This window comes from Schistocerca gregaria, chromosome 3 (assembly GCF_023897955.1).
Source record: "Schistocerca gregaria isolate iqSchGreg1 chromosome 3, iqSchGreg1.2, whole genome shotgun sequence".
NCBI lineage: Eukaryota > Metazoa > Arthropoda > Insecta > Orthoptera > Acrididae > Schistocerca > Schistocerca gregaria.
Genome location: NC_064922.1, coordinates 850369878 through 850514056, shown reverse-complemented (window position 1 = coordinate 850514056; position 144179 = coordinate 850369878). Strand labels below are relative to the sequence as shown.

General features: G+C 43.7%; 1 protein-coding gene across 1 annotated transcript; it reads left to right on the top strand.

Annotated features, from left to right (window-relative positions):
• Positions 1-33509: 33509 nt before the first annotated feature.
• On the top strand, positions 33510-128226 carry LOC126354896 (leucine-rich repeat and fibronectin type-III domain-containing protein 3-like). Its single transcript, XM_050004954.1, has 2 exons — positions 33510-33700; positions 125315-128226. Exon 2 carries the CDS (start codon positions 125315-125317, stop codon positions 126290-126292), a length of 978 nt encoding a protein of 325 aa, XP_049860911.1. The 5' UTR covers positions 33510-33700; the 3' UTR covers positions 126293-128226.
• Positions 128227-144179: the final 15953 nt, after the last annotated feature.

Genomic DNA, 144179 nt, shown 5'->3' with positions numbered 1-144179 from the left:
AGGAGGAGGAGATTAGTGTTTAACGTCCCGTCGACAACGAGGTCATTAGAGATGGAGCGCAAGATCAGGTTACGGAAGGATGTGTAAGGAAATCGGCCGTGCCCTTTCAAAGGAACCATCCCGGCATTTGCCTGAAACGATTTAGGGAAATCACGGAAAACCTAAATCAGGATGGCCGGAGACGGGACTGAACCGTCGTCCTCCCGAATGCGAGTCCAGTGTGCTAACCACTGCGCCACCTCACTCAGTGAAATTTTATAGTTAATTATCTGGATTTTACCCCTATTTTTAATAGATTTGGAAAATTCTAGAGTTTCATACACCTGTAAGTATGGCTTGTATGCTGTGTAACATTCATCAAAGAATCTCTCGTACTTATGAAGTGTACCTATAGCAACAAAGGAGGATGACACGCGTAAAGCTGCAATACTAAACGCATTTTTCCACAGCTGTTTCACAGAGGAAGACCGCATTGCAGTTCCTTCTCTAAATCCTCGCACAAACGAAAAAATGGCTGACACCGAAAAAAGTATCAAAGGAATAGAAAAGTAACTGAAATCACTCAACAGAGGAAAGTCCACTGGACTTGACGGGATACCAGTTCGATTCTAGACAGAGTACGCGAAAGAACTTGCCCCCGTTATAACAGCCGTGCACCGCAAGTCTCTAGAGGGACGGTAGGTTCCAAATGATTGGAAAAGAGCACAGTTAGTCCCAGTCTTCAAGAAGGGTCGTCGAGCAGATGCGCAAAACTATACACCTATATCTCTGGCATCGATCTGTTGTAGAATTTTAGAACATGTTTTTTGCTCGCGTATCATGTCATTTCTGGAAACCCAGAATCTACTCTGTAGGAATCAACATGGATTCCGGAAACAGCGATAGCGTGAGACCCAACCCGCTTTATTTATTCATGAGACCCAGAAAAAATTAGATACAGGCTCCCAGATAGATGCTATTTTCCTTGACTTCCGGAAGGCGTTCGATACAGTTCCGCACTGTCACCTGATAAACAAAGTAAGAGGCTACGGAATATCAGACCAGCTGTGTGGCTGGATTGAAGAGTTTTTAGCAAACAGAACACAGCATGTTGTTCTCAATGGAGAGACGTCTACAGACGTTAAAGTAACCTCCATCGTGCCACAAGGGAGTGTTATGGGACCATTGCTTTTCACAATATATATAAATGACCTAGTTCCATGCGGCTTTTCGCGGATGATGCTGTGGTGCACAGAGAAGTTGCAGCATTAGAAAATTGTAGCGAAATGCTGGAAGATCTGCAGTGGACTCAAGTGGCAGACTCTTCAAGAGAGGCGCTCTGCATTGCGGTGTAGCTTGCTGTCCAGGTTTCGAAAGGGTGCGTTTCTGGATGAGGTATCGAATATATTGCTTCCCCCTACTTATACCTCCCGAGGAGATCACGAGTGTAAAATTAGAGAGATTCGAGCGCTCACGGAGGCTTTCCGGCAGTCGTTCTTCCCGCGAACCATACGCGACTGGAACAGGAAAGGGAGGTAATGGCAGTGGCACGTAAAGTGCCCTCCGCCACACACCGTTGGGTTGCTTGCGGAGCATAAATGTACATGTAGAAACGCAGCCAATAGTAAGTGAAAAAATGATGAAATTTCAAATGTAAAAAATTTATTTTGTTGTGTTTTTTAACTTCCACTGCTAAGAGTGCGAATCCTGAATCCTTCCTGGTCATGCTGACAAACTTTTATGAATTTCACCAGTTGCGACATAGTCGCGTATTTGAACAGTGATCCAATACCGTCAAATGTTATTTATTCCAGTCTTTGGTGACAATATTAATTCTTTTGACGATGAGCGGTTTCAGTCAGTAATGACCATCCTCAGATCTTTACTACACCATGTCCTAAAGTGAAAAGGCCGTGAGTAATTTATTTGTAAAACTGTAGACAGTGGAAATTAAAATGTCCTGTTGTTCCTCTCCTGCTCCGAGTCGGCCCGTTTGACGTCCTACCCCCCTTAAGTGCTTCTCGCTTCTGTTACTGCTTGTCACTTAGCTGCAGAGGCCGCCCGTGTTGAGGTGAACACTCGGCTCTGCGGGCTCCTGTTGGATGGATTGCCGCCTCTGTACGCAAGGCGCGCTCATCTTTGCGAAGCAGCGTTCCGCGCTATATGCAGAGCGCAGCGGCCGCGTGCGGGCGGCGTTGATTATAGAGGAAGGGGAACGCTTTCGCGCCGAGACCATCTCCCGTTAGGCATTCTCCTGCGGGCACGGCGGGGTCAAGACCCTCCGCGCGCTGAGTCACGTCTCGCCGCCGGCAGCCAGAGACAAAGGCGGTCCTTCATTCAGCGGCGGTCACACACAACCTGTCCCGTCCCCGCTGACTCACATGCGAGCAGTCTCCGAATTAGCGGCGGCGGCCTTCGGCGAAACTCAATCGCGTCGTTTCCGGCGAACGACACGGCGACGGCCTTCTGGCACGCCCCCGATGGCGATCTTCTGTTCTTCCCGGAACCTGAGGAAATGGACGGAGCGTGACGAAATGTTGAGTTTGTGCCGTTTTATTTCATCTGATCTACAGAGGGAGACAAAACGACAGTGGTCTAGGGCTGGGACCATAGACGATATATGCTACTGGCCATTAAAACTGCTGCACCAAGAAGAAATGTAGATGATAAACGGGTATTTATTAGACAAATATATTATACTAGAACTCACATGTAATTATATTTTCACGCAATTTGGGTGCATAGATCCTGAGAAAAGAACAACCACCTCTGGCCGTAACAACGGCCTTGTACGCCTGGGCATTGAGTCAAACAGAGCTTGGATGGCGTGTACAGGTACAGTTGCCCATGCAGCTTCAACACGATACCACAGTTCATCAAGAGTAGTGACTGGCGTACTGTGACGAGCCAGTTGCTCGGCCACCATCAACCAGACGTTTTCAACTGATGAGAGACCTGGAGAATGTGCTGGCCAGGGCAGCAGTCGAACATATTCTGTATCCAGAAAGGCACGTATAGGACCTGCAATTTACGGTCGTGCATTATCCTGCTGAAATGTAGGGTTTCGCAGGGATCGAATGAAGGGTGGAGCCACGGGACGTAAGACCTCTGAAATGTAACGCCAATGCGAACAAGAGGTGACCGAGACGTGTAACCGATGCCACACCATACCATCACGCCAGGTGATACGCCAGTAAGGCGATGACGAATACACGCTTCCAATGTGCTTTCACCGCGATGTCGCCAAACACAGATGCGACCATCATGATGCTATAAACAGAACCTGGATTCATCCGAAAAAATGACGTTTTGCCATTCGTGCACCAGGTTCGTCGTTGAGTGCGCTATCGCAGGCGCTCCTCTCTGTGATGCACCGTGGAGAGTAACCGCAGCCATGGTCTCCGAGCTGATAGTTCATGCTGCTGCAAACGGCGTCGTGCAGATGGTTGCTGTCTTGCAAGCGTCCCCATCTATTGACTCAGGGATCGAGACGTGGCTGCACGATCCGTTACAGCCATGCGGATAAGATGCCTGTCATCTCGACTGCTAGTGATACAAGGCCGTTGGGATCCAGCACGGAGTTCCGTATTACCCTCCTGAACCCACCGATTCCATATTCTGCTAACAGTCATTGGATCTCGACCAACGCGAGCAGCAATGTCGCGATACGATAAACCGCAATCGCGATAAGCTACAATCCAACCTTTATCAAAGTCGGAAATGTGATGGTACGTATTTCTCCTCCTTACACGAGGCATCACAACAACGTTTATCAGGCAACGCCGGTCAACTGCTGTTTCTGTATGAGAAATCGGTTGGAAAGTTTCGTCATGTCAGCACGTTGTAGGTGTCGCCACCGTCGCCAACCTTGTGTGAATGCTCTGAAAAGCTAATCATTTGCATATCACAGCATCTTCTTCCTGTCGGTTAAATTTCGCGGTGTAGCACGTCATCTTCGTGGTGTAGCAATTTTAATGGCCAGTAGTGTACATTAACATAAACTGTGCAGGTCCCTATCTACGCCCCTATCTACACCGTGTTAACCCTTGAAATCAGCTTCTAAGTCTTGTGACTCGGGGCAGAAAGCCGAGTTCCTGTCATTACGTGCCGTGTGAAGTGGATGGAGCTGACAGTTACAGTTCTCTCATTTATAGCTGAAATCAGGCACTGATTTTGACAATTCAAACAAAATGTAGTACTTCTCTTACACATGTAGTAGTGCAGTTAACCTAGTTTCTCCGAAATACCTGATAACAAAGCAGTGGTTATCATTTTTAAATGTGGTCAAGTTGAAACGTATTAACAGTTCTTTAAACGAGCGACAGATCTTTAGCGAATACTTGCTGTTTTTTTTTCCACTTTGAATTCTTGTGGTTAAGCGCTTCCACAGAAGAGTAAGACAAAATAACAATTTCGACCGTAGCATTAGTTTTTAACGACTCCACAAGAATATGTGCCAAATACTTTAGTAAGTTTTTGTAAGAAAGGAAATTCATTCGTGTGCCTAGTGTAAGGTATTTACACAAAATAAGCACGTATGTTTTCTGACTCTTGCTTAATCCAGTACAGATATCAAAACGATATCAAGATAAAAAGCGTAATATATTACAAATCGTTGATTACATTGGTGTAGTGAGCTAGATATTAGAGATACGTCGTCTCAAAAGCTTAGTCATTCACTAAGTTTTACGTCCAAGGACCAACATCTCTCCTAACTCTGTATTTTAAAGTAATTCGCTTACACAACTGACGTTTTCGTTACTATACCGAGACTAATACGAGTATATGTGAAGGTCTTTATTTCTGCATCTAGTAAAAAGCACAATATTTGGTATGCAACAAAAATGCCGTAAATTGTCCACTTTAAATGCGTAATTACATGCTCGGTTTCGTGCCCCGAGTCAAGTGACTAAGATGTTGGTTTCAGTAAAATGACGTCATGCGCAGTCTATGTTATCTAAGCTCTACGCCTGGGACACACGTGGTATCATTTTTGAACTGTCATATAGTACTTGTAGAAAAAACCCGCCAGGATAGTCAGAGCAGTAACGCGCTGCTTCCTGAACCCAGGTAGGTGCGCCGGCCCCGATCGAATCTGCCTGGCGGATTAACGACGAAAGGCCTGTGTGCCGGCCAGCCTGGATGTGGTTTTTAGGCGGTTTTCCACATCCCCCTGGGTGAATACCGGGCTGATCCCCACGTTCTGCCTCAGTTACAGGCCGCACAGACATTTGCTACACATTCGCACTATTCCACAGCTTACACTAGACACAGACAGCTGGAGTACACTACTTCCTTCCTGGGGGGGGGGGGGGGGGGGGAATGGGGTGGCGACAGGAAAGGCATGTGGCCACCCCTTAAACTTAACATGCCACATCCGATTAACTGTGGCCGACACTGCGTAACTGCGGGACAAGGTTCAGAAAGAGACAGATATAGTACTCACAGAATTGTTTACATTCGGGGCGAATTTTTGCTGATAGTTACTGTCTGATAGTTACTTGCAGGGAAGTTAAGACGAAATGGCTGCATGAAAACTATCGAAAAATCGAAGAAGATATGATTGTCAGAAAGAATGGCTCAGCTTATTGGAGAGTCGAAACAACCGTCGGTGAAATTAAAAGCAAGGGTGGTAACATTAACGGGAATTTCACTATTAAATGCAGAGGAGAGAGCGGATAGGTGGGAAGAGTACATTGAAGGCCTCTATGAGGTGGAAGATTTGTCTGATGTGATAGAAGAAGAAACAGGAGACGTTTAGAAAAGATAGGGGATCCAGTATAGAATTTAAGAGAGCTTTGGAGGACTTGAGATCAGATAAGGCAGAAGGGATAGATAACATTCCATCAGAATTTCTAAAATCATTGGGTGAAGTGGCAACAAAACGACTATTCACGTTAGTGTGTAGAACGTGTGAGTCTGGCAATGTCCCTTCTGACTTTCGGAAAAATATCATCTGCACAATTCCGAAGACTGCAAGAGCTGACAAGTGCGAGAATTATCGCACAGTCAGCTTAACAGCTCATGTACCCAAATTGTTGACAAGAATAATATACAGAAGAATGGAAAAGAAAATTGAGGAGTCGTTATACGACGATCAGTTTGGCTTTAGGAAAGGTAAAGGCACCAGAGGCAATTCCGACGTTGCAGTTAATAATGGAAACATGACTAAAGAAAAATCAAGACACGTTCATAGGATTTGTCGACCTGGAAAAATTTCAGAAATGGCTCTAAGAACTATGGGACTTAACATCTGAGGTCATCAGTCCTCCATACGTAGAACTACTTAAACCTAACTAACTTAAGGACATCACACACATCCATGCCAGAGGCAGGATTCGAATCTGCGACCGTAGCAGCAGCGCGGTTCGGGACTGAAGAGCCTATAACCACTCGGCCACAGCGGCCGGCTCTGGAAAAAGTGTTCGACAATGTAAAATGGTACAAGATGTTCAACATTCTGAGAAAAATAAGGGTAAACTATGGGGAGAGACGGGTAATATACAACATGTACATGATCCAAGAGGGAAAAATAAGAGTGGAAGACCAAGAACGAAGTGCTCGGATTAAAAATAGTGTAACACATGAATGTAGTCTTCCGTCCCAACTGTTTAATCTGTGCATCGAAGCAGCAATGATGCACATAAAAGAAAGGTACAGGAGTGGAATTAAAATTCAAGGTGAAAGGATGATACGATTCACTGATGACATTGTTACCCTGAGTGAAAGTGAAGAAGAATTACATGATCTGCTGAACAGAATGGACAGTCTAATGAGTAGTGAATATGGATTAAGAGTAAATCGAAGAAAGACGAAGGTAACGAGAAGTAGTAGGAATAAGAACAGCGATAACTTTAACATCAGGATTGACAGTCACGAAGTAGATGAAGTTAAGGAGTTCTGCCACTTAAGCAGTAAAATAACCAATGACGGACGGAGCAAGGAGGACATCAAAAGCAGATTGGCACTGGAGAAAAGGGGGTTCCTGGCCAAGAAAAGTCTACTAGTATCAAACGTATGCCTTAATTTGAGGAAGAAATTTCTGAGAATGTACGGTTGGAGCGCAGCATTGTATGGCAGTAAGACAAAGACTGTGGGAAAACCAGAACTGAAGAGAATAGAAGAATGTGGGATGTGGTGCTAGGAAAGAATGTCGCGAATTAGATGGACTGATGGGGTGCGGAATGAGGAGAGGAGAGGAGTTTGTGGAAACACTGAAAAGGAGAACGGAAGGATGATAGGACATCAATTAAGACAACAAGCAATAACTTCCTTGGTACTAGAGGGAGCAGTAGGGGTCTAGAACTGTAGAGGGAGACAGAGATTGGAATACATCCAGCAAATAATTGAGAACGTAGGTTGCAAGGGTTACTCTGAGGTGAAGAGGTTGGCACAGGAAAGGAATTAGTGGCGACCGCATCAAACCAGTCAGAAGACTGTTGACTCAAAATAAAAGTTAAGTGCGAGTACCTTTTGTAAGTGCTTGTGAGTCTTGCTGGAGCTGATGTCGGAAGCGTTTACTCAGAGCAGGGCGAGAGTGTCCATTAGAGCAGAGTATCAGTCGTAGTTCTGTACGAGAAGGAAGAGTTTGCGATGGGAGAGCATCGGTCTGCAGCTGTACTTTTAATAGCTTTAGTGACAAAGGAAAAAGCATAAACGACCTCAGTCGTGTTGGGTAAGAGAGTAGATTAGGCGTCCGGATGGTTTTGGAACATGTAAGAAACTCACTGCAGGGATTGTAGCGGAAGATACGTAACAATATAGAAATTTTATGAGAATGACAAGGCTAGAGATGGAAGAAATATTTTGTAAAATAACAATTAAGATGAAATAACGTATCACCACACTTCATCTTCATACCCATACTCGTACGAAAGCGAAATAGGGTGGATATCTAATAAACGAAGCATCTCCAGACATACATTATGTGAACGTTTTTACTTGTATTGACTTACGGAACCACACCTAAATTACTCAAGGTCTTTTTCTCGACTCCCAATATAATAAAATAATCAATAAACACCACGTCATAAAAATTATACATATAACTGTATTACTTGAAGTTAAATGACAATTTTACGAGATCCAAAAGACTGATTATTTCAAACGTAACCTCAATTGTTTCTCTATGTTAATTAATCTATGTCATAAAACTACTTTGCCTGATTCCTTAAATCTATGTGTATACAAAGCAAAGCAAAGCCTTGACTGGCTGACTCATCAACGCCTGGACCAAGCCACTACGGACAGAAATCTGAAATTTGGAGGTGTTCGATCTTACACTGTAGGAGTCGTTTAAGAAGGGAGTTTTCGATATTCCTTCCCTAAGGCCTTTTGGAAAAAACGTCGCTGTTGAGGTGATTTTGAAGCAAGACCGATGAAAAGTGGTGGTTAGTTTCTTGGTCATAAATAAAGAAAGTCGTGTTTCAGCATTTTCGGAAATTTGACTCCTATGGGAATGAAACAATGGGTGAAAGTTTCTTTGAAAATAAATCATTACTAAAGATTAATTGAAGTATTTTTAAAGCTACATATACGAAAACTGATATTTGACTTCTCGGTCACAAATAAAAAATTAAGTGTTTCAGGGTTTTTGGAAATTCAACCCCTAAGGGGGTGAAATAGGGCTGACTGATTCACTTGATTTGTCATCGCCCAGCCCAGACCGCCAAGCATAGAAATTTCAAATTGGGTGAAACTATTGATCTTATACTGTAGGTATCACTTAGTAAGGGAATGTTCGAAATTATGTCGCCATTATGGCAATTTTAAACTACTAAAATTGGTATTTGGTCTCTCAGTCAGAAAGAAATCCGTGTTTTGGCATTTTTGGAATTTCAGCGTTTAAGATGGTTAAAATGGTGGCTATTTCTTTAATAAATCATAGTTAAAGAACTACTAAAACATTTTTAAAGCTCCAACTATGGAAAATGGTATTTGACCTCTCATAAATAGAAAAATATAAGTCTGAGTGTTTTTGGAACTTCAGCTCCAAAATGGAGTGAAATAGGGGATGAAAAGCATTATGAAATTATTTCATTATAAAAGCATATACAAAGCTGAATATACAAAAATTTATATTTGGATTATCGGTTAGAAATAAAAAAGTACGTTTTTCATTGTTTCTGGAAATTCAACCGTAAAGGGGATGAGAATTTTTTCAAAAAAGTTTTAAAGCTAAATGTATGAGAACTGGTATTTCACTTCTCTGTTAAATATAAAGAAATATCTATTAGGGAGAAAAAGTTTCTATTGAAATATCACAAGAACGCGAAAGGCATGATTAACAAAAACCTTGGATCCTAGCTACCAGAACCGCTTTTGGTCAGAATTTATTCGGAAAAGACCATGCTTCTATAGCTTTAATTATCGTGAAAAATTTAGAAAGTGTTGCAATTTGAGAACAACACTAACATTCGATTAAAGATAAACAAAAAATCTGTACACAGCATACAGTCCACGCGAGTGGAGCAGTAAGCACTCAGCTGGTTGTAGATATTCTGGTAATTTTTTTTTTTCTCTGGAGATGTTAAAAATTGTGGCCATTTCAGCCAACAATCTTCGCTCCTTATCTCGGTTCCTGTAACCCATTACCGATACATTCCATGACGCTGACTTTCCTCGTACAAACTAATTAAGTCCCGCAAATTCGTCCTGAATCTAATTCCCGTCAACTTCCTTCTTCGCCCTTTCTACCCATATATCGCTGACATTTACTTCTTCACGCCTATCCATCGCGACATCAGTTACTACTGTCCCGACAATTCCGGAACACATTTATAGAGCAGTTGCTTCCACCGTCTATGTGTAATGAATAACGCATCGGTCTCTCATTCATATTAACGTAGGGTCGAGTCTAGTCGATGACAATTTTTTTTTCTTTTAAAGGTCTTTATAATAGGTCTATGATGTTTTGGTAATTTCCAAGAATGATTGCGTATCGAAGTCGCGGGGTCCAAACGATACATATCTAAAGTGCGATCGTAAATCGATCATGCGACTCTGGTGGCGGGCGTTATAAGTATGTTTACGGTGGTCGCTACAATATTAGAACGTTAAAAAAATACTTGTAATTGTAAAAAAGACGACTTACCTTATTCGTCGTCGATGTTGTTATTATGTGAAAGTCCATTACGGTGGTCTGGATGGATAATTTGGAAGAGTTGAACCATATATTCTTCCTGATACTCGTTCGTTTTCCGTACTGTCGCAATGAAATTGCAAACGGCACATCAGCATCGAAACTGTTCTTACGAAGTTTTACACACTTCGCACCACCACAGTCTACACGTTCCCTTCCTTCCTCGTCCTTTAGTACTCCATATTTGCGACAAACAGTCGAAAAATTTCCTACGCTGGATAAACTTGGTATTAGATTTTTCCATGTGAGAGAATCCGCCGAAGAAACGTCAAGGACATGAGGCATCCCACTCACTAACGACATAAATTGTCTGGGATTCTCTAGCAACTCACAAATAATACGCGGAGCTATGTAATTTAGAGCAACTAAGGGAACGACGGAAAACTGATAAAAATGACGATCGCAAATAATTGATCACAACCCCCGCCACCAGAGTCGCATGATCGATTTACAACTGCACGTTCGATATGCATCGTTTGGACCCCGCGACTTCGATAGGCAATCATTCTTGGAAATTACCGATGTTTTAATAACTTCTTTGCTGCGTTGCATTGTTTAAGTTCTATCTTTTGAAATAGCTCGTATTTTTCGTGTAGGGGGGAAAACGTGCAATTTCTGTACGTGTAACTATATCACGGCCACAAATTATGGCTCAGAACACGTAACTGAGACGGCACATACCGAAAATGGCTATGAAACACACAACAGACGCCCTCGTGCGCGCGCGTTCTATCAAAACACTTACAGCCACTTGGGCAGGTGTTATGACATCCAGAAGAGCGTGGATTGACAGCTGTGGGCCATGTTAGGCCAGACGAGCTTTGCGGCGTGGTCAGTAGATGGCAGCACCTCTGACAAACGATGAGTGGCGTAGCTCGAAGTATGAGAAACCCTGACTGCAGGTCAGATAGCCTGAGACTCTGAACATGCAGTGGGTATTCGAGACCGTTTGAGATATCCACCGAAGGTAGTCGCCATGGCAAAACTAACTGAAAAAAGAAAATACGAAATAAGGGAAACTCTAAATAAAAACTTAACCGAATCAGCGACAGAGAAGCCAGTAAAATCGTTTGAAAGACAAAAATTACACGAATGCGCGGGCGAAGACGCGCCCCCGCTTCGAGATTGGGGTTGGAAAGGTATTAAATGTCAAATATTTTGGATATAAAATGATTTTTAAAAATCAATAACTCGCCAACACCCTTGGCGATTTAGACAGCCTTATCGAGCTGTTTTAATATGTTTTTTGTGAATATTTCATATTTGACAGTGTAGACCGGAATGTATTTTCCACGCATGAAAAAATTAATTTTCTGGCAAATAAAATACGTAACAGTAAAAGCAGCGGCAGCATTAATAAACAGATGTAATTAGGGTTGTATGAGTCAAAAATTAAGAGCACCACAGAAAAGCGGATGCAATCTTCGTCTAAATTCGTATGTACTATATCTATATAACATTAAATTTATAGTTTATGTATGTCTTCGAAAGTTGGAAGTACATTCAATACGAGCCTATAAGTATAGGCGGCCATTTTCGCACGCCCGCACTTCCGACAACCCCCTCGCCCAGCAGCTATGACGACCAAATGACATTCACAACCACTACAGGCCCTGATCGAATAGACAGATCACCATAGAAGCTTCATCATCACCGACTCCTCTCCGAGATTAACACCATCAAACAAGATGTCCACCGCCGCCTACACCCCACAGTAGTGGTAGGAAATGCCCTGCTGGGTAATCCCTACGTTACAGATAGACTTGGGCTACTCAACGCCCAGTCCAGAAGATATGAGGCCGCGCGCTCATGACACTTAGCTTAGCGGAGCTCTGGAATAGACAGTTCTGTGTATGACTCGAAGGCGCCTCGTCTACGTAACAAAAATATTTTACAAGTATTCGGTCGGGTCTTGTAAAAGTTTCTACTGTGACATCCGCGAAGAACGTTGAAGTAATTTTAGCTTGTGCGCACTCGGAAGAAATTCACGCCGCATGGACGGATCTTTAGATCTCATAAATATTTCACAAGTGTCGATCGAAAAGAGTTTCGAACATTGCTCGGTGTTTGGACTCTGAATAAACTGGGTTAAGCGACTTTGTCTAAAGAACTATGAACTGATCTGCAGTTACCTTTAATGATAATCTGCAATGTAAAATACCCTTAGTTCGCCATTACATAACCTCAATTTAGAGGTATGCTGAAGCACATGAGTAATTTTAGTAGCTTTGCTAAAGGTTAAGCAAATACGTGATGCCGGTCGACTACTTAGCTTCTCACACTGAGGAGTATTAGTTTAACAGTAAACTGTTGTGAATAATGTGTAAGGATATTTCGTTTGTTTTCCTCTAGAATAGATTAAATGTGTGAGAAGTGCTAATTATTTCATCGCAAATTTCTGCATGCAGTTTTAATAAGCTTGTCACTGCCTTCATTTACGAGTAAATGCGATGGATGCGTTGGTTGGCCCCTGGGCAGGGACGAAGGCAATATTTTAAAATCCGTCCACGCCTTGGGGAGAACTAAGAACAGTGTTTTTCTTGCTTTATGCAATTTTTCATTCGTGCTAAGTGGCTCATGAGTCGAACTTTGGTGGAAGCAACAGGTAGTAACTTTAAGACTAAACATATACTTCCTCATTAAGCAAGCCGGGGTTCCTGGGTCAGGGTCACATCGACGCCCTGCCTTTCCACAAGGTGGCTCAAGACAGCAGTTGCCTTGTTAGTGCGTTGCACGTTCATCTGCAGTAATTCCAGTCGCGATCTTGCCGTCATACTCGGTTCCGATGTCCTTAAATACTATAACAGAAACCTGCACGGACCCGAAATCCAGTTTCTGATACTGGTCTCACAGTGCTCTTATGGATTCCTCAGCGACTTTCACCACAAGGGTTTGGCCGTCCGATATAACCTTCCGGTTGATTACTATCCAGTCATCTGTTAAAACTTTCTTGTTCTGCACCTGTAGTTCCTCGAACAGAGTCTTTGGAAGAACAACCTTAAGCAATTTCAGTACCCAAATTGATATTCTCGCAGTCTTCAAGAGTACCGCCGCTGTTTTGATCAGCAGCTTTGCCTCCTTCCACAGAGATATCCTGCCAACATCTTCTTAAGCCAATCCATTCTTCCCGTCCCCCCCCCCCCCCCCCCCCCCCACAGACAAAGATTAGAGCATCTTTGTGCACGTATGTTGCTGTTGTGGTCTTCAGTCCTGAGACTGGTTTGATGCAGTTCTCCATGCTACTCTATCCTGTGCCAGCTTCTTCATCGCCCACTACCTACTCCAACCTAAATCCCCCTGAATCTGCTTGGTGTATTCATATCTTGGTCTCCCTCTACGATTTTTACCCTCCACGCTGCCCTCCAACACTAAATTGGTGATACCTTGACCCGTCAGAACATGTCCTACCAACCGATCCCTTCTTCTAGTCAAGTTGTGCCACAAACTCCTCCCCAATCCTATTCAATACCTCCTCATTAGTTATGTGATCTACCCGTCTAATCTTCAGCATTCTTCTGTAGCACCACATTTCGAAAGCTTCTATTCTCTTCTTGTCCAAACTATTTATCGTCCATGTTTCACTTCCATACATGACTACACTCCATACAAAAACTTTCAGAAACGACTTCCTGACACTTAAATCAATACTGGCTGTCAACAAATTTCTCTTCTTCAGAAACGCTTTCCTTGCCGTTGCCAGTCTACATTCTATATCCTCCCTGCTTCGACCATCATCAGTTATTTTGCTCCGCAAATAGCAAAACTCCTTTACTACTTTAAGTGTCTCATTTCCTAATCTAATTCCCTCAGCATCACCCGACTTAATTCGACTACATTCCATTATCCTCGTTTTGCTTTTTTTGATCATCTTATATCCTCCTTTCAAGACACTGTCCATTCCGTTCAACTGCTCTTCCAAGTCCTTTGCTGTCTCTGACAGAATTACAATGTGCAGGTATACCATCCTCAATTTGGGGGCCTCGTCTTTCATCACCTCACTCTTTTCAGAGAGAGCCGCCTGCACTAGTTCCTGCTGCTGTGATGTGATGTTGAGCAGTGTATATCTCTATTAAAAAACGGCTATCCTAAAAACCCATATTTCAGTACTATAAGTCTATTTCCTTATACATTGCCTCGGCTTTTTCTGGATGCGGTTATCCTGAGAAGTGGGAGGTCCAGACGGTGAGAGTCTTTTTTCTATTTTAGGTTTAAGACCATTTATTCCCTCCATTTACGCTTAGAAAGCCATTCTTCGCCTTCCTCTTTTTCTATTAGTGCCTCATAAGGGCTTGATCTTGATCAGATCCAACTCCTCAGTAACCTTGCACACTTCTTGGACTGGTCTATCACCCGATCCAATAGCAGAAACGACTTCCACCGATTCCAATCTCAATGTTTGGGTTCTTGAGGTATGATCAAGTCCCTCAGTTTTTGATTTTTTTCCGTGTTCACCATTTTGGGCGAGAATTGGGGTTCTTTCAGGTCGATATAAGCGGCACCCGACGCCAGTGTAAAGTTAACTACACAGGGGCTCGCCCGGTATCCCTGAGGCATGATCAAGTCCCTCAGTTTTTGATTTTTTTCCGTGTTCACCATTTTGGGCGAGAACTGGGGTTCTTTCAGGTCGATATAAGCGGCACCCGACGCCAGTGTAAAGTTAACTACACAGGGGCTCGCCCGGTATCCCTGAGGCTCCGTTCAATGCACGTCTTCCCACGTGCCTCAAACCAGTCGGCACGGTTCACGCCATCTCTTGGGTTAGGTACCTAGGGAACTGGGGAAGGATGTGACAAGAGATAGGGTGTTGTGCGACACGCTCTCTCAGGTTTATCAACTGAGACGTGTCTGCTCTGGGAGAGTTGACAGTAACACACTACGACTAGCATAGCCCTCAGCTTCTCGTGAAAACACTAACCTCTCCGCCCATTCGTTCAGTGCTACGACTAGGCAGTGACCCTTGGACAAGTGATTTGAGACTTACCGGGTGGAATATTCCCTATTTAACAAGTTATAACACGGAAACTACGAGGGTGAGTTAAATGAAAACCTTCAATTTGTAATAACAAATCGAAATTTCGCGCCGTTATCCTGTAAGCTGGTAAGCGTGCTACAAAACAGCGTGCAGAATGACCTGTAGGTGGCAGCATAGTGCAGATGCACACATACCGTCGCAGCATCAGTATAAAGATGGCCGCCCCACTCGCGACTTGCACCAGTGAAGAGCAGCGTGCTGTTATTCGGTTTTTGCGTAGTGAAGGTGTGAAACCTATTGAAATTCATCGACGAATGAAGGTTCAGTACGGTGATGCATGTTTGTCACAGCAGCAAGTCTACGAAGGGAGTAGGAAGTTCGCAAATATTGTAACTCAGTGGAAGATGCTCCTCGTCCAGGTCAGGCACAACGAGTTGTGACTCCACAGAACATTGCAGCAGTTGAGGCCATAGTGAAGGAAAACTGCCTAGTGACACTGAATGACATTGCAGCATGTTTACAGATTAGTCATGGGTCAACACGCCACAGTGTGCATGATGTACTCCAGTTTCACAAAGTGTCTGCAAGATGGTGTCACGACAGCTGACTTCTGAAATGAGAGAACGACGTGTTGATGGTTGTGAAGAACTTGTTCGGCGCTTTGAACGAGAAGGTGATGTCTTACTTGCAAGAATCGTTACTGGGGACGAAACCTGGGTTCACTTCCACCAACCGGAAACGAAGAGAGCGAGCAAGGAATGGCGCCATTCCTCATCAGCAAAACTAAAGAAGTTTCGAACAGAATCATCAGCAGGGAAGGTTATGCTGACTCTCTTTTGGGACGAAAAAGGAGTCATTTTGGAGCATTACATGCCTAGAGGGACCACTGTCACCAGTGCATCATACGCAGATCTCATAAAAAATCATCTGCGGCCTGCAATCAAATCAGAGCTACGTGGATTGTTGTCAGCAGGTGTCCTTTTGCAACATGACAATGCAAGGCCCCATACTGCCCGTACAACAGTTGTAACAATCACAGATCTGCATTTTGAGTGTCTTCCTCATCCGTCATTCTCACCAGACCTTGCCCCAAGTGATTTCCATATGTTTGGACCACTCAAAGACGCAATGGGAGAAAAGAAGTTCCGTTCCTATGAAGAGGTACGCAACCCGGTGCATAAGTGGTTGTACGGACTACCAAAAGAATTTTTTTTTTCTAAAGGAATTTATGCACTTTGTAAGTGCTGGAGGACTTGCATTGAGCGTGGGGGAGATTATGTTGAAAAGCGATACAGCTTTGTACCATTTCTGCGCAATAAATAATATTTTTTAAAAATTTAAGGTTTTCATTTGCTCACCCTCATAATTACCGTACGAGGACCAAACTTGGTAGCATTAATGTCAAGCACATGGGAAGAGAAATAATGCAGAATCAGTTCAACTAAAACACTTTTGAAGTGTTGTTACGGTACATCATACCATTACTCGCTGGTACCATTATTGCTTCAAAACGAGCTCTATATGGCACCCATCAGTGTCCAAAATAGTCTGAAGGTGCAGGATTGCATTCTGCACAGCAGAATGAAGCATGTCCTTGAGTGTGCTGGCTCCCTCTCTTGATATGCTGCGCTTCAGATCAGCGCATGTGTGAATGTTCCCCTGGTAAATCCTGTCCTTCAGATAGCCCCAGAACCAGGAATCACAGGGAGTGAGATCAGGTGATCTTCTGGACCAAGCCTCGGGAAACGATCGACCGATAATTCGATCGTTTCCAAATGTATTTCGGAGAAACATATGAACTTCACGAGCAATGAGTGGTGAGGCCCCATCAAAGAAAATTGTTGGGTTCAATGCGTCTCTCTCCTGCAGGGCGGGTATGACATAATGGCGAAGCATATCGCAGTAGCGCTGGCCAGTCACACTGCACGTACTTCGTCCTTGAGTGCCAACCTCTTAGAAAAAGAATGGGCCAATAATGAACGTAGCCGTGAAGCCACACCATGCGGTGGCATGTTCACCATACGGAGGAACTTCATGCACAGTGACTGGAGGTGAAGATCCTCACACTCGGCAATTCTGTGTGTTCAACTCACTCGTCAGTGAAAAATTAGCTTCGTCTGTCCATAGGATAGTCTAGGACCAGCCAGCCCTCGTCAACTTCAGTCTCTTGCGAGAAAGTGGAGAGCGAAATCATCACCTCGTTGCGCGTCCTGTGGCGCAAGCTGCAGTACAGTATGGATCTTGTATGGATACCAATTGAGAATTGTTCGAAGCCATGGGATGTTCAACTGGCGTGACACAGCACGTGTACTGCCTGACAATCGGGAATTGCGCGCAGCGTTGTCTGCCATAGCAACAGCGATTTCATCAACTACCTGTGGTGCAACGTGTCGTCGACCTCTTCTCGGAGCGACGCCTAGTTCTCCAGTTGATTCGAACGTCTTCATCATGCTCTGCACAGCAGGTGGAGGAAGAGGAGCCTTCCGTAAGCCATTCAGCCGGCGATATTCCCGAAGTGTAGCTGCAGCATTACTGTTGTTTTGACGATAGAGCTTCACCAGCAATGCCCTCGTCCTTTGGTCCAAGCTCATGTTGACATGTCAACAAGTGCACTGCGACTGGTCAGGCGTGAGAGACTATGAACCACGATGACTGATCACGGCATCTGGAACTGGACGGTGGCGCTGTGACTCATGGAAATCATGCTCTGGACATTAATGCTATCACGTTTGGTACTCTACGGAAATTAGTATCCTTATTACAACTTGTTAAATAGGGAAAGTTTAATTGCAACCACCTGGTACATCGACATACCTACACCGCAAGCCACCATACGGTACATAGTACAACTAGTCAATTCCCTTCCTGTTCCACTCGCAAATACAACAGTAGACTGTCTATAAGCCTTAGTACGAGCCCTAATTTCTCTCATCTTATCTTCGTGGTCTTGACTCGGAATGTACGTAGGTGGCAGTACAACCGGTTTTATTGGGAGAATTTAGCGAAAATATAGGAGAAGACATATACAGCTCTAGTGTGAACCATTCTTGAGTACTGCTCGAGTGTTTGGGATCTCCATCAGATCGGATTAAACGAAGGCATTGAAGCAGTTCAGAGGTGTACTGCTTGTTACCGGTAGGTTCGATTAGCATGCAAGTATCACGGAAATGCTTCGTAGATTCAAATGGGAATCTCTGGTGGGAAGACGCCGCTCTTTTCGCGAGGTAGTATTGCGGAAATTCAGAGGAGCCATATTTGCGACTGCAGACCCACTACCAACAAAGCCTATCCTTGCACAATCTATCGCAGGCAGCAAGACAACCGCTACTGCTCTTACCACCCGACCCAACTAACGCAGAGGTTTTTTCCCTTGGCGCTTGCCATGGCACTTTTTTTCCTCTGCCCTTAAAACCGCTACCCTTCGTCAGATTTCGACCAATCTATCTCCAGATGTGCACGTATTAATGGTTCATCCTAACCAGACGTACGCAAACATCGCAGTACCCACATCCTGCGACACCTCACTTTTGTAAGTCGAAGTCGACCATTCGCCTTACCAACTACCAACCCGAGGTGCCCATTCCACTTCATGTCGCATTGCAATTTATATATAGAGGTGGGGCCCCTCCACGCCCACACCGGCATGATGGCCAACACAAAAGGTCTACTGCCATCTCTGCATAAGGGTTAGTATTCACTAAAGTGAGGTGTCACAGGATGTGGGTACTGCGATGTTTGCGTACGTCTGGTTAGGATTAACCATTAATATGCGCACATCTGGAGATAGATTGGTCGAAATCTGACGAAAGATAGCGGTTTTAAGGGCAGAGGAAAAAAAGTACCATGGCAAGAGCCAAGGAAAAAAACCTCTGCGATAGTTAGGTCGGGTGGTAAGAGCAGTAGCGGTTGTCTTGCTGCCTGCGATAGGTTGTGCAAGGATAGGCTTTGTTAGTAGTGGGTATCATGCATGTCGATACCTTGGCGTTGTGCGTTGTGCTGCTCGGCGGCTGGCGCTGGGTGCTGGTAGGGAGTCCTCGTTCAGCGTCAGCAACCTGCAACAGTTAGGTTTGTTATCGATCTTGTGTCCGATAGGTCGTATGCCGGAAGCACAGTGTGAGGGAATGTTGGCAGTTTGTTTGTGCGCCTGTGGGCGAGCTCGTCGGTGTCCCTGCTGTGGCCTGTTGGACGGCTCTAATAGCAGCTGGTAGTTGCCAGTCAGTGTTGCTGATATGCAGGGGCTTGCCGACGTTTGTCGCTTGTTTGTGTATGTTAGTTTACCATAGGTGGCTATGCCCTAGCTATCAGTGTCTTTGGCCGATTGCAACGTTACGCCTAGATATTTAATCTATGTGACTGTGTCAAGATGTACATTACTAATGCTGTATTCGAATGTTACAGGATTGTTTCTCCTAACCATCCACATTAATCTATATTTTTCTACATTTAGAGCACGCTGTCATTCATCACAACAACTAAAAATTCTGTCTAATCATCTTGTATTCTCCTACAGTCACTGGAGGACCACACTTTGTCGTATACCACAGCGTCATCAGCAAACAGCCGTCAGTTTGCAACGTACGGGAATATAATGATTATGAAACTTCTTGTTTCATTACTGCTACCTGACTTCAGCTCTGTTTCAATGCGCGAATATACCCTCAGTATCGTTTGCATAGAATTAATATGATAATATATTTTATTAATAAAACTCCTATTCTATCAGTAGTTTGCTACCTACAGAAATGATAATGCTTTGATTATGGTCTGTTATTAAATCTTACATTTATTCATTAAAAACAGGATGAGCAATATTCCTAACCTAAAATCACATTAATTCCCTAAACTAACTATCCTATCATTGGCATAATGGAGACTCTATCCCTAATAGTCCCTTTCCCTAACGTGTAATATCTCTTTATATTCTACTAATTATCCCTGCATAATTCCATGAGTGAATTACGTTTCCTACTTGACCATCTATATACCAGCAGAATCGATGCGAAAAGTAGTACAGTACCATTACTATTCCATGAGCGCATAATTACTCTTTGTAATTTTCTCTCTGGTGTGTGTTGAGAGGACTTCCAGGATTTTCTCCGTGCCGAATAGCCGCATTGAATAACTGTAATTTTGCTATCGAGGTTACTGGAAGAAAGAGATTGGAAATATATTGTATGCTAATCAACAGAATATATACTGAGAATTTACATCAAAGGTCTGTAACGCATTTCATTATATATGTACTCTCTAATTGGAAATTTGCACGGAGGTGTCGTTTCGTTGGTAATTAGAAGGGAACTTCCGATGAATTGGAAACGAACCTGCAATTATTAGATCCAAGAGCTCCATTATTTCATCGGATAATGAAACTCTACCAAAGCAAACTTTCCGCTTGATCTGAAGTTTCCCGACTGACTACAGAACGCAAGAAAACCAAGACATTTTATTTACACAGGATTACAGATCGCTTCGAATCATCGAGACTGCGGACAAGGAGAGTCATCGTCCGATTCTGATTAAACAAATGAAAATGATCGTATGGCATTGTTGGCCAGGAGGCCCCATGCGGGTAAGTTCGGCCGCCTTATTGCAAGTCCTTTTTTAGTTGACGCCACTTCGGCGACTTGCGAGTCAATGATGATGAAGAACACACAACACCCAGTCATCACGAGGCAGATAAAATCTTTGACCCCGCCGGGAATCGAACCCGGGAGCCCCCTGCGCGGGAAGCGAGAACGCTACCGCAAAACCATGAGCTGCGGGCTCTGATTAAGCAAAGGTAGCTTAATTATAACTTTCTTGGGCGATTGTGTGATATGGCTGCTTATGGATGAGATCATTAGTAAAATACTAATAACTAACTTTCCTCCTCACCAGCAATCAGTATAAACACAATATTAATTAAAATTATAAACTTACGTAGGTTAATACTGGCCACGCAAGTGGTGTTACTGAAGTTCCACCTAGATGGACACACAGAATCAGAGAGCTCAAGCAAAGAGGTAGCGGAACGCGTACACAATTTTAGTTACAGTGCCCTACTTTCCCAGCTGTTTGCTCTAATATCACCATAATTCAGCCAGTAGATTACGACACTTATTTATTCATGAGTAACCCACCGCCTTGAAATGTAAGGTGGGTCGGATGCTTCTGGATCTAAAAGCAAAGACTTCTCATCGTTACAGTCTTACTGGTATACAGTTGTTAATGCTTATTTTAAATAATATAAAGAACATTACGGCAGTGATCCCAGGCCAAAGAGTGATGTCGCCTTTCCTCTGTCAGAGCTCTCGCGGAGCAGACCCTCAGGTTCCGCCTAGCACCACCACCGACACCAAAGTCACGATCTTGCTGCCGCCAAACTGCGACGTGCCGTTGGCGCTAGGATTTCACCCGGAACAAGTCCCGCCCATTCACCCCCCTTCCACGCCTATCCATAGTGTGAGGACCTCCCCTAAACAGCCGCCAGTACCGCAAACTGGAAGCTACATCAAAGTTGTTATCGTCACAGTCCAACACATGTTACACTGTGATGAAATTCAGTAATGATAAGAAATGTAAGTTTTTCTCGATAGTAATATAATATGAATTTGCATTAAAAAGAAATAAAAATATTTATAGAGAACTGGAAGCATAGCCAGAAATAGAAAACAAAAAATAAAGTGATGTTTTTTAAGGGCAATAAGGAAAAATTTTCATTAACTAATTCACTTACTATAATACGTTTATTTAAGGGAAACAACAGAGCAAACATACAATGCGAAAACAAAGGTCTTGAATCTGTCATGTTGGTAGTAAAGCCACGGATGCAGTCAACTAACTCTGTTGTCTAAAATCAACGTTATATAGAAATAAGTGAAAGTCGTTTTGTGTATGTAGGTGCTCATACTAGGTCACGAAAATTAAAGAATATAAGAATGCCATAAAATAGAAATGCCTAATGAAAGCGGTAGATATTTGCTTATATGACATATTTCATGAAGCAGTCAAAAAGGAATACAAACGTCTCAAAAATGAGATCGACAGGAAGTGCAAAATGGCTAAACAGGGATGGCTAGAGGACAAATGTAAGGATGTAGAAGCTTATCTCACTAGGGGTAAGATAGATACTGCCTACAGGAAAATTAAAGAGACCTTTGGAGAGAAGAGAACCATGTGTATGAATATCAAGAGCTCAGATGGCAGCCCAGTTCTAAGCAAAGAAGGGAAGGCAGAAAGGTGGAAGGAGTATATAGAAGGTTTATACAAGGGCGATGTACTTGAGGACAATATTATGGAAATGGAAGAAGATGTAGATGAAGACGAAATTGGAGATATGATACTGCGTGAAGAGTTTGACAGAGCACTGAAAGACCTGAGTCGAAACAAGGCCCCCGGAGTAGACAACATTCCATTATAACTACTGACGGCCTTGGGAGAACCAGTCCTGACAAAACTCTACCAGCTGGTGAGCAAGATGTATGAGACAGGCGAAATACACTCAGACTTCAAGAAGAATATAATAATTCCAATCCCAAAAAAAGCAGGTGCTGACAGATGTGAAAATTAGCGAACTATCAGTTTAGTAAGCCACGGCTGCAAAATACTAACGCGAATTCTTTACAGACGAATGGAAAAACTGGTAGATGCAGACCTCGGGGAGGATCAGTTTGGATTCCGTCGAAATGTTGGAACACGTGAGGCAATACTGACCTTACGACTTATCTTAGAAGAAAGATTAAGAAAAGGCAAACCTACGTTTCTAGCATTTGTAGACTTAGAGAAAGCTTTTGACAATGTTGACTGGAATACTCTCTTTGAAATTCTAAAGGTGGCAGGGGTAAAATACAGGGAGCGAAAGGCTATTTACAATTTTTACAGAAACCAGATGGCAGTTATTAAAGTCGAGAGGCATGAAAGGGAAGCAGTGGTTGGGAAAGGAGTGAGACAGGGTTGTAGCCTCTCCCCGATGTTATTCAATCTGTATATTGAGCAAGCAGTAAAGGAAACAAAAGAAAAATTTGGAGTAGGTATTAAAATTCATGGAGACGAAGTAAAAACTTTGAGGTTCGCCGATGACATTGTAATTCTGTCAGAGACGGCAAAGGATTTGGAAGAGCAGTTGAACGGAATGGAAAGTGTCTTGAAAAGAGGACATAAGATGAACATCAACAAAAGCAAAACTAGGATAATGGAATGTAGTCAAATTAAATCGGGTGATGCTGAGGGAATTAGATTAGGAAATGAGACACTTAAAGTAGTGAAGGAGTTTTGCTATTTAGGAAGTAAAATAACTGATGATGGTCGAAGTAGGGAGGATATAAAATGTAGACTGGCAATGGCAAGGAAAGCGTTTCTGAAGAAGAGAAATTTGTTAACATCGAATATAGATTTATGTATCAGGAAGTCGTTTCTGAAAGTATTTGTTTGGAGTGTAGCCATGTATGGAAGTGAAACATGGACGATAACTAGTTTGGGCAAGAAGAGAATAGAAGCTTTTGAAATGTGGTGCTACAGAAGAATGCTGAAGATTAAATGGGTAGATCACATAACTAATGAGGAGGTATTGAATAGGATTGGAGAGAAGAGAAGTTTGTGGCACAACTTGACTAGAAGAAGGGATCGGTTGGTAGGACATGTTTTGAGGCATCAAGGGATCACAAATTTAGCATTGGAGGGCAGCGTGGAGGGTAAAAATCGTAGAGGGAGACCGAGAGATGAGTACACTAAGCAGATTCAGAAGGATGTGGGTTGCAGTAGGTACTGGAGATGAAGCAGCTTGCACAGGATAGAGTAGCATGGAGAGCTGCATCAAACCAGTCTCAGGACTGAAGACAACAACAACATGCTGCTGCAAACGTCTCAGGAAAATAATCTGTCGTTATTCTGCGTCCTGCCTATTTTTAACCAAAAGATTTATTAATTTCATAAATTTCATTCAAATCATTTTTTAAAAATAATTATGATGATGTGTATGTTTGTGACAGAACAGTTAAAATGGTTCAAATGGCTCTGAGCACTATGGGACTTAACATCTGTGGTCATCAGTCCCCTAGAACTTAGAACTACTTAAACCTAACTAACCTAAGGACATCACACTCATCCATGCCCGAGGGAGGATTCGAACCTGCGACCACAGCGGTCGCGCGGTTCCAGACTGAAGCGCCAGCGACAGAGCAGTTATGGAGTAAATAAATGCTGCGGTGTTTCACGGCTGTAAAACGTCCTTCCACCCCTAAAACTTTTCAGCAAAACTATTCAGTGAATAACACGCAAAAACAGCCTGGATCGATCTAGCAAGAACAAAGTAATTTTGATGCCCTCTGGAATTATAGTGAACACTGGTGCTTGTTTCGCGTATACTGCCTGAGTTCTGAAACTCAAGTGTCAAGTATACCGTGGTTCCTTCTTCTCCAAGCAAATTATTCTTTGAGGGTTGGTTTTTACTGTTTTCGCTTTGGGTGTTTTTTCTCACATAGAAGTATGCTTCTTCATAGGATAGTCATCTGAATACTGAGTTCTCTTATTTAAAGGATTCAGTGCTAAATTGTTTTCTCTTATGTTTGCTGTGGGAGTACCTGGCACAGCTGAGGCCAATTGTGCGCGTTTTTTGTAACGTGTCTTTTAACTACGTGTCAAAATTTAAGACCCTGCAATATATTAATTTAACATTCACTCCAAGTGCAGCTGAAGGCGGTAAACCGCGTGGGCCAACTGAAACGATGCCCAGGCGCCAAACAAAGACCGGGAAAACCGGGAGTGTCTGGGCGGACTTGTTCCGGGTGAAATCCGGGCCCTCCGATTCCTCAAACTGCGCCGTTCCTCGCACATGCATCCATACACGGTTTTTGGCCAATCAGGACTCTGAATTTTCGCGCGGTTCTTGTTGCCGCCAAACTTTGCCGTTCCTCTCACATGTATTCCTAAGCTTTTCGGCCAAGCAGGACTAAAATTTCGCGCGGATCTCCCACCTTTGATGGGCGCGCCGTGTTTGCGTCCCGTTAGCCGCAACGGCGGGAAACAGTCTCTCTCTGTCTGGCACGTACGCCCTCTCTCTCTTCTCCCACCTGTGAGGTCTCCGGCTCCCCCAGTACCCCCTGCGGTCACAAGTGCCACTCAACCGACAAAGAAGCCGCCGTGTGATTCACCGGCTAGCTGCCGGCCACCTCGCTTGTTCGACATCACAAACAACTCTTTCCTGTGTCCGTCCAAACCCCCTTCCCAATGATGATATGTACGGTTCTAAAGTCTTACATACCAGTATTAACCTTAATATGTTGATACTAGTTTCGTTCTGTCAAATGGCTGTCTCTGTCCGCGTGATACTTGTCATATATTATTTTCTGAATAAATATCATGTAAGGTGCTAAAATCTGCAACCTTACAAGTTGCTGTCCACCCTGTCCCCTAGATCATTTACGTGTATAGGAAACAACAGCGATCCTACCACACTTCCCTGAGGCACTCTTGGCTATACCCTCGTCTCTCATGAATACTCGACGTCGACGACTGGGTTATATTACTTAAAAAGTCTTCGAGCCACTCACATATCTGGAAACCTAATCCGTATGCTCGCACCTTCGTCGAAAACCTGCATTGTAGCACGATGCTACACTACACTGTATAGTACAAGCTGAACAATACGTCATTTTAAATGCCACGTTGAAGGCTCTCGTTTAAACTCTGCAGAACACTTACATTTTTTTAAATATGCTCTTAAGGCAATCAAATGTACGTTCCTTGCGCAGATAATATTACAGCGTAGTAAATGCAATGGCTTCATTTGACTTTAAGAGGCAAGCAAATTAAAACGGGTGGTCTGACGAGTATTTCGAGATATGATAAACTCACTTACGTTCCATATAAGTCACACACTGATGTTCTAAATATTTACCAAAGACAGTTAAAATGCGTTACCAGTGTCTTTTTTTCTGGTTTATGTGTGGTACATCCACTTAAGTCTACGGTAATAAGAGTTGCATTCGTAAACAATTACGGAATAATGTCAAAATTGAATACAACAGATATAAAAATTTCATGTCAGCACAAGAGGAAATTGCATGAGTGCTCAAAGTATATAACTGATTGCAATTTTATTGGCTATTTGAAAAGCTTTAAAAGAAATCTGTCAGAAGTTATTTAAAGATTAAAACAATTGCAAATATCTCGATATTACCAACAAGGTGCGACAAGGTATTATTAATTTACTCTTTCTATAAAATTAACGGCTCCTTAGAATGACTTGTAGTTTTATACAGTTGTTGTAAATAAAAGCAAGAAAAGTAGCTTACTTTAAACTTTTAATGCTAAATCGTGTTGTTGTTGTTGTGGTCTTCAGTCCTGAGACTGGTTTGATGCAGCTCTCCATGCTACTCTATCCTGTGCTAGCTTCTTCATCTCCCAGTACCTACTGAAACCTACATCCTTCTGAATCTGCTTAGTGTACTCATCTCTCGGTCTCCCTCTACGATTTTTACCCTCCACACTGCCCTCCAATGCTAAATTTGTGATCCCTTGATGCCTCAAAACATGTCCTACCAACCGATCCCTTCTTCTAGTCAAGTTGTGCCACAAACTTCTCTTCTCCCCAATCCTATTCAATACCTCCTCATTAGTTACGTGATCTATCCACCTTATCTAAATCGTGTTATGTAAACATAATCTGCAACAAGATTAAATTAAACAGACTTCTTACAGATATAATTTCATTACCACCGCTCTTTGAGCACATGTATTTCTAAAACAAAGAAAAATGCCTTTTTGCTTACATTACACAGGTAGTTACTCGATTTTGATGTTCAATCTTTGCGCCCTGAATTTACAAGCCACCTTTTACAATGATCTATATCCGAAGGAAATCGATCAAGCGTATAGCGACCATGTGTCCTATTATCTGAGTAGTTTGGAGCTGTCCATCCAACAATTTGTCGCTGTGGAACAATAAAATTAAGCAAAATTCGCTGATTCACTTTCCTACACCACGCGAAGCATACAACACTGTCCTCGGGTTGGGATTCAAAATGGCGCAGTGCTCAGCTCGGTATATCCAGTGCTTTAGTTTGTAGAATGTCGTGTGGGAAAAGGGCACACTGAGTTTCGCACCAACGATGCTTTCTAAATCCGTACTGATTTGCGGACAGAAGCTTTTCCGTCTCAAGGAAATTTATTATACCTGAACTCAGTGTATGTTCAAGAAATCTGCAGTAAACCAATGTTAAGGATATTGGTTTGAAATTATGCGGCTTCGTTCTTTTACCTTTCTGTTATACTACAATCACGTGCGCTTTTTTACATTCGGTTTGAACTTTAGCCTGGGCAAATACTTCTCTTGATTGCGTCTACACCTATAGCTGCATCTACATCTACATACGCACTCTGCAAGTCGCTGTATAGTGCATGATGGAGGGTAATTCATACTAATGTTAGAGATCTTCTGTCCTATTCTGTGCAAGTAATGAACTGCCGAGGGAAGAACGAGTGCGTATAAGCTTTTGAACGCATCATGTTTTCTCTTCTCTTTTACTCTCGCGACCCTTTGCGGTATATGCGATGATGGTAAAGAATAGTTGTACAGTCTTACAACTGCAACACCTACAAAAGAGTATGAAACACCACGGTCGGGAAGCCCACGTATCTATAGCCCCGAGGCCTCCCAGCCTCCACCGAATGTCGGTTTGTCTGCTCATCTTTCAGCCTACGTTTCATAGTGAATATGTCATCCGAGGTGAGTGCAGTTGCGGTGAATAGAATGGGAAGCAAAGCACCGCTTCAGAAAGGTTACGCCTTCAGATTCCAAAAATTTTTGAAAGCTGGAGTGGCGCGGTAGACGTGCAATCCAAAAAGCTGCAAAATCTGTATTAAAACTGCCTCCATTGGAGATACAGACGTGTTCAAGAGTTAAGACAGAAAACCGTTTGTGATCTGAAGGGGACAGCTATAGAAGATAAACGTGATAGACCATCAAAACTAATATATCCACTGAAGCGCCAAAACAACTGGTACTCCTACCTAATATCGCGTAGCGCCCCCGTGAGCACACAGAAGTGCCGCAGCACGGCGTGGGATGGACTCGATTAATGTCTGAAGTAATGCTCGAGGGAACTGACACCACGAATCCTGCATGGCTGTCCATAAATCCGTAAGAAAACGAGGGGGCGGAGACCTCTTCTCAACAGTACGTTGCAAGGCATCCTAGGTATGCTCAATAATGTTCATGTCTGGGGAGTTTGGTGTGTTTTAACTTAGAAAATTGTTCCTGGACCTACTCTGTAGCAGTTCTGGAGGTGCGGGATGTCGCATTGTCCTCCTGGAATTGCCAAAGTCCGTCGGAATGCACAATGGACACAAATGGAGGCAGGTGACCAGACAGGATGTTTACGTACGTGTCACCTGTCAGAGTCATATCTAGGAGTATGAGGCGTCACATACCACTCCAGCTACACACGCCCCACACCATTACAGGGCCTCCACCAGCTTTAACAGTCACTTGCTGAAAAGAAGGGTTCATGGACTGATGCGGTTATCTCCATACCCGTACACGTCCATCCGCTCGATGCAATTTGAAATGAGACTCGTCCGACCAGGCAACGTATTTCTAGTCATCAACAGTCCAATGTCAGTGCTGACGGGCCCAGGCGAGGCGTAAAGCTATGTGTCGTGCAGTCATCAAGGGTGCACGAATGGGCCTTCGGCTCCGAAAGCCCATATCGATGATGTTACGTTGAATGGTTCGCACGCTGACACTCGTTGGTGTCCCAGCATTGACATCTGCAGCAATCTGCGTAAGGGTTGCACTTCTGTCAGGTTGAGCGCTTCTCTTCAATCGTTTTTGGTCCCGTTCTTGCAGTATCTTTTTCCGGCCGCAGCGATGTCGGCGATTTGATGTTTTACCAGATTACTGATATTGACGGTGCATTCCTGAAGTGGTTGTACTGGAAAATCCACACTTCATCACTACCTCGGAGAAGCTGTGTCCCATCAGTCGTGCGCCGACTATAACACCACGTTGAAACTCGCTTAAATCCTGTCATTGTAGCAACAGTAACAGATCTAACAACTGTGCCAGACACTTGTCTTATATAGGCGTTGCCGATGGCAGCACCGTATTCTGCCTGTTTACATATCTCTGTATTTGAATACGGATGCCTATACCAGTTTCTTTGGCTCATAAGTACATAATCAACTGAAATGTTAAGACACGAAACTATTAAAGATTTCGGCAGCTTACGTATATCTATTTACATAGATAGGTGAAAATTCTGCCGAAATTTCTGCTAGTATTCAGGAGTGTAATGTTGTTCAGAACACATGTGATAACTACGAATGGGGCGGGTTTGTTGTTACATAATGATGCTGACAAAAACATTGCCACGTTCCGACAAACTAGAAACGTAAAAATACTTAGTATGACACAAAAACGAATGGACTTTTACTTTTGATTTTGTACTGGAAGCGAAAGCTACGGACGAATTTTCTTGTAAAGGTCCTCGTACGTGGGTGTGTTATTACGATAAATGTATTAGACGTAGTTGTGCGTTCCTTCATTTCATCTCCTCCATGTAAGGTAATTAAGAACATAATAACATACGAAATCTAATATGGGAATTCTTTCGGCCATTTGCCTTTTGTTTGTCGTGATGACGCACAGGCAGCCATTACGTAAAAGCTGGAAACACTGATTATCTACGGGCTTCGCCTGCCAAGATAAACAAAGAAAATAACTTTAACTGTTCTGATTAATTTTTCAAAGTCAGTACATTATTGCCGGGCTGATCACAATTTGAATTTAAGTGAGAATAAATTTCAAAGGTCTAGCTTACCAGCATTAACATCTTTGCTCGACAATACTGAGATGACAGCATTCATTAAATAGTAAAATTAATTTTTATTAATTTATTTCACCGTCAGCCATAAAAGGACATTGCTGTTATCGTTGCAACAATATAGCTACGTAGGTGGTTGTATCGTCCCTGTGCATAGCATTGTTTTACAAGTTAATATTTACACTTGCCGAGCTACGTCGTGTGTGGTATATGCTAGAAACATTTTTGTATTAAGAAGCGAACTTTCGCAAAGCGCTAATTCAGTCGTAGCGCATTTCATTGCGGTCAGCATTTAAAACTAGCCGTTCATACAAACGCGCGAAAACACGTACGGAAAATTATCGAGTCACTTCAGTGAAGGAGAGAGGGACTATCGGCATGTAAGATAATCAGAATCGTTTTTCCTCGTTCATTGCGACATAAGTGAAAATTTTTTTGCCGCTTCGACTAGAAGCACGAATGTGCTTTGAATGGGAGGAATGATTCCCATCCATGGAGGTAGAACAAGGGGAGATGGCGCTACAGACACGCTGTAAGTTGTTTTGAAGACAGTGGGCGGGGCCTGCCGCCATCTTGGATCCCCCAAAACATTAGCAGACGAGTGTTTACAATTGCTTCTTGTTCGTTATTTCTCTCTTGTGCACGCGATATTTATGTTATATAGTAAATGTTACACAGAATAAGGGACGCCACTTCAAACGTTTTTCTGGTCTTAAATGCGTATTCGATACAGTAACACGGCACCAAAATATGACGCTTCTCGCCTCAGTACTGTAATTCCTTTCTGTTTATACACTTCGAATAACCGAGAAGAGAAGTGGGTGCTATGAAAAGCGTACTTTCGTAATCCATTTCTATTCACTTTCATTGTGTTTGTGTCGATAATTGACAAATACAAAACTCCCAAAGCAATGATTGATAGTTTAGAGACTCCGATTTCTATTCGTTGCATTTTCAAGATAAATGCAAATTTTAAATGTTGAAGTTCGCAAGAAACTTACCTTATTTCCTTTGATGTCCCATACATGTAAGCAGGGATGATATAAACAAGACAGCTGTCATGTCAACAAAGCGAAAGATTCGTTAAATTACGAAGGAAAAGAACGCAATTTAAGATTTTCAGGCCCATTGTAGTTTACACATCTGCTTTGTTCATAAATCGTACCAACCAAGTGACATTCAGTGTGGCAAATAACAGCAATTTACAGGGTAACACGACAACACAGTGGCCGGCCGGAGTGGCCGAGCGGTTCTAGACGCTACTGTCTTTAACCGCGCAACAGCTACGTCGCAGGTTCGAATCCTGCCTCGGGCAGGAATGTGTGTGATGTCCTTAGATTAATTAGGTTTAAGAGTTCTAAGTTCTAGGCGACTTATGACCTCAGCAGTTGAGTCCCATAGTGCTCAGAGCCATTTTTGACAACACAGTTATTAATGTAATGATCTAAATAGCCTGAACTTAGATAGGGAAGTTTGCTTTAACAAATATGTAATCCTTTAAGTACTTATAATTTAACCACTGTAACAGATGTCCACGCATTTTACTGAAGATTTAACTGACTACATGTAGTTACGTTACTTTTATATTAAATTATGGCATTTTAAAACGTTAGGATATTTCTTGCCAGGACTTTTCAGTTACTTGGGAAAAACAAAACAATGAAAGCCAAGTGTATTGCTCGCCTCCAGACAACTCTTCGTGTTGGATTGATAGGAAATCTAAAGTCAAATCACAGAGATAAAACCATACTGTAAAACATTACAGTGCATCAGTATTTCAAGTACACTACTGGCCATTAAAATTGCTATACCACGAGGATGACGTGCTACAGACGCCAAATTTAACCGACAGGAAGAAGTTGCTGTGATATACAAATGATTAACTTTTCAGAGCATTCACACAAGGTTGGCGCCGGTGGCGACACCTACAACGTGCTGACATGAGGAAAGTTTCCAACCGATTTCTCATACATAAACAGCAATTGACTAGCCATGCCTGGTGAAACGTTGTTGTGATGCCTCGTGTAAGGAGGAGAAATGAGTACCACCATCACGGTACAGACTTTGATAAAGGGAGGATTGTAGCCTATCGCGATTACGGTTTATCGTATCGCGACATTGCTGCTCGCGTTGGTCGAGATCCAATGACTGTTAGAATATGGAATCGATGGGTTCAGGAGGGTAATACGGAACGCTGTGCTGGATCCCAACGGCCTCGTATCACTAGCAGTCGAGATGACAGGCATCTTATCCGCACGGCTGTAAGGGAAGTGCAGCCACGTCTCGATCCCTGAGTCAACAGATGGGGACGTTTGCAAGACAACAACCATCTGCACGAACGGTTCGACGACGTTTGAAGCGGCATGGACTATCAGCTCGGAGACCATGCTGCGGTTACCCTTAACGCTGCATCACAGACACGAGCGCCTGCGATGGTGTACTCAACGACGAACCTGGGTGCACGAATGGCAAAACGTCATTTTCTCGTATTAATCCAGGTTCTGTTTACAGCGTCATGATGGTCGCATCCGTGTTTGGCGACATCACGGTGAGCGCATATTGGAAGCGTGTATTCGTCATCGTCATACTGGCGTATCACGAGGCGTGATGGTATGGGATGCATTGGTTACACTTCTTGGTCACCTCTTGTTCGCATTGACGGCACTTTGAACAGTGGACGTTACATTTTAGATGTGTGACGACCCGTGGCTCTACCCTTAATGCGATCCCTCCGAAACCCTACATTTCAGCAGGATAATGCACGACCGCAAGTTGCAGGTCCTGTACGGGCCTTCCTGGATACAGAAAATGTTCGACTGCTGCCCTGGCCAGCACATTCTCCAGATATCTCACCAATTGAAAACGTCTGGTCAATAGTGGCTGAGCAACTGGCTCGTCACAATACGCCAGTCACTACTCTTGATGAACTTTGGTATCGTGTTGAAGCTGCATGGGCAGCCGTACCTGTTAACGCCATCCAAGCTCTGTTTGACTCAATGCCCAGGCGTATCAAGGCCGTTATTACGGGCAGAGGTGGTCGTTCTGTGTACTGATTTCTCAGGATCTATGCACCCAAATTGCGTGAAAATGTAAGCACATATCAGTTCTAGTATAATATATTTGTCCAATGAATACCCGTTTATCATCTGCGTTTCTTTTTGGTGAAACAATTTTAATGGCCAGTAGTGTATATGTAAGCAAATAGCTCTTAAGTCCACTTACGAATGAAATGTGATTTGTTTTAACTTTAGACTACAATCTGAACGATTAGTACACGCGTAAGCGACGCAAGCCGGCGTTCTTCTTTTTTTATCAAAACACTTCACAACTACACGGAATCAAACCACCAGAAGCGAATGTTTTGGGGTAGCTAACATGGCGGATCTTCACTTGAGTCGGCTTGAAGTTTGTGACGTCATGACAGCTCCTCTTATTTTTCCCATAGTGGGAAGCGCGGGTCCTGAGCCTGTTCGCGGAACTAGTTTCTCGGAAACCTCCCGGAAGGGGAGAGCGGCGGGAAGAGCGCGCGAACCGTGCACTCCCCCAGCAGCGTGTGAGAGGGGTGGGGTGGGGGGGAGACGTCCCCTCCCGCTCCCACGCCCACGCCCCCCCTTCCCCGCCGCCCGGCGTGTCACGGCGGACGACAGAGCCGTGCGGCGGCGTCTTTTTGCTGCGTCGGATTATCGGCGCCTGACCTCAGGCGAGACTCGGTATAAAACCGCGCCGGTGGCGGCACCGTCTGTAAAAATAAGCGACGTCCGCAGGCAGCTAGCACGCAACGCCGCGACAGCTCCGTACGCACGCAAGGTGAGTGAGTGCCCGCCACGCCACGAACCTTCCCTTAGTAGCGCCGCCGTCTCCGTGTCAACAGGTGCAAAACTGTCACGTGCCCAGACTTCGTCAGTATCCGGCGATAACGTAACATTCACCGGTAAGGGACCGTGCAAACGATTATTGCCTGATCTTCTTAGTGTCGGGTGCCCATTCGTTCCGTTTTTCCCGGAATAGCCCATGGTTTTCTTTTTTTTTTTTCAAAATGTCCCGCTCTCCCGAAAAATTTTCTTGGGAGCCTAAAATGTCCCCCTTTTTTATTCCCCGTGGCTAAAGTATTTTACGCTACCGGATGATTGATTAGTGGTTAACCACTGCGCAACCTAAGTATATACGATAGGAACAGAGCGTGGTAGTGGAGAACCTGTAGTACGTACACTGTGTAACTCAAACTGTGCTATTGACGTGGTAGAAGGTCTGACACTGTCAAACACTCTAGGGCGAAGAAAAGTCGCACGAGTGTTCAAAGGAAAATGCGCCTCTTGACGAACTACATAGTATTGATAAGTATGGTGACAGTGGGGCTAAATAATTGTAAAAAGCACTTGGCATAATCCGTGTCTGTGATGCAAAGATACTCTTTTATGTCCGTCACATCTATTTAGTAAATTTTTGTTCCGTTTTTTCTCCCTTTAATTGTCCCAAAATTCTTTTTATTTTATTTTTTGAAATGTCCCGTTTTCCTATAAAAATGAAATGGACATCCTATCTCAGTACCTAATGTCCGTCTCTGCGACTATTTCCTTGCCACGGGTGTTTCCTTACTTTCTTTTTTAAGTAATTCTCGGAGGTTTGTACTGTGAATATAGCTCCTCACAAAAACTATGTGATAAGCGATAGAACAGTTACAAGGCTGTTTCTATATTACAGTTTTCGTCGTTAGTTGACTATTGTTTAGTTGTAAGCAACCTTTTGCCGCGCCAACTTCCTCGCGTTTCTCGCTAAGTTAGCTTCAGTTACGGCTTCACGGAGTTCTTACATATGTGTGGCGAAGGAGCTGCGTTTATTTGTCTTGTACAGTCCTGGAAATCTGCGCGCATATTTCACTGTAAACGCAACCCGTTTTCACACCCGTATGTATGGTGGAATGCTATATTCGCTTCACCTACTCGCAGTTGTACATAGAAAAACATGCACTACATATACTTAGCGTGGAAATAGATGTATATTAACAGCGAATATAAATTGAATTCTGTGTTCTGTTTTCGAAAAGAACTTATCTGGAATATAGCCTTATGAGTATATGAAAAGTGAACGGTAATCAGTGTGGACAAGAAAAAAAACACAAGCTTTTGACGTTTTGTATGCTGATGAGTGCTGGAGATTGCATGGATAGATGGACTACCCAGCAAAGATGCATTCAACTGGAGTGGACAGGAACAACGGTTATCGCACAATTTGACTGTTAGAAGGGACTCGTTGATAGGATACGTCCAGAGGCATCGACGAACAGTTTTATAATGAAGAGTACCTGTGAGGTAAAAAGTGTAGACGAAGCTCAAGGCTTGAACACAGAAATCCGATTCAGATGGATGCACGGTGCTGTAATTATGAGGAAATGTAGAGATCTCCACAAGATAGGTTGTTTCGTTATACTGCTGTGTGACCAGTTGCTAAATGTTCTGCAATGCCTAACCAACTAATAACTGAAATGCTGATAAATTAAGATCCCACAGATGGTACTGGGAATGTGATGCAACATCAAAAAATTTGTGATTTATATAAATATGTGCTAAACAATCACAAAAAGTGTTTAAAAAGTCGGCATTCACGTTACGCTTAATATATTTTCGAAATATCTTCTGAGGCCTGTAATAGATATTTAGTTCTACACTGGACGTATGTATTAAATATGCGACAAAATAGTTTGAAACGTGTTTCTATATTGCAGACTGTTTGGCGTTAGTCAACGTTTGTGACCGATATTGAATTGTTTGATTAATTTTGTGCAAATATTTAGTTTGTGTCTATCGAGACGGACCCACAAATCATACATTGTTTTTCTGCATACACAGATCATCAGGGGCAAAACACAAGTGTACAATGAATGTTCTATTATTAATTTAAAGAAAACATTGTGACCTGTAAGTCACTGAAGGCTTTGACATTTTTTGTTCCGTTTTCGATTTCGTGTGGATCTTTCTTCACATCTCTGACGTGTTGTACGTATATTTAATTATCCTCTGTATTCAAGGACGTCGTATTAGGGACGTTGGATATTTCACTATATAAGAACTTGCGACATCCACATTGGGCTGTACTTTCATGTCTGGGTAACATTTGAAGCCGATAGCTATCGTAAGGCCTCCGTCTACCATTTTTACATCCCATACCACCATCCATTATCGGATTAACTGTTGTTTGATGCCTCATGATGTACAACCTATTTCTTCTTCTTGCCAAGTAGTACCGTAAGTCCTTTTACCCTCAGTTTGATTCAGTGCTTCCTCAATTGTTGCTCATTCTACGCACCTAATTAACAGCGTTCTAGCGTAGTACCAGAGCTCTATTCCCTTTCCGTTTGTGTTGTTTATTGCCCAAGTATTAGTTTCAGTGACGATTAAACTGCAAAAAAATACTTTCAGAAAATCCTTCGTAACAGTTTAAATCCATGTTCCATATTTTACCTGAAGTGTACACAGTGCATGAACACGCATACAGTGAAATATGCACGCAGTGTCCACAATAGGACATCCTAAACGTTACAGGAGAACGAAACTCAGATTCATCACCACACAGATGTGAAGAAAGAATCACGCGAAGTCGTTATTTGAAACACGAATTGTTAAAACCTTGAGCAGTTTACGCGCCAAAAGGTGTTTTTAATGTAACAATATGAGACTAACGACAAAACCGTGTTTAGAACTATTTTGTCACTTACGTGTCGCAAAAACGTAGCTAGAATCAGCAATCAGCCGCTTTTTACAATGCTATTTATTTATTTAAGTAGTGCCGTTATGGGTTTGGAACCGACAGGTTCATCTTTAGACAACTAGTTTACATTTTACATTAACTTTCGCCTTTTCTTTCCCCAACTAATGAAATTTCCTAGGAATCGTGGTGCCATACAACCAAAGCAAGATGTGAGACAGCGTCTTTTTAAATGTAATTGTGCATCACAACGATTTTAAGTGATGTAAACAAATCATTAAAGAGAAGATGTTTCCGTTACTTACGACGAAACATCCGGGCCAATATGTTCCATTGCATGCCGCTTGTGATCTCGCAACAGCGAAAACATGTAAAAAAAAACCTGAACTAGTCATCTGAAGATGAACCTGTCTTTTCAAAACAGGTAACGGCGCTATTTAAATAAATAAATAGCATTATTAAAAGTGGCTGGTTACTGTTACCTTCTATGCAAGAATCAATCTATATTTTGTACACAGCCACGGGCTCAAAATGTCAGTTTTTGACAAAATAGCACTTAGATTCACTATGTGTATTACAAACCACTTACGATGCTTCAAAAATAAAAAGTCGAGTCGCTTATGGCAATCAAACGAACAACCTTTTATTTACTCGGAGAGACGGACGTTATATACTGAGAAGATAGTAATAATCAATCTAGGAAAGACAGATGATGTATATTAAAGTTGACATCTTTTATAGTCGGGTAAGGAAAATTATTTTATGGTTATTCCAATGAACAACGCCACCAGAAACTTCATCAGTCTCATATTTCTCGAATGTATCAAAGCAAGCTTGCAGGAAGCGAGATTAAGCAACGTGCGGAGTATATTTCTGTGTGGTTAGTACTTGTATCCGTTTTCAGCTGTCATGGTACTGATGCAACAGGAAGTTAACAGGATACTATTGATCTTACGCCAATGTGCAGCTCTGTCAATACTCGAGGACTTTTGAAAAGAATGGCGACAGTTTTTAATATATGCAGAAATGACCGCAAAATATAATAAATTTGATGGCCGAGGTCCGCAAATTCGGTATGACATGGTTATAAGATGACGGTGTGAATCTGATACGTATTTATTTTTTTCCACTGTAATACGGTTCTTTTCTGTTTCAATATCTCATTATGCAGTGGAACGTCTCGATTTTTTAAAAATGTTATACTTTTTCACACGGTTGCATATTGACCATTTACCTGAGTGGCATTATTTTATGTTTATAGAACACTTAATCAATGTGCAATTAAGAAAAGGTAGCTGCACTGAATATCTCGGTACATCAAAAAGTACGACTCTTAACCGTTCAGATAAACTCTTGCCCCTTTTCGTAGCTCCACGTATTTATAGTAAGAAAGTTGCCATAAATGTTGTTGCCCATCGACCAGTTTACCTACCTAATATCCCGAAAAGAATTCAAAGTGTAAATTTGGGGAGAATATCTACATTCAAAAATATGAGTACTTATCGCAGGACTCATTTCTTCATTTGTCTGTTTCCTTTTTTGGGGCTGCCGCAGTGAAAAATGCATTATAATTGTTACTTTATCCCACAAGTTTTCGGTACCAAACGTGTCTGAAAAGGGTAACTGTTTATGCCTTGCAACAAGTGTACCACTGGTTTATCTTCGGTTATCACAAAAATACCTTAGAATACTTCGTACATTCAGCCCAAATAAGCAACACGATAAATGTGTGTGTGTGTGTGTGTGTGTGTGTGTGTGTGTGTGTGTGTCTAATATACTGCAGAGAATAAACCCACAGTGCTGCGAAGCATTTCTGCTAAAGACAAGAGCATTGTTTCCTTTCGATTATTTTCATTGTCGATCTGAAAATCTGTGACAGTTGTCTACAGAATGTGGATCTACGAAGTAATGCATGCATTTGTCTAGATTTGTTATAATCCCAGAGCAGATTAATTTTGTTTGTTGTGGCCCCTGAAGAAATCCTAGACAAGCAAGTTTGTGCACATATTTTATTAACTCGAACGTTGTTGACCGAATTCCAGCGATTACAAACACGCAGCAAACAGCGAAAAACGGCCATATGACGACGCTGTGGAGTATAATAATGGTTTCAGCATTTATAAAGCTTTCTGGGAAGGATTGTTTTCTAGCAGATATTTTCCTTCCATTTATCCCCTTCCGCGCCATTTAATTCATGCACTGCTTCGTTTCTGTATGCAGCTCTTTCTAAACGTAGCCTCAGACGTACGTATCTGGTGAGGACGTTGGTTGCCATCACAAGCGAAGTACTTACAGGAATTTCCTTTGACCAGCTACAGGGATTTCCGTGTCTTCACATACACAAATAAAGATCACTCCATTATCATCCGAGATATGATTAATTTTCATTCCGATATTTTGGCCAACAACCGTACAGACATTCTGTACGCATGCAATATTTTGAAATCACTTCAAAGATCTTGCAAACCACTTGCCTTGAGAATGGCTGTAAGGCAGTGAGCTACGAGTAAAGTACCGGAAAGAGAAAAATAACGTCCTCTATGCACGCCCGAAAGATGGTAGAATATTCGATCCGCCGGGAAACTTCAAGACGCATAAGTAAAGATGTTTGTGTGTTAAATTAGCAGAATACGACAAGGCTGCAAGCTTACATAAGGCACGCAGCTGTCAGATAAATCTAAACAACACTCAGATCCAGTTTAATTAATTTGGATCATTCCGCTTGATAACTCTGTTTTTGCCCGCTTTCGTAGCTTTTCGCTGGGTCGTTTCTAGTTTGAATTAGGCGCGCGTCAGATGAATGGAAATGTTACCTTCTACGAATACTTGCGTCAGTTGGAGCCGTAGGAGAGAATGATTTTTTACATTTAGAAGGTTCGCAGCATGACGTGGCATGGACTCCATTAATATCTGAAGGGAACTGAAGGAAACTGACTACGAGAATACTGCAGGGCTGTCCATGAATCCTTAGAGTACGAGGGGTGCAGATCTTTTTTGAACAGCACGTTGCACGCATCCCAGATATGTTCAATAACGTTCGTACCTGGGGAGTTTGGTGGCCAGCCGAAATGTTTAAACATAGAAGAGTGTTTCTAGATCCACTCTGTAGCAATTCTGGACTTGTGGGGTGTCCCATTGTCCTACTGAAATTGTCGAAGTCCATCGGAATGTACAACAGACATGAATACCAGGTGATCAAAAGGTCACCATAAATTTGAAAACTGAATAAATCACGGAATACTGTTTATAGAGAGATACAAATTGACACACATGCTTGGAATGACACGGGGTTTTATTAGAACCAAGATGGCGCTTCATCTTATCAGTATAGCAATAATTAGGATATCAAAGTAAGACAAAGCAAATATGATGTTCTTTACAAAAAATGCTAAATATGTCCACCATCATTCCTCAACAATAGCGGTAGTCGAGGAATAATGTTGTGAACAGCACAGTAAAGCGTGTCCGGAGTTATGGTGAGGCATTGGCGTCGGATGTTGTCTCCCACCATCCCTAGAGATGTCAGTCGCTCACGATACACTTGCTACTTCAGGTAACCCCAAAGCCAATAATCGCACGGACTGAGGTCTGGGGACCTGGGAGGCCAAGCATGACGAAAGTGGCAGCTGAGCACACGATCATCACCAAACGACGCGCGCAAGAGATCTTTCACGCGTCTAGCAATATGGTGTGTTTCTAATAAAACCCCATGTCATTCCAAGCATGTGTGTCAATTTTTTACCTCTCTATCTACCTGATTCCGTGGTGTATTAAGTTTTCAAATATATACTGACTTTTTGATCACTCGGTATATGCAGGTGATCAGACAGGATTCTGACGTACGTGTCACCTTTCAGAGTCGTCCTATATCACTCCAACTGCACATGTCCGACAACATTACAGAGCCTCCACCAGTTTGAACAGTGCCCTGCTGTCATGCAGGGTTCTTGGATTCATGAGGTTGCCTCCACAACTTTACGCCTCCATCAGCTCGATACAATGTGAAACGAGACTCGTCCGACCAGGCAACATGTTTCCAGTCACCAACAGTTCAATATCGGTGTTGACGGGCCCAGGCGAGGCGTAAAGCTTTGTGTCGTGCACTCATCAAGGGCACACAAATTTTGGCTCCGAAAGCCCATATCAACGATGCTTTGTTGAATGGTTCGTACGCTGACACTTGTTGATGACCCAATATTGAAATCTGCAGCGATTTGCGGAAGGGTTGCTCTTCTGTCACGTTGAACGATTTTATTCAATCGTCGTTGGCCCCGTTCATTCAGGATCTTTCTCCGGCCGCAGCGATGTTGGAGATTTGAAGTTTTACCGGATTCTTGATATTCACTGTACACTCGTGAAATATTCGTACGGGAAAATCCCCATTTCATCGCTACCTCGGAGACGCTGTGTCCCATCGCTCGTGCGCCGACTATAACACCACGTTCAAACTCACTTAAATCTTGATATCCTGCCATTGTAGTAGCAGTAACCAATATAACAACTGCGCCAGACACTTGTTGTGTTGTACAAGCGTTGCCGACCGCAGCGCCGTATTCTGCCTGTTTACATATCTCTGTACTTGAATACTCATGCCTTTACCAGTTTCTTTGGCGCTTCAGTGTAAAAGCTAGTGGCCTCGATGTGGCCAGTAACATTCCCGTCATGAGATGCACATTTCAAAACACGAAACGCTATGTTAGATCTTAGCATATCGTCAACGGTGAAGTTGTAACCACCTTACGTGACAACGCAGCGTCGTGTAATGAGGTTCAGCATAAAATGTTTACTGAAAATAACCTCAATTAAGACACCTAATATGTAAATCATTCTTCTTTTCTTCATAGTATTTGACTCAGTGCTACTCCCTCGGCATTTAGTATTTCAGGAGTAAAAGATAATTGCAGATACCGTTGAGTTTTCTATATATCGTTCTCAAATTTGAAATAATTTAAACGACACTGTGCTCCTTCAGGACACAACTGATTTAGCCTTCCATTGGTGGCTGTAGATTTCCAGTACCCATTTCAGAGTGTTTTGTTTGAATCGACTTTAGAATTATGGCCCCTTTTTCTCGAATCCATTCTACAGTTCTCAGGTTCTTTTTAGCTTGAAACTGTGCCAAAATAAGTTCTGCGAAGGGTGTGAGATTGGAAAATAAGTAAGTTAGTTAGTTTAAGTAGTTCTAGGGGACTGATGACTTCAGATGTTAAGTCCCATAGTGCTCAGAGCGATTTGAACCATTTTTGCACTGTACTCACTCGCTCAGAAACTTCCTTGTTATAACGAAACAGCCATTAACAGATACAAAATTAAACGTACAGTAAGAGCACCAGTAAGCAATATGGCAGACTCAGCACTCCGCTGATAACTGATCGCAGCCGACAGCTACTATCTCAGGCATGAGCAATGATACGACTTAGAACTAACACTATTTCTGTATCCTTAGAACTATCGGGCTTCGCTGCTAACGCGATCATCATAACGAGCCCGTTCACACGAATGGCCGCCATTAGATTAGATTAGATTAGTACTTGTTCCATATATCATGAACACGACACTTCGTAATAATGTGGAACGTGTCAGGTTAATAAAAGGTGTCTATACAAGATATTACATTACACAAAATATTACATGACACTTAATTTCTTTGTGGGGTTCGGGAAATTAACCACTTACTATGTCCAAAAATTCATCTAATGAGTAGAAGGAGTTGTCATTAAGAAATTCTTTTAATTTCCTGTTAATTGCTATATGGCTATCTGTCAGACTTTTGATGCTATTAGGCACGTGACCAAAGACTTTTGTGGCAGCATAATTTACCCACTTCTGAACCTAAGTTAGATTTAACCTTCAGTAGTGAAGATCATACTTTCTCCCAGTGTTGTAGTCATGTGCACTGCTATTACTTTTGAATTCGTTCGGATTGTTAATAAAAATTTCATAAGTTATAGTGTGAGGCTACAGTGAAGATCTCTAGCTCTTTAAATAAGTGTCTGCATGATGATCTTGGATGAGCTCCAGCAATTATTCTGATTACACGCTTTTGTGCAATGAACACTCTTTTACTCAATGATACCATACGAAAGCAGAGAATGAAAATAGGCGTGGTAAGCTAATTTACTGAGATTTTTATCGCCAAAATTTGCAATTATCCTAATAGCATAAGTAGCTGAACTCAAACGTTTCAGCAGATCTTCAGTCAGTTCAACCCCTCATCAATGCATACACCTAGAAATTTTGAATATCCTACCTTAGCTACCGATTTCTGATCGAAGTCTATATTTATTAATAATGTCATTCCATGTACTGTGTGAACTGTATATACTGCGTTTTGTCAAAGTTTAATGAGAGCGCATTTGCAGAGAACCACTTAATGATTTTCAGAAAAACATCGTTTACAATTTCACCAGTTAATTCTTGTCTGTTGGGTGTGATAGCTATACTTTTAGCGTCGGTAAAAAGTACCAGCTTTGCACTTTCGTGAATGTAGTATGGCAAGTCATTAATATATATTAAGAACAGCAGAGGACCCAAGACCGAACCTTGCGGCACCCCATTCTTGATTGTTCCCCAGTTTTAGCATATAATGTGAACTGCTTATTTAAACTTTCTGCACTCTTGCAATTAGGTATGATTTAAACCATTTGAGCGCTGTCCCATTCATACCACAGTACTTGAGCTTATCTAGAAGTATTTCATGATTTACTCAGTCAAAAGCGTTTGGGAGATCACAAAAAATCCCAACGGGTGACTGCCGGTTACTCAGAGCATTTAATATTTCATAAGTGAAAGTATATATAGCATTTTCCGTTGAAAAACCTTTCTGGAAACCAAACTGAAATTTTGTTATAACTTTATTTTTACAAAGATGTGAAGCTACTCTACAATACATTACTTTTTCAAGAATTTTGGATAAGGCAGTCAGAAGAGAGATTGGGCGGTAGTTGTTGACATCAGATGTACCCCCTTTTTGTGCAGTGCTTTGACAATGGCATACTTCAGTCTATCTGGGAAAATACCCTGCTACAGAGAGCAATTACATATGTCGCTAAGAATCCCACTTATCTCTTGGGAACAAGCTTTTATTATCCTGCTGGAAATGCTATCAATTCCATGTGAGCTTTTATTCTTGAGAGAGTTTATTATCTTCCTAATTTCAGAAGGAGAGGTGGGTGGAATTTCAGTTGTATCAAATGGTGTGGGTAAGGCCTGTTCCATTAACTGCCTTGCTTCCTCTAATGAACATTTAGAGCCTATTTTCTCTACAACATTTAAAAATGATTATTGAAAATCTTTTCAACTTCGGGCTTGTTGTTTCTCAAGTTTCCATTCGCTTTGATGGTAATGCCGTCATCCTGTACTCTTGGTTGCCCTGTCTCCCTTGTAATAATATTCCAAATTGTTTTGATTTTGTTATCAGAGGTATTAATCTCAGACATTATGCACATGCTTCTGGACTTCTTAATAACGTTTCTTAATGCAGCACAGTAGTTTTTATAATATTTGGCTGTTTCTGGGTCATTCCTCTTTCTTGTTGTTAGATACAGATCCCTTTTGTGGTTACAAGAAATTTTTATTCCTTTAGTAAGCCAAGGTTTTTGCAAGGTTTCTTATAATTAGATTTAACTATTTTCTTCGGGAAACAATTTTCAAATTCTCTTACAAGTGTTCCATGAAATAAGTTATATAAGTTGCCATTCACGCAACTGGTTGTCAGTCGATTGCAAGTTCGTTCGTCGTGTAAAACTGGCGTAAGTTGGATCCAGCAGCCTCAGAACCTGAGTATTGTCAGATTTGTGACGCTGCCAACACGCAACAGCCGCGTCTTGTATGCAATGTTAGTCGCACTGGGCGTCGTGTTAGCCGCCATGTTCGCGAATCTCGTGCTGGGTGCTCAGTCTCTCATATGAGTCGTGAGAGCTTCTGATGTGCAGCGCGTGACGGCCGTAGTTTGCGAGGCATAAATTACCGCCTTGATTTACGTGGCGGAATGTCCTATTCGCATAGAGAAACGCGCATTAAATCAGTTGTGCGGAATGACTTCTGCGGAGCCTGGGGTTCTTGCAGGGATAACCGTAATTTCGCAGCAATACGTTTCCTGTCACGCAGTGTAGAACAGCGTGCCACGTGTTACCAGGAAATCGTTTTGATATGTGTAGGAAGGTTGAAAAACTTCAAACGAGTCACTTTTTTATGGTAATTTATTTTACCGTTACCAGTTTCTGGCAGGTTTGCTCATATTCAGACCGTCCTTACGTACATATATGTAGGAGGAAGCCAGTTTGCGTAAGTCATTGCTCCCAACGATGTTCATAAGGATGACGCCAAAATAAATTATCAGAAGAAAGTGAACGGTCGCAGTTTTCAGTCTTCCATTATGTCAACAGTCACAGAGTTGTAACACCCAACCTGGATAAAACAATCTTTAATATATACTGAAGAGCCAAAGAAACTGGTATAGGCATGCGTATTCAAATACACAGATATGTAAACAGGTTGGCTACGGCACTACGATCGCCAACGCCTATGTAAGACAATTGGTTATAAGAAAAAAACATGGTTCAAATGGGTCTGAGCACTATGGGACTTAACATCAGTCCCCTAGTATTTAGAACTACTTAAACCTAACTAACCTAAGGACATCACACACATCTATGCCCGAGGCAGGATTCGAACCTGCGACCATAGCGGTCATGCGGTTCCAGACTGAAGCCCTCGAACCGCTCGGCCACTGCGGCCGAGACAACTGCTGTTTAGCGCATTTGTTTGATAGGTTACTGCTGTTACAATGGCAGGTTATCAAGATTGAAGTGAGTTTCAGTGTCGTGCTATGGTTGGCGGACGAGCGATGGGACACTGCATCTCCGAGATAGCGATGAAGTGGGGATTTCTCCGTACGGCCATTTCACCAGTGTACTGTGAATATAAGGAATCAGTTAAAATATCAAATCTCCGACATCATTGCGGCCTGAATAATATACTACAGAAACGAGACCAACGGCGACTGAAGAGAATCCTTCAACATGACAGAGGTGCAACCCTTCTGCAAATTGCTGCAGATTTCAATGCTGCGCCATAAGCAAGTGTCAGGGCGGGAACCATTCAACGAAACATCATCGAGATGGGCTTTCGGAGCTGAAGGCCCCCTCGTGTACCCTTGATCACTGCACGACACAAAGCTTTACGCCTCGTCTGCGCCCGTCAGCGCCAACATTGGACTGTTGATGACTGGAAACATATTGCGTGGTTGGATGAGTCTCGTCTTAAATTGTGTGTGTGTGTGTGTGTGAAATATTATGGGACTTAACTGCTAAGGTCATCAGTCCCTAAGCTTACACACTACTTAACCTTAATTATCCTGAGGACAAACACACACACCCATGCCCGAGGGAGGACTCGAACCTCCTCCGGGAGTAGCCGCACAGTCCATGACTGCACCGCCACAGACCGCTCGGCTAATCCCGCGCGGCGTCTCAAATTGTATCGAGCGGATGGACGTGTAGGGGTATGGAGACAACCTCATGAATTAATGGACTCTGCACGTCAACAGCTGATGGAAGCTCTATAATGGTGAGGGGTGTGCAGTTGTTATGATATGGGACCCCTGATATGCCTAGATACGACTCGGACAGGTGACACATACGTATTCATCCTGTTTGATCACCTGCATCTATTCGTGTACGTTTGCATTCCGAAGGATGTACGTTGTGCATTCCAACGTATTTGGGCAATTTCAATAGAACAGTGCGACTGTCCACACGTTCAGAATTGCTACAGATTGGCTCCAGAAATACTTTTCTGAATTTAAACACTTCCACATACCACCAGACTCTCCAGACATGAACATTATTGAGTGTATCTGGGACGTGCTGTTCAGAATATATCTTCACCCTCTTGTATTCTTATGGATTTATGGACAGCCCTGCAGGATTCATGGCGTCAGTTCCCTCCAGCCGTACTTGAGACATTAGTCGAGTCCATGCCACGTCGTTTTGGGACACTTCTGCGTGCTCGTGGGGGTTCTACACGATATTAGGTAGGTGTGCCAATTTCTTTGGCTCTTCAGTGTAGTGTTCATTAGCTCAACACTGCTACAGATGGACTACTGACGTGTCGCCCAAGAGAAAATCTCAGGTGTGCTGCCAGCTGCAGAGTTTCAATACTGGCTTTGAGAATAGTTCTGAGCAAGCCGCGGAGTTAGTGTGTTGGACATTTAAAGTTGCGTAGTTCTTGTGTCGAGCAGGTTAAAGTTGCGGAGTTGATGTGTTGGGCGGGTTAAAGTTGCAAAGCGCATGTGAACGAGGACGGAGGGTAGGAGAGATGCGGTAAGGGCTGTGAATGGCGGGGAGGGGGGGGGGGGGGGAGGGCGAGGGTGACGGCAGAGGATCAGTTCGCTGAACCCGCAGGCGTGCGTCAGGAAACACGAGACCTGTCGCGGTCGCGTCGTATCGCATCTGCGGTCAGGCTGTTGCGCCAAGTTGCTTCTTTATAACGGCTTGTCTGCCAGTTTAGCCGCAGCTGGGTAGCGGCATACTGTCGTCTCAGCTTCCCAGACTTCAAGAAATGTAAAGCAGGAAGGGTCACATGACGAAGGCAAAACTGATATATTGATTGCCTCCAATGGGAATTAACGTCTTGGGAATGCTTACACATTTTTGCAAGGCATTATCACATATTATCAGCTTCTTAAAGAGATTAAATAACACCAAACTAAAAATAAATGTTATTTTAGTGTAGTAATGTAATACAAAGCTGTTAGCACACTATGTAGAACATATTCTAGAATGTTGTATCATTACCGTTACTTATTGAGATAAAATAAGTTGACAAACGTCTTCTTGTGTAAACATTTTAAAAAGTAACATTACGATGAAGTATGACACTTTGCATAACTCTTTCTTACTAAAGAAAGACAAAGGAAAACCATACATTCGTCAGGCTTTAACTACCCACTTACGAGAGTTTTCGCCGAACATTCGATTCTTTTATCAATTTTGAATTCCGCGATCTTGATTGAAAATGAGGTCAAACATCAATCGATTTATTGAAGATTATCCATGTGGCTATTTGTCTGTGTCCCATAAAATGTAATTAAAGAAAGTCACACTCGAAAAATTGGCTAGAAATGTTGAATCCTGTCTAGTCCTCGGATATGGGGTGTCTAGGAAACCTGCTTTCTCGTATCGCTAGACAACATTCAAACAAACCGCATTAATGAATTTTATTACGAAATGAACTATGACAATGCTTAACTTGGTATTAACACAAATGTGTCGCAAGCAAAGGGCAAGAGACAAAATAGACAATGTTCTTCAGTTTCTACAATTCCTAAGTCGCTGGTGTTGAAGTGCCTGCTGTATAAGTGGGCCGCGGCCATTCGACGCGGCGCTTACGTCTTCGTCGCATAGAGGCGTCGCATAGAGGCGTTCGATACAGTTCCCCACAGTCGTTTAATGAACAAAGTAAGAGCATATGGACTATCAGACCAATTGTGCGATTGGATTGAAGAGTTCCTAGATAACAGAACGCAGCATGTCATTCTCAATGGAGGGAAGTCTTCCGAAGTAAGAGTTATTTCAGGTGTGCCGCAGGGGAGTGTCGTAGGGCCGTTGCTATTCACAATATACATAAATGACCTTGTGCATGACATCGGAAGTTCACTGAGGCTTTTTACAGATGATGCTGTGGTGTACCGAGAGGTTGTAACAATGGAAAATTGTACTGAAATGCAGGAGGATCTGCAGCGAATTGACGCATGGTGCAGGGAACGGCAATTGAATCTTAATGTAGACAAGTGTAATGTGCTGCGAATACATAGAAAGATAGATCCCTTATCATTTAGCTACAAAATAGCAGGTCAGCAACTGGAAGCAGTTAATTCCATAAATTATCTGGGAGTAGGAATTAGGAGTGATTTGAAATGGAATGACCATATAAAATTAATCGTCGGTAAAGCAGATGCCAGACTGAGACTCATTGGAAGAATCCTAAGCGAGTGCAGTCTGAAAACAAAGGAAAGAGGTTACAGTACATTTGTTCGCCCACTGCTCGAATACTGCTCACCTGTGTGGGTTCCTTACCAGATAGGGTCGATAGTGAAGATCCATCGGAGAGCAGCGCGCCTCGTCGCAGGATCATTTAGTAAATGCGAAAGCGTTACGGAGATGATAGATAAACTTCAGTGGTAGACTCTGCAGGAGAGACGCACAGTAGCTCGGTACGGGCTTTTGTTGAAGTTTCGAGAACATACCTTCACCGTGGAGTCAAGCAGTATATTGCTCCCTCTTACGTATTTCTCGCGAAGAGACCATGATGATCAAATCAGAGAGATTAGAGCCCACACATAGGCATAACGACATCCCTTCTTTCCACGAACAATACGAGACTGGAATAGAAGGGAGAACCGATACAGGTACTCAGGGTACCCTCCGCCACACACCGTCAGGTGGCTTGCAGAGTATGGATGTAGATGTCGATGTAGATGAGGCCGCTGCCATCGCGTTGTCGTCCTGGGGAGGGGTCGGTCAGCGTGCAATTGGCTGACGTCTTCTTCATAGCCCTGTCCGCTCTGTCGTTCCCGACTGGCGTGTCGCCGCTTGATTTTAGGCCGTAACAAGAAGGAATGAGAGGATCCCTGCAGATAATAACAATAATAATAAACGTAACAGGTCCTTTTAACTGTGAACGCAAAAATAAACCATCGAGTAGCATCTAACATTGAAATTCTCAATTGTTTTTCTTATGAGTAGCGGTTTACAATCGCCGGGGACAGCAGTGTGACATCGACACGAACCCTCGCTTGGGGTTGTTTCCGTCAAATCCCTATCCACGTCTGTACTACACTAGAGTCCAAATGTGAGGACTGCAAAGCAGTTTATATAGGGCAGACAAGCAGAAACTTTAATACCAGATACACAGAACACCGAAGAGCTTTAAAAAGTAACATCTGTCATTCCACATTTGCTAAACACCTCGTGGACAAGAAACATAGCCCAACAAACATCAATACTGTTTTAAAAATTCTCAAATGCAGCAACAGCCCGCCACAAAACTAATAATTGAAGAAAATTTTCAGATACAAAAAGCCATAGCGGAAGGCAAACAAGTTATAAATGAATAAACAGCCCTCTGCAAAGGGACTCTGTTCTGTGCCCTCAAATAATTGTTAGACAAGACCAACCTATAAAGCTCTCATTCCCCCCCTCCCCACCACCCTAAAACCTACTGCCACTCTCTCTCTCTCTCTCTCTCTCTCTCTCTCTCTCTCTCTCTCTCACTCTCTCTCTCTGTCTCTCTCCCCCTCCCCTTTTCACACACACACACACACACACACACAAAAAGTCCTAAAACCTACTGTCACACTCACTCACTGTCTCTCTCTCTCTCTCTCTCTCTCTCTCTCTCTCTCTCTCTCTCTCTCTCTCTCTGCCTCCCTCCCTTTCCATCCCCCCCCCCCCCCCCTCAGACACACACACACACACACACACACACACACACACTAATTCACAGACAACTCTGTAAGATTCAGAACAACCGCCAGGAAAACCGTCAACTGTTCCACATTCAGCCATCTTGTTTCTACACCTACAACTGTTCCACTGCACGCCATGTTTGTTTTTGCAGCTGGTAAACAGTGACAGTGGCAACTCAATATATAGTGTTTGACAGTGATGAAGATGAGGAAAAAGAAAATGTAAGTGAAACATTATGTAACACACACACACACACACACACACACACACACACACACACACACACACACACACACATAGAATTAATTAATCTCAGGCATAGAAATAACAATTTTCAAATCGTAACTTTGGCTTAAACAATTTATCTACTTTAAGGTGAAAGTGGTTAGAAATGACAAACTGTGGAACAAAATAGTCACTGTAGAAATAGAACACATCAGAAAAACCACACATGTGGTAAAAAAGGTTTGAATTCATAAATTATGTGTTTTTTCAAATATCTGTAATTACGACTTAAAAACTAATAGTTACATGTATACAAACAGTAAAGAACATTCTTTATCTTTAACAGATGAAAAATAAAATACCATTGAAGATGCAGCAACTGCAGGGAAACATGTTTGGGTTAAAAAACAAAACTGTGTTTTGCTAAAGCCAGACCCTATCCAAAAACATATGTATGGCGATAGCAACTTTGGTGTGATACATCAGCCAAGTAACATACCTGGATGGAACTTGGAGTGTACATAGAAAGGACTGTTATAGTATAGCACAGAAGGTAACTACATCTACATCTACATACATACTCCGCAATCCACCATACGGTGCGTGGCAGAGGGTACCTCGTACCACAACTAGCATCTTATCTCCCTGTTCCACTCCCAAACAGAACGAGGGAAAAATGACTGCCTATATGCCTAATCTCTCTTATCTTTGTGATCTTTCCGCGAAATATAAGTTGGCGGCAGTAAAATTTGTACTGCAGCCAGCCTCGAATGCTCTAAACTACCTCAGTAGCGATTCACGAAAAGAACGCCTCCTTTCTTCCAGAGACTCCCAACCGAGTTCCTGAAGCATTTCCGTAACACTCGCGTGTTGATCAAACCTACCAGTAACAAATCTAGCAGTCTGCCTCTGAATTGCTTCTATGTCCTCCCTCAATCCGACCTGATAGGGTTCCCAAACGCTCGAGCAGTACTCAAGAATAGATCGTATTAATGTTTTATAAGCGGTCTCCTTTACAGATGAACCACAACTTCCCAAAATTCTACCAATGAACCGAAGACGACTATCCGCCTTCCCCACAACTGCCATTACATGCTTGTCCCACTTCACATCGCTGTGCAGTGTTACGTCAAAATATTTAATCGACGTGACTGTGTCAAGCGCTACACTACTAATGGAGTATTCAAATATTACAGGATTCTTTTTCCTATTCATCTGCATTAATTTAGATTTATCTATATTTAGAATTAGCTTCCATTCTTTACACCAATCACAAATTCTGTCCAAATCATCTTGTATCCTCCTAAAGTCACTCAACGACGACACCTTCCCGTACACCACAGCATCATCAGCAAACAGCCGCACATTGCTATCCACCCTATCCAAAAGATCATTTATGTAGATAGAAAACAACAGGGGCCCTACCACACTTCCCTGGGGCACTCCTCCGGCCGCTGGTGGCTGAGCGGTTCTAGGCGCTTCAGTCTGGAACCGCGAGACCACCATTACGGCCGCAGGTTTGAATCCTGCCTAGGGCATGGATGTGTGTGATGTCCGTAGGTTAGTTAGGTTTAAGTAGTTCTAAGTTCTAGGGGACTGATGACCTGAGATGTTAAGTGCCATAGTGCTGAGAGCCATTTGAACCCATTTTGGTGCACTCCAGATGATACCCTCACCTCCGATGAACACTCACCATCGAGGACAACTTACTGGGTTCTATCACTTAAGAAGTCTTCAAGCCACTCACATATTTGGGAACCAATCCCATATGCTCGTACCTTAGTTAGAAGTCAGTACTGGGGCACCGAGTCAAACGGTTTCCGGAAGTCAAGGAATGTGGCATCCGTCTGATACCCTTCCTCCACGGTTCGCAAGATATCATGTGAAAAAAGGGCGAGTTGCGTTTCGCAGGAGGGATGCTTTCTAAAGCCGTGCTGATGCAAGGACAGCAACTTCTCTGTCTGAAGGAAATTCATTACATTCGAACTGAGAATATGTTCGAGAATCCTACAACAAACCGATGTTAAGGATATTGATCTGTAATTTTTGAGGATCCGTCCTTCTACCCTTCTTATATACAGGCGTCACCTGAACAAAAAAAAAAAAAAAAAAAAAACCGCAATGAGACGAACAGACACTACACTTTTATTCAACGACAATGATCACGCTAAACTCACTGCGATTTACGATGGTCCCCCGAACATTACAGCGATGGGGACATGGTTCTTAGACGGCAGAGCACGCTCCCATGCAGGTGACGAGGCTGGTGAGGGGTTCTTGTGGGAGGGCGCTCCATTCGTCCTCCAGCGCGGCTGACAACTTCCGGACACCCTGCAATACTTCCCCCTGACGCACCCCACACGTGCTCGATGGGCTTTAAGTCGTGTGAACAGAAAGGCCAGCCCATTCGCTGAGTATCACCTCGTTACAAGAGCTCATACAACTGCGCACTTCGTTGCGGTCGCACATCTTCATTCATAAAAATGAAGTGAGGCGGAATGCTCCCCCGAAAATAGGCAGATGGGAAAGGAGTACGATGTGACAACAGCGTCGACCGCTGAGTGTACCGTGCTGAAAGATTTCAGTTCAGTACGCCCACGCCATTGCACCTGAACCACGACAGTGACCATGATCGACAATGGTGGACGTCTCCTCGTACAGCGAGAGGTGGGAACACGCGGTAACATTGTCGAACATGATTGAACTATACTGTAACAGTTCTTTCTATTTACGTTCCAAGTTTCAGTGACCGATGCTACTTTCCAGCAACACGTCATGCGAAACTTATTTTAGTCATTAACTTTACCACAATTCTTCATACCTAATATATACAGGGTGGTCCATTGATAGTGTCCGGGCCAAATATCTCACGAATTAAGCATCAAACGAAAAAACTACAAAGTACGGAACTCGTCTAGCTTGAAGGTGGAAACCAGATGGTTGGCCCGCTAGATTGCGCTGCCATAGGTCAAACGGATGTCAACTGCGTGTTTTTAAATAGGAACCCCCATTTTTTATTACATATTCGTGTAGTACGTAAAGAAATATGAATGTTTTAGTAGGACCACTTTTTTCGCTTTGTGACAGGTGTCGCTATAATAATCACCAACATATGGCTCACAATCTTAGACGAACAGTTGGTAACAGGTAGGTTTTTTAAATTAAAATACAGGACGTAGGTATGTTTGAACATTTTATTTCGGTTGCTCCAATGTGATACATATACCTTTGTGAACTTATCATTTCTGATAACGTATGCTGTTACAGCATGATTACGCTTTTTTCCTTTGACGCAGATTTCGCGAGATATTTGGCCCGGTCACGATCAATGGATCACCCTGTATATACTAAAACTCTAAAATAACGGACGTTTCACCCGTGTTGCAGCACCCTTCCACAGGGCTCTGACTAATTAGCTAGTGGGCGGGTGATGCAATACATTGCCTTTCTAATGGTAATATAACATCATCGACATCACATTTCTTATAATTCCTGACAAGTATGACGCCAGTGATCTCGTATTACCATTAGAAATGCAAAGTATTGAAGCACCCCGCTCGTGTTGCAAGTTTCCAATGGAAAACACTCTTATCCCCGAACAATGTCATGGTGCTTCAGACGTTATCCAGTAGAACACTAGATCATTTAGGTATGGGAATACCAACATCCCAGTAACACTCCCTTGGGGTATTACCGAAGCTGCTTTTACATCTTGCTTCATTGTGAACCAACACATCGCATGCAACAATGGTTCAGAATCAGTAGACGACAGTCGGAATAAAACCCGAAAGCTCGTGGCGCTGTCCAGTCGTAATTTTGTTCGATCTTTCCAACGCGAGCATCGAATCTTTGTTTTCGCATTCTTTCATTCAAAACTAGCTGAGTTCCCGGCGTTGCCCACTTATGTATTTGTTCCACTCCTCTATTAATCCGTCTCCTTCTTACCTCCTCTCTGACCATCTCCTCCTTCCAATCCTCTATCTGTCCATCTACTCCACTGTCACTCTCATTCCATCTCCTCCTGCCCCCTTCTCTCTCTGTTCATCTACTCCAACTCTTCTCTCTGTCCATCTACTACAACTCCTCTTTCTGTCCATGTGCCATCTGCCCCTCCCTCCTCTGTCCATCCGCCACTTCTCCCTCTGTCCTTCTGCTCCTCTTTCCTTTCTCTGTCCATCTCCTATACTTCACTCTCTCTGTGTACCTCCTCCTCTTCCCTTTTTCCATTCATGTCATCCTCTCCCCTCTCTGTCTATCTCCTCTGCTTTCCTTTCTCTGCCTGCTTTCTTCTCTCCCTCTCTCTGTTCACCTACTCCTTCTGTCTCTATCTACCTATCTCCTCCTCTCCACCCCATCCCTCTCCTTCTCTGTCTCCTCCCTCCTCCCGTGTTCATCCCCTTCTTCCCCACCTCTGTCTGTTCATCTCCTCCTCCCCCTTCTCTTTCCAGCCCGCATCTCGTGGTCGTGCAGTAGCATTCTCGCTTCCCACGCCCAGGTTCCCGGGTTCGATTCCCGGTGGGGTCAGGGATTTTCTCTGTTTCATGATGGCTGGGTGTTGTGTGATGTCCTTAGGTTAGTTAGGTTTAAGTAGTTCTAAGTTCTAGGGGACTGATGACCATAGATGTTAAGTCCCTTAGTGCTCAGAGTCATTTTTTTCTCTTTCCATATTATCATGCTCATCCCATTACAAGATTGCTTTTTTCTTATCTTCACAGTATTTCAACAAACAATCCTGTCAGAGGAACAAGCTGAGCATTATACCAGAGGCTGTAAATACCGCTACAGTTGTAAAGTTCGACCAGTTGCGGGCACTTATACGCCCATATTCAGGCGTCGTAACTTCGTGCTGTAACTTCGGGGTGAGAAGACAATTATGTAGAGATACATTTTAGTGCTCTCAGGGAGGGAGGGACACAAGAAGCTAGCCATCCTATAAGGCCAGCATTCAGACCGTTCTCAACTTCGGTGTGGATGCAATTGAATCCCACTTATTATAATCTTTTTTTAACCACAGCCTTGTACACAGTCAGTTTCCAGTACCAGTTCTTTACACGACCCTATCGTTCGCAGGGTACGCTTCAAAATTCACCGCCGAGAGATGTGGTTTGACGAACGTAAGCCACTTAAACTGTCCACAGGAAATACTAGTATCTGAGTGCAGGGAAGTGACTTTAATGCAGTGTGTTTGCTACAGACAATTTCTTTGCCTTCAAAAAAAAAAAAAAAGGAAAGAAAAAGAAGAGAAAATGACCTAACGACAGCACACCCACACGTGCCCGAGGCAGGATTCGAACCTGCGACCGTAGCGGTCGTTCGGTTCCAGACTGTAGCGCCTAGAACCGCTCGGCCAGACCGGCCGCCTTTCTTTGCCTTCACTGCTTTTCATGAATACCATTCGACTCATTGAGAGCTTACCATGAAAGGAAGAAAATGTTCTAGTCATCAAAAAGCAGAGAGAGAGAGAGAGAGAGAGAGAGATTTCTGTAATAACTGCGTAACACTTGGTCAGTATTTTTATCTTCACAATCCCTGAAAAAGAATAAAATATTTTGTGAAAAATAAAGGCAATATTGACATAAAAAGCGTGTCGTGAAAAATTCGTAGGAAAGAAGACTGTTCACTTTTTTTTCCTCGTTCGCAATAAAAATTTTTCTCTGACAAACAACAATAGTGAAATTTCGTGACTGCTTTCATTCTGTTGCCAAACCATAAAAAAATATTGCTAAATAAAGCCTTTCGAAGCAACGTGCAATGAGAAAAGCTTTTGCGGTATAAGGCGGAGGGGGCACTCTTGAACAAAAGAGAAGTGTGCTAGTATCAAACATTGGGGTTAGCTTGAGGAACAAATTTCTGAGAATGTATGGCCTTGAAGCACGGTATTGTATAGGCTTGAAGTAAACCACGGACTGCGGGGGAACTGAGAAGAAGACAATCAAAGCGTTTGACGTGAGGTGCTACAGGAGAATGTTGAAAATTACCTGCACTGATAAGAAATGAGGAAGTTCTCCTCATAATCGATGAGGACAGAAGTATGTGGAAAATTGACAAGGGGAAGGGACAGGTAAACAGGTCAGGAAATAACTTGCATGGTACGGCAATAGAGGGAGCTATAGAGGATAAAAACTGTAGGGGAAGACAGAGATTGGGAGAGATGAAACAAATAATTGAGGATGTTAAGTGCTACCCTCTTCTACTGTACCATGTTACTTCCTGACCTGTTAACCTGTCCTTCTTCTTACCAGTATTTTCCACATATTTCTGTCCTCATCGATTCTGCGGAAAACCTCCTCATTTCTTATCAGTTCAGCTAATTTTTAGTATTCAACACCTAATGGAGACTGCAAGAACAGAAAACATGCCGCTTGCTTCAGCAGCCAAACCATTCAGTGTCTCAATAAACACACTTAAAAGAAGAGTTGTTTAAAAATCCGTGATGCTGCTGAAGATAAGAAGATTCTTGGGAACTTCAGATGTGGATTGAACCGAGATGCAAGAGGAAGAACTCCTTAACAATATTTTTGGTGCGCAATGAAGACATTGTGACTCATCAGTAACTGATTAACGCCACTTGGAACTAGGGAATAATCTGGCACAACAAAGAGTAACGGTTGTAGGCAAGGAATGGGTGACACAGTTGAGGAAGTCACTCACAAACACAAGCCTTACAAAATCAGATTTCACTTCGTATAAATCTTATTTTTCCTTTAACTACCTCTAACCATTTTGTCCTACCTATCGGGCAGCGTTTCACTTAAGCTCAATTTTCCACTATAAAAGGAAGAAAGTTTTATAGGTACGAAATACATATAGTTTATACAGAAACACTTCATATGCTTATCTATGACGATGTCGGAGAAAAACAGCGTTTTCCTTAGGTTGGCTATCGTTCCCAGATTTCCTCTTACTATCGGGTTCTTCGTTTTCGTTTTACTTTTATTCACGTCTGAAGAGACAAGCCGATCATTAGCTCAAGTGAAAATTTTGTCCAACTGCTGACATCAGCATTGTCTTCTGGAACAGTCTCGTATACGGTGACGCTGATCCTGTCTGATAAACCATTAACGCCTTCTATACTCTGTTCATCATAAGAATAAACCTGATGTAAACATTACGCCATGTATTCTTCCGAGTTTTACCCTTTGTTACACGCACATATACAGAGCGATAATGCGGGACAACCGCTTTACCAGCGTATTAAACTTGGGGCAGTACTGCCTAGCCAGCGGTCCAAGTACCATGTAATGACGTGAGCATTTGCAGTTCAGACGTAAAAAGAGACGAGCAGGGGAAAACTGTAGCTTAGAATGTCATTTAATTTTTAAAAGCCGGATGAAATAATATTCGACAAATCTCCAGCACTACCGTGCGCTTCTCAGGTGACGAGACGGAAAGCATAAAATGCTATCGTTATCACCTGACATTACAAACAAGAGTGATGAAAATTTCTCAGTGAAACACAGGGTAATTGTTCTGAATGAGCTATGTGTGGTGCAGAAGCATACTGCAGGAATTTCACCGCACTGTTGAATACTGAAGCCACTGAAGGTACTAATTACAGTCAATCGTTTAGTATTCTCTTAGATCCTTCTTTATCCGAATCGGAAAAATACATTCCAGTTTTTGCAGTGTCACCTGCTACGTTAATAACGAGGCATCAACAACAGAATCCACGAAGCCAACAAGGCGCCGCATTTTCTCTTCTTTTATGACGATCCGTTCTATATCCGGCCAGCGTTCGGCAGTGACGAGAAAAACCTGCGTGCTTTAGTTCCAGTACGTCTGGCAGCTTAACTAACAGTCTCGTTTCTTCATGGCCCAAATCCCGTAACTTGGCTCCAGATGATTTCTGTTGGGTTCATATTGTAATGGTGCAATGGCAAATGCAAAAATGCAGCATTTGCATGGTGTGCTCGATGCTGTGAAAATGATTGTTTTTCATGTACCTAGAAAAATGGTTCAGATGGCTCTGAGCTCTATGGGACTTAACATCTGAGGTCATCAGTCCCCTAGAAGTTAGAACTACTTAAACCTAACTAACCTAAGGACCACACACACATCCATGACCGAGGCAGGATTCGAACCTGCGACCTAGCGGCCGCGCGGTTCCAGACTGACGCGCCTAGAACCGCTCGGCCACACCGGCTCGCATGTTCCTACGACACTTATCTACATATGTGATATGAAACGACGGACATAGTCCAAATAAAATCCGGTTTTTCATTTTTGCCTTAAAAAATTAAACGGTAATGTTTTCTTAATTTAAGCAACTTTTATTAACAGTATTTCATAAAATATCGAGAACTGAGAGTTTATATTTGTAATGAAAACAGGAATATCGCGCGCAGAAACAAGAAGACGTGCATTACTCACAAAAAGTGATGATGACTTTTACACTTACGAACCGAACACTGAATTTCATTTCCAGTCATTTACACGTCTTACTTGTATTTGTTTCTCAACGGAATGTAATACAGTCCTCCGAAAACTTCAAGCCGAGTACCTCTGTAAATTTATGAAAAACATTAGGAACAGCATTTTTCTCGGCACGTTTTAACCGTGTTCTACACGCTTGTTTCACTACGGAAGAGTAAACAGACTCAGCCATTTTCATACAGCGCGACAATCAGAGGACAACAGTGCAGAGGCCGTGACTGTCACGATTTTTGAAATAAAAACTACATAGCTAAAGCGTTGATGGCTGTTAACACATTTGAATTTCTTGAAGTTTCATTTAACGTAACTCAGTAATGATATACACTACTGGCCATTAAAATTGCTGCACCAAGCAGAAATACAGATGATAAACGGGTATTCATTGGACAAATATAATATACTAGAACTATCATGTCATTACAATTTCACGCAATTTGGATGCATAGATCCTGATAAATCAGTACCCAGAACAACCGCCTTTGGCCGTAATAACGGCCTTGGTACGCCTGGGCATTGAGTCAAACAGAGCTTGGATGGCGTGTATAGGTACAGCTGCCCATGCAGCGTCAACACGAGTAGTGACTGGCAACTGTGACGAGCCAGTTGCTCGGCCACCATTAACCAGACGTTTTCAATTGATGAGAGATCTGGAGAATGTGCTGGCCAAGGCAGCAGTCCAACATTTTCTGTATCCAGAAAGGCCCGTACAGGACCTGCAGAATACAGTCGTGCATTATCCTGCTGAAATGTACGGTTTGGCAGGAATCGAATGAAGGGTAGAGCCACGGTTCGTAACACATCTGAAATGTAACGTCCACTGTTCAAAGTGCCGTCAATGCGAACAAGAGGAGACCGAGACGTGTAACCAATGGCGCCCCATACCATCACGCCGGGTGATACGCCAGTATGTCGAGGACGAATACACTTTTCCATTGTGCGTTCACCGGATGAGACCATCATGATGCTGTAAACAGAACCTGGATTAATACGAGAAAACGACGTTTTGCCATTGGTGCACCCAGGTCCGTCGTTGAGTACACCATCGCAGGCGCTCCTGTCTGTGATACAGCGTCAAGGGTAAACGCAGCCATGGTCTCCGAGCTGACAGTCCACGCTGCTGCAAACGTCGTCGAACTGTTCGTATAGCTGGTTGTTGTCTTGCAAACGTCCCCATCAGTTGACTCAGGGATCGAGGCGTGGCTGCACGATCCGTTACAGCCATGCAGATAAGATGCCTGTCATCAAGTGATACGAGGCCGTTAGGATCCAGCACGGCGTTCCGTATTACCCTCCTGAACCCACCGATTTCATATTCTGATAACTGTCATTGGATCTCGACCAACGCGAGCAGCAATGTCGCGATACGATAAACCGCAATCGCGATAGGCTAGAATCCGACGTTTATCAATGTTCCCCCTTACACGAGGCATCACAACAACGTTTCACCAGGAACGCCAGCCAACTGCTGTTTGTGTATGAGAAATCGGTTGGAAACTATCCTCATGTCGGCACGTTCTAGGTGTCGCCACCGGCGCCAACCTTGTGTGAATGCTCTGAAAAGCTAATCGTTTGCATATCACTGCATCTTCTTCCTGTCGGTTAAATTTCGCGTCTGTATCACGTCATCTTTGTGGTGTTGCAATTTTAATGGCCAGTAGTGTAATACAGTCCTCCGAAAACTTCAAGCCGACTACCTCTGTTCATTCATGAAAAACATGAAGAACAACGTATTTCTCGGAACTTTTTAACCGTGTTCCACACGCGTGTTTCACTACGGAACAGTAAACAGACTCAGCCATTTTCATACTGTGTATGAACAGCGCGACAGTCGGAGCACAACAGTGCAGAGGCTGTCTCTGTCATAATTTTTTAAATAAAAACTACATAGCTAAAGCGTTGATGGCTGTTAACACATTTGAATGTCTTGAAGTTTCATTTAACGTAACTCAGTAATAATATATCTAGTATATAAGTAGGAGCTACTTCCAAGAGCGTGACAACACCAGTGTACGGCTTCTGACCAATCGTCGCGTTTGTGTTTGTTTACAGCAGGCTTATTCTTATGATGACCGGAGTATACTGTGCGGGAGGCTGTTGTTTGTCGTGACGCCTGCCTAGCCGACCGGAGTGGTCGTGCGGTTCTAGACGCTACAGTCTGGAACAGAGCGACCGCTACGGTCGCAGGTTCGAATCCTGCCTCGGGCATGGATGTGTGTGACGTCCTTAGGTTAGTTAGGTTTAATTAGTTCAAAATTCTAGGCGCCTGATGACCTCGAAGTTAAGTCACATAGTGCTCAGAGCCATTTGAACCATTTGAACCCCTGCCTACAGAGGCACGATGCAGGTGCGGGCCTCTCTGCAGCCACCACCCAGCATCTGCCACGCTGCTGACTCAGCCCTGCTGCCTTTTGAGAGATTTCCGCACAAACGACAGCTGTGTCGGTCTGTTCCCCCAGGTGCAGAACTCTCCGGACACCTGCAGACAATATACAGCCGCCTGAGCGCCGCACGCTGCGTACCCATTAGCAGGAAACGCTTCGCTAGGCCCACAAGAGGTTTCCCGTTTCCTTTGTTCGACGAACAGCTCCGAACAGCAGTCCCAGACAGTGCGGCAGTCAACAGTTTCATCTGTAAAGTGAGGTCGGATGCAGACGACGGTGGCAGATGTCAGATCAGCAGTCTTCATAGCGACTGTGTTGTTCCGCTGCTTGCCGAACAGTTTCGTGCAGGCCAAGTAGACGGATGCATTACCGCTGTATCTGAGCATGTCTCGAAGGGATGGAGTAGTTTAAGGCACTGCCCGCGAGCGTTATCATCGAAAGATATTTCAGTATTTCGGAAATCATTGCCTTCCTAGTCGAGGTAAAAGTAATTGTACAGGGTGAAGGCGGGTTCGCCAGGTGGGGGAGAACAGCGGAAATGGATCCCTGAAAGAATTCTTCTTTCTTCTTTAGTGTATCTGTCGTGTGGCACGTTCCAACTGGGGACTCTCCATCGTGCCCTGTTCTAAACTACTTCTGTCTTCAGTTTGTAAGTTCGCCCTCTTCTAATGCCGTCGATCGTTCCAGTTCTCTTGCTACCTCTTCCTCCCATTCCTTCCACTTTTTCCTCCATAATTGTTTGTTGCAGACTACCGCTACGCAGTACATGTCCCAGCTGAGATGTTTTCTTCTTTCTGATCACTTCTAATAATCTTCTTTCTTCCTCTATTTTCCTTATTGCTTCTTCAATCTTAAGTCTGTCAGTCCATTTCGCATTAAACATCCTTCTCCACAGCCACACTTTAAAACTTTTTGAATATCTTTCCTCATTGTTTTTAACTGACCTTGATTAACTGCTGTATAACACTACACACCAGACATAATTTTTGGCAAATCTTTTCCTCAGTTCTATTGTAATTCTCCAGTTAGTAATTGTTTGAGCTTTTCGAACACTCTCTTTCCCATAGATATCCTCCTCCTTAGTTCTTCTGTGCAGTTTCCTTTGCAAGTCATGAAGCTTCCCAAGTATAGAAAGGGTTTTACTTGTTCTACCTTTTTTCCGTCTACGAAGATGTTAACTGGAGCGTCTTTCCTCCTTATTCGCCGGCCGCTGTGGCCGAGCGGTTCTAAGCGCTTCAGCCCGGAACCGCGCTGCTGCTACGGTCGAATCCTGACTCGGGCATGGATGTGTGTGATGTCCTTAGGTTAGTTAGGTTTAAGTAGTTCTAAGTCTAGGGGACTGATGACCTCAGATGATAAGTCCCATAGCGCTTAGAGCCAGTTGAAACTCCTTATTCTCATCGGTTTTGTATTTTCTATAATTATGTTCATTCCATACTTCTTCCCCGTTCCTGTAACGGTCTTCAACATCTTCTCTACCTCCTCTTCTGATTCCGCCAGCATCGCTTGATCATCTGCATGTGTTACAGTCTTCATCTCGTCTCCTCCAATTACTGTGCCTCATGCGCCCTCTGCGGTGTCCTTATCCAACTGTTCTTCTTCACAAATGGTGAACAGTTTCGCTAACAGTCAGCATCCTCGCATTAAATTCTTGCCAGTGCAGATCTTTTCCGTCTCTTCATTATCTGCTCTGTCACATTTTGCTTTGTGTGCATCACCTCTACCAGCCACCTATCTTTCCAGTACGTACCAACATCCTTTAAAGTTCTTTGCAGTATACTCGAGTTGACTCGTCCGCAGCTCGTGATCTAGTGGCTAGCGTTGATGCCTCTGGATCACTGGATCCCGGGTTCGATTCCCGGCCGGGTTGGGGAGTTTCTCTGCCCGGGGACTGGGTGTTTGTGTTTTCGTCATCATTCGTGAACGTGGCGAGACTGAACTGTATAAAGACTGGGAATTTGTACGGACGCTGATAACCGCGCACTTGAGCGCTCCACGAACCAAACCTCATCATCATCTGCTTGTCTCTGTCGATGGGCTTATTCCAGTCGATTAAAGAAACCTACACCTCCTTGCGCATTACTCTCATTCTTTTTCTACTCATCCTCAGACAAACTATACCATCGCTTGTCCCCTTACCTTCTCTGGATACGGACTGGTCTTATCCAGTACGTTTCTCAGTTTTATTTTCAGTTCTTCTTAGTATGACTCTTCTTACAGCATTTATGACATGAATGATAAAGCTTATTGTCTTTGCATTCCTTAGCGTTGCTATGAGAGGATAACGAGCAAAAATGGTCATATGTACATGTGGCCAGAAAGGTGTCTAATTTACAGACGCACCTCCCAACCGGAGGCGTAGGCATTTCACCTTTAACCTGCCAATACTTGCCCGTTAGCCGGACAGGCAAGCTGCCGCATGTTATCTGCAATACGGGCAGTCTGCTTTAACCCGATCCAAGCCAGGCTATCCCCAGCCCTAACAGGCTAAAGGAATCTTGCTTGCCTGCTCGCTTCCGCTGTAGTGTTATGAGTAAATTTCGGAAGCTGATGAGAAGTCTTTCTTTTACCTAAGTATCACAAAACTCAGTGAAATATATGTTCATTTTGGGTCCTTGTAGGCAAGAAAATAGAGAATTTTACGTGCTCTTTTTTACTTTTTGTCATCTTTCGAGAGTATTTATTTATTTCGACATGAACAGTATTCTGTGCAGCGTCTTTCGACTATTCCCGATTCGAACCATCATCAGGTCACGTCTAAAAATGTTTTTTGTAGTAAACAGAACCACATCTGAAAATCGAGATTCTTTGCACCTAAGAACCTGAAGATATCTACTATACTGCACTGCCAACCAAAGTAACGTTTTGGAATTCTACTTTCTGTAACCTTTGTGTGTTCTATCCAAATATGACACCAGTTGAATCAATTGTAATTAGTTTTTCCACGATCTGCACTGCGGGTTCGGCGTCCAAAATGTTCATCGAAACTCTCGAAATACATTTTATTAGGGACGATGTTCCCTTTTCATCTACATCTACATCTACGTTATTACTCTGCTCTTCACAATAAAGTGCCTGGCAGAGGATTCAGTGAACCACTTTCAAGCTCTCTCTCTACCGTTCCACTCCCGAACGGCGCGCAGGAGAAACGAGCACTTAAATTTTTCTGTGTGAGACCTGATTTCTCCTATTTTATCGTGATGATTTCTCCCTATGTAGGTGGGTGGCAACAGAGTGTTTTCGCAATCGGAGGAGAAAATTAGTTGTTCAAATATCATGAGAAGATCCCGGCGCAACGAAAAACGCCTTCGTTTTAATGATTGCCATTCCAATTCACGTATCATGTCTGTGGAACTATGTCCCCTATTTCGTGATAATACAAAACGAGCCGCCCTTCTTCGAACTTTTTCGACGTTATCCGTCAGTCCCACCTGATTCAGATCCCACACCGAGCAGGAGTACTCCAGAATAGGGCGGAAAAGCGTGATGTAAGCGGTCTCTTTAGTAGACCTGTTCCACCTTCTAAGTGTTCTGCTAATGAATCGCAGTCTTTGGTTTGCTCTACCCATTATATTATCTGTGTGATCGTTACAATTTAGGTTATTTGTAATTGTAATCCCTAAGTATTTAGTTGAATATACAGCCTTCAGCCTTGTGTGACTAATCGTGCAATCAAAACTGAGCGAATTTTTTTTTTTTAGTACTCATGTGAATAACTTCACACTTTTCCTTATTCAGTGTCAATTGCCACTTTTCGCACCACACAGATGTCTTGTCTAAGTCATTTTGCAATTCGTTTTAGTCATCTGATGACTTTACAAGACCGTAAGCGACGGCATCATCTGCAAACAATCTAAGACGGCTACTTAGATTGCCTCCGATGTAGTTAATATAGATCAGGAACAGTAGAGGGCGTATAACACTTCCTTGGAGAACATCAGATATTATTTCTGTTTTATTCCATGACTTTCCGTTTATTACTACGAACTGTGACCTTTCTGACAGGAAACTGAGGCGATATTCCATAGGCACGCAGATTGGTTAGAAGACGCTTGTGAGGAACGGTGTCGATAGTCTTCTGGAAATATAAAAATATAGAATCAATTTTACATCCCCTTGTCGATTGCACTCATTACTTCATGAGTATAAAGAGCTAGTTGTGTTTCACAAGAACGATGTTTTCTGAATCAGTGCTGACTACGTGTCAGTAAATAGTTTTCTCCGAGGTAATACATAATTTTCGAACATAGTAAATGTTCCATAACCCTACTGGAATCGACGTTAGTGATATGGACCTGTAACTCAGCGCATTACTCCTATTTCCCTTTTTGGATATTGGTATGACTTGAGCAATTCTCCTGTCTTTAGGTACGGTACTTTCTGAGAGCGAGAGACTGTATGTAATGGCTAAATATGGAGCTATTGTATCAGCATACTCTGAAAGGAACCTGACTGGTATACAATATAGACTAGAGGCCTTTCCTTTTTTAATGATTTAAGCTGCTTTGCTACACGAAGTACATCTACTTCAATGCTTCTCATCTTGGCAGTTGTTCTTGATTGGACTTCAGGGATATTTACTTCGCTTTCTTTGGTAAAGGAGCTTCGGAAAACCGTGTTTAATAACTCTGCTTTTTGGCACTGTCGTCAGTGACTTCACCGTTGTTATCGCACAGTGAAGGTATTGACTGCGTCTTGCCACTGGTGTTCTTTATGTATGACCAGAATCTCTTTGGGTTTTCTGCCAGATTCCGAGACAGAGTATAGTTGTGGAAATTATTAAAAGCATCTCTCATTGAAGTATGTGTTATATTTCGAACTTCTGCAAAACTTTTCCTGTCTTGGGATTTTGCGTTCTTTTAAATTTGGCACCCTTTTTTCATTGCGTGTTACGTCAGTATAAAAATTAATCATCTGAAAGTACGAGTTTTTCATTCATACTAATCTCTCTTTGCTATACGTTGCACACCATCAGACTTTGGTTTTTTAATTCCCACTGAGACAAATTTTTTTCCTCTTTCACTCAATGTTGGCCCAACATTTAGAAAGCCTATATACTGCTAAATGGCCTCTGGTTCTTAGCTCACATTTCCACACACTTGTCTTCCACTAAGATTTTGTCCTCTCTCAAAATATTTCTGTAGTGAAGGAAGTGCTGGACAAATTTATGAACATGTCCTAATATATTCGAGGTTCCAGAATGAGTGTTTAGTAACTTTTTTACACAATTTGCATTGCGAGACATCTACCGATTTATTTTGAAGGTGCCACAAAACGCACGGCAGTTTTTGCCCTGATGGACTAGGGCTCTGTTTCCTGACTGGTATATATTCCCAGATTCTTAATTTCTCCTCAATCTCTTTTATGTTTTCTTTGTTCATTTTGCTGCTGCCACCGTTAGATAAATGAGCTGCAGTGAAACTACCTATGCAAACGTAGTATGCCAGGTTATTCTGTAGTTACGTTGGACTGACAGCGCAACCTATTGTCAGGTGCGGCCGGATGAAGGGGTCCCGTGAAGGTTGCCAGACTAGCGGAAACCCAAGTTGGATTGCTTTAACCACTGTGCTTTCAGTACACGTGTAATCTTGAGTTTCCGTTGCGGCAAGCTGAGCTGCTTTAATGGTTGCGGCGGAGACAGGGGCAGGCACGCTGGAAGAAGAATTTGTATACCTCAGTAACCAACCGATCCTCACAGTTTCACTGTCGCACTTCCAACAGTGCTATCTCCGCGAAGTATGGAAGACAACATCTGAGAACTTCGGAAAGTAGGAGAACAGTTACTGGCGGAGATAGAGCACCTATCCTGCGAAAGGCTGATTCGAGTATCGATCGGACAGGCAGTTTGATCTGGCAAAATAGTTTCAAATCAGCGCACACTCCATGGCAGAGAAGAAATTATTCTGGCAATGATTTTAATGTTGGAATCTGATTATCGGATTTGCTAAATGTTTGTATTAGTTGTCAAGTTGTCAGGCTACTTTAGGTATGTATTTATCTTTTGCCGGCCGCGGTGGTCTCGCGGTTCTAGGCGCGCAGTCCGGAACCGTGCGACTGCTACGGTCGCAGGTTCGAATCCTGCCGCGGGCATGGATGTGTGTGATGTCCTTAGGTTAGTTAGGTTTAAGTAGTTCTAAGTTCTAGGGGACTAATGACCACAGCAGTTGAGTCCCATAGTGCTCAGAGCCATTTGAACCATTTATCTTTTGTTGCTACTCGTATATACAGGGTGTAAACTTTAAGTTGACAAACCAGAATAACTCGAAAGATAAGCTTCACATGAAACAATGTGTAGAATCCAGAGTCGATTATTTTCGAGGGGGAGATCTGCTGGTGCTAGAATTAGCCCGCCACCTCAGCCTCCTGGGGTTGGGGTGGGAGGCAACTTTAAAATTTCAAATGGGAACCCCCATTTTTTATTGCAGAATCAGATTCTAGATAGAAAACTACGTACATTCTGTCTTAAGCATTTGCTTTGATTCTTGGTAGGTGGCGCTGTAATTCAAGAAAATCCATGTTCTTATTTTTGGGTGGGAAATGGTTACAGATAAATAGGAAATACTTATGTACTTCGTAAATTTTAATTTGTTTGATAATTAAAAGTTTTGTGGCCTCATGACCACGAAACATACCAAACTTATCCGAATTAATACAGTATTTGGGTCAACGTTTGTAAAACTCTAATTCCTCCCTCTCAAACCCCACCCTATGGGGAGAGAGGGAGAGTTTTAGTTTTATCGAATCAAAATTTATGAAGTAAATTAGTGTTTTTTATCTATTCGTAACCATTTTCCACGCAAAAATGAGAACACGGACTTTGTGTACAGTGAGAAGATCAGAGACATCAAAAATTCACGGGAAATAATCGTCGCGGCGGTTGGGACAGTTACACCTGAAATGTTGGTGACTACGTGGCGAGAAGTGGAATATCTTTTCGACCTGTCCAGGGCGACAAATGGGTCCCACGTTGACATCTACTAACATTAAACGAAACTTGAAAGGATTCTCTTTCAAAATGGCTCTGAGCACCATGGGACTTAACTTCTGAGGTCATCAGTCCCCTAGAACTTAGAACTACTTAAACCTAACTAATCTAAGGACATCACACACGTCCATGCCCGAGGCAGGATGATCTACTACTTTCCGTTACCATTGTCTTGCTTTTGCTGATATTCATTTTACACCTTGCTTCCAAGGCGCTATGCTACTATAAAGAGGCGGTCAAATGAAAACAAGAGAGGTGGAAAAAAGTAGGTAAACTGTTTATTATTTCAAAAGTAATCGCCATGTCACTAAATACATTTATCCCACAGTGAGACAAGACGGTTAATGCCTTCGTGGAAAAATGTCAGCGGTTGTCGATCAAACCATGATTGTACCCAGCTTTGCATCTCTTCCTCCGAAGCAAATGTACCAACAGCAACGGTCGCGCGGTTCCAGACTGTAGCGCCTAGAACCGCTCGGCCTCCCCGGCCGGCTATTCTCTTTCATGATATGTACTCAATGGCGTAATTTTTCATTAATTTCCCCATTAAATTTATACTTAAAACTAGGGAGCTCTTTTCCAAACACTTTGTATAAGTCGCAGTGCTTATGCAGAGATGAGGACGTTTCCACAGGACAGACTAGCGTAGAGAGAAGTGTCAAACCACCGTAACGGCAGCACTAATCACTCAACGAATGGCCGAACCAGCTTTTGCAGCAGGCGCAGAACGTGACGAGGAATGAGGCCACCTCCTTCCCTGCGCAGCTCGGGCAGCGAGGAGGCGTCAATGGGAAGAGCTGCCGGGCCAGAGCGCTCCGCTGCGTCTCGCCGGTGTTTACTACGGGCTGGCTGGCTGGCTGTGTTTAGTCTGCCTGTCCAGACTCCACTCCGCCTCTTTGGGGGCCTCCCTGTCACCTCGGGCTCCCACATTTAGGCTTGTTTACTCCCACGCCCGCGTCTTTCAACCGACAGACGCCCTCAGGGCACTGCCGCCCTTTCCATTCACGGCTGGAACGTCTGCCTACCTTAAAGCATTCGCAATCGTATCAGCTCGTGATTGCCCTGACTGGGAATCGAATGTAGTTACGGCATTTACTGTATGCGACCACGAGCATTATGATGGTGGTAAGATAAGCCTAATAAAAAAATAAACATGTTTATTTTGTAAACAACTCACCTTACTTCTCGACCTAGTCTCCTTTGAAGGATATGCCCTTCGTCCAATGATCCTCCAGCTTTTTTTATCCCATCAGAAAAACAGGTTCTGTCAAAACTCACCAAAATACTCATTAACTGCAACTATCATATCCCCATTTGATGAAAATTTATTCCCAGCAAAACCGAAGTTTCAAGTTAGTAGGAAGAAGTCACTTGGGGCTACGTCTGGTGAACAGGGTGGACGAGGAACCAGTTCATTCACTTTCGCCATCGTTGTCGCCGATGTGTGGGATGGCGCACTATCCTGGTGAAAGAGCCCTTTTTTGCGCGCCAACGTTGGTGTCCCTTCAGCCAACACAAGTTTCAAACGATCCAACAGTGAAGCCTAATGGGGTCCAAACATGGCTCTGCCTTTTTCCAAGTAATCTATGAGGATTATTCCTCGGGAACCCCAAAAAACAATGGCTTTCACTTTACCAGCTGACGAATTGGTCGTTGTCTTCTGTAGTGCACTATTACCAGGCTGTTTTGACTGTCCTTTTGACTGTGGTTTGTAATGATGGATCCACGTTTCATAAACAGTCAGAAATCGGCGCGCAAAGTCATGCGGATTGCGACTAAACATCGCCATACGTTGTGTTGAAATGCTGATCCTGATGAGCCTTTGGTCTGTTGTGAGCAATCGCGGCTCCCATCTTGCACACAGCTTCTTCATAGCCTGTTTTCCGTGCTGAATATTATGCACTCATTCAAATGAGGTTCCTAAATTCTCAGCAATCGCAAGATTTTTTTTATTCGGTGGTCTTAAATTGTCGTATCATGGATTTTATAAATGGTTTCCTTTGCGGTGACCTCAATTGGAAGGCTGTAGTTTCGTCTTCTGTGCTTATCCGGCTATGTTTAAACTCATTAATCCAAAAGCAAATGGTCTTCAATGACGGTGCGGAGTCCGTGTGAACTTCATGCAGTTCTGTTTTGAGTTTTGCGGCAGTCCAGTCCTTCAAAATCAAAATGTTTAATAGCAGCCCGAAGCTCCGTTTTCTCGATTTTCAATCGCAGTCGATACACTCACCAATTCAGAGGGCTGTCGACAATGAACTGTACACTGCGCATTGTTGAAATTCTTTATACGACCCTTGCAATAATCCAGCTTACCAATTATAAAGGCGCAACAAAAGTGTTCCCTTCTTTCGTGGAAGTTTGCCAGACTTACCACGTGTAATTAGTGACCTATATTAGTGGCACTAAACGACTAACCTCGAATACAGTACCAGCTGCATGATGCATACCTGACTAGAATGTCCCCAGTTACGGAGAATGAGAGAACATAGTGACTTCCAACAACCTTTACACACAATTTCAAACATTTACGAAACTTTTTCTCGCTCACACTCTACACAAAATGATGAAAGGAAAATGCATTATCGCTTACTACATTTTCGCCGTTGATTCAGAAGCATCTGGCATGACGTGTTAATTTGTTACATATTTACTACCTACTTCATTCGTGACACAGTTTGTACACAGTATCCACATATGCCAATTAATGTACATGCAAAATTATAGCATTATCTAACATGTAGTTCAGGAGAAATGAGGTTTTAAACATTAGCTTTTGCTTAAAATGAGGTGCAATAAAATTTCAACACCATGCATGACGTTTTAATTTATTATTCCTTTACTGAAAATGGCTCTGAGTACTGTGGGACTTAACATCTGTGGTCATCAGTCCCCTAGAACTTAGAACTACTTAAACCTAACTAACCTAAGGACATCACACAACACCCAGTCATCACGAGGCAGAGAAAATCCCAGACCCCGCCGGGAATCGAACCCGGGAACCCGGGCGTTGGAAGCGAGAACGCTACCGCACGACCACGAGCTGCGGACGATATTACTTTACTGCTACATCTGTTAGCAACACATTTTGCAGACACTGTCCACATTAACCACTGGTTGTATGTGAAAAATTATGTAATTCTACGACACATTGGAGACAAGTCGTCATAAACACTAAGATGCGCCAAACACTGCCTTTTGCTTCAAGTATAGCGCTAGCGCAAGTTACCCAGACTGTTCTCATCAATAGTTTCGTAACTAGAGAACTAACGGCTTCCAATAAGCTTCAAACCTTTTCTGAATTTTTTCTCGCTTAAATGCTTAAAATCAAATATTTTACACGCTGACTCATCTGTGCAGTAATTAGACGCTGTTGTATACATGGTAGCTCGATTCTTAAATGAATCGAGCGTTTACTGGTACTTACCTATAAGGAACAGTCAAACGGACACACGGCATATGCAAAAAAGTAAGTAAAGGGTTTATTATTCCGAAAGTAATCGCACTAAATACATTTATCCCACTGTGAGACATGGCGGTCAACGCGTTAATGGAAAAATGTTTGTTTGCGGTTTGTTTGTTGTTTCGAGTAATACAGCTGAAGTTCTGTGGGAAGCCCTTACACATCCTCCATGCAGTACCGGTCTCTCCCCGTGCGATTCCCATATTTTTGGAGCCCTGAAGAAAGACATTCACGGTCGTCGATTTGCTTCAGAGGAAGAGATGCACAGCCGGGTACAATCATGACAACCGCCAACATTTTTCCAAAAAACCATTGACCGTCTCGTCTTACTGTGAGATAAATGCAGTTAGTGTCACAGCGATTACTTTCGAAATAATAAATAGTTTACTTACTTTTTTCCGCCTCTCTCGTCTTCATTTGACCGCCTCTTTATAACAGCATAGCGTCTTGGAAACAAAGTGTAAAATGAATATCAGCAAAAGTAAGACAATCGTAACGGAAAATAGCAGATCACCAAATTTTAACTTGAAACAAGTTACAATATTTGTAAACAACATTGGAAATTATGTTACTCATCTACAGTGAGGCACGAATGCAGAGTAAATGTCATCTTTTTAGGTGTAATGGTAATGTAATTAGTAAATTAAAAGTTCCAGAGGCCTTTCCAAGCTCAAGGGGCTAAAAATCGGTGGCCGAAGAATATAATGTTTGAGATTCGCAAACGATGCAAGTGTTACAGCTAGGGACAGAAAAGAACTGCAGTGAATGGCAGAGTGGATCGAAACTACAGGAAAAGATTACGGGATGAAAGTAAACGGACAGAAAACGAAGGTAATGCCCGTAGGAGGAGGTGAAAGGATAGAAATAATGTTGAACGATGTTGAACTGGAGTGTGTCCACGATTTTAGTTAAGCAGGAAGTAGAGCAGAGTGCAGTTGGAGATGCAGCACGGACACTGAATTAAACACAAAAGTTGCAATGATTGACATTTTCTAATAATATGAGGATTGTCTATGAAATCCGAATAAAGGGAAAGGCCGATGAAGTGTTTTATTTGTGAGTCATACTGTAAGTTACCAAAATGTGGACGGTGAGGAAGATAGTGAGCTGTTGGAGATTTTTGAAATGTGGGTGTAACGGAGAAAGGAAAATAAAATAGGAAAAGCAAAACGTATTCCAGGACATGGTGAGGAGACTGGGAGAAGAAAGGTAATTTATGAACACAACTAAATGTAGGAAAGAAGACTGGATTGAGACTGTATTGAGAAAATGAGCTAGAATCATAAAGCAGATTTAAAAGGATAAATGGAGAGGAAGAAAAGGAAAAGAAGGAATTAAGATTATGGGCTGGAGTCCTGTTGGTTACGAGGCTATTCGCGACGGATCACAAATTCGGAGACGAGAAGGAAATCGGCCATGCCTTCTCAAAGGAGTCATCCCGACATTCATCTTAAGCAGTTTAAGAGACTCACGAGAAACAGAAATCCGTTTTACATTAAATTCGCAATTACAAATAAGGACTACCATCAGCTACAGAGTGGAATGACGACAATGAAAATTTGCGCCGGACCGGGGCTCGAACCCGGATTTACCGCTTATTGCGAGCGGCCGCCTTACCCTCTGGCTATCCGAGCAGACCCAAACTTTCATATGTCGTCAATCACACGTCAAGGATCTGCACTTGTACATTCATTATGTATATTTCTGTACAAGTCAGACTTTGTAGTTGAAACTCGCTTGCCAGGTATCGGCACGTTCGAAGGAACTTTCCATCGCAATAAGAGTAACACAGGCACTACAGTATCGTATTTATCTGCGGATACCAGGCAAGCGACTTACAAGTACAGTTCTAGGCGCGCAGTCCGGAACCGCGCGACTGCTACGGTCGCAGGTCGAATCCTGCCTCGGGCATGGATGTGTGTGATGTCCTTAGGTTAGTTAGGTTTAAGTAGTTCTAAGTTGTAGGGGACTGATGACCACAGATGTTAAGTCCCATAGTGCTCAGAGCCATTTGAACCTTTTTTTTTTCACGTATAACCCCTGAACTGTACGGGAATATACACTGTGTAATTAAAAGTATCCGGACACCACCAAAACCATGCGTTTTTCATATTAGGTGCATTGTGCTGCCATCTACTGTATGGTACTCCATATCAGCGACCTCAGTAGTCATTAGAAATCGTGAGAGAGCAGAATGGGGCGCTCCGTGGAACTCACGGACTTTGAACGTGGTCAGGTGATTGAGGGCCAGATGTGTCACACGTGTTTACGCGATATTTCCATACTCCTAAACATACCTAAACCTACTGTTTCCGATGTGACAGTGAAGTGGAAACGTGAAGGAACACGTACACCACAAAAGCGTACAGGTCGAACTCGTCTCTTCACTGACAAAGACCGCCGACAGTTGAAGAGGGTCGTGATTTTTAATACGCAGAAATCTATCCAGACCATCACACAGGAATTGCAAACTTCATCAGGATCCACTGCAAGTACTACTTTAGTTTGGAACGCCGACTTCGTGGCAGGCCTCACCGGCCGACATCGACACCTCTGCACAGTGCAGCACTCCGTGAAGAATGGCCTGCCATTCCCGAAGTAACCTTCCAGCGCCAGATTGAACGAAAGCCTGCGAGAGTGGAAGCTGTCGTCAAGGCTAAGGGTGTGCTAACACCATACTGAATTCCAGCATTACCGATGGAGGGCGCCACGAAGTTGTAAGTCTTTTTCAGCCAGGTGTCCGGATACTTTTGATCACGAAGTGTATATAATGGATGTACAAGTACAGATCGTAGAAGCATAATTGACGACATACTGAAGTTTGTGTCTGGCAGTGAGTCGTGCATGGATATCCAAATGGCAAGGCGGCCGCTCGCGATCAGCCAGCACGAAATCCGGGTTCGAGTCCCGGTCTGGAACAAATTTTCACTGTCGTCATTCCTTGCCACTGCTGATGGATGCCCCTATTCGCAATTGCAAATACTGTAATGTATATCATAACATGCATGCATGTGCAAAGGAACTTTGTATCGTAATCAGAATAACACAGGCTGTCAATTATCGTATTAATCTGGATGTGTGGAATGGGACTTGAACCGTCGTCTTCCTGAATACGAGTGCAGTGTGCTAGCCACTGCGCTATCTCGCTTATGTGAGTGGAGGAGAGGGCTCAAACCCTGAACAATATGCCCACTAGATTACAACACAGCCGGCCAGAGTGGCCGAGCGGTTCTAGGCGCGGCAGTCTGGAACCGCGCGACCGCTACGGTCGCAGGTTTGAAACCTGCCTCGGGCGTGGATGTGTGTGATGCCCTTACGTTAGTTAGATTTAAGTAGTTCTACGTTCTAGGGGACTGATGACCTCAGAAGTTAAGTCCCATAGTGCTCAGAGCCATATACACTCCTGGAAATGGAAAAAAGAACACATTGACACCGGCGTGTCAGACCCACCATACTTGCTCCGGACACTGCGAGAGGGCTGTACAAGCAATGATCACACGCACGGCACAGCGGACACACCAGGAACCGCGGTGTTGGCCGTCGAATGGCACTAGCTGCGCAGCATTTGTGCACCGCCGCCGTCAGTGTCAGCCAGTTTGCCGTGGCATACGGAGCTCCATCGCAGTCTTTAACACTGGTAGCATGCCGCGACAGCGTGGACGTGAACCGTATGTGCAGTTGACGGACTTTGAGCGAGGGCGTATAGTGGGCATGCGGGAGGCCGGGTGGACGTACCGCCGAATTGCTCAACACTTGGGGCGTCAGGTCTCCACAGTACATCGATGTTGTCGCCAGTGGTCGGCGGAGGGGCACGTGCCCGTCGACCTGGGATCGGACCGCAGCGACGCACGGATGCACGCCAAGACCGTAGGATCCTACGCAGTGCCGTAGGGGACCACACCGCCACTTCCCAGCAAATTAGGGACACTGTTGCTCCTAGGGTATCGGCGAGGACCATTCGCAACCGTCTCCATGAGGCTGGGCTACGGTCCCGCACACCGTTAGGCTGTCTTCCGCTCACGCCCCAACATCGTGCAGCCCGCCTCCAGTGGTGTCGCGACAGGCGTGAATGGAGGGACGAATGGAGACGTGTCGTCTTCAGCGATGAGAGTCGCTTCTGCCTTGGTGCCAATGATGGTCGTATGCGTGTTTGGCGCCGTGCAGGTGAGCGCCACAATCAGGACTGCATACGACCGAGGCACACAGGGTCAACACCCGGCATCATGGTGTGAGGAGCGATCTCCTACACTGGCCTTACACCTCTGGTGATCGTCGAGGGGACACTGAATAGTGCACGGTACATCCAAACCTTCATCAGACCCATCGTTCTACCATTCCTAGACCGGCAAGGGAACTTGCTGTTCCAACAGGACAATGCACGTCCGCATGTATCCCGTGCCACCCAACGTGCTCTAGAAGGTGTAAGTCAACTACCCTGGCCAGCAAGATCTCCGGATCTGTCCCCCATTGAGCATGTTTGGGACTGGATGAAGCGTCGTCTCACGCGGTCTGCACGTCCAGCACGAACGCTGGTCCAACTGAGGCGCCAGGTGGAAATGGCATGGCAAGCCGTTCCACAGGACTACATCCAGCATCTCTACGATCGTCTCCATGGGATAATAGCAGCCTGCATTGCTGCGAAAGGTGGATATACACTGCACTAGTGCCGACATTGTGCATGCTCTGTTGCCTGTGTCTATGTGCCTGTGGTTCTGTGAGTGTGATCATGTGATGTATCTGACCCCAGGAATGTGTCAATAAAGTTTCCCCTTCCTGGGACAATGAATTCACGGTGTTCTTATTTCAGTTTCCAGGAGTGTATTTCAACACAACGTCCTGAAGAAAGAAGTAATCGATCATAGAAATTGTGCGCTTACAGAGCAGGAAACACAATGAAGATGCAACGGCTCATAGCACGAACTATCAACCTGTGGTGGTTTCGAAGCCGCGGGGCAACGGGTGGGCGTGATGGTGATCGTTTCTGGCAAGGAAACCATTCAGTTCGAGGTCGCATGATCAATCAGTACCAAGGCTCATTTGAAAGTGTTGTGTTAACAACTACGACAGGAAAAATATTAGCTGCTAATGACTCTCCGTTTGCATTAGGAGGGCGACCGCAAATGAGTGCCTGGGAGATGCAGAGATCAACCTTCTATGGGATGCATGTATTACACTTCGAAAAATGGACATTGTCGACATTCAATAAATATTCAAAACCAACCATTAACTTGCACCATGGACATAGAATGAAAAATGGAGCGCCACAGTGTTCACAACTATTCGCACCTCGAAGACCGAAGGCGAACTCCTGGGAAGTTAGGAACGGTGCGCGACGCTCAGTTAAGCACCCACTCTTAACAGATGCATGTAGAATCAAATTGCTGTGACGGGGTGATGAGAACTGACGGAATATGATGGCATGCAGCCGAATGCGAAACAGTCTGTCGTTGCGCTTATCGTGAAACTGGCTATCGTTTAAGTCATAGTCGCAGATAGTGCGATAATATGCTCTATAGGCACGGGAAAAGCAAACATCTAGAGGTGAAAGAGTCCATTGGTTCCAGGTAGTATGAACTGCAGTGTCACAGACTTTTCAGGAGAGATAATTTGCTCTAAAGTAGTATTATCTTTATACGGAGGCTAAGAATCAAGCAAATTCAAGTTATTTTGACCAGCTATTGGGCAAAATCAGTGCTGATGGCATAGTTATAGTTCTCTTACGCCCATTGTCCCACTTTTGCTTGCTGTGACGTAAATATTCCCCACTGCCCTTGCAAGATCGCACACACGAGAAAAATTCGTAGGGGGAACTTCTCCCAGCACAAGAAATAACTTTCCAGCCAATTCACCACTCATATTAAGACTCGAGATAATTATATATGAGTGATGTTAGTTGATCTTGATAAAGCTCTCTTGGTACTTCTAATTTCCAGAGTTCCTTTCATGTGCATTTTCTCCTCAAATCTCAATTTGTCGGAATTAAAAACAAAATCCTTACTGAACGATAGGATAAGTTTGTTTATCTCATCTACTGGGTGATTGCACAGTTTGCTGTGCATCGTCAAGTTGCTTTGTTTGAAATTCCGTTATCTTACGTTTTCCAATTCTGTATGGAGTGATAACTTGCAGTTTAGTCCCTTTAATCTCCAAACAAACCAACCAACCAACCAATTCTATAGCACTGTTTGATGTTGTGTAACCATCCACTGCGTCCCTTGAAATCATTGTAATCATGTCGCGCATAATTTGAGCGCATAAATTAATAGATGACTTTCATGTATAAGCTGTACATGGTATCGAGCGTCCTTGAAACGCGTGAACACCAGTTTTCATAACAAGTACACCTTGTCCTCCATTGAATACCCTTAGTTTTTCTAATGCACTACACGGTCATATTGCTGCGGGCTTATTCGAAATCTATTCATAATTGTTTTTTTTTACTATGCTGCCATGATCTTCCATGTACGTAACTATGCTTAGTACTCGATCTTTGGACGACGCTTCACTGGAGAAGGGATTTGTGGCTCGTTGTCCGACAAGGATGATGTACTGCATGGTTCAGCACCTGTTCCAATATCATTTTCACTTGTTAAGCACATATTCTCATCATTGTACTTCTCACGTGCATTGTCCGCAAAGTCGAGCATATACGACACCACACATTTCACTGACTCGTCTTGCAGAATCGCTAATATTTCATCTGCCGCTTCTTTCGCACTCAGCGAAATTTCCTGGGTTCCTTTCTGAGAAAATGCCAACTTCGGCAACTGTTGTAGATATAACGCAATGTTTGCTTTGTTTGTCGTTGCCATTGTTCTGCTTTGTATCAACACGGCTATACATCTGCATCTACATGGATATTCTGGAAATCACATTTAAGTGCCTGGCAGAGGGTTCATTGAACCACCTTCACAATTCTCTATTATTCCAAACTCGTATAGCGCGCGGAAAGAACGAACACCTATATCTTTCCATGAGAGCTCTGATTTCCCTGATTTTATGATGGTCACCTTTTCTCCCTATGTAGGTCGGCGTCAACAAAACATTTTCTCATTCGGAGGAGAAAGTTGGTAATTGGAATTTCGTGAGAAGATTCCTCCGCAACGGAAAATGCCTTTCTTTTAAAGATGTCCATCCCAAATCCTGATTTCAGTGACACGCCCTCCCCTATTCCGCGATATTACAAAACCTGCTGCCCTTCACTGAACTTTTTCGGTGTACTCCGTGAATCCTATCTGCTATGGATCCCACACCGCGCAGAAGTATTCTAAAAGAGGACGGACAGGCGTAGTGTAAGCAGTCTCTTTAGGAGCTCTGTGACATTTTCTAAGCGTCCTGCCAACAGAACGCAGTTTTTGGTTACCCTTCCCCACAACATTTTCTATGTGTTCATTCGAATTTAAGTTCTTCGTAATTGTAATTCCTGGGTAGTTAGCTGAATTTACGGCCTGCAGATTTGACAGATTTGTCGTGTAACCGAAGTTTAACGGATTTGTTTTAGCACTCATGTGGATGACGTCATATTTTTCATTATTTAGGGTCAATTGCCAATTTTCGCACCATACAGATATCGATATATCTATAGTTGCAGCCACGAACGATAGCGGTCTAGTTTAGGCTCTGCGGACCTGCGTCACGTACGCCCCGACAGCCAATGAGCGCTCACTATGGTCTGAGCGTTCTGTTGTAAATACCATAGCTAATGGGAGCAAACAACGCGATCGTAGCGAGTTGTTTAGTGAATTTCAAAAATGGTTCAAATGGCTCTGAGCACTATGCGACTTAACATCTGTGGTCATCAGTCGCCTAGAACTTAGAACTAATTAAACCTAACTAACCTAAGGACATCACACACATCCATGCCCGAGGCAGGATTCGAACCTGCGACCGTAGCAGTCGCGCGGTACCGGACTGAGCGCCTAGAACCGCGAGACCACCGCGGCCGGCTAGTGAATTTCGATTCTATTTGTTGCGAGTTGTTATCGCTGATTGTGGTGGTTAGTGATAAATTGTGCATAAGTGAGCGAGAGATATAATTTGCGGGAGGCGCGCTTTCTTCAAGCGGAAAGCACGCGAATGCGCTTACCGCAACTGTCTCTTAAAATCATCAACAATGCAATGCCCGTCCGTGCCTCCACATGCGCGAACCACCATCGTTCGTGGATCGGAGTATAACACCGTATCACTGTAGCCTATGCTGTGCTCACCACTGGATACCTATAGTCCCGCCTCCTGTTGCCATTAGCAGCCAACATTGTGGTTGCATGGTAGCCAATAGTGGGACGATGAATGCCGTAAACAGCATTGGCCTCTTTCGATCTCACACTCGAGGGGCTACTTAGCTATGCTGATTCGTTGCCGTTCAACCGCCGCCCATATCTCACGGAAGTTAACAAGAAGGTGGGTCCCATGCGCAAAACCTCGCCCAGTGGCGTCGCAGATGTGCCGAGTACGACTGAGTCCAAATGATGGAAATAATTTTGAGGAGCACAACCATCTTCACGGCAGAGTGGCGATACGAAATAAACGCGGGACCCCGTGTATCACAGCACCGGCAAGCGTATCAAACAGAGAGAATGTCAGCCATGGGTCTCTGCACAGTGAATTATTTGGGAGAAAAAAAAAAAAAAAGCTGCGACCGATATATTTCTGCGCAATAGTTCCAAGAAATCTTAGATGTTGCGCACAAATATTTCTACGAACGGAAATACTGTGAAGATAGCAGCAAGCAGGGCGCGGGCGCGGGGTACCTTTAGGTTGTAACGTACGTTAAGTGGCGTAAGGTGAATGACCTGTGAAGGACACCTTGTATTTCTTTACAACATACGTAGACATATTAATGAATATTTTGAGATATTTCCATTTTGTTTACGAGTCCTAAAGCATTAACCATGATGTTTTTGTAGGCCTGCCGTTCGAAGGCAATTTTTACTTCTCGATGCACATACAGAATAAAAAAGGACTTTCAAAACAATTCAGATTACTGGAAGTACATACTGGGGTACTGTTTTTTCCGTATTTAGTGTGGTCTAAACAAAACTGAAATCGGAACTGTTTATGATTCGAAATAAGAAGACATGGTTAATTTAAGTTAGTAGACCCAGTTACTAGAGAGGAGAGCTATTCTTAACAGAAGATGCTAGAAATGGACACTGCTGACGTATCTGTCCCGATTTCTAATCATGCCTTTGCTCTTATGATTACGTTTTCATGACGCAGGAAAACATTCTGTACTAGTTTTATTTTAGCCTTCCTCAAGCAGACAATGTTTTTGGTCAAATGTTAAACGAACGAAAACAAGGCTCCCTAACAAGCACACTGGATTTTTGTCCGAATTTTCGAAGCCAATTAAGACAAATGGACAAATGGAGTATCAAACCGACCAGCGTGAGATCTAGTTTTTTTAAGTATTTGATTCCTTGAAACTATTCGAGGTAATTAATAAAAACATAATTAGTGATTTGATGCAAAAATTGCAGAATGACTTTTTTCCCGAATTTCCATAGACAAATGAATAGTGGAATATAGCACATCAAGTTGAGAAGCGTGGGATATAGTACCTCTAATACCCAGTAGCACGTCCTTTTGCACTGATGCATACCTGTATTCGTCGTGGCATACTATGCACAAGTTCATCAAGACACTGTTGGTCCAGATTGCCCCACTCCTCAACGCCGATTCGGCGTAGATTCATCAGAGTGGTTGGTGGGTCACGTCGTCCATAAACAGCCCTTTTCAATCTAGCCCTGGCGTGTTCGATAGGGTTCATGTCTGGAGAACATGCTGGCCACTCTAGTCGAGCGATGTCGTTATTCTCAAGAAAGTCATTCACAAGATGTGCACGATGGGGTGCGAACTGTCGTCCATGAAGACGAATGCCTCGCCAATATGCTGCCGATATGGTTGTACTGTCGGTCAGAGGCTGGCATCCACGTATCGTACAGCCGTTACGGCGCCTTCCATACCACCAGTTGCGTACATCGGCCTCACACAGTACCATCCCAAAACGGTAGGGAACCTCCACCTTGCTTCACTCGCTGGACAGTGTGTCTAAGGCGTTCAGTCTAACCGGGTTGCCTCCAGACACGTCTCCGACGATTCTCTGATTGAAGGCGTATGCGATATCATCGGTGAAGAGAACGTGATGCAAATCCTGAGCGGTCCATTCGACATGTTGTTGGGACCATCTGTAGCGCGCTGCATGGTGTCGTGGTTGCAAAGATGAACCTCGTCATGGACGTCGGGAGTGAAGTTGCGCATCATGCAGCCTATTGTGCACACGTTGTGTCGTAACACGACGTCCTGTGGCTGCATGAAAAGCATTATTCAACATGGTGGCGTTGCTGTCAGGGTCCTCCGAGCCATAATCCGTAGGTAGCGCAAAACGACTGCAGTAGTAGCCCTTGGGCGGCCTCAACGAGGCATGTCATCAACAGTTCCTGTCACTCCGAGACGCCCGGACACTTCCCTTGTTGAGAGCCCTTCCTGGCGCAAAGTAACAATGCGGACGCGGTCGAACTGCGGTATTGACCGTGTAGGCATGGTTGAACTACAGACAACACGAGCCGTGTACCACCTCCTCGGTGGAATGACTGGAACTGGTCGGCTGTCGGACCCCCTCCGTCTAATAGGCGCTGCTCATGCATGGTTGTATACGTCTTTGGACGGGTTTAGTGTCATCTCTGAACAGTCAAAGTGACTGTGTCTGTGATACAATATTCAGAGTCAACGTCTATCTTTAGGAGTTCTGGGAACCGGGGTGATGCAAAACTTTCTTTGTTGTGGAGATATACTCCTGGTAATAGTAAATACGGATTAATATTTAAATATTTTAATACATAAAAATATTTCATGCTTTCTAAAAAAACTGAAATTTAAAAAATGGTCAGATGTTTTATTATATGATTTATCGAAAGGTAAGAAATAAAATATATAGAGAAACTATTTACGAACCTTTGAATGATGCCCGAAATTTTATACAGCAGATGAGGTGCCGACTGAGACTTTGAAGTTCAATATTTATCTTAAAATCTTAGGATTTTTAAGAGCACCAAAATGGATAAAATAAGGAGCCCTTGAGTTGTATAATTTCGCTCTCTGGTACCCTCACGTCACTGACGTCTGAACGTTACCGCTACTGTACATGATTCCGAGCGTTATTCAAAGGCACGTACTTAATACATTCAGCATAGGTGTTTTGCATATTGTAGCCTTCGTTTACCCCTCCTATGAAGCATCTGAGATTGCTCGGGTCGTGACATTCTCGTAACTGTCACTGATTTCGATTCACCATTGCTAAGATATCGTGATTTCACGTGCGTAAGTTTTCTCGGCAAATGGAGAAGGATCGACAGGGCCTGGCAGACTCTGTACGATTTACAGAATGTCTTCGTAGCATCTTTTTTAGCCGGTGGCGGAGCCGTCTGCTTGTCTAGTTGTCCACTCTAAGAATGCAACATTGTGCAATTCGCCATTGTGTTTGTATGCCGTAGCAGGGCCGCCTTGGCTCGAAAAGAGTTGTTTCCCCTCCCATCCATCAGTCTGTCGAGTGTGAAGCCGTCTGCTGGACTAGCCTTCTCCTGACAACGCTTGGGCGAGAAACTCGCCTCTATGTTCCCACATCAAAGTGAGCCGCCTCCCGACGCTTTCATGACGTGGGGGAAGTGGCGTTTCCCTCCACATTACAGACAGTCCAATCGGGAGTAACGTCCACCCACCACCAAGAGTGGAGCGTTCAAGGCTAGCCAATGAGAAAGATGTTTCGAAACCTGTGCCAACCTCATCACTTGAAACTGTGCATTGTGCTAAGTTTGCGTGGGGAATTACGTCGATTTTTCCCTGTTTTTACACAGAGAAGTAAAATTTTCGTTCGTCATAGTGGCAGAAGCGTACCTTTTCCCCTCCAAAGCTGGAGTTTGGGTATCGGGACTTGAGGAGCGGGACTTCATTCGAGAAGAAGTCGTGGGTTAGAAAGGCCGTATTCCTGTCTCTCGTCTAGTGCTGTCTGACGTCTACTTGCAGCTACTGAAGAAAGTAAGTGTAGCCCAAGCAGTAGCGCATTCCATGTTCTAAGCAGTTCGTACCAATTTTGGTAACGCAGCTTGCATGCTTAGTTACCTGCGTTTTGAGCCTTCTCTAATGTGTTTTAAATCTGCAATACTTCCAGATGTGGAAGTCGTATTCTATTTACTCCTTGGGATCTTCTATTTAAAACACGCAGCCCACGGATTATAGACTAAGTTTATCTTGTTTGTAGAATAAAGAAAAGTATGATCTTCTCAATAATCATCAAATCGTGAGATACGCCTTTAACTCATATATATATGAAATTAGTGAATAAACTCATGGCACTAGTGTTGCCCTTGTCTGCGGTCACTTTCAGAATTCATATTGTTGTTGTTCTAGTCTTCACTTCAAAGAGTGGTTTGATGCAGCTCTCCATGCTACTCTATCCTGGAAAGCCCCTTCATCTCCGAGTATCTACTGCAACCCACATCCTTCTGAATCTGCTTAGTGTATTCATCTCTTGGTCTCACTCCACACTTCCGTCCAGTACCAAATTGGTGATCCCTTTCTGTCTCAGAACGTGTCCTACCAACCGATCCCTTCTTCTAGTCAGGTTGTACCACAAATTACTCGTCTCCCCTATTCTATTCAGTACCTCCTTATTAGCTACGTGATCTACCCATCTAATTTTCAGCATTCTTCTCTGTAGCACCACATTTCGAACGCTTTTATTGTCTTCTTGTCTAAAGATTTTATCGTCCAAGTTTCACATTCATACGTGGCTACACTCCATACAAATACTTTCAGAAAAAACTACCTGACATTTAAATCTATACTCGATGTTAATAAATTTCTCTTCTTCAGAAACGATTTCCTTGACATTGGCCAGTCTACATTTTATATCTTCTCTACTTCGACCATCCTCAGTTATTTTGCTGTTCAAATAGCAAAACTCATCTACTGATTTAATTCGACTACATTCCATTATTTTTGTCTTGCTTTTGTTGATTTGGATCTTATATCCTTCTTTCAAGACACTATCCATTCCATTGAATTGGTGTTCCAGGCCCTTTGATGTCTCTGAGACAGAATTACAAAGTCATCGGAAAACATCAAAGATTTTATTACTTCCCTCTGGACTCTGATTCCTACTCCAAATTTTTCTTTGGTTTCCTTTGCTTCTTGCTCTATATACAGCTTGAATAACATCACGGATAGGCTACAACCCTGTCTCACTCCCTCCTCGACTATTGCTTCCCTTTCGTGGCCCTCCAATCTTATAACTGTCATCTGGTTTCTGTACGAATTCTAAACAGCCTTTCGCTTCCTATATTTTACTCCTGCTACCTACAGAATTTCAGAGTACTCCAGTCAACACAGTCAAAAAATTTCTCTATGTCCACAAATCCTACAAACGTAGGTTTGCCTTTCATTAACCTAGCCTCTATGAGAAGTCTTAGGGTCAGTATTGCATCGCGTGTTCCAAAATTTCTACGGAATCCAAACTGATCTTCTCGAAGGTTGGCTTCTACCAGTTTTTCCAGTCGTCTGTAAAGAATTCATGTGAGTATTTTGCAGCCGTGATTTCTTAAACTGACAGTTCGGTAATTTTCACATCTGTCAACACCTGCTTTCTTTGTGATTGGAATTATTATATTCTTCTTGAAGTCTGATGGTATTTCGCCTGTCTCATACATCTTACTCACCAGATGGTAGAGTTTTGTCATGGCTCGCTCTCCCAAGGCTGTCAGTAGTTCTAACGGAATGTTGTCTACTCCCGGAGCCTTGTTTCTACTTACTTTTAATTCTCTCTCAAACTCTTCACGCAGTATCATAGCTCCCATTTCATCTTCATCTACGTTCTCTTCCATTTCCATAATATTGTCCTCAAGTACGTCGCCTTGTTAGACCCTCTATATACTCCTTTCACCTTCCTGCTTTCCCTTTTTTGCTTAGAACTGGGTTTCCATCTAAGCTTTTGGTATTCATACAAGTGGTTCTCTTTTCTCCAACGGTCTTTTTAATTTTTCTGTAGGCCATATCTGTCTCACCCCTAGTGATATGCCGGCCGCGGTGGTCTCGCGGTTCTAGGCGCGCAGTCCGGAACCGTGCGACTGCTACGGTCGCAGGTTCGAATCCTGCCTCGGGCATGGATGTGTGTGATGTCCTTAGGTTAGTTAGGTTTGAGTAGTTTTAAGTTCTAGGGGACTGATGACCACAGCAGTTGAGTCCCATAGTGCTCCGAGGCATTTGAACCATTTGAACCTAGTGATATGTGCTTCTACATCCTTAAATTTGTCCTCTAGCCATCCCTGCTTAGCCATTTTGCACTTCCTGTCGTCTCATTTTTGAGACGTTTGTATTCCTTTTTGCCTGCTTCAGTTACTGCATTTTTATATTTTCTCCTTTCATCAATTAAATTCAATATTTCTTCTGATACCCAAGGATCTCTACTAGCCCTCGTCTTTTTATCTACTTGAGCCTCTGTTGCCTTCACTATTACGTCCCTCAAAGCTACTCATTCTTCTTCTACTGTGTTTCTTTCCCCTGTTCTTATCAATCTTTCCGTAATGCTCCCTCTGAAAGTCTCTACAACCTCTAGTTCTTTCAGTTTATCCAGGTTTCGTCTCCTTAAATTCTTAACTTTCTGCAGTTTCTTCTGTTTTAATCTGCAGTTCATAGCCAATTAATTGTGGTCAGAGTCCACATCTGTCCTTGGAAATGCGTTACAATTTAAAACCTGGTTCATAAATCTCTGTCTTACCATTGTATAATCAATCTGAAACCTTTCGGTGTCACCTGGTCTCGTCCACATACACAATCTTCTTTCATGATTTTTAAAAATTCGTAAATTTGTGTAAAGTTTCTCTGGGATCAAACTGCCGAGGTCATCAGTCCCGAGGCGTACACACTGCTTAGTCTAACTTAAACCAACTTACGCTAAGGACATCACACACACCCACGCCCGAGAGAGGGCTCGAATCTCCGACGGGTGGAGCCGCGCGAACCGTGGTAAGGCGCCCCAAACCGCGCGGTTTCTTAAAGTGTTACTCTGTGCAAAATTCTACAAGGCGGCTTCCTCTTTCATTCCTTACCCCAAGTCCATATTCACCTCTTACTTTTCCTCCTCTTCCTTTACCTGCTATCGAATTTCCGTCCCCCATGACTATTTTTCGACTCCCGTAACTATTTGAATAATCTCTTTTATCTCATCATACGTTTCCTCAATCTCCTCCTCATCTGCGGAGCCAGTTGGCGTATAAAGTTGTACTTCTGTCGTTGGTGTAGGCTTCGTGTCTATCTTGGCTACAATAATGCGTTCACTATGCTGTTCGTAGCAACTTATCCTCGTTCCTATTTTTTTAATTCATTATTAACCCTACTCCGGCATTACCCCCATTCGATTTTGTATTTATAACACTGTATTCACCTGACGAGAAGTCCTGTTCCTCCTGCCACCGAACTTCACTAATTTCCACTATATCTATCTTTAACCTATCCATTTCCCTTTTTAAATTTTGTAACCTACCTGCCCGATTAAAGGATCTGGCATTACACGCTGCTATCCGTAGAAAGCCAGTTTTCTTTCTCCTGATAACGACTTCGTCCTGAGTAATCCCCGCCCGGAGATCCGAATGGGGGACTATTTTACCTCGGAAATATTTTACCGAAGAGGACGTCATCATCATTTAATCACACAGTGAAGCTTCATGCCCTCGGGAAAAGTTGCGGCTGTAGTTTCCCCTTGCTTTCAGCCGGTCGCAGTACCAGCACAGCAAAGCTCTTGTGGTTGATGTTACAAGGGCAGATCAGTCAATCAACCAGACTGTTGCCCCTGCAGCTACTGGAAGAGGCTGCTGCCCCTCTTCAGGAACCACACGTTTGTCTGGTCTCTCAACAGATACCCCTTTGTTGTGGTTGCACCTACGGTATGGCCAGCTGCATCGCTGAGGCACGCATGTCTCCCCGACAATGGCAAGGTCCATGTTTCATGGGGGGGGGGGGGGGGGGGAATTGGAATTAATAATCACATTAACTATTTTAATAGGGTTGAACATTTAATTGCTGGTACACCCATATATCATCACAATAAAATAAAAACTATGAATAGTTGAGAGAATATGCGTTTTTGAGTTCACAAAATAACGACAAGTTTTTATTCATCCTTTTATAACTTCAACGAACTGATGAATCTAACAAAAAATAGAAAACACAAATCAGAAAACGGATTGTGCTTCATTGGCAAAGCATTCAGTAGGGTGGAAGCTATACAAATTCTCCCCTGAATTACTCCCTTCTACAACTCAATTTGACTATTTACATGAATCCACTGTGACGTCCAGTTCTATACATATGGAATCAACTACGGCCAAGTACGCCACAAACTATGGTTCACCGGAGAACAGGAAGCTGTGCATATCATTTAGCAACCCTACGCCGGTGCAGCAGTATTTTATCCTTCCACCTTGATTCAGTAAAGTTCTGACGCGTCCACGGAAACTTGAAACTACGCCGACTAACTGTTCTAATTATCAGAACATGGGAAACTTCCATATTAGAGCCCTGAAATGCTGGCAGATTTCAGTCTAAGGTGCACCCTTTCGCTGTTCTGACTGAACCAATCTGATTCACAGGCACAACAGTGTGTGATGGAACTGTCATACGTCAGATGGCCGACTCAGGACGAATAAGTTCGCCCTCGTGACACATGTTATGTCCGAGGCGATATGCAATTCCACAGCCGCGCGGGATTAGCCGAGCGGTCTTGGGCGCTGCAGTCATGGACTGTGTGGCTGGTCCCGGCGGAGGTTCGAGTCCTCCCTCGGGCATGGGTGTGTGTGTTTGTCCTTAGGATAATTTCAGTTAAGTAGTGTGTAAGCTTAGGGACTGATGACCTTGGCAGTTAAGTCCCAGAGGACGACCAGAAAATCAAGAAGACAAAGAATTACAACCACTTTCCACCAAACCTCGGTATGGGAGCCGTATTAGCGAAAACGAAACCGCTCCCCTTGTACAAACCAACTGAACTATCCTCTACTCTTTGAATCTCCCATCTTGACTGTTCTGCTGAACTGATAGCCAATCAAGACACAGCACCGAGGTTCCCACGATGGGGGAGCAAGCCCCTACTTTGCATATCCTGAGAGTAGCCAATCAGCGATTCAGAATCACTCTTGTCTACAAAAAGAAGTTTTTAGACTAGGGAGGCGTCGTTCTCACGGTAAGCATGGCCATGTTTCAGCAGAGAACGTCTAACTAGACGGGATCACAGTCCCTCATTTATGGAGAGATCCAGTCTTTCCAGCCCGACCATTTCCAGTTTCTGAAAGAAGGCTGTTAAGCTTCCCAACAGCCGTACCCATGAAATATGCGTTTTTACCGCTCGTTAAAATAGCCGGGCGACTTCCTGTCGTCGGGGGATTTACAGTCTACTAAACACGTGCGCCAGCCGCTCTGTCCGTATCGTCCCGCATTCCAACATGAGAATGCTCGGAGTTTTATAACCTTCCCACCATTTGCACGAAAGCTCAGATTACAGCAATCGCTCTTAAATGGCTTCCTCCGCTCATTTTTCACGAACCGGCCACCTTTACGACGGTTTATTGCTTAGCGCAAGTAAAATGTATTGCGAACCGGCTGCCCCTGTTCCGACGCTAAAGAGGAGAGTGGCGCGGTCCAAAGTATCCTCTGCAGTTACAATCCACAGAGAGCTGCTTCCCAGAATCACTCGCACAGCCAGGTCGCTGGACTCAGCGTTTATGGCCCGCAGTCCATCTCCCCCTGTTCTCCATCGCCTCCGCTATGGCCCTTCGGGTGTTCTCTACAGGCTACACATGCAGTTATATGAACATTCTGCACAAATTTTCTACATGCCAAAAACTCATAAACCACACATACCAAATTTGGAGCACGTATTATGTTCGAGTACAATGACTTTTCTGTAGGAATCAGCATGGGTTTCGAAAAAGACTATCGTGTGAAACCCAGCTCGTGCTATTCGTCCACGAGAATCAGAGGGCCATAGACACGGGTTCCCAGGCAGATGTCGTGTTTCTTGACTCCCGCAAGGCGTTTGATACAGTGACTGTGACAACACAAACACTTAACTTGACAATAAAGAAGATGACGAAAAAAGAAACTGTAAGTGAAACAATGTAAATAGAAACACACACACACACACACACACACAACCTTTCATATAAATTATTAATATCAGGCATAGCCACAACAGTTTAGAAATCGTAATTTTTACGTAAATATTTCGCCTATATTAAGTTGTCTATAGTTGCTGGTGACAAACTGTAAAGCCGGCCGCGGTGGTCTCGCGGTTCTAGGCGCGCAGTCCGGAACCGTGCGACTGCTACGGTCGCAGGTTCGAATCCTGCCTCGGGCATGGATGTGTGTGATGTCCTTAGGTTAGTTAGGTTTAAGTAGTTCTAAGTTCTAGGGGACTAATGACCACAGTAGTTGAGTCCCATAGTGCTCAGAGCCATTTGAACCATTTTTTTTTACAAACTGTAAACAAAAACAGACATTATAAAAACGTAATACAACAGGAAAATCCCACCATGTAGTATGAAGGTATGAATACACAATTTTATGTGCTCCTCAAAAACCTGTAATTACGATTTAGAAACTAATATTTGTATATATTTAAACAGTGAAGAACATTCCTAATGTTTAACAGCCATAACAATAAAAAAACGCTGATGGTGCTGCAACTGCAGTGAATCGTGTCTGGGACAAAAACAAAATTGTGTTTTGCTAAAGGCGGACCCCACTCAAAAACATGACTCAGACGCTCCACACTCACTCACTGGTCATACCGGACTTGAGAGTCCATTACCGCAGCATCGTATTTTCGCCACCTGTCCCTGTCTTGGGCTATTTCCTTCCATTCACCTTCAGTACCTAGGCTCCTCAAATCAGCCTTCACATTGTCCTCCCATCAACTCCTCGGTCTCCCCACAGGACGTTTTCCCTCTAGGTGCCCTACCAGTACTCTGCGCGCTGCCCTGCCCTCATCCATTCGAGCTACGTGACCCGCCCATCGCAGCCTACGTGCTTTAATAATACTGATTATGTCAGGGCTTGAATAAGGATTGTGAACCTCTTCGTTATGCAGTTACGAACCTCTTCGTTATGCAGTTTTCGCCACTCTCCGCTAATGTCAACCCTTTTTGCTCCGAAACTTTCCCTCAAAATTTTGTTTTCACATACTCGAAACGGCTTCTCATTTTGCACAGAGAGAGACCAAGTCTCACACCCATACAGCATACCTGGTAGAATAATAGTTTTGTAAATTCCAATCTTTAAATTCCTAGACAATGTCCGTGATGAAAGTAATCTATTCAGTGAGAAGTAGCACGCATTTCCCGCCTGTAATCTCTTCTTCAGTTCGGATTCAATCTCATTTCTCGAAGTGATGTCCACGCCTAGATACTTAAATGTGTTCACTTTCTCAAACTGCATGTCTCCAACTCTTAACATTTCCTGATCTACTGCTGTTGGCATTCTACTGGTAACCAGGTATTTAGTTTTGTCTTCACTTATCCTTAGACCTACATCTTCACTAGCCTCGATTAGCGCATTCGCATTTGCAGTTACTGATTCTTTCCTGTCGCTATTGATGTTTAGATCATCTCATACCCTAATATGTTTATATTTGCATTTAACTCCACACCCTCCGAATTATCTGCTGCCATTCGTACAACATATTCTAGGACTAAATTAAAAAGTAGCGGAGACAGGGCATCTTCCTGCTTAAGTCCGTTCTTTATCACAAATTCTTCTGACTCCAATTTCCCCACGCGTACTCTGAATTTTGTGTTTTTCAAACTAGCTTCTGTAAGTCGAACATACTTCTTTGGTATTCCAAGTTCCAAAAGAATTCTGTACAATTTTGATTGCAATTTGTTAAATCAATGAAAAGGTTATGAACTGGCTTATTGTATTCCCATTTCTTTTCCAAAATTTGACTCAGCGTGAATATTTGGTCTACAGTTGAGCTGTTCCTCCGAAAGCCAGCTTGGTAATGCCCCACAATTTCATCTGCAAATGGTGTAAGCCTGCTTAGCAGAATATTCAGAAAATTTTGGAACCTACTGGTAATAGCGATATTCCTCAATAATTACAACATAGATTAAGGGTCGACCTGCGACATCAATCGCACAACTTGCGTACGGGCATCTAGACGCCGCTGCGAGCGCTAAGATGCATTGCGATCGCAGGCGCGCGTGTAGCGTACGGATCGCGAGGTGCAGCGACGAGCGCAACCGTATACAGTGTGTTACAAAAAGGCACGGCCAAACTTTCAGGAAACACTCCTCACAAACAAACAAAGAAAAGATGTTAAGTGGACATATGTACGGAAACGCTTAATTTCCATGTTGGAGCTCATTTTAGTTTCCTCAGTATGAACTGTACAACGTGATCAAATTGTAAATTTACACAATCAACATAAATGGGCTGACGAGAATACGCACGCAGTTGTGCAATCACGTCATCAACGTTTGTGCAGGCATTGTTGGTGACGTCTTGATTGGGCCCCATGTTCTACCACCTACGCTCAATGGAGCACGTTATCATGATTTCATACGGGATACTCTACCTATGCTGCTAGAACATGTGCCTTTACAAGTACGACACAACATGTGGTTCATGCACGATGGAGCTCCTGCACATTTCAGTCGAAGTGTTCGTACGCTTCTCAACAACGGATTTGGTGACCGATGGATTGGTAGAGGCGGACCAATTCCATGGCCTCCACGCTCTCCTGACCTCAACCCTCTTGACTTTCATTTATGGGGGCATTTGAATGCTCTTGTCTACGCAACCCCGGTACCAAATGTAGAGACTCTTCGTGTTCGTATTGTGGACGGCTGTGATACAGTACGCCATTCTCCAGGGCTGCATCAGCGCATCAGGGTTTCCATGCGACGGAGGGTGGATGCATGTATCCTCGCTAAGTTCTTTAAATACTGTAACAATTATTGGAAACATTTCTTCCCTTAAACTTGTGTAAAGTATTCTCGATGTGGAATTTGTTCTGTGACAAAGGTGTAAGGTTTTGAATATAAATTATACAGGGTGTTAAAAAAAGGTAGGGCCAAACTTTCAGGAAACATTCCTCACACACAAAGAAAGAAAATATGTTATGTGGACATGTGTCCGAGAACGCTTACTTTCCATATTAGAACGCATTTCATTACTTCTCTTCAAATCACATTAATCATGGAATGGAAACACACAGCAAGAGAACATACCAGCGTGATTTCAAACACTTTGTTACAAGAAATGTTCAAAATGTTCTCCGTTAGCGAGGATACATGCATCCACCCTCCGTCGCACGGAAACCCTGATGCGCTGATGCAGCTCTGGAGAATGGCGCATTGTATCACAGCCGTCCACAATACGAGCACGAAGAGCCTCTACAATTGGTACCGGGGTTGCGTAGACAAGAGCTTTCAAATGCCCCCGTAAATTTAAGTCAAGAGGGTTGAGGTCAGGAGAGCGTGGAGGCCATGGGATTGGTCCGCCTCTACAAATCCATCGGTCACCGAATCTGTTGGTGACAAGCGTACGAACACCATCATGCATGAACCAAATGCTGTGTCGTTCTTGTAAAGGCACATGTTCTAGCAGCACAGGTAGAGTATCCCGTATGAAATCATGATAACGTGCTCCATTGAGCATAGATGGAAGAAACTAAAATGAGCTCTGACATGGAAATTAAGCGTTTCCGGACACATGTCCATATAACATCTTTTCTTTATTTGTGTGTGAGGAAATTTTCTTGAAATTTTGGCCGTACCTTTTTGTAACACCCTGTATACGAAACTGTGCTTTAAAAGGTATTTATTTTTTCAGTTTGTATTACATCAGACGACAATTTTGTGATGTGAGGGAGGAATTTGAGGGGCTAACCCATGGAAATAGTCTTAAGCGATCCCCTTTAAAAATAAAAATTTGTGTGACACTGAAAGACGTGACACTGTAGACACCGAAAATTTTTATACGTCACACACTCAAAAACATATGTTAGAGAAAGTTTAGTTATAACGACTTGGTAGTAAAACTGCACTCTCGATACGTTAAGGAGTTACGTCCGTTGGCAGCGAGTGACAAGGTGACTGTGTCTCGGCGGCGAGCGGCCTCCGGCGATACGAAACGCAGCAGAGGGTTATAGCACGGCTGTACGGAAGGCCCGCGTTGTGCCAGGGCGCGTCACGTGACCGGTGTGGGCGGCTGTTGCTCCTCCCATTGACGGCAGCGAGAGCGCCAGATACCGGCCGGCGCGGCGCGTAAACAAGGCGGCGGCGACACGCCCGCCGCTCGTCAAGGCCGCCACCCCGCCTCGTCTGGCAGGCGAGATAAAAGAAAGCGCAGTGGCCGCCACTTGCTCTGCGTCGTCACCGACACCGCTCCCCCTCTCTCTCTACATCTACTTTTATACTCCTCCAGCCACCCAACGGTGTGTGGCGGAGGGCACTTTACGTGCCACTGTCATACCTCCCATTCCTGTTCCAGTCGCGTATGGTTCGCGGGAAGCATCCGTGCGCGCTCGAATCTCTCTAATTTTTACATTCGTGATCTCCTCGGGAGGTATAAGTATGGGGAAGCAGTATATTCGATACCTCATCCAGAAACGCACCCTCTCGAAACCTGGACAGCAAGCTACGTCTTGCAGAGTCTGCCACTTGAGTTTGCTAAACATCTCCGTAACGCTATCACGCTTACCGAATAATCCTGTGACGAAACGCGCCGCTCTTCTTTGGATCTTCTCTATCTCCCCTGTCAATCCGACCTGGTACGGACTCCACACTGATGAGCAATACTCAAGTATAGGTCGGACGAGTGTTTTGTAAGCCACCTCCTTTGTTGACGGTCTACATTTTCTAAGGACTCTCCCAACGAATCCAATCTCGTACCCACCTTACGAACAATTAATTGTATATGATCATTCCACTTCAGATCGTTCCTTACGCTTACTACTGGATATTTTACAGAAGTAACTGCTACCAGTGTTTGTTATGCTATCATATAATCATACAATAAAGGATCCTTCTTTCTTTGTATTCGCAATACATTACATTTGTCTATGTTAAGGGTCAGTTACCACTCCCTGCACCAAGTGCCTATCCGCTGCAGATCTTTCTGCATTTCGATGCAATTTTCTAATGCTGCAACTTCTCTGTATACTACAGCATCATCCGCGAAAAGCCGCATGGAACTCTTGACACTATCTACTAGGTCATATATATATATATATATATATATATATATATATATATATATATATATATATATATTGTTCATAAAATATTCGACACAGCACGGAAAGAACTCGAACAGCAGGCCGCAAAATGTAATAATGCGTATACCCACTGAAGATTGGATTGGATTGTTTGGGGGGGGGGGGGGGAGACCAAACAGCGACGTCATCGGTCTCAACGGATTAGAGAAGGACGGGGAAGAAAGTCGGCCGTGCCCTTTCAAAGGAACCATCCCGGCATTTGCCTGGAGAGATTTTGGGATATCACGAAAAACATAAATCAGGATGGCCGGACGCTGGATTGAACCGTCGTCCTACCGAATGCGAGTCCAGTTTGCTAACCATTGCGCCGCCTCGCTCGGTCCCACACGGAAGAGCTAAAGAAACAGGTACTTTCAACATTGCAGCCCATTCAGCAATCGTGATAATCTAATATATAAGAAACAATCAGCCTCGATAGCGGTAATGAAACCAACCTTTACCTGGTTTCAGCCCAAGTAATTGAGCCTTCTTCAGAAGATTCTATAATATATCTACGAGGGCATGTCCTAGAAATAAAACTAAAACAGACTGAATAGGCGTAGTCACATTTTAAAAATGCGGTACATAGGTACTAAGTCACCACCAAGACTTAAGCTTGGGCGAGCGCCTCGTCTCCATGGAAGCCGTGCTGTGGGTCTCGGGAGCTCACGTGAAACTAAGTAGGACTAGATGACGTTCTGCAAATAAATATGGCGGGGAACATACTGTTCGTGTTAAATAGAACTGGAGACAGAATGCACCCCTGTCTAACTCCATTACGTACTCGTACTTCTAAGGTACTTGAAATAGTTTTATCTAGTCTGATGTGATATCAAAAGAAAAATGCGACGTTCAGTCGGACAGTTTTGCTGTCGCATATTTTTATGAGAACAACAAATTCCGCATTGAATATTTATATTTTGCGAATAAGAATACAATTAAAAGCGATATTTCGGAGTGTTATCGGTGATGTTCCCATTGTTGGTGTGTTCCAAAGTTATAATCGATGTCAGTTCGTGGTAATTTGGTGAATTGCAAATATTAAATTGATTTCAGCTCGTCGTTTATTTCTTTGGGAAAAAATGCCACCAGTGAGTGAAATATGGGTCGGTATGCGCGCAAACGCAGGCGGACTACGTGATCGTCGAGCCGCTGTGACTGCCTAAGAGCGTAGACAGAGTTTAGATACGAACTTCTCAAGTACGATCCATTATGACTCCGGAGCAATGAATTTCGAATTATGTCATTTCAATAATTTCATATCCTCACTAAAGCTGTTTTGTTTCAGTTCAGAGTCGGTTGTATGAATCCCTTCTCGACTCTGAATGATTAACAGACAACGCACAACTTAAGCCACCGCAGATTAAGACACGTTATACAATATACACGTTACACAATAAACACGCTCTGTTAACCTGGCTGAGACAAAGAGGAGGTTAAGCTTTGCTGTGCATATGTGTGGTTTTGTTTTCATTTTCGCAGTCATTTTTAACAGAAAAGAGGAAAGTTGTGTTTATGTCTAACTTTATAAGCCTACCTGAGCGCGTATTAAAATCATGCGAAATAGTCATTGAAGCTACTGTCCTCACAGATTCAGTTGTTGGAAAGGTCTTTGTCATACCGCGTGTACTAATGGTTCCAACTGATATACGCAATTATTCATCATCGTTTTCCAACACCAGTTTCCCGAGTGATCGCCATATCCTTCTGTCTTCTTACGTCTCCTGTTCCAGGGCAGCTTCCCATTTCTGTCCTTTCTCCTCCACATCCGATATTACACTCTTCATCCAGTGTTTTCTTAGTCTTCCCCGTGGTGTTCTTCCTACACGATTCAGGTTGAATTACATTTTGGCAGGTCTTTGACTGTTCATTCTCATTATGTGTCCATACCATTGAAGCCTGCGTTTCTTTATGACAGGAACCTTAATACCCGCTACTTTTCTATTCACCTCATTGTCCTCTCCAGCAGTTTGGTTCATAGTTCTAATGAATCTCATTTCTGTTGCCTGAATTCTGCTGAAGTCTTTGTTTGGTACGGTACATGTTTCTAAACCATATGTTAGGACTCTTACGAAATAGATGTGGTACATATCCGCTTTTGCTTTTCGCGCCATTTTATCGTCCCAGAGAAGATTTCGGATTTGACTGTACAAGTTGGACGCTTGCTGTGTCCTGATGAGTATTTCCTGCTTCATGGTGTTCTCTTTCTAGATCATGCTTCATAAGTAATTGAAATGTGAAACAGATTCTACTTTGACTCCTTCATTCATTGTGACTTCTATTCCAATCAAGGTTCCGTTTCCAATAACAAAAAATAACGTTAAAAAGAGGGGAGGAGGGAGGCGATGAAGAGAGAAGGGTGGAGAAAATCAATGTAAAGAAGGGGAGTGAGCATATGGACAGAGAGATGAGGGAAGAGGAGATGAAACGAGAGTGTGTCGGATTAATTATAAAAATGGTTCAAATGGCTCTGAGCACTATGGGATTTAACATCTGTGGTCATCAGTCCCCTAGAACTTAGAACTACTTAAACCTAACTAACCTAAGGACATCACACACATCCATGCCCGAGGCAGGATTCAAAGCTGCGACCGTAGCGGTCACGCGGTTCCAGACTGAAGCGCCTAGAACCGCACGGCCACACCGGCCGGCAGTTAATTATACTAGCTGAATTGCTGCACTAGGGAGGATAGAAAAAAATTAACGAAATATTACACACTGTGAATAACACAGAATAGCAGGAAGAACACTGTGGTGCTTTCCACGAGTCGTAAATTTTACTTTTTATATACTACGCTATTAAAAGTATCCAGACATCTATTGGAAGACATTAATATGGGGTTGTCCATCCTTCGCCTCTATGACGAATTCAACTCTTCGGAGAACTTTCCGTGAGGTTTCTGAACGTCTGTGGACGAATGGCAGCCCATTCTTCCTCGAGGGCCGAATCCAGAGACGGTACTGTGCTGGGCGCTGGGGTCTGGAGTGAAGGGCCGTTCTAACTCATCCCAAAGGCGTTCCGTTGGATTCAGGTCTTGACTCACGAGTGTTGTTAGACTCTAGACACCGTTGCCACAGGAATTCTCTGTTCAAGAGCATGTCCCAAATCTTTAGGGTCGAAATTTTACATACGACCGAGGATCGTAAACTGAGTATAATGAGACACGTAACCGATGGGCTGAAGTGAATATTTCAGGCGGCACAAAGAAATGAATGAACTATGGATGGGAGGCACGAGCTTGTGATCGGTTCATCTTTGTGCGTCACGTTGGTGGCACCATTTCAGAAAACAATACACCATCTTCTGCGATGTGGCCGCGGTGGAGTTTTTTGCTAAGGGCTTAGACAATATTTTTACCTCGTTCAATACGCGAATGGAATAGGAAACAAATTGATGTCGTCGGTACGAAGTATCCTCTGCCAAGCACTTTACAATAAAGGGTGGAGCCCCTCCACGCCCGCACCGACTTGGTGAACATCTCAAAAGATCTATTGTCACCTCCGTATTTGTTAGTTACTAATGGAGGACGTCACGGGATGTGGGGCCGTGATGTTATCTGTGCGTCTGGTTGGAAATACCCACTAACGCGGTCACACCGGGGAGATAGGTAGTGGACGAAAAGAGAAAGAAGGGTAGCGGTTTCAAGGGCACGGCGGAGGGGAGGGGGGAGGAGGGGGTGCCAAGGCAATCGGCAAAGGAAAAAAAACCGCTGCGGTAGTCCGGCCGTGTAGTAAGAGCAGTAGCGGTTTTCTTGCCATCTGCGACAAAGTGCAAGCGTAGGGTGGTTGTTAGTTTTGGGTATCGTCCAATGCTCGGTACCGTTGCCATAGCTTAGATCGTCATAAAGAGTGCCAGTCCTTTGGAGGAGCGGTATTGCTGGGATAGGCACCTGCAGAGTCTCCTGGGCCAGCTGCAGCGTCTGTACCTGTCACATGCCGAGATTGTCATACAAGTGGTCGATTGGTCATAATTCGATCACTGTGTAAGGGTTTAGTGTGCAATATGGCTTCCCTGCGTTGATTTAGAGAAATCACGGAAAACCTAAATCAGGATGCCCGGATGCGGGATTGAACCGTCGTCCACCCGAATGCGAGTCCAGTGTGGAAGTGCCAGCTGACTTTGATGTGCTGCAGGGCAGTATTTGTCATGTTTGTAAGTCGATGTTACCCATAGCAGGTTAAATAGTAGTGTCGCTCCCTTGAAGTGTATTTACACTGAAGAGGCAAAGAAACTAGTACACCTGTCTGATATCGTGCAGGACCCGGGCGAGCACGCAGAAGTGGCATCGACTCGACTAATGTTTGAAGTAGTGCTGGAGGGAACCTACACCATGAATCCTGCAGGGCTATCCATAAATCCATAAGAGTACGAGGGAGGGGCGGGAGATCTCTTCTGAACAGCACATTGCAAGGCATCCCATGCATGCTCACTAATTTATATGTCTGCTGGAGAGTTTGGTGGCCAGCCGAATGTTCCTGGAGCCACTCTGTAGCAATTATGGGCGTGTGGGGTGTTGTATTGTCCTGCTGGAATTGCTCAAGTCCGTCGGAATGCACAATGGACACGAATGGATTCAGGTGATCACACAGGATGCTTAAGTACGTTTCACCTATCAGAGTCGTACCTGGACGTATCAGGGGTCCCATATCACTCCAACTGCACACGCCCCATACCACAACAGACCCTTCACCAGCTTGAACAATCCCATGTTGGCATACAGGGTCCATGGAGTCATGAGGTTGTCCCCATAACCGTACACGTCCATCCGTTCGATACAATTTGAGACGAGACTCGTCCGACCAGGCAACACGTTTCCAGTCATCAAGAGTCCAATGTCGGTGCTGACGGTCCCAGGCGAAGCGTAAAGCTTTGTATCGTGCAATCACGTGTGGGCCTTCAGCTCGGAAAGCCCATATCGATAGCGTTTTGTTGAATGGTTCGCTCGCTGACACTTGTTAATAGCCCAGCATTGAAATCTGCAGAAATTTGCGGAAGGGTTGCACCTCTGTCCCGTTGAACGATTCTCTTCAGTCGTCGCTGGTCCAGTTCTTGCAGGATCTTTCTCCGGCCGCGGAGATGTCGGAGATTAGATGTTTTGTCGGATTCCTGATATTTACAGCACACTAGCGAAATGGTCGTACGAGAAAATCCCCACTTCATCGCTACCTCTGAAATGCTCGTCCCATTTCTCGTGCGCCGACTATAGCACCACGTTCAAACTCACTGCCATTGTAGCAGCAGAAAGCGATCTAAGAACTGCGCCAGACACTTGTCTTATATAGGTGTGCCGACAGCCGTATTCTACCGGTACGTATCTTTGTATTTGAATACGTTTTCCTATACCAGTTTCTTTGGCGTTTCAGTGTATGTTGATGTAAACAGATGTAGGTGAACTTGTTGGTACGTGAAACCACAGTACGAACTGAAGATGAAGTAGTTGGTAAGCTCTTAGATGCTTGTGTCACAGTGCAACAGACAACGAGGATCCGAGAACCTGCAGTAAAATTATATGCGCTGTTCTGATGCATGAATTCGGTGTGACGGTCATCGTTTCGAGCAGCTGCAATGAGCTGACGTTATTGCTAGTTTTGTACGGCAATAACAAACTAAATTTTCATTTCGGACCCTATCTCAAAGTATGCAGTTCAGAGAAATCTTCTGTCTATGTAATTCTTAAAACAGAGAAATATTTCGCTCGAAGGTCGCGTCGACGACGAAGTCTTTAGTGACTTGGACAGGAGGAATCTGAGGACGGAAATCGGGCGTGTCCTTTTCAAACGAATTGCCCCGTTCGTTATTTGCCGTAAGAGATGCAGGGAGACATTGTAAAAGCCAAATCTGAAAGGTCGGACGGGGATTTGAACGTTCTCCAGAATGCTAATCCACTGCCGTGCTACGTTTTGTCGTAAGATTTAGATAGCCTGTATTCATCGCCAGTAAATTCATTAACCTCTACACAGAATCGCAACATCTGTGTGTGCACGTATTTTTTTTTTTTTTTTTGCGATCGCTGCTACGCTTGCACTACAAAAGAAAAATAAAACGGTTGGGGCTTGTACGACACTGTAGGTTGTCACGTGACCAAGCTTAAACTCTGATACAGCCGTGACCACAGTTAGCGCCGGTCTACAGTACCTTCGTATCTGTTTACACGTAACGTGTGTCGTGTTTACAAACAACACATATCCATTGACTCACGGTGCGTGCTGTTGACATCAGAGTACAATGACCCTCTTTCTTCTTCGCCTCCATACATGGACTCTGTACTGTTTAGGTCCGTGTCGTGTTTTGTACCCAGCAGCGCTACGGGGATGGGTGGTTTACGTACGCCGCACGAGTTCGAGAGTGCCGCAATAACCCTGATGAAAGTAGCTCATAGCACATCCGCAGCAGTGTTAATGTTACTGTGAATGACATGACCCTCACTGTAGACCAGAGTGCACAATCTTGAAAAAGAGATATCAAACCTGCAGTTGTTGACTTCGACGTCTCCTATGGGCTCACACCGTCTCTAATGCGGGCTTCTCAAACTTTTCCTCTGACGAAACACTTTGAGAATCTTGGAACTTGATAGAACACCTCATTTACTTTGAATGTTAATCAATTTTTTTTAAATGAGAAAAGATATTTAATCCAGTGATTTCCTCAATTTCAGGTTGTACCTAATAAACATAAGTCATAATAATTTTTTTAAATAATTAGTATCGTGCAAGTGTCGAAAGAAAACGGCATGTTGTTAAATTTTTTTGCGGAGCACTTACCCATCTCTTGTGGAACAGAGCTGCTTGAAACACAGTTCGAGAACGCTGCTCGAATGATCTTTATGTCAGCTCTACGTTAAACCCCAATCTTTCTTCTTCCTTCTCCCTGGGGACTCAGATGCCTAAACAGGGAGTCTCCTTTATTGCCACCCCTTGGACAGCACGCAAAGAGGAGAGTATTATACAAAACTTCATTATCTACAGTGTTATTCCACTTTTTTCTACAAAAGTATGTAATTTTTAAGGGCCACCGATAGCTGGTGAAACAAGAATTGCTCTGCCAAAGCAGAGGTGACAGGTCTTTTTGAATGGTCACCACGCCAACGTGGACGTGGAGGGGCCCCACTTAATACATACTTACAAGAAATTTGAGTGTAGGCTTCAGGTAAAAACGGCACTTCCCCGCCAGCGCTCGGTACTTCCCCGACAGCACCTGCTTGCAGCTCCCACCACTGCCTGCCATGTGCTCATCTACCGGACACAGCATTAGGCGTGGACTCCATGCTGTAGCAATCCAGCTAAAGCTTTGTATTTGGCGAATGTGTGGCGATAGTTAGCTCTCCTCATGCATAGTGCCAATAGCAATTACAGAGGAGGTATTATTACATGTGCAGGTGTGGTCCCTCTTTTGCGCTCAAGAAAACGCTGAATGTGGAAGGATGTGAACACCCATTACATTATCGTGCACTGCGTACAAGTGAGGAAGAGTCTAATAGGCGCTTCTCATGCATGGTTGTTTACATCTTTGGGCGGTTTTAATGACATCTCTGAACAGTCAAAGGGACTGTGCGTTTTATACAATATCCACAGTCAACGTCCATCTTCATTAGTTCTGGGAAGAGGGGTGATGCAAAACTTTTTTGATGTTTGTATAAAGAATAGTATACACAAGAGTCATCTTGTCAGCAGCACTTTTTTATATGAAAGTTCTGAAGCTGGTCATTATAGACCGAAACCTGTAGTCTGATGACAAAAAATTTGTGACCATAGACGTGAAGTACAGACCATGACTGCATTGTAATGCATTGTAAATTGATTTCTAAGCTGTGATAGTTTTGGCCGACAGATATCCAGAGGTCATCGTCCACGGGTAGAACGCGGAAAGTGGCAAAACGTGTAGAAGCGTCACAGAAAATAAACCACAGGGGAAGCAGAGGGGCTGCAGAAGGACGCGCCTCTCGGTGGGTGCAATGGCAGAGCGCGTAGCCGCCACAGCTGTCCAAATAGCCGCCTGTCATAACACGGCCGCGCATCATCTCTATTTTAGCGATACGTCCGTCCGGAGTTTACGACATCCCGACGTCGCCGCAGGCGAACTGTGCGCTGCACGATCATCTGGCAGAACATTCCAACCGAGAGTTCCCTAGCGGAAGTGGCCGACGAGGAATCTGCTTGTGGCGGGCGGGGGTGAGCATAGGATTAAGACTTTCCCGTCTGTTGTTCAGAAATTAGCAGATCTAAAAGTAACGTGTTCCAGACCAGGCTCACATTTAAGTACAAACGATTTTCTTATCGTATGACAGTTTGGATTCGAGAAGGGTCACTAAGCTATTTACACACTGATCAGTCAAATACTGCAAGCCTTAGATAATTTAAAATCCTCAGTTGGTATTTCTTGCATGTATCGAAGGTGGATGATTGCCTAGATCATGTTACTGTCGTTGAAAATATGAATTTTTACGGAATTCATGGCTTTACATACAGCTAGCTTGAAATAAACGGACTGCAAATCATCGTGTGAAGTTTCATGGAATTCGTGGCTTTACACAGCTGGTTTGAAACATACTAAATGTCAGTATGCAAAAAGTTGTGGAATAATACAAATAATATTGGGAGGGTAAAAAATTTTAGTGAGTTGGGAGAAAAAAAATCGCAAAGAGAGTCCTACAGGTTTAAATTTTGGTTGCACTCGCCTTCCTTATATATGTGAATGACGTTCCACTTAATATCCAGCAATAAGAATTGGTAGTTTTTGCAAACGATATTAGTGTTGCATACTGAGGAGTCAAAGAAACTGGTACACCTGCCTAACATTGTGAAGGGCCACGCGAGCATGCAGAAGTGTTGCAATACGACATGACATGGACCCGACTAACGGCTGAAGTAGTGCCGGAGGGAACTGACACCATGAATCCTGCAGGGCTGTCCTTAAATCCGTAAAAGTACGAGGGGGTGGAAACCTCTTCTGAACAGGATGTTGCAAGGCATGCTAGGTACGCTCAGTAATAGTCCTGTCTGGTGAGGTTGATGACCAGCGGAAGTGTTTAATCTCAGAAGAGTCTTCCTAGTGCCACTCTGTAGCAATTCTGGATCTGTGGGGTGTCGCATTGTCCTGCTGGAATTGCCCAAATCCGTCGGAATGCACGATGGACATGAGTGGATGCAGGCTATCAGACAGGATGCTTAGGTATGTGTCACCTATCAGTATCTAGACGTATCAGCGGTCCCATATCATTCCAAATACACAGGCCCCACACCATTACAGAGCCTCCATCAGCTTCAACAGTCGCCTACTGACATGCAGGATCCACGGATTCATGATGTTTCCATACCCGTACGCGTCCATCCGCTCGATACAATTTGAAACGAGATTCGTCCGACCAGGCAACATGTTCCACTCATCAACAGTCCAATGCCGGTTTTGAAGGGCCCAGGCGAGGCCTAAAGCTTACTGTCGTACTGTCATCAAGGGTACACGAGAGGCATTCGGCTCCTAAAGCCCATATCCATGATGTTTCGTTGAATGGTTCGCACGATGACACTTGTCGATGGCGTAACATTGCAATCTGCAGTAATTTGCGGGTGGGTTGCACTTCTGTCTCGTTGAAGAATTCTCTTCGTCGTCTTTGGTGCCATTCTTGCAGGACTTTTTACGGCCGTAGCGATGTCGGATATTTGATGTTTTACCGGATTCCTGATATTCACGGTACATTCGTGATATAGTTGTACGGGAAACTTCCCAGTTCACGGCTACCTCGGAGATGCTGTGTCCCATCTGTCGTGCGCCGTCTGTAACACCACGTTCAAACTCACTTAAATCTTGATAACCTGCCATTGTAGCAGCAGTAACTGATCTAACAAATGCTCCATACACTTGTTGTCTTATATAAGCGTTGTCGACCGCAGCTCCCCATTCTGCCTGTTGACGTACTTCTGTATTTAAGTACGCATGCCTATACCATTTCATTGTTGCTTCAGTGTAATAAATCCCGTTAGAGAGAAAGCCACAGAAGAATTAGTAAATAATATTTTCCAAAGAATTATTAAGTGGACTATCTACAAACGGATTCTTCTTTAATTTTGAAAAAAAAAAACCACACACTATACTCGTATTCAGTATTGTACCACAAATAGAGTCATACCAGCAACTGATGTAGCTTATGAACAGGAGCCAGTAAATGAGGTAGAATGCTCCAATTTTTTTGGTGAACATATTGATGACAACTTGAATTACTCAGCTTCTCAAACAGTTAAGTTCAGGTACTTTTGGTCTTCGTACAATTGCACAAAAGCGAGCAGTATGAATACAGTCATGTAGGTGCCTCATCAAGGAGTTACGTATTTTAACAGCACGGTCGAAATACATATATTCGCTAATAAATTCGTCACAAATAATGCATGACAATTTGGGAACAGCGATTTCTATATCCACAGTACTAGAGCAAAGAATGACCTCTGTTACCCACTATTAAAGTTGTCGCTGGCTCCGAAAGGACTTCAGTATACAGCAACAGATCTTTTTGATCATGTAGCCAACGACATAAAATGTCACACAGATAGCTAAGCAAGTTTCAAGTATAACCTAAAATTATTTCTCCTGGACAACTCCTGTTCTATGGACGAATTTCTATTAAAAACGGGTTGCCTGTAAAAAAATAATAGTGGAAAGAACCTTGTTTTCAAGCGCAGATACATATGTGTGTGTGTGTGTGTGTGTGTGTGTGTGTGTGTATGTGTGTGTGTGTGTGTGTGTGTGTTTCCTAAGAGTGATGATGTGCATTTTCTGTGGTATTTCGGCAGAAATTTGCTATTTCGTTTTTCGAATGTGTAGCTAGCGTCACCGAAACAAAAACTGCTCATCACGTGTTTGATGCGACGTGCAAGGGTGACAAGAAGCGCCAGTTTGTTTTCCGTTAGAAACAAAATGATTTTTTAAGCGAAATTGTACGTTCCCATTCGACAGAGTGGTCCAAAATTAGTCTAGTGCGCTGTTACTTTTATCGATATCTATTAACAGGAACAGTAAAATTAAATAATAATTAATACACATGTATATCTTGTAAACTGACTTGTTCCAAATCATTTCGATAAAAGAATCGTTCACATAATCCATGGAACATGTAACTAATTAAATTCATGTTCTTCGCAGGACCAATACCTGTATACTTATTAAACTTTTCAATAGCGTAGCTATTTGTTCCAGCAGAGAAATGATTATTGGTCCTACAAAGAACATGTAATTAATTACTTACATGTTCCATGGATCATTTGGACTATTCTTCTATCGTAAAGATTTGGTACAAGTCAGTTTACAAGACTATATAAATTATTATTTAATTATAATTCTTTAATTGTTATTCATTAATTATTATAATTAATTATTAATGAACGCATAATTTTTAGTCCTTCTCATGTACTCTCAACTTAAATAAATGTGACATAATGTACCTATAATATGTCAATAAATAACCGAATATAGTGATGTAAAGTGGAATTACCGTGCACAACTAGTCACAGGGAAAGCAAGTGCTAGGCTGGGTGTAATCGGAGGAATCTTAAGGAAATGTAACTCATCCATGAAAGAAATGGCTCACAAAACACTCTTTCGATCCATTCTTGACTGCCAGTAACCCCCGGATACCCAACCCTTCAAAGACCAAACTACCATGTATAAAATAATTTTTGACATATCTCAGTGTTTATAACATAGTATCTCTTGAACTACTCGTCGTACAATGATATGATTTTGCAGTAAATCCAGCGGTATGTGTGGATACAGCATGCAAAATATGTTGAGGGTAGAGCTATAGTGAAGAAGTAATGAATTAAAACGCTATGCCTGATGCTGAACTTTTCCTGCATCCACAGCGAAAATATAGTAAGCGATAATTTTCTTTTCTTTCCTCATTTTGCGAGTGTGTCAGCGAGACAAGCTTTCGTAAAGGTTTGAAATGAAGGGTAAAAATTGTTAGAAGTCGCCAAGTGCTGTCATTCTCAAATGCTTAAGGAATATAAAAGTTCCCCATTCTGATCCTAGACAGGCCATTCGGGCCCAGTTGGCCGCTGTGTCAGCCTCTGAAAATGGTACCATCGAATGCGGTATGGAGGAGTATGTGATCAGAAAATCCCTCTCCCGGTGGTTGATGGGTTTTTTCACCTTGTAACCGCTAAGTCGGTTCGTTCCCAGTCACAGAGAGGCTTACTCTTAAAATTCTGTCCCAAGGCTCACACAACACATTGCTTCCTGCCACATGCATCTGTCATGATGGGAAAACTGGGAACCATAGAGCTCATGTGGAGGAGTACTATCAGCTATTCTTCTCACTCACTGTTTGCGAATGCAACAGGACTGGGAGGAAATGACAGTGATGTCATGACAACCCTCCCCCCCCCCCCCACCACCACACACCATTAGGTGGGCTAAGGAGTGCAGATGCAGATGCAGTACAAGTCATATCCAAACATTCTTTAAAGAGTCATTAAACATTATTCCCATGTAAATCATGTATTATCTGTAGAGTGTGGTCTTAATTAGCTAACACTTCTTAGAAGTTATGTAATTTCTGTATTTTCAAATGAGAATTATGAAATATCATTAGTGAAAGTAGATAGGAGATAGGTTAACCTTCTTTAGGCTACCATGCTGTTATATAAAGCAGTATGTGTGTGTGTGTGTGTGTGTGTGTGTGTGTGTGTCAGGGATCTTCTCCCAAACCCTTGGACTGTTTTCAATCAAATTTGGCATAGAAACAGCAGGCCTCACAAGTACCAGTACTGTGGGGTTTCTAACTTCTTAGCTCCAATTCAAGAGGAGATATAGCTGAAAACGTGTTTTCCCAGCCCCTGGCATATAGGCTGCCCTGCACAATATGCATGTTCAGCTGGAGTATTATCGGCCTGCTGTATAGACTTGCTCTGCATGGCGACCTGTACGTCAGGGGCTAATAAACTATTTTAAAGCTTCTGACGTACAGCCTGCACTGAATGATAAGCATGTTGTGAGAGTAGTATCAGCCTGCTTTGCTGAACTGTATTGCAAGGGCGACACATGCCGATGAACATGGTGGGAACAGGTTGAAATGGATAGAGGAGGGACTGGATTGAGCGAGTGGGAAGAGGAAATGGACAGATAGAGGGCAGGAGGGGGAGATGCACAAGAGGGGTGGAAGGTGTAAAGGAATCGTGGACAGATGGAAAAGGTGAGGTGGAGATAGAAAGAGAGAAGGGGAGGTGGATATGGTCTGATGGAAATGGGAGGAAGATACGCTCAGAGAGAGTGAGTGGAGGAAATGTACAAAGAGAGTGGGGGAGGAGGAGATGAAGAGACAGTCAGTGAGGAAGAGGAGATAGAGGAGGGAGGATAATGTGGACGACAGAGGGAGAAAGAGGTGGACACAGGAGGGGGAGGGTGTTCAGTATACGTGTCTAATGCCCACACAGGCGAAATTGCAGGGAAAAGGCTAGTGTGGGAAATATTTCTCAAAAACAAGCTACTCATTTCTTAATACTAATGTCAAAATTAGCTTTTGCATAGAGCAAATTAGGAATGAACACAATACACAGACAAACACAAACGTGAAATATGTGTCCGATCAGAAACATATAAAATTAAATGTAGCGACTGTGAAAAGTTCTACATCTCAAACAGGATGAAAACTTATTAGAAGATACGAAGAACATATTAATAAAAGGGGAAACAACCTCTTCACATTTAGCTTGTATGTTTGAAAATAAATCTACACTCTAAAGTAGATATCAGCACTAATCTTTCCATTCTTCATAGTTTCAAAAAAGAGAGCTATATAACATTTTAAATGAACAAACAGAACTTGCAAAAACAAGTGAGTATTGAGAAATCTAAGAACATTCTTATCAGTGGTAGATAGTTCATAACAAAAGATAAATCTGAAATTTACGTACAGTATAAACAGATTTTCATCAGAGACATAAATATGACAACAAATCATATCTTTCACACAAAAATCGTCATTTTAACAGTCATACACAAATATCACAAAACAAACTACACTGAAGCGCCAAAAAAACTGGCACAGGCATGTGTACTCAAAGACAGAAATGTGTAAACATGCAGAAAACGGCAACGCCTATATAAGACATGGGTCGGTTACTACTGTTACAATGGTAGCTTAGCAAGGTTTAAAAGAATTTGAACGTGGTGTTATAGTCAGCGGACGAGAGATGTGACACAGCGTCGCCGAGGTAGCCACAAAGTGGGTATTTTCCTGTACGACCATTTCACGAGTGTACCGTGAATATCACGAATCCGGTAAAACATCAAATCTCCGACATCGTTGCGCCCGGAAAAAGATACTACAAGAATGGAACCAACAACGACTGAAGAGAATCGTTCAACGTGAGATAAGTGCAACCCTCCTGCAAATTGCTGCAGATTTCGATGCTGAGTTATCAACAAGTGTAAGCATGCGAATCATTCAATGAAACATCATAGATATGGACTTTCGGAGCCGAAGGCCCACTCGTGTACCCTTGATGACATCACGACACAAAGCTTTACGCCTCGCATGGGCCCATCAACGCAGGCACTGGAGCGCTGATGACTGGAAACATGTTGCCTTGTTCGACGAGTTTCGGTTAAAATTGAGTTGAGTGGATGGAGGTGTAGGGAAACAGAGACAACCTCCATGGTCCCTGCATTTCAGCAGGGGATTCTTGAAGCTGGTGGAGGCTCTGTAATGGTGTGGGACGTATGCAGTTGGAGTGATGTAGGACTGTTGATGCGCCTACATACAACTCTGACAGGTGACACGTACATAAGCATCCTGTCTGATCCTCTGCATCCCTTCATGTTCATTGTGCATTACGACGAACTTGGCCAATTCCAGCAGGACAATACGACACCCCACACGTCCAGAATTTCTACAGATTGGCTCGAGGAACACTCTACTGTGTTTAAACATTTCTGCTGGAGACCCAACTCCCCATACATGAACATTATTGAGCACACCTGGGGTGCCTTGCAACGTGATGTTCAGAAGAGATCTCCAACCCCTCGTACTCTTATAGATTTATAGACTGCCCTGCAGGATTCATGGTATCAGTTCCATCCAGTACTACTTCAGACATTAGTCGAGTCTATGCCTCATCGTGTTGCGGCACTTCTGCAAACTCGTGGGATCCCTAGACGATATTAGGGAGGTGTACCAGTCACTTTAGATCTTCAGTGCACATTGCAGTTGAAAAATAATATTAGGATCTTATAACGCAAGTAAGTGATACTGAGTATACAACCATACTCAGAAGGTATCCCTGAAGAAGCTCCCGAAGTTTGTCTATGGAGTTCTCTTTCACGTTATATATGAAGACCGTGCTGATGCCAAAGTTCGATATGACAAAATTAAAGTCGTCAGGGATGAAAGAGCAATGCTAGGAGGAGAGAGCCACGATCTGGGAAGAATTCAAAGAGAAGAGAAACAATAAAGTGAAACAGAAAAAATTCCTTTGGGAAAAAAATCCATGGTGGAATGACATATGCGATAAAGCATTCCTTTCAGGAAGTCGGTCTGGATGGTCTCTACCTCTGGGATTTTCCGAGAACATCGTACAGTTATCTGCATAGGTTAGGCAGGTGACTTTAATTCTTTCCCATTTTTTCCGTAAGCAGACCAGGATTATTCCTTTATTTTCAAGTTCCGATTTACAAATTCTCACAATCTTTTTAGAGCACAGTCAAATAGTCGAGTTGACAGTCTGTCATCTTGTCTCACGCCTGTCTAAATTTCAAAGGGCCAGGGCAGTTCTTAGAAGAACTTCACCTTGGAAGTTGTGCCTGTTAACGTCTCTTCGATAAAGTTTTCTAGTTTGGCTTTAACCACTTACAATTATTACTAGCTATATTCATGTAATTACCAGCAGAGGTCGAAGAAGGGTCTTTACATACTGTCTGTTTTTAGGGTTGCGTGCCGCAGTCGGTAAAAATGGAATCCTTATAGGATCACTTTCTCAATAAATTCGTTTTCCTAGCCAATAAGTCCAATGTAAATGAAACCTATCGAAAGAAGCAAAGCATTTTCCTTAAGCTTTTAACACACAAACGAAATCAGTAAATCCTTATATTGTAGCCATGTAATTTTAATGCTGTCGCTAACATAAATTTCCGAAAGTATTTCTTTCACTGGGGTAAAAATCCAACAGAATCATCTGTGCGTTCTTTGGTGTACTACGAAACTAACAGCGCCTTCTAAGTAAACAACCGAACTGCTAAGCTGAGCAGACTTCTAGAACATTAAATTACGATTTTTTTGCGTGATACGACTTTCAGCAAATAAAGCCTATATGTTATCCCAAGTTACGTCAAGTTACCCTTGAAAACCTGTTACAATTCGTCTAGTAAATTAGGAGATTAGCTTGTTCAGACAGACAGACAGACTCGGCGGTTTTCGACAAAACTTAAAATCGTAATATATATTTCGTGATTCGATTTTCATGAAATAGAGCCTATACGTTGCCCTGGATTACAGTCAAATTTACCGTGAAAACCTATGAAAAATAATCAAGTAGTTTTAAGATTAGCATATCGAAACAGACACACACGACGATTTTATAGATTAAAATACACTACTGGCCATTAAAATTGCTACACCAACAAGAACTGCAGATAATAAACGAGTATTCATTGGACAGATATATTATGCTATAACTGACGTGTGATTACATTTTCACACAATTTGGGTGCATAGATCCTGAGAAATCAGTACCCAGAACAGCCACCTCTGGACGTAACAACGGCCTTGATACGCCTGGGCAATGAGTTAAACAGAGCTTGGATGGCGTGTACAGGTACAGCTGCCCATGCAGCTTCAACACGATACCACAGTTCATCAAGAATAGTGACTGGCGTATTGTGACGAGCCAGTTGCTCGGCCACAAATGACCAGACGTTTTCAATTAGTGAGAGATCTGGAGAATGTGCTGGCCAGGGCAGCAGACGAACATTTTCTGTATCCAGAAAGGCCCGTACAGGACCTGCAACATGCGGTCGTGCATTATCCTGCTGAAATGTAGGGTTTCGCAGGAATCGAATGAAGGGTAGAGCCACTGGTTGTAACACATCTGAAACGTAACGTCCACTGTTCAAAGTGCCGTCAATGCGAACAAGAGATGACCGAGACGTGTAACCAGTGGAACCACGTACCATCACACCGGGTGATACGCCAGTATGGCGATGACGAATACACGCTTCCAACGTGCGTTCACCGCGATGTCATCAAACACGGATGCGACCATCATGATGCTGTAAACAGAACCCGGAGTCATTCGAAAAATGACATGTGCCATTCGTGCACCCAGGTTCGTCGTTGTGTACACCATCGCATGCGGTCCTGTCTGTGATGCAGCGTCAAGGGTAACCGCAGCAATGGTCTCCGAGCTCATACTCCATGCTGCTGCAAACGTCGTCGAACTGTTCGTATAGCTGGTTGTTGTCTTGCAAACTTCCCCATCTATTGACTCAGGGATCGAGACGTGGCTGCACGATCCGTTGCAGCCATGCGGATAAGATGCCTGTCATCTCGACTGCTAGTGATACGAGGCCGTTGGGATCCAGCACGGCGTTCCGTATTAGCCTCCTGAACGCACCGATTCCATATTTTGCTAACAGTCATTGGATCTCGACCAACGCGAGCAGCAGTGTAGCGATACGATAAACCGCAATGGCGATAGGCTACAATCCGACCTTTATCAAAGTCGGAAACGTGATGGTACGCATTTCTCCTCCTTACACGAGGCATCACAACAACGTTTCACCAGGCAAAGCCGGTCAACTGGTGTTTGTGTATGAGGAATCGGTTAGAAACTTTAATCATGTCAGTACGTTGTAGGTGTCGCCAACGGCGTCTGTTGCACGTCATCTTCGTGGTGTAGTAATTTTAATGACTAGTAGTGTATATTAAATCCTATGCAAGTACGCCAAAAGTGTTATATTGAAAGTGGGAGTAACAGGAAATCGTATTCGGCGGTGGAGGGGAGAGAGGAGGAGCGAAACTAAGAAACTGTGACTCCCGCTCCGGCAACTCGACCCTGAATCCTACTCTGCAGTGCCGCCCGTTGCCCGTCGGCTGGCGTGCGACAGGCTCGGCACTCGACAGTCGACGATGCCCGCCCCACCCCATCCGACAGTCTGGAAGGCGCCAGACGCGTCCGGGGGCAGGGAGGGAGCCGAGAGGCAGCAAAGTTTTCCGCGCGTTTATCTGCTCCAGAGCAAATATTTGTTTTGGCCGCGCTCGCCGTTCGGTTTCCTTTTTTTTCGCACGCGGGCACGCAGCAGCTTTCACGCATGTGCGTGTGGCGTCGCAGCGCCAGTCTCGCTCCGCTTCTGTCGCCGCCGAGGTGCTCCGTCCGCTCCCGTACCACGCCACGCACGACCTGTCGCCCCAGGTAAGGCACCAGCGCAACCGCTGCCCAGCTGCGGCGTCACCACGCGGTGGCGGAACCCACTGCTAGCCGCCTCAGCGTGTCAATGGGCTGCTCCAAACGGAACATTCATGTCTGACCAATGACTTCGAAAACACAGTTATTCGCAATCAGGCCCAAGCGACTCAACCCGCCACTTTGGGGCGCCGAGGAGAGTTGGGAGCCTCTGTTAGCACAAACTGTATGATTTCAGTACAGGTTGTATCACAATAAGCAGAGCCCGCTTTGGGCGCCTAGCTTGGAATGCAAGATCTGTATACAGTGCGCATCAGCAAAAACTGACCCGTATAAAAGTGCGCGAGTGGAAAGTGGGCCCCCGAACGATGTCGTTTGTGTCGAGAAATGCACTCGGAACCGGACCTGTTTGCATCCTGTCTGACGCCCGTCATCAGTTGCTACTCGACCTGCAGGGTGTAGACCACTTGCTAGCCACTGTGTGGCAGGATTTAATGAGACATGATTTCCTGAACAGTGGACGTCGCCTCAATTACGACACTGGTGAAAATGTGCTTACATCCAGTCTACCTGCTGGCCGGGTGTGGCCGTGCGGTTCTAGGCGCTTCAGTCTGGAGCCGCGTGACCGCTACGGTCGCAGGATCGAATCCTGCCTCGGGCATGGATGTGTGTCATGTCCTTAGGTTAGTTAGGTTTCATTAGTTCTAAGTTCTAGGCGACTGATGACCTCAGAAGTTAAGTCGCATAGTGCACAGAGCCATTTGAAACATTTGAACCCAACCTAGGGGAAATTACCTCCCGAGGCGTAAAATGAAATTTTCTGAGGGCTAAAAACGATTCGATTCTTTCTCAGTCACGAAACTGAACTATTTTCAAACAATCATTACTATTAACACAATTTTGTAAGGCTCCAATACTGATTGTATAACTTATCAATAATTATTTTGACAATTAATAGCATTAATGTAGTGGAGGTTACAGGTTCCTCACATAGTCCACTCACTACGCACGTATGTTGTGCTTTGTCCCGTACTTCACTGATGATAAAAGTGAGACATATAGTAACAAATGCTAAATATCTCAAGAAAATGTCTTCTCCAGTTGTAGATAGTACCTGCAGTATTCCATAAATTGTAGGTAGTACCTGCAGTAGTCCAGAAATTACTTCATTACTTGCTTCGAAACAGATAAACGAATTAATTGACAGTAAAACACAGCAGTAGCTACACAATATTATTATTATTATTATTATTGTTAGTGGCTGAGGTCAGACTCAAACCATTAACAGCCTGAAGTCTTCCAGTTGTTGCCACTTCAGAAGTAAGGAGTACAGTTAAGTGATTTACGAACTATGAATATAGTGCACACATTTTAAGCAAATGTCTACCCTCACTGTGGATAGTTAGCTTTCTTATCTGAGAAGGAGCTGTGGATAACAATTGCAATGCACCACGAATTCCTTCGTCATTCATTCACACACACACACACACACACACACACACACACAAACTAAACATCATTCATCTTTCATCGTTTTAAAAATAAAAGTGATCGTAGAAGAGTCTTTCATCCTACAGTTTAGTTGGGTGCTAAAAAGGTAGTGGGCGTGGGTGCGAAGAGTAAGAAGTAATGGTCTAAGAAATATTGGGAAGCACTGGTGTAGACGATAATTGTTTGCAACGTATCAAGGCGTAGAGCAAGTCGAGACGAAAAATTTGATGCAAGACTCTTGTGGTCTATTAAATGAGGAACCTGCACGGGCGTCGCACGAGATCTTCGATATTTTCTCTTCTCGCAAACTATTGGTCTTAGAGAAAAAACCGAACAGGACCATTTTGTATTAAATTTAATGTTTGATTTTATACTGGGATACGCTTCCGCTATAAGCCGCGGTTTCTGAGTTACTCAAAATCAACCAACGGGAGTGACCTTCAAACGTACCCCCGTCCCCACACTCACCCCATACTGGTCACGATTTTTGTGTGGTGTGCTGTTCGTGGCACACCCCCCCCCCCCCCCCCTCTCTCCTATCGCCGTGCAAAGGTCTGCGACCTCGTGAATTACTTCCCCTAACGTCCCTTTTCTGTCTTCATTGACTGAACTTCATTGACGCCATCAGCTTAGACGGCTATTTCGTTAACATTGTTGATTTATCTTCCCCATTAGGGAAATAAAGAAAAATCAGTTTTATAAAAATTCTGCAGAAACTACTTACAACTGGATCGAAAATTAAGTCTTACAAGCACCATAGTGTCGTATTAAAAAGGAGACAAACTAATCTATTCTTTTCATTAATTTTATGCTGTAAAATTTGCTAAAATTGTGAGATAAAATTTACACAAATGTCAATTTTACAATTTGTAAGTGCACAGCTGAGCCGGTGGCGTAATAGTAGCACAGTCAATGAAGACCAAAAAAGGTCGAATATGCGAAATAGTTCATGTGGTCACAAACTTTTGTACAGTAATAGGAGGGAGTGCCATGGACAAAAAATCCCAAACAAAAATGCTGAACAAGAGAGATGAGTTTGAGGGTGGAGTGCATTTTGAAGTTCACATCCTTTCGTCTTGTTTGAATAACTCGAAAATCGCGGCCTCTAGCGTAAACGCATCCCAGTACAAAATTACACTACGTTGAATATCCTACAAAAAAGGCCCTATTAATATTTCCTCTAGGCTCAATAGTTCGAAAGAATAGAGCGAGAGAATATTGAAAACATAGTGCGATGGGCATGCGCAGTAGCTTGCTCTGTATTTGTGGTACCTTCCCGACTTGATAGATTACAAGCGTCCTACGCCAAATTTTTCATCTTAACTTCCTCTAAAGCACTATGGTACGTCGAAAAAAGTTATCATGGACCATACTCCAGTGCAGGTTATATTTCTAACTGCTGGAAGGACAAACAAAAATTTGATTTTAGATATTTCATGTGATTATTGGCTGAATTTAAAAATTTAAAACGATTTTACAATCTACTCTTTAAGATGTACAATCTTACGTTAAAAACTAAGCACAGGAAGTCTGGTACTAAGGTTACAGAGTGTTTAACGCCTTGAGGCGGTATACCTCACGCTGACCATACTACCCAGGTTATATTCACTCTGTGTTTGAGAAAGAGATAACTTACCGGCTTCCGGTAAACTTTATACATAATTTCAAAACTTAACGAAACTTTTTCTCACCGGCACCTCCAAAGGATAACTAAAGGAAACAAGTTTATCGCTTACTACATTTTCGCTGTTTATAAAAATTCAGCATGAGGCAATACGTTTTAATTTATTACTTCTTTAGCGCTAACTCAGTTCGCAACACACTTGCAGACAGTATCCACAAAAAAATGGCTCTACGCACTATAGGACTTAACAGCTGAGGTCATCAGTCCCCTAAACTTAGAACTACTTAAACCTAACTAACGTAAGGACATCACACACATCCGTGCCCGCGACAGGATTCTAACCTGTGACCGTAGCAGCCGCGTGGTTCCGGACTGAAGCGCCTAGAACCGCTCGGCCACAGTATCCAGACATACCACTGAATTTACCTGCAATCATTGTACGACACAGTTCGAGAGGTACGACGTAACAAACATTGAAATGCGTGGAAAGCTAGCTTTTTCTTAGGAGGGAGCGCAATTTAGCGATAATATAGTCACCGAGTGGTTGGCAATCAGAGCGCTTAGCAAGTCCCATCAAACTTTAAACACAGTTTCGAACCCTTTCCTAAGCTTTTCCTCCATTACATGCTGTACGGCAAATATTTAACTCAATAACTTGTTTTTAAAGTAATGAGACATTTGAAACTGTTTTATTCGCGGGGGTTCGATACTTTAAGGAATTTTAAAGAGTTAAGAGCTGGGGTATGGGGAGTTATTGAGGACTGACGTAGTGTCGTTAGGACGTCATTCGACCTGCTGCACCTTTACTAATTATCTTTCATGTATTCGGAATAAAAAATTTCCCATTAGCGATTCCGGCAAGACACTGCTATCGACAAACGTGGTATGAATACTTTTCTCGTCGCCAGTATTCTAGCACCGTATTTTAGTAGTTAAATATGATTGGGAGCACAACCGCTACTAGTTTCCAAAACGAAATAATTTTTCTTCGTAGGCTCGGTTTTTATTTGAAAGAAGCACTTCATTTCAAACAGAAAAATGGCGTGAGCGAGAAAAATGTCTTCTTTTAAGCAACTACTTTTTAAGACTATGCAAACCGTTTCAGTTCACGATAATGTGCACTGAAATGTACCTATACATTGGTAAAATTGTTTTCGCGTTGTTTACGCATACAAAACCATGTTCGTTGGTCGTTATACTTACACTTTGGTCCAGAATCCTCACATACATGTTGGCAACGGCCTTGCCGCGTTGGTAAAACCGATTCACACGCGGTCACTGAAGTTAAGCTACGCTGGGCTTGATTTTTACGGGAATGGGTGACCGTCCGAGGAAAACGGGATGCTGTTGGCTGTCGGACACGCAACTCACCAAGTGGCCTCCAGTTGAAACACTTGCACCAGGTCAGTGTGCCATTGGACGTTATTACATATCGCGTAAAAGACATCATGGTGTGTTATTTGAATAAACTGTTTCGTCACTACTGGCCAGGTTGGAACTAATGGCCATTATCAGTTGTCATGTATATACACCCATCAAAAAAAGTTTTGCATCACCTCGGTTCCGAGAGTTCTGGAACCTGTACATAAAATTCGAACAGACGTCAATATAAATATCATTTCCGCCCTTTCTATTGCTCATGAAAACCACACATTGCATGTTGTACCACTATACAGCGAGACCTTCAGAGGTGGTGGTCCAGGTTGCTGTACACACCGGTACCTCTAATACCCAGTAACAGGTCCTCTTGCATTGATGCATGCCTGTATTCGTCATGGCATACTACCCACAAGTTCATCAAGGTACTGTTGGTCCAGATTGTCCCACTCATCAACGGCGATTCGGCGTAGAGCCCTCAGAGTGGTTAGTGGGTCACCTCGCCCATAAACAGCCCTTTTCAATCTATCACAGGCATGTTCGATAGGCTTCATGTCTGGAGAACATGCGGGCCACTGTAGTCGAGCGATGTCGTTATCCTGAAGGAAGACATTCACAAGATGTGCACGATGGGGGCGCGAACTGTCGTCCATGAAGACGAATGCCTCGCCAATATGCTGCCGATATGCTTGCACTATCGGTCGCAGAATGGCATTCACGTATCGTACAGCCGTTACGGCTCTTTCCGTAACCACCAGCGGCGTACGTCGGCTCCACATAATGCCACCCCAAAACAGCAGGAAACCTCCACCTTGCTGCACTCGTTGGACAATGTGTCTAAGGCGTTCAGCCTGATCGGGTTGCCTCCAAACACGTCTCCGACTATTATCTTGTTGAAGGCATATGCGACACTCATCGGTGAAGAGAACGTCATGCCAATCCTGAGCGGTTCATTCGGAATGTTGTTGGGCCCATCTGTATCGCGCTGCATGGTGTCGTGATTGCAAAGATGGACCTCGTCATGGACGTCGGGAGTGAAGTTGCGCATCATGCAGCCTATTGCGTACAGGATGAGTCGTAACACGACGTCCTGTGGCTGCACGAAAAGCATTATTCAACATGGTGGCGTTGCTGTCAGGGTTCCCCCGAGCCATAATCCGTAGGTAGCGGTCATCGACTGCAGCAGTAGCTCTTGGACGGATTGAGTGAGGCATGTCATTGGCAATTCCTGTCTCTCTGTATCTCCTCCATGTCCGAATAACATCGCTTTGGTTCACTCCGAGACGCCTGGACACTTCCCTTGTTGAGAGCCCTTCCTGGCAAAGTAACAATGCGGACGCGATCGAACTGCGATATTGACCGTCTAGGCATGGTTAAACTATAGACAACACGAGCCGTAGACCTCCTTCCTGGTGGAATGCCTGAAACTGATCGGCTCTCGGACCCCCTCCATCTAATAGGCGCTACTCATGCATGGTTGTTTACATCTTTGGGCTGGTTTAGTGACGTCTCTGAACAGTCAAAGGGACTGTTTCTGTGACAAAATATTGACAGTCAACGTCTATCTTCAAGAGTTCTGGGAACTGAGGTGATGAAAAACTTTTTGTTGTGGCCGAGCGGTTCTAGGCGCTGGAGTCCGGAACCGTGCGACTGCTACGGTCGCAGGTTCGAATCCTACCTCGGGCATGAATTTGTGTGATGTCCTTAGGTTAGTTAGGTTTAAGTAGTTCTAAGTTATAGGGCACTGATGACCTCAGATGTTAAGTCCCATAGTGCTCAGAGCCATTTGAATCATTTGTGTGTATGGTCACATATGTTTGATAATTATGATGTGGTAGAAATTGGCCAGTAGTGGCAAACAAAACTTAAAGAACACACACTCAGCCGAACCATGACGTCTTCTACGAGATGTTTTCTTTAGCTTTCGACGGAAGTTTTTGTTAAAAGTCATACCACGTTTGTTGGTGAAAATAACTTTCTGAGACCGAAAATGTAAAGCTTTTTTTAAAAAAAAAAATAATTAAATATCCTGAATAAAGGAGAAACTTTTACACCTTTTGTTTTTAACAGAATCTGACGACGACCATTAGTTGGAACTAACTATTCGGGGCTTGCCGCGCTCAGTTTGGAACCGCGCGACTGCTACGGTCGCAGGTTCGAATCCTGCCTTGGGCATGGATGTGTGTGATGTCCTTAGGTTAGTTAGGTTTAAGAAGTTCTAAGTTCTAGGGGACTGATGACCACAGAAGTTAACTCCCATAGTGCTCAGAGCCATTTGAACCATTTAACTATTCGGGAAGGTTGTGTAATATAATTACGATCTTCTCGATTGGGCATTATGACGAAGCGTCCAATGTGTCGGGAATGGTGCTATGAAATCCTAAAATGACCCATCGCTATCAACATCCTAGCTCACACAACGCAGCTACAAGTTAATTTATTTTTAACATTCCGCATTATTTTGAATCAGTGGATGTGGTGTAAAACTCCGATAATTTGGCCGAAACAGCAATAAGTAGCTATACATTTTCTTGTCGTATTCATTCTCCCACGAGGTAGGTTTCAATCCATCGCAGCTTTATCATGAGATCTGGGGAAACGGTTAAATTTCACATGGCGATACTGACCTAAATTAATTACGCCTCTTTAGGTAGACTGGATGTAATTACATTTTCACCAGTGACGTAATTGTGGCGTCGTCCACTGTTTACGAAATCATGTCTCATTAAATCCTGCCATACAGTGGCTAGCAAGCTGCCGCCGATGAATAACGTCTGACTGTTATTTAGTCCTGGCTATCTCCTATTTGTGAAACAACTTGAGCCCAAAGGGTAGTTTGATCACTGTGGATCTTTTCTGGCACCATCCTACTGACGGTGACATTTGCTTTGCCTCACTCAGACTCTGAATTGATTAATCCAGCGGAAACCGAACGCCACGCTTTTTGATTTGTTGTTCAGCACTTATCACAAAGCCATCAAGCCACGCGACAGAAGGTCCACGATGTATTAGCGTCGTTGACACATAACTGTTTTTGATTACGGTAGAGATAAAGAAATAGCCGCCCAGTGTGATACGGTCGGTTAACGTCGCACACTAGAGAAGGCAATGGTAAAATGATCTCATTAGTTCAGTGATCGCTGTATGAAGCAGAAATCTACAGATACCTGTACCTTGAAAACTGGTCCCTATTTTGACCGTCGCAAAAATTACTCAGTCTACGGTCACCCAGAAATAGAGCATTTAGTGACTTGCAACAAACTTTACTCATAATTTTAAACCTTTTAGAAACTTCTTCTCCTTAACACCGTAACAAAATGAAAGGAAAAAAGTTGATGACTTACTGTATTTTTGCTTTTCGTACAGTAAAACTTCAATATTAGGCATGGCGGTTTAATTTAGTGCTTCTTTACTACTAAGTCTAATCGCAACGCATTTTGTAGACAGTATCCACATATTCCACTAAACGTACATGCAAAGGTGGTGGTGGTGGTGGTTAGTGTTTAACGTCCCGTCGACAACGAGGTCATTAGAGACGGAGCGCAAGCTCGAGGTAGGGAAGGATTGGGAAGGAAATCGGCCGTGCCCTTTCAAAGGAACCATCCCGGCATTTGCCTGAAACGATTTAGGGAAATCACGGAAAACCTAAATCAGGATGGCCGGAGACGGGATTGAACCGTCGTCCTCCCAAATGCGAGTCCAGTGTGCTAACCACTGCGCCACCTCGCTCGGTGTACATGCAAAATTATAGCACTGCACAACACGTAGCTCGCAAGATGAGACGTCTTTTCTTACCACAGAAAACGTATCTGATATTGAAGAAACTGCGCTAAACTGTGACCAATAGCGGCATGCTTCACTCGCAAAGTCTGTATGGAACTCGACAGCAACTCCAAGCTCTGTTTCCAGCTACCCTCTGTGGAAGAGTGAACGAGACACAGGTTTTCTGTACATCAGATCGCAGAGCATTGGCTGCTAAAGACGAAGGTCCACGTTATATTCCTGCTGCAGCACCAAAATGTAATCTGTCGCGATTTTTCATGTTGTGTGCTGGTCTGCGGGTGTTGACCTCGATAGCTTTGTTTACAAAGGCCGCGCGGTCTTAGGCACGTTGCCACGGTCTGCGCGGCTCCCCCCGTCGGAGGTTCGAGTCGTCCCTCGGGCATGGGTGTGTGTGTTGTCCTTAGCGTAAGTTAGTTTAAGTAGTGTGTAAGCCTAGGGACCGATGACCTCGGCAGTCTTGTCCCACAGGAACTTACCACAAATTTCCAAACATTTGTTTTCAAGGCACTTGTGTAACTCTTCACTGTTAAATGGTTACGCAGCCTCTAGCTTACGCAGTGTTCCCGTATCACACAGAGACGTAAACAGCGGACAAGCATTTCAAAAACGCCACGCGGTACGCTGAAATCGCCAAACGCCGTCTGAGCTCCAATAGATTGGGTGACGTAAAATACGTGCAACACAGCTGTTTTGATTTCTAGTTCTTATCTTCACTTATTTTTTCCGCAGCACAAGTCAATCCTCCGATTCATTCTCCGCGCAGATTTCGCAGTACTAGCTATTGCGTTTGAAGCTGCGCTATCTGTTGTGACAGGGGTTACGTTTCCCGCAATTCTTATATAATGTCTGTTTATCATTTCCGAATACATGAAATACATTCGACACAAATTTTCATAGTCGTCATTCCATTACGCGGTTGATAGTAGTCCATATTCGCAACTGCGAATACATTTCATGCATTTCGTAACGGCTGTAGTCGCAGCAGTACATGTTCCTTCGGACACACATACATTTCAGTAGGAACATCACATCGTCAATGGAAATAACGCAGGCGCTGCAATATCGTATTTCCTAGTACTAAGCATTGCGTTACATCGATAAAGATGTTGAGTTTCCCGTATTTCTACATATAGATATACATGGATCAACCAGAACATTATGTTCACGTACCTAATAGCCAGTACGTCCACCTATGGGACAGATAAGAAGAGGCGATGCATCGTGGCATGGAAGCAGTAAGGCCTTCGTAGGTCGCTGGAGTGAATTGACACCACATCTGCACACGAAGTCACCTAATCCCGTAAATTCCTGGAAGGGGGGCGATGAGCTCTGATGAAACGTTCTATCACATCCCAGATGCGTTCGATCGGGTTCAGATCTGGCTAGTTGCCGGGCCAGCACATCAATTGGAAATTGCCACTGTGTTCCTCGAACATTTCCATCACACTCCTGGCCTTGCGACATGGCGCACATTACGTTGTTAAAAAATGCATCTGCCATCGGGAACCATGATCGTGATGGAGGGGTGTACGTGGTCTGCAACCGGCCTACTGTACGGCTTGGTCATCACGGTGCCTTTCACGAGCTCAACTGGACCCACAGGTACCCACATCAAAGTTTGCCAGAGCGTAATGGAGTCGCCGCCAGTTTGTCTCCGTCTCGCAGTACAGGTGACGAGGCCTGTTTCCCTGGAAGACGATGGATTCGCGCCCGGCCATCGGCATGATGAACAAGATATCAGGATTCATCAGACCGTGCAACGTTCTGTCACTGAGCCTACATGCAGTGCCAGTCGTCATACGTCCATTTCAGTTGTAGTTGCTGATGTCGTAGTGTTAACATTGGCACATGCATGGGTCGTCGGCTGTGGAGACCCATCGTTAGCAGTGTTTGGTGCACTATGTGTTCAGACACACCTGTACTCGGCACAGCATTAAAGTCTGATGTTAGTTCTACCACAGTTCGCCGTCTGTCCTGTTTTACCAGTCTGCCCAGCCTACGATGTCTGACGTCTGTAATGAGGGGTGGCCGCCCCTTGGTTTCGCGACGTGTTGGAAGACACTCACCATAGCACTCCTCGAACACCCGACAAGTGGTACAGTTTCCAATATGCTCCTGCCGAGCCTCCAGGCCATCACAATCTGCACATTCGGATAGCACGCTCGGTGATACTACATGCACCGTGCGTTTGTCATTCCTTACCAGGTGACGCTACTATCGCCAGGACGGGTTTATATCGATAGCAGGTCGGTGGTCGTAATGTTCTGGCTGATTACCGTATATTCCATAAGAAATTGTACAGTACATGGCTAGAGTACTTTCTACCGCTTCTCGTCATCATATAGTCTCAGTCGCAGGTGGCAGACTTCACTTGCTAGAATACTAGGGAAAGGAAATCAGTCTAAAGAGGAGATTGCATACAAAATGCTTGTAGGACACACCCTAGAATATTGCTGAAGTATGTGGGACTTGTGTCAAACAGGACTAACTGAGAAATTCAACACATACTGAGAAGACAGACGCATAATGTCGCAGTGAAGCCTGTTTACGAAGTTTCAAGAACCAGCTTTAAGCGAAGAATCTGGACGTATACTATAACACCCTACATATCGATCCTGCGGGGATTTTGACAGTGAAACGAGGCTAATTACAGCGGCACAGATGTCTTTAAGCAAGCATTCTTCTCCGCTCCATGCGCGAATGAGGGAGAAAGAAGTCATAACAAATGGTAGGATGATGAGCACCCAGTGCTGTGCACTTCGCAGTGGTTTGCAGAGTACAGATGTAGATGGAGATGGATTTTGTAGATTGCAATATCGCTCTGCTGTCTGTCGCAAATGCTGTTTCCATTAATTTCCACTATTCCGCGAGAAGCTCGTCTTCTTCCCTTGAAGGATAGTAATGTGCACGCCTACAACATAAGGAAAAAAATGGACTTCGTTACTGTCAGCATCTCAGAATAGAGCTCAATTACTAGGCAGAAATATTTGTACTTTTATCAGTCTTCCAGTAACACAAAATGTCTAAAAGGTAACATATCAGATTTTAAACCTAGCCTAAAATAACTTCTTCTGGTAATTTCCTTCTATTTTTAATCAAAAGCTGGTAGAACATGTAGCTAAAACAAAAACTAATTTTTAGTTTGTTATCAAACTGAAGGCTGTAGCGGAGTGTGCACTGATATGACACTTCCTGGCAGATGAAAACCGTGTGCCGGACCGAGACTCGAACTTGGGCCCTTTGCTTTTCGCAGGCAAGTGCTCTACCGAGTGAGCTAGCTGAGCACAACTCACGCCCCGTCATCACAGCTTTAATTCCATCAGTACCTCGTCTCCTACCTTCCAAACTTCACAGAAGCTCTCCTGCAAACCTTGCAGAACTATCACTCCTGAAAGAAAGGATATTGCGGAGACATGGCTTAGCCACAGCCTGGGGGTGTTTCCAGAATGAGATTTTCACTCTGCAGCGGAGTGTGCGCTGATATGAAACTTCCTGGCAGATTAAAACTGTGTGCCCGACTGAGACTCGAACTCGGGACCTCTGCCTTTCGCGGGCAAGTGCTCTACCGACTGAGCTACCAGATCACGACTCGTGCCCCGTCCTCACAGCTTTACTTCTGCCAGTACCTCGTCTCCTACCTTCAGAACTTCACAGACGCTCTCCTGCGAACCTTGCAGGAAGGTGCTTTCGGCCAGTACTGTTCCTCACTCGATTTCCTCGACACCCCTGTTAATAATTTACTAAGTGCAAATAGTGCGCTCAGATCAGTGCGTTTACCCCGACAATTTGTGTCTCGCAGATGTTACGAATCGCAAAGTCGCTGCCGCTGCTGCTGCTGGCGTCGTGGGCGTCGGCCGCTCCGGCCGTCGTCTCGGCGCCCCTGTCGATGACGGCGCCGGCGTCCTCGTCTTCGGACGAGTCCGAGCTGGCACCGTCGCCGTGCAAGACCTACTGGACGTACACCGGCTCGAAGGCGGACTGCCGGGCCGCCGGGCTGACCGAGCTGCCGGCTTCGCTGGACCCGGCGGCGCAGCAGCTCGACCTGTCCGACAACAACCTGACGGCGCTGCGCAACGGCTCGCTGGCGGCGCTGGGGCTGTCGGCGCTCGAGCTGCTCGACGCGGGCGCCAACGCGCTGGCCGGCGTCGAGCCGGACGCGTTCCGCGGGCTGCGCCTGCTGCGCACCGTGCGCCTCAGCGACAACCGGCTGCGCACGCTGCACGCCGACACGTTCGCGCACAACCCGCGCCTGCAGGAGCTCTTCCTGGACGGCAACCCGCTGGCGGCGCTGCCCGCCGACGGCGCCTGGCTGCGCGCGCCGCTGCTGCTCGTGCTCGACGCGTCGCGCTGCGGCCTGGCCGCGCTGCCGCGCCGCGCGCTCGCCGCGCTGCCGCACCTGCGCGCGCTCTACCTCGCGCGCAACAGGCTGCGCGCGCTGCCCTCCGCGCCCGGCGCCTTCGCCGCCTCGTCGGCGCTGCTCTTCCTCGACCTGTCGGCCAACCGGCTGCGCGACCTGCCCGCCGGCGCCTTCTCCGGGCTGGGCGCGCTGCGCAGGCTCGACCTGCAGGACAACGAGCTGCGCGCGCCGCCCGCCGCCGCCTTCGCGCCTCTGCGCTCGCTGGCGCGCCTCGAGCTGGGAGGCAACCCGCTGGCGTGCGACTGCGCGCTCTACCCGCTGCGCTCCTGGGCCGCCGCGCGCAACCTGTCCGTGCGTGCGCACTGCGCAGCCACCGGCGCCGCCTGGTCGCTGCTCGACAACCTAGACTGTCCGGCCTGAGTCGCCGCCGCTCCACGTCCGTCCGGCAGCAGCTCCCGGCGGCTACTCACCCGAGCGGTGCCCCACTTTCCTTTCGCCCACGCCCCTCATCTTTCATCCGTTCCATTTCGAGCACTGTGCGAACAGTTTCCATTACAGTGCAACTCGTTACTCTCGCTCTACTTGATGCTCCTAGCCGACATCGCCCTCTAACACTCTGTAGCTCATTTCTGTACCACATTCCGGCCCGTACCACTCGTTCGCATATTTCCCCGGTGGCGGTTCCTGACGCTTATTCGATTGCCTCACTTTCCTCTTTATTTCTTTTCTTGACCTTCAGTCTTCCGTTTCTATCATTCAAATGGTTCCCATTAGAATGTCGTTCATTGCTCAGTCTACTGTGCATTGAACCCGTTATGATTTCTCACAAAGGTGCTACCCTCACAAACTTCACAACCTTTATTCCTACAAAAAATAGAACATATTCTTCCGTCGTACTTACATTTGCCCGACGTTTTCTCCAAAAGTAATACGAAAGCACTGTCTACTTCTGTTTATGTCTGGTTCTTCCATCCCTTTAAGTTCATGCACCTTGAAATTTCTATAGAATTGTCAGAGACTTACCTCTGAATGTGTACCCTGCGTACAGAGACAAAAGGTTAGTGAATAGTTTTAAGTAGTGACTACAGCCTCTCCACCTGGAAGTACTAACAGAAGAATCAATAATTCTCCAAATGCCAGTTTTTCTTCTTCTGTGCTCAAGTAGCATTAATAGCATTTGTCCAGCCACTTCTTTACAGTTGCGCTCCTCTCAATTTCACTACCATCCTTATTTTATCAGCGCAGTTCTTGTCACAGTTTATGAGATTCATCAGTATTTAATGCATGTTTCGTGAACAATGTCAAAAATTACTTGTACGTACTGTTCAAAACACGATTGTACATGTTAATTTCTCTATTAATATTACCTAATGATTCAATCTCTAACCCAAACTATGACACAAACATTAGTGTACTCACTAAATTGTGTCTGGGTAGCCATTTAATTGTTACTAAAGTTAAATATTTAGTGTAATCAATCTCTTCATATCCATCTCTCAGTCAGTAATGAGTAAATTAAATTTCATATACATATGTTACAACAACAGTGGTATGTACTCTTCTACTGTCTATATTTTGCTGTCACACTGCTGGGAATATTGCAAGTGTCCTTGAGTGGCAAATGTTGCTTATATGGTTCATATTCTCTTCCTTACATTATCCACACCTCCTGTCCACAAGCTTCCTTCCCTTGCCCTTCCTATTCTGCTTCTATCCTTGAGTAAAGAATTCTCACAGCATTTAGTTTTATCATATCCATTTAGCTATTCTTTCATATTGTAAATACGTTTATCATACTACGATCATTTTTCATTTATTTCAGCAAAGAAAATCGTTCACTTTGATATGTGGAAGACTGTCTTCCTCACTCATTACTTTTCCAAAGCATATTTTCAATCATGACTGATGATACCATTGTACAATGAACTACACAGACGACACAAGTTCTTTGTATGTGGTCTTCTGTTTCCCGACTGATCAAACTCAGGAGAATCCACACATTGTACAGCCAGTGTATATACAGTGCAGTATTCACGCTATGTGGGAGTGTCTACATAAGCTTCTTATTTTTTCTTGGGCTTTATTGGATTCACTCTCTGACTGGAAAGTTAGTGTCTTAATTGAACTATATCGACAATGTCGTTTTACAGTATTCGTGATTTTGTTGCTTAATCACCTTTTGAGAACCGAATTATATCTATTTTCCCCTTAAGTTGTATGTAGTGATTTGTAGAAAACATTTCATTGACATTGCTACATCCAAGATTGTAGATATTTATTTATATTTATAGACTGAAGATACAATGTAATTTTTATGCCAGTACAATGTAATAAAATATGTTAAACAAAAATTATTTGTCATTTTTCTTAATATTCCTACCCAAATGCTGTTTTAGCCACACTGTTGTACCTCACAGCGTATGCATAACTGGGAAATGGAAGTCGAACACAGAGAAGATATGTCTACATGGCACTGACTTGACATCTAGGAAATCATATGACTCCATTTAATCATTTAAGACAAATGCAGTTCTGAATATAATCTCTTGGCACTGCAAGCTCATTTTGAAGGTGTGGGGCACAACTATATGTCCAATAAACCTAATGTGGATCTTCTCCAGCTTCACTAAATTAGTTGAAGCAAATGCTGCAGTAGTTAATTCAACAAATTGTTTCCCTTGTTGTGCCTCATTCCATCTCTAAACACACTGCAACAGTGGGTCATTAAACCCAAATCCTTATTTCTTCCTTCAACTATCTTGAGAGAACTGTTAGAAAAGATATAATCATTGTCCTGGTCATCAAATGCATTGTGCATCTAATAGGTTCTATGTAATATATAAATCATAGGGCACTAACATTAGGGTGGTTTAAGACCGCATTCTGCAATTTTTGCCATGGGTGAGAGTTCTTCTAGGACATTTCTGGTCCATTAAAATAGTTGAAGCCTCTTTTGTTGTCAAGAGATAGAACGAACACTGAATCATTGCCACTGACCTCATTCACAAGTAACAAATAACTAACGACAGCCTGAAATTACTACGCATTTCGGATAAAGTGTTAGAAGTCGTTTGCTTTCATGTGATATCATAGTCTTCAGACATGAAAAGGCAGCTGAGATCAATAAGAAAATGAAGTGAGACTTTGTCTCATTGAAACGAGATCATTACGAAGGAATTTGGAGTTGGGAAGGGAAAGTGGGAGAGTTGGACATTTGATGGGGCAGGAATGATCTTGGCCCTCCTCATATATGAATTATGGAACGCATAAATTTCGCTTAGATGAGTTAAAGACCTACTGCCTCCCCCCTCCGTCCCCACCGCGCCTCCCTAAATGTCTGTCAGCATTTGCCTTGTTAACGTTTCATGAAACTATATAATGGCTATTCCAAGGTATACCGTTTACCTACTAGTTTGGATCCTAAATCCGCCCAAATCTCTCTTTTACAACCTCGTCTGTCACTTATGCATGATGCCAATAAAGTATTTCTAATATTAATAGGCTGGAAAAGTAGCCTGTGAGTGCTGAAAGATGGTCTTGCAGAGTTATTACAAAAGTCATAATACAAAGCGTCAGTGCCTTACAAACTGGGATAAATCCACTTCGTTATGGAGGCAGAACCTGTAGAAGCGCATAGAGGATAGAACGATAAATTGTTGTAATGTGGCTACTTTTTTGAACAATGGGATTACTAGGACAATTAGAAACATGAAGCCCTGATTTATTGAAACTATGCCTTGTATTAAACAGACTCATGATCGAACTAATCAGTTCTGTTACGCTATATGACCTCCATAGTGAAAAAGTAAACTGAAACAGCAGCTCATGCGTAAATCGTGCAACGTAATGAAAGGCAGGCATAGCATGAATAACTGAACATCAATGAAGAGGAAGATCGCTTCGAAGATCTTACCAAAATTACTGACCGTAATAGTGAACCACTCGACCACTGTGCAATGGGAATCAAGGCCCCTCTGTGTAACAGCAATAATCAAATAAGAAAAGTTAACAACTGCTGGCAGTATGACTCAGGATCATTTGAATAAGTTGCAATTCGAAAAATTGTAAAACGCGTGACCTATTAAGTTACACATCGATGCAACTCTCTCTGTAATTTAGCTTGTGGTTCTTGACCACATACCTCTACAGCTTCAGCGACGGCTCTTCTTCATTCAACGCCTGTCGTTAAAACCTAGCTAGCTTCGCAGCTGGAATGTAGTGGGGCATGTACTGTTACAATAAATAATGGAAAATCATTTGAGAAATGAAATGCTTCACAAGCTTTGTTAAGTGCAACAGTTAGGTACACAAAGGTGACAACTTGCCACAACTTCAAAAATGCGTGCGAATTCCTAAGGGACCAAACTGCTGAGGTAATCGTTCCCTAAACTTACACACTACTTAAAGTAACTTATGCTACGAACAACACAGACATACACACACACACACACACAGGCCCGAGGGAGGACTCGAAGCTCTGGCGGAAGGGGCCGCGTAATCCGTGACATGACACCTCAAACCGCGTGGCCACTCCGCGCAGCTTTGCCCCACAAGTGAACACGAGATGGACAAGCACGCTTGAAAACGTACATAAATAGTTAACAAATGACTTAGTAAAATGTAAATGAGATCGTATAATTGTTTCCAAAATTAAGTTAGCGTCGAATACGGGCCAATAGGCTTTAGAAAAAACTGTGTTCAAGAACCAAGTTACAGATTAACTGGCTGTTTTTCAAGGAGCTCTTTGCGGGGTGACGGAATGGCCATGTACGTAAAAAACAATATTCCATTTGAGTCGGTGGATGTATCAAAGCACTGAACTGAAAAGATATTTGAATGTTGTGTAGAGGTGGTTGAATTTAATGAAACTAAACTTTTAATTATAGTTATTTATAGGTTCGCTAACTCTGACTTCAATGGATTTCTGCTCAAGCTAGAGAGGGTTCTTGGTTCACTTTATAGGAAGAACCACAAATTTGTTCTATGTTGTGACTTCAATATTAATTTTGTTGTGTGTTTGTCCACGAAAAAGGATGTTGCATGATCTCCTAAAACAATACGATCTGATGCAAACTGTATTTTTTCTAACCAGCGTGCAGAGAAACACTAGTACACCCATAGACAATTTTTTTGTTCATTCTTCATTACTAGATGGGAATTCTATGAGTAGAAGGCTGAATGGCCTTTCAGACCATGCTGCACAAATTTTAACTCTGAACGGTTTTCGTACTCAAATGAAATGTCGTGTGACGAGGGCCCCCCGTCGGGTAGACCGTTCGCCGGGTGCAAGTCTTTCGATTTGACGCCACTTCGGCGACTTGCGCGTCGATGGAGATGAAATGATGATGATTAGGACAACACAACACCCAGTCCCTGAGCGGAGAAAATCTCCGACACAGCCGGGAATCGAACCCGGGCCCTTAGGACTGACAGTCTGTCGCGCTGACCACACAGCTACCGGGGCGGACTGTACTCAAATAAATGGTATATATAATTACAAAATAGGTAGAAAAACGGATCCAACGTTAAGGAACAAGAGTGGCTGGATGTTCTGATAACATAGATGACAAATAGGACTATAATGCTTTCTTTAACATCTTTCTCTCCCTCTTTGAAAGTTGCTTTCCATTAGAATGTTCAAAACAAGGTACTAGCAGCAAAAGGCAGCCTGGGGGCTGATTAGTGGGAGAAGGATGTCATGTAGAAGAAAGTAGGAATTATATCAAAATGTTAGAAGTAGTGACAATCGAGCTACAGTGGCCCATTTCAAACAGTTGTTGTTGTTGTGGTCTTCAGTCCTGAGACTGGTTTGATGCAGCTCTCCATGCTACTCTATCCTGTGCAAGCTTCTTCATCTCCCAGTACCTACTGCAACCTACATCCTTCTGAATCTGCTTAGTGTAGTCATCTCTTGGTCTCCCTCTACGATTTTTACCCTCCACGTTGCCCTCCAATACTAAACTGGTGATCCCTTGATGCCTCAGAACATGTCCTACCAACCGATCCCTTCTTCTGGTCAAGTTGTGCTGTAAGGTATATATAAATTTCATTAGGAAGGCAAAGGGAATGCGGTACACAAATAGAACACAGCTTATTCATGGGATAAAATTCTGAATATAGCCGGTGAATTAAATAAAAACTCTCTTGGAAAATGGATTTCCGAGATTGATAACTGAAATAGCCCTCTGTGATACTGACAAAGGGGCAACCGAGTCAATAATTAAATCACTGAAGACCAAGGACTCTCATGATATGATGGAGTATGTATCAGAAACCAGAAGTACTTGCTGCACATGTTAGCCCTGTACTTTGCCACATTTGTAATTTTTCCTTTAGGAATGGTCAGTTTCCTGAACAATTAAAGTACTCAGTAGTAAAGCCACTTAATAAAAAGGGAGAAAGGTATAACGTAGACAATTTTAGAACTATTTCTATGCCATCCGTGTCCGCTAAAGTTATTTAAAAGGCTGTGTATGTAAGGTTAATGGTCATTTCGTTTCACATAATTTGTTGTCAAATGTACCGTTTGGTTTTAGAAGTGGTTTAACAACTAAAAATGCTGCATTCCCATTTCTCTGTCACATACCAGATTAATTAAACAAAAGGTTTCGAGCGCCAGGCACCTTTATTTTATGTAACTAAGGAGTTTGACTGTGTTGATCTCAAAATACTGCTCCAGGAGTTGGACCATTATGGAATACGGGGAGTAGCTCACAATTAGTTTAATTCTTACTTTAAGAACAGACAGCAAAAGGTCATTCCCCACAATACTGAGAATGGCTATGATGTGGTGTTCTGAGTGAAGCACGGTTAAATGGGTGGGAGGAGGGGGGGGGGGGGTGCCCCAGAGATCAGTGATGGGGCTTCACTTGTTCCTTATTGTTATAAATGATATGCCTTCTAGTATTACAACTGATTCTAAAATATTTCTGTTTGCTGACGACACTAGCTTAGTAGTAAAGCGTGTTGCGTGCAACGTTAACACTGTCTCAAATAGTGCAGTTCAAGACATAAGTTCATGGTTTGTAGAAAATTAATCAACGCTAAATCATAGTAAGGCTCAGTTTTTACAGTTTCTAACGCACAATTCAGCAAAACCTGACGTTGTAATTAAACAGAATAGGTATACGATCAGCCCATGTTCAGGAATTAGTTCAAAGACTTATTGCTGCCATTTTTACTACCAGAACGGTATCTGAAGTATGCGACACTTCGACATGAAAAGTACTCTACTTTGTTTATTTTCATTCGCTTGTGACGTTTGGTATTGTGTTTCGTGGTAACTTTTCCCATTCTCGAATGATATTTTTGGCTCAGAAACCGGCGGTTTAAGCAATAAGTGCTGAAAGTTCGCGAACCTCTTGTCGATCCCTGTTCATTCGTCCGAGTATTCTGACATTGGCCACCTGTCTCTCTCATATATATATATATATATATATATATATATATATATATATATATATATATATATATATATATATAACAGTTTATTCCCAAGAATTACCGCCTTTCACTCAGTTAATACTAGACAGAAATCCAATCGTCATTTTGATCGCACTTCCTTGACTCTGAGCACAAAGACGTACAGTATTCTGCTGCATCCATTTTCGATAAGATACCACAAGAATTAAAAAATCTTAGTAGTAATTCACATGAATTCAAATATAAACTGATGAGTTTCCTCATGAGCAGTTCTTCTATTCTATCTAGCCGTTCCTTGAAAAATCAAACTAATTCATGTGCTATAATGTTGATTGCGTTTATATAAACTTATACCTTGTCGTCTTTTTAGGATTCATAAATATTTAATCTATTTTTTTTTTTTTTACTTTTCTGTTGTTGTTTCATGTACTGATACGTTCCATGGCCGTGGAGATTTGCTTCTCAGTTTGGTCCTACAGAACTAGATGTGAAAAATAAAAAAATAAAAAACTGAGAGTAAAAGCATACACAAAGACACAGATTTGTTTGTAGGACTCCATAAAAAGCGAAAGGGTTCTAAATCATGGAGAGAGTTATTCAATATACTGCATAATGTTAAAGATGTAGTGACAAGAACGCGATTATGTTCGTGACGTGCGGAAAAGTAATGTCTCCAATTTTTTATGTGAAAACTGTTAAGGTTTCTGAATAAATTCAACATTATTAACATTCTACATCCCTATTCTTCATACCTACATATTTATTTCTCAACATAGTCACCAAGACGACGAACACATTTCACCCAACGAGAGACCAGTTTGTTGATACCGTCACTAAAGAAAGTTTGATGTTCTTGATGAGAGCCACAACCTCACCTCTGCTTGCACTGCTTCATCACTACCACAGTGAATTCCTCGAAGATGTTATTTAAGGTCTGCTGTATGAAAGATGATCGACGACAGTGAATCCAAGGCGTCGGAATGTTGCAGATATATCAGCGATCTTGTGTGGTCCTGCATTGTTATGCTGAAGGGAAGGATGCTTCTAAGCGTCAAACGAAAAAACTACAAAGAACGAAACTTGTCTATCATGAAGGGGGAAACCAGATGGCGCTATGGCTTGCCCGCTAGATGGCGCTGCCATAGGTCAAACGGATATCAACTGCGTTTTTTTAAATAGGGACCCCATTTTCATTGCATATTCGTGTAGTACGTAAATAGACATGAATGTTTTAGTTGGACCACTTATTTTGCTTTGTGACTGATGGCACTGTAACAGTCACAAACATATGGTTCACAATTTTAGACGAACAGCTGGTAACAGGCAGGTTTTTTTAAATTAAAGTAGAGAACGTAGGTACGTTTAAACATCTAATTTCGGTTGTTCGAATGTGATACATGTACCTTTGTGAACTTATCATTTCTGAGAACGTATGCTGTTACAGCGCCATTACCTGTAAATGCCACATTAATGCAGTAAATGCTCAAAATGGTGTCCGTCAACCTCAATGCATTTGGCAATACGTGTAACGACATTCCTCTCAACAGCGAGTTGTTCGCCTTCCGTAATGTTTGCACATGCATTGACAATGCGCTGACGCATGTTGTCAGGCGTTGTCGGTGGATCACGATAGCAAATATCCTTCAACTTTCCCCACAGAAAGAAGTCCGGGGACGTCAGATCCGGTGAACGTGCGGGCCATGGTATGGAGCTTCGACGACCAATCCACCTGTCATGAAATATGCTATTCAATACCGCTTCAACCGCACGCGAGCTATGAGCCGGACATCTATCATGTTGGAAGTACATCGCCATTCTGTCAAGAAGTGAAATGTCTTGTAGTAACATCGGTGGAAGATTACGTAGGAAATGAGCATGCCTTGCACCATTTAGATTGCCATTGATAAAATGGGGCCCATTATCCTCCCTCCCATAATGCCGCACCATACATTAACCCGCCAAGGTCGCTCATGTTCCACTTCTCGCAGCTATGGTGGATTTTCCGTTGCCCAATAGTGCATATGATGCCGGTTTACGTTACCGCTGTTGGTGAATGACGCTTCGTCGATAAATAAACGCGTGCAATAAATCTGTCATCGTCCCGTGATTTCTCTTGTGCCCAGTGGCAGAACTGTACACGACGTTCAAAGTCATCACCATGCAATTCCTGGTGCATAGAAATACGGTACTGGTGCAATCGATGTTTATGTAGCGTTCTCAACACCGACGTTTTTGATATTCCCGATTCTCGCGCAGTTTGTCTGCTACTGATGTGCGGATTAGCCGCGACAGCAGCTAAAACACCTACCTGGGCATCGTCATTTGTTGCAGGTCGTGGTTGACGTTTCACATGTGGCTGAACACTTCCCGTTTCCTTCAATAACGTAAGTATCCGGCAACACTTGGATGATGTCGTCCAAGATACCGAGCAGCATACATAGCACACGGGGGCATTTTGATCAAAATAGCCATACATCAACATGATATCAACCATTTCCTGCAATTGGTAAATGGTCCATTTTAACACGTGTAATGTATCGCGAAGAAAAAACCGTCCGCACTGGCGGAATGGTACGTGATACCACGTACTTATACATTTGTGACTATTACAGCGCCATCTATCACAAAGCGAAAAAAATGGTCCAACTAAAACTTTCATACTTCTTTACGTACTACACGAATATGTAATAAAAAAGGGGGGTTCCCATTTTTTTTTAAAAAACGCAGTTCATATTCGTTTGACCTATGGCAGGGCCATCTAGCGGGCCAACCATAGCGCCATCTGGTTTCCCCCTTCAAGCTAGGCGAGTTTCGTTCTTTGTAGTTTTTTTGTTTGATGCTTATTTCGTGAGATATTTGGCCCGGTCACTATCAATGGACCACCCTGTGTATCCGAATGGTACAGAAACAGATAGATGTAGTTCAATAGATTCAAGAGAAAGAGCTTCACAAATTGTGCAAGTGAATGATGCATTGATCCACTTCTGGTATTATGCAAGCAGTTATTGGGCTTGACATTAATTGATGGGTACGCTGCCGAGTAATAACGTGCCAGATTCTATCCAATTGGCGTGGTAGATCGTCAAAATCCCGAGCTAGTTGGAGGAACCTTCCCACAATGCTGCAGACTTTCTTAGTTGGGGAGAGACCCCGGACTTTACTGGCCAAGACAGGATTTGCCAACCACGAAGGCAAGCAGACGGAACTCTTGCCATGTGCGGACGGTAATTATCTTGTTGAAATGTAAGCCCAGGATGGCTTGCCATGAAGGGCCACAAGAAAGGGCGTAGAATATGTTCTATATACCACTGTGCTGTAAGAGTGCCGCGGATGACAACCAAAGGAGTCCTGCTATGAACTGTAATGGCACCCAGAACATCATTTCTGATTGTCGGGGCGTTTGGCGGGCGACAAGGCAGGTCGGTGTCCCACCGCTGTCCACCGAGTCTCCAGAAATGTATTCGGCCCGGACTCTCACTGACTGGAGTAGAATTGTTTTCAGCGAGTTAGAAAACTGCTACGGAAGCAACGGGAACTTCACAACAAACATAAACATAGCCAAAGCCTTGCAGACAAACAAAAAATTGTGCGAAGCGAAATGTAGTGTGAGGAGGGCTACGCGAGAGGCGTTCAACGAATTCGAAAGTAAAGTTCTATGTACTGACTTGGCAGAAAATCCTAAGAAATTTTGGTCTTATGTCAAAGCGGTAGGTGGATCAAAACAAAATGTCCAGACACTCTGTGACCAAAATGGTACTGAAATAGAGGATGACAGACTAAAGGCCGAAATACTAAATGTCTTTTTCAAAAGCTGTTTCACAGAGGAAGACTGCACGGTAGTTCCTTCTCTGGATTGTCGCACAGATGACAAAATGGTAGATATCGAAATAGACGACAGAGGGATAGAGAAACAATTAAAATCGCTCAAAAGAGGAAAGGCCGCTGGACCTGATGGGAAAACAGTTCGATTTTACACAGAGTATACGAAGGAACTTGCCCCCCTTCTTGCAGCGGTGTACCGTAGGTCTCTAGAAGAGCGTAGCGTTCCAAAGGATTGGAAAAGGGCACAGGTCATCCCCGTTTTCAAGAAGGGACGTCGAACAGATGTGCAGAACTATAGACCTATATCTCTAACGTCGATCAGTTGTAGAATTTTGGAACACGTATTATGTTCGAGTACAATGACTTTTTTGGAGACTAGAAATCTACTCTGTAGGAATCAGCATGGGTTTCGAAAAAGACGATCGTGTGAAACCCAGCTAGCACTATTCGTCCACGAGACTCAGAGGGCCATAGACACGGGTTCCCAGGTAGATGCCGTGTTTCTTGACTTCCGCAAGGCTTTCGATACAGTTCCCCACACTCGTTCAATGAACAAAGTAAGAGAGTATGGACTATGAGACCAGACTGTGTGATTGGATTGAAGAGTTCCTAGATAACAGAACGCAGCATGTCATTCTCAATGGAAGTAAGAGTGATTTCAGGTGCGCCGCAGGGGAGTGTCATGGGACCGTTGCTGTTCACAATATACATAAATGACCTTGTGAATAACATCGGAAGTACACTTAGGCTTTTTGCGGATGATGCTGTGGTATATCGAGATGTTGTAACAATGGAAATTTGTACCGAAATGCAGGAGGATCTGCAACGAATTGACGCATGGTGCAGGGAATGGGAACTGAATTTCAATGTAGACAAGTGTAGTGTGCTGCGAATACATAGAAAGAAAGATCATTTAGCTACAATACAGCAGGTCAGCAACTGGAAGCAGTTAATTCCATAAATTATCTGGGAGTAGTAATTAGGAGTGATTTAAAATGGAATGACCATATAAAATTAATCGTCGGTAAAGCAGATGCCAGACTGAGACTCATTGGAAGAATCCTAAGCAAGTGCAGTCTGAAAACAAAGGAAACAGGTTACAGTACATTTGTTCGCCCACGGCTCGAATACTGCTCACCTGTGTGGGTTCCTTACCAGATAGGGTTGATAGAGAGGATCCATCGGAGAGCATTGCGCCTCGTCGCAGGATCATTTAGTAAATGCGAAAGCGTTGCGGAGACGATAGATAAACTCCAGTGGCAGACTCTGCAGGAGAGACGCACAGTAGCTCGGTACGGGCTTTTGTTGAAGTTTCGAGAACATACCTTCACCGTGGAGTCAAGCAGTATATTGCTCCCTCTTACGTATATCTCGCGAAGAGACCATGAGGATCAAATCAGAGAGATGAGAGCCCACACAGAAGCATACCGACAATCCTTCTTTCCACGAACAATACGAGGCTGGAATAGAAGAGAGAACCGATAGAGGTACTCAAGGTACCCTCCACCACGCGCCGTCAGGTGGCTTGCGGAGTATGGATGTAGATGTAAATGAAGGAGGCCATAAAAGAGAATAACTCCTTCAGAGCCGCAGAAGACCTCCTTTCAATTTCTTCGGAGCAGAAGTGGTGTGGTGCCACTCCACGGATTGCCGTTTTGTTTGCGGTTCGTCGTGATAAACCTTTATTTCATGGCATGTGACGATGTTATACAAAATATTGTCACGATCAGTCTCGTAAAGTGCAAGCAACTCCGCACAGACGGTCCTTCGCAGCACTTTATGGTCTTCTGTTAGTCGGGGAGGGACCCGCCTTTGAGTACCGCAGCTGATGGACGAGTGTGTCAGCGCTACCACCGGAGAAGTCCAGTTCAGCAGTGAGGTGTTTCACTGTGATCCGTTGATTAACTCTAATGAGAGTGTCCGCACGTTCCAACATTACAGCAGTGTGTAGGCGGCCACACGCCGCCAGGTGGCTTGCGGAGTATGGATGTAGATGTAGATGAGTCTTTCTTTGAACTGAGCCCCGATGGCTAGCGAAAGCATGCTTGCAGACGGCTCGGACGGCAGTACAGTGGGATACCAACCTGCCTGTAGCCCGCCAACTTCCCGACAACCAGGAGTGATGGTCGGAGGTGGCATTTCATTTCATAGCAGGGCCTCTTTGGTTATCATACGCAGCGCCATTGCAGCACAGCGATACGTCAATCATGTTCTGTGCCCTGCTTTGTTGCCTTTCGTGGAAAATCAATCTGGGCTCACATTTCAGCAAGATAACACCCGCCTGCACACGGTGAGAGTTCCGGCTCGTCGTCTTCGAGCTTCCCAAAACCTTCCTTGGCCAACAAGATTGTTAGATTGTTAACGCTCGGAGCATTATGGGTAGCGCCCTCCAATCAGACTGTGATTTTGACGATCTAACGCGCCATTTGGACAAAATACCTGCGCAGGACATCCAGCAACTCCGCTTATCAGTGCCACGCCGAATAGCTGCTTGTATGCGGCCCAGAGTTGGACTAGCATGTTATTGACTTGCTCAATGTGTGAAGCTCTTTCTCGGGAATAAATGTCCGCGGCTCGTGGTCTTACGATAGCGTTCTCGCTACCCGCGCACGTGGTCCCGGGTTCGATTCCCGGCGGGGTCAGGGATTTTCTCTGCTTCGAGATGACTGGGTGTTGGGTGTCTTTCATTATCATTGACTCGCAAGTCCCCGATTGCCCTTGCAGTTTCAGCGGCCAACAATGCCGTACGATCATTACATTTCTGGAACAAATGATTCAGTTTTTCTGAAACTGTAAAGAGTTGTTTGTTGAGTGTACTTACGTTGCACATCGCCATGTTACATGATGCTACAATTCGTTGTCCTCTAACGGCAGAGGGCTGCAAATATGTAGACTTGAAGAATGAAGAAGTAGAATGTTAATAATGTTTGTTTTATTTCAAAAGCTTTAAGGGTTTTCAGATAAAAAAAATTCAGAGGCACTAACGTCAAGTTCAACGAATTCTCAAGGACACGAAAATTTTCTAACACTGTGTGCATGGACACATGCTCGCCTTCACCATCATAGCAATTTTGGCACACGAAATTCGGGATAATTAAATCGTGTGACACTAATGAATTAATGGCAAAATTTTGCTCATGAGCAATCACTTCGAACACATGCAGATAAATGAAATGTTCTCAAAAATAACCTCGAACACGCCATATCCGGAGTTTTGAACAAAAAAGACTGTTTCGAAATTTACCAGAGCATCTACTCTTAACTACCAGTGAGTCGACTGGATCAAACGCCAGAAAGCCGTAAGAGGTGACCACGTTTCATCCACATCTTTCCAAAGAGACAAATTCAAAGAATATATACTGTATATATCGGTACTGGTGACAGAGGCTTCTTCGCAAGTTAATAGCAAAGCTAAGTTCGCGATTGAAAGAGGCCAATTAACAGACAACTTTCACTACGATTCAGTATACTAATTTTTAGTTGCAAATTAGTGAGCGTCAAGGAGGCCCTAAAATGTTCGCATTAAAAGGCATCAGACTGATGTCGTGTCTGCAGTTCCTTTTAATTTCTCTACCTCCTCTCTCCTATACTTCCGGGGACACCACTTTTCTTTGTTTTTGTGCCTTTTGTCAGAAAGAATAATTTATCTTTTGACCCGTCAACACTGTCTGTCTAAACGCTACCACAGGTGGTTTGCATTAACTCCCAGATATAATACACATTAACGAAAATTGTCAGTTTACAAAATGAATCTCCATTGTGATATTTATCTAACTTTATGGATATTTTGGTCATGCAACGGGCATCAAACGATTAAACTTTTATTCTATTCATAATCGATGTGCTACACAGTGCACAAATATCAACGCATGAGAATAAATCTGCTCGCATATGTACCTGAAGTGAAGAAACAGGAGATAGAAGCTCATCTAAGATACTTGTTAAAGAAATACACCATCCAATAACAGTAGGCAAAATCAAAGAAGTGCGAAATTAAATTCTCTGGTGGCAGGCTCAGAATCAACTCACGAACAGCGGGAAAACATCGTAAAAACACGAAACATGCATGAAGTACCACGTGAATTACGAGAAACAACACAAAAGACGCCCAAACTGATACTGAAGCAGCTATTGTAACAGCATACCGCTGGTGGTTTCAATCACGGTCGTGGACTTGCAAATAAATCAAAGGAAAAAAGCTCGTGCAGTGTGGTGAATCCGCATTCCCCAGTTTCTGAAAATAGGAGGATGATTGCAGCTACAGATGTTAAAAATCTACACGATACAGACTTCGTTGTACTACTTAAAAACTGAAACGACATCTACAAAAATGAAATTGCCAGCGCCACAGACGATCTTAAACAGAGTTTGAACAACCTCACGCAGCAATGTGTAACTGAATATTCCGCGTCGGCACGATCTTGTGAGACGCTGTTCCACTGTGACTACAATATACAATCCTGGAAATGGAAAAAAGAACACATTGACACCGGTGTGTCAGACCCACCATACTTGCTCCGGACACTGCGACGGGGCTGTACAAGCAATGATCACACGCACGGCACAGCGGACACACCAGGAACCGCGGTGTTGGCCGTCGAATGGCGCTAGCTGCGCAGCATTTGTGCACCGCCGCCCTCAGTGTCAGCCAGTTTGCCGTGGCATACGGAGCTCCATCGCAGTCTTGAACACTGGTAGCATGCCGCGACAGCGTGGACGTGAACCGTATGTGCAGATGACGGACTTTGAGCGAGGGCGTATAGTGGGCATGCGGGAGGCCGGGTGGACGTACCGCCGAATTGCTCAACACGTGGGGTGTCAGGTCTCCACAGTACATCGATGTTGTCGCCAGTGGACGGCGGAAGGTGCACGTGCCCGTCGACCTGTGACCGGACCGCAGCGACGCACGGATGCACGCCAAGACCGTAGGATCCTACGCAGTACTGTTGGGGACCGCACCGCCACTTCCCAGCAAATTAGGGACACTGTTGCTCCTGAGGTATCGGCAAGGACCATTCGTAACCGTCTCCATGATGCTGGGCTACGGTCCCGCACACCGTTAGGCCGTCTTCTGCTCACGCCCCAACATCGTGCAGCCCGCCTCCAGTGATGTCGCGACAGGCGTGAATGGAGGGACGAATGGAGACGTGTCGTCTTCAGCGATGAGAGTCGCTTCTGCCTTGGTGCCAATGATGGTCGTATGCGTGTTTGGCGCCGTGCAGGTGAGCGCCACAATCAGGACTACATACGACTGAGGCACACAGGGCCAACACCCGGTATCATGGTGTGGGAAGCGATCTCCTACACTGGCCTTACACCTCTGGTGATTGTCGAGGGGACACTGAATAGTGCACGGTACATCCAAACCGTCATCGAACCCATCGTTCTACCATTCCTAGACCGGCAAGGGAACTTGCTGTTCCAACAGGACAATGCACGTCCGCATGTATCCCGTGCCACCCAACGTGCTCTAGAAGGTGTAAGTCAACTACCCTGGCCAGCAAGATCTCCGGATCTGTCCCCCATTGAGCATGTTTGGGAGTGGATGAAGCGTTGTCTCACGCGGGCTGCACGTCCAGCACGAACGCTGGTCCAACTGAGGCGCCAGGTGGAAATGGGATGGCAAGCCGTTCCACAGGACTACATCCAGCATCTCTACGATCGTCTCCATGGGAGAATAGCAGCCTGCATTGCTGCGAAAGTTGGATATACACTGTACTAGTGCCGACATTGGGCATGCTCTGTTGCCTGTGTCTATGTGCCTGTGGTTCTGTCAGTGTGATCATGTGATGTATCTGACCCCAGGAATGTGTCAATAAAGTTTCCCCTTCCTGGGACAATGAATTCGCGGTGTTCTTATTTCAATTTCCAGGAGTGTACAATTTCACTGCCAACATAACTGACTCCTTAAATAGGAAAGTGTCACAAACAGGAATTTTCTGTATCTTATCCAAAGCGTTTGATTGTGTGAACCATGACATTACGTTATAGAAACTACAATTCTATGGCATAAATGGAACAGCATATGATTGGTTTAAGTCATATCTACAGAACAGGAAGCAAAAAGTTTCTTTATATGGTTTAAGTGATTTAAGGAAATTCCCCACTTCATATAACTGGAGCGAAATTACATTAGGTGTTCCACAGTGTTCGATCATGGCTTCCCTTCTGCTCTTGATATACGTATGTGAATGACCTCCCTTCTTATCTGGAACAAGAAGCTACACTGACACTGTTTGCTGATGATCCAAGCATCATTATTAATCCAGTAAAAGAAGCTCCAATTGAAAATGATACAAATAATGCCTTTGGAAAATTGATTGATTGGTTTTCTGCGAATGAGCTTGTTCTGAACTTTGAAAAAACACAGTACATTCATTTTCTGCGGCAAAGAGTACACTTCCTGCAATAAATATAACTCATCAACAGAAATCAGTTGCAAGAGTAGAGCATACTAAATTTTTGTGTGTACATATAGATGAGAATCTTAATGGGAAAATTTATATTTTGGATCTCCTAAAGCTACTATGTTCAGCAAATTTTGCTATCAGAATACTTTGCCAATTTTGAGGGTATGGAAATTAGTAAGCTAACATACTTCGCATACTTTAACTGTCTGGTGTCATACAGAATAATATTTTGGGGTAACCCAACACTTAGGCAAAAAGTATTCACTGCTCAAAAGAAAGTGGTTAGAATAATGTGCGGGGCTCATAGTCGCACATCTTGTAGGCATCTGTTTAAGAGGTTAGGAATTCCTACAACAGCCTCACAGTACATTTACTCAGTGATGAAATTTGTTCTCAACAACATGGACCAGTTTAAAAACAACAATGACGTTCATCACTATAATACCAGAAGAAAGAAAGACTTATACTGTCCTCTACTTAAACTACCTTTGGTACAGAAGGGGTAAAATATGCTGCTGTAAGACTGTTCGATTAATTACCAGATTAAATAAAATGTCTGACAGTCAACAGTAATAGTTTTAAAAATCAATTGAAACCATATTTCCTTGACAACTTCTTCTTTACTATAGATGAATTCTTGATTAGGAATAAAT

Coding starts and splice junctions, on each gene's coding strand:
- LOC126354896 (XM_050004954.1), top strand. CDS start 125,315: ATGTTACGAATCGCAAAGTCGCTGCCGCTGCTGCTGCTGGCGTCGTGG.